Raw genomic sequence first — 144,179 nt, forward strand, 5'->3', positions numbered from 1 at the left:
TTGCCTCTCGGTAGCTTATTTTTAACTTGTTGGCAGTAAGGTTATAGAAAAAAGCTATAACCCTGGACAATTTCCTTCAATAATAATTTGGAGAGAGAGAGAGAGAGGGGGGGGGGGGCTTTGATGTTTGACAGTTACCAATTCAAATCCTAGCTCTGTTAGTTATCAAAATGGTGTGATGTGCTGCAAATTCATTTCTCTAAACTCTTATTTCCTTTATTCCCAATACAGCCGTGACTGAGAGAAACAAGATCTTCAGTCCTCAGTCATGCTGGGGAAAAGGCAAAAATGTCTGGTGCACCACTGTGGCACTAAACAAGTTTGGGGTTTTGTTTGTTTGTTTTCCCTAATTTGAGTTCTCTGTTCCTGATAGTTATCATTGCCTGAGTCACTGAGAGAGGAGGTATAATGGCCCTATGGTGTCTTGTATCCAGAACTGTATAAAGTGCTCCAGAGGAAGGTTGATCAGTGTCAAACACAAAAACATCATCTTCTTCTTCTTCTGCAGGCACTTTGAAAAATGACTTTATAAACTTGGACTGAGCGGTCTTCTTGCATGGGAAGGCAATAATGGACTCACTGGAGAGAATAAAATAAAATAATGAAATTATGAATAAAAGAATGAAGTAAAAATAAGTACAGACTGACAACATTCATTCCAGCTAACCCTTTATAGTCTTTATCAACAGTTCCATCAATGTGTTCCCAAATCTACTTCCCTGGGACAAACTCAGGTTTCAGAGCCCAGTAAAGTCTCCCTGGTAGAGGAGTAATGACCACACAGCCAGTCCAGGGAGGAGCCAGGTAGATTAACAGGTAGCTGAAATTAGATTATATAAAGCAGAGGTGACGAATACCAAGCTAACTGGCAATGCATAGAATTCATAAGAGAAAGAAATCACAAAGAAGGCTAAGACCAGTCATGGGGTAGGGAAATACTACATCACTAAAGCATAGAGTGTGTGGTTCCTGCTGCTTCCCTGTTGTTGGCAATAAACGCTGCCCCAGAAAAAGTAGAAGTGTCCCTTCAGCTATTACTCTTTACCAGTTTAGTCTTGATAATTCTGTGCTATTTCTTTTGGGTTGCTCTCCCTACAGGATAACATGCTGCTAAGTATCTGAATGCTTAGGTCTTCGATGTCTAATTCAAAAGCTCAGGCCAATATTGTAAAATAGGCAGCTCCTAGGTTTCTTTTGTTTAAATATTTATTTATTATTATATCTAAGTACACTGTAGCTGTCTTCAGAAGAGGGCATCAGATCTCATTACAGATGATTGTGAGCTACCATGAGGTTGCTGGGATTTGAACTCAGGACCTTCAGAAAAGCAGTCAGTGCTCTTAACCGCTGAGCCATCTCTCCAGCCTAGCTCAGTGGTTAAAGGCTAGGCTCACAACCGAAAATATAAGAGCTCCTAGGTTTCAAGTGAGTGGGAAATAGGAAAGCATTCTGTGACAAAGGGTGCATAGAACAAGCTGGGGCATGATGTGCCACACAGCAAGAAAAACACAGATGAGAGTTGACCTCAAGTATTTCTCCAGGACCCACCTCCTGGCCCCTCTGTTTTGGAAACCCTAGAACTTCTTTCTGTGTTCATGAGAGCCACACTGTGCATTCTGATTTAGGTTTGTGGCCACAATTTTGAAATAAGGCACTAAACTTAGTTTTCTTCATTTCCCCCAGTATTTACAAGGCTGTGCCTGCTTATACTGAGCAAACAGACCTGGGGCTGAGTGTCTAAGAGAAAAGTACATATTGTAACTGTTTGTTTTGGAAAAGTAATTTCCTCTATCAGTTCATTTCCATCAATTTTATCAATTCACTTAAGCCTCCTAATCCAAACGATATGCCACATACTGCAGCAGAAGTGGAAGGAGATTTCTTGGGGTTTTATTTCTGCACTAGAATCTCAGTCAAGGCTCCTGCCGACTTAACTCCATTTTCATAGCTCTTAGTTTGGTGTCTGTGAGTCTATCATGTTCTAAGGCTCTGTGGCAAAGGAAGAAGCCCATGTTCATCCCTTCAAGCTGTCTGAAGTCATTATGTGATATGATGTCTTACCCAGGTTTTGCAGCAATATGTTCTGGGGGGTGGGGCATTGAGAACAGAAAAAAAAACACTGAAGCTTCCCTGTATGGTGTGAGAATTGATGAATATTTCCTTTTTTTTTTAAATGCAAGGTAGGCACAGGAAAAATACACAATCTGGTTCCTAGATAGATTGATACCCAAGGCAGGTTTCACAGATATACTAATTTGAACAGATCCATCTTTGGAAATTTTTTATTTACAGAACTCATTGCTGCCTCCTTTTAATGTAATGAGATTTCATAATGAAGTCCAAATACAATCTGCTAGAGGAAGAGGGCATGTAATACTGATTCTAATAAGCCTGCCTAAAATCAATAACGTTGTTAGTTTCCCTGAAACCAGACTGCATTGGCTCACAGAACCATGTTCTGCCTACAGCAGGATATTAGTGGTTTATGTTTTATTGGGCAAATTTCTTCCATAGGGGAGATAGATAGAAACTTAAAGACATGAAGAAATGTTATTAAATGTATCTTTAGGCTCCTGATGACCCCAAATTTGTTTGCTTCTCTCTTTTAATCAGTTCTTGGTTTTCATGGAAATCACTTGACAACATTCTTGTGCTGCTCATTTGCTGCACCTGATTCTCCATCATCTTTATTCCTATCTCCCCCACTGATTCCAAAGACATCACACTAACAGGAAAATGTATGCTGGGATATCTCAAAAGAGGCCATAACAAGAGAGCTCTGTGCAAATTCTTGCTGTTTCTCAAGACCTCAGCAATAGGATCCTTCCATCCATGTCATTGTCAAGCTAAATGTAAACACTTTGTGATGGAGACAATGTGGCTCAGGATATAGCAGGTGAATGCTGACTATGGAAAGGGAAGATAAACTCCCAGGAATCTTAAACATTTGAGGAGGACCTACTGGCAGCAGAATAGCTTCATGATTACAGACAAATATCTAGAGGAAATATAATGGGACAGAAACATGGAAATTTCACAGTCTTAATGACAAAATCAGGAATCTGCTATCTGTCAAACTACTGTCCAAGGCTTTGGGTCCAAGTCACTAACGCCTTAGAGGGCAAATGCTGTCATTCATTAGCTTCACATTTGCCAACGTGCCATTGGTGACAGCAGTCAGGAGTGTGGTTAAGACCACTTTCACGGACAATCCTCTACGTGCTATCTCTAGGCTTCCCCTCCATGAAACATTCTCCCTATATATCTCGTCTGTCCTTTTCAGGCTAATAGTCACCTCTGTCACTTCGAGGGCCACACTCCTCTTCCTTGTGCTCAGAGACTCTGTGAGAAGGAACAACCAATGGAATTGTTGCTTCCGAGACCATGAAGCCTGTACCCCCTGATGAGACTTAAAGGCAAGTGTAATTATGTATAGTAACAACAATGTGATATACTGTATGTCACAAATCACAGAAGCAATAGTATGTCACAAGCGAACCTTGATGTGTACAGATCTATGCTGTCTATAATGGTCACTTGTATTGACTGTTCATTGTTTCTATAGACTCCCTTAAACTTCTCATTCTTCTTAAAACAACCTAGATATATTCCCTCACTGTCTCCCAGAGCTGATTTTCTGAATCATTATTCCACTGTATAGGGTTTCCAACCCTAAACACCATTCTCCCCCCCCCCCGCCCCCAGTTTTCCAAGCCCTGGTATTCCTCTGGGACATAAGGTGTCCCTATGCTTCAGGTGGTATGGCTACAGACATCTGAAGAAACACAGTAGAATTTCTTCATTCAAATTGGTATTTTCTTTGTTTTTCTCAATTTACACTCTAAAGACCAGATCACCTTACATCTATTTGTGAAATTAATACACCACATAGAGACCATCTACTGGGGTTGATTTAATTCATAACATTTTTATATATACTTCATATGTTTTTCCATATATATTGAAAAACATCTTGACAAAATATACTGCATCTTAAAGATTTGGTGTAAGTGGTGTATCCATTGGAAAGGATCAAAAATACACATTAATTGGCTGAGTGATTACAGAGGAGAGCCAAGATACAGGAGCAAGAGAAAGCACCCTTGGTTGTGTTCTCTTCCTTGTATGCTGATGCTGTGCAGTCAAATAGATCAGAAAAGCTTTCTGGGTCCTGGACATTGCTTTGAACCAGAACAGTTGAGTCTGGTTCAACTTCAATTAAACTAAACAGAGGAAAATGCCAGAGAAGGAGCAAAGCCAAATTAGCCTGAGGGAGCTCCCTTTTAATTTTATTTTCAAGGCTAAAATCAAATCATCTGATTCTCATTCAGTTCCTACTGTGTACAAAAACGTATGCACAAACACACAGGTACCTGGGAGTGTTCTTGCTTCTTGAGCTGGGCATCTTAGGGAACTACTGAGTTTCAGGGACAAAAAATACCATATTTCACACATGCTTCCTAATCCAAAGACAAATGATTGGAAGTACTTGAGTCCCTTGGGCTTATTTATTTTATTCCATTGACTTAAATTTGTAAAATCATTTTGATTTTTGTAGTTGAACCAAAGAGGATGGAGCAACAGTAGCCATCTTGCTTTCATGTGGAGCTTGAGAATTAAGCCAACACTTGCTCTCAGAAGTAAAACACTTCAATTGGATACTCCAGACTTATTTTGACATTGCTTCTTCAGAGCCCTGTGATGAATCAATCCTTTGTACTTGATAATGTGGCTGCAACCCCTGGAACTTACAGTACCCAACTTCTACCCGTAAAGACAGAAGGGAGGAGAAGCCCAGACTCTGGGAGGATGTTAGTAAAGAGATGGTGGCTGATGTTCAGTCCAGAGTATGCTATTGTACCTTAAAACCACCTACATGAAAGCTTCTTGCAGTGTGAGGTAATGCTTTTCTTTGTATTCAAGACATTTTGACCTGCCCAATCCCTGCCTCAACATTTTCTGCCAAAGAGAAGAAAAAAAAATCTTATCTAAAGGTTTTCATCTCTACTGCCTTCATTTTTAAAAACATGGCATAAGCCAGGAGGGAGTTGCCGGAACATCTGCGGGAGATATCTTGGTTCCCGGACTCCACCAAGACTAGTCTGCACAGGTGAGAGTGTGGACTACAGAAGCTAACAGCTTCTGGGACAGGCGGGAGCCACAGAGCTTCTGAGACAGTCCCTGTTTCAGGCTCCAGACATCTGGGCACCTTCCCTGCCAGAGGATAGGTGTCTGCCCTGCCCGGGAGGGCTTTGCCAGAGTACCTGCCTGCAGAGAGTGCTCTGACCACTGAAACTCAGGAGAGAGCCAGTCTCCCAGGTCTGCTGGTAGAGAATAACAGAATCATGAGAGGAACAAGCTCTAACCAGAGACAACTATAACAACTGACTCCAGAGATTACCAGATGGCAAAAGGCAGACATAAGAATCTTATTAACAGAAACCAAGACCACTCACCATCATCAGAACCCAGCACTCCCACCTCAGCCAGTCTTGGGCACCCCAACACACCCGAAAATCTAGACCCGGATTTAAAGGCATATCTCAGGATGGTGGTAGAAGACATCAAGAAGGACTTTAATAACTAAGTTAAAGAAATACAGGAGATCACTGATAAAGAGTTGCAAGTCCTTAAAGAAAAACAGGAAAACACACCCAAACAGGTGATAGAAATGAACAGAAACATACCAGACCTAAAAAGGAAAGTAGACACAATAAAGAAAACCCAAAATGAGGCAACACTGGAGATAGAAACCCTAAGAAAGAAATCTGGAACCATAGATGCAAGCATCAGCAACAGAATACAAGAGATGGAAGAGAGAATTTCAGGTGCAGAAGTTTCCATAGAAAACATCCACACAACAATCAAAGAAAATGCAAAATGCAAAAAGATCCTAACTCAAAACATCCAGGAAATCCAGGACACAATGAGAAGACCAAACCTACGGATAATAGGAATTGATGAGAATGAAGATTTTCAACTTAAAGGGCCAGCAAATATCACCAACAAGATTATAGAAGAAAACTTCCCAAACCTAAAGAAAGAGATGCCCATAAACATACAAGAAGCCTACAGAACTCCAAATAGACTGGACCAGAAAAGAAATTCCTCCCAACATATAATAATCAGAACAACAAATGCACTAAGTAAAGGTAGAATATTAAAAGCAGTAAGGGGAAAAGGTCAAGTAACATATAAAGGTAGGCCTATCAGAATTATACCAGATTTTTTACCAGAGACTATGAAAGCCAGAAGAGCCTGGACAGATGTTATACAGACACTAAGAAAACACAAATGCCAGTCCAGGTTACTATATCCAGCGAAACTTTCAATTACCATAGATGGAGAAACCAAAGTATTCCATGACAGAACCAAATTCACACATTATATTTCCACGAATTCAGCCCTTCAAGTGATAATAACAGAAAAAAACCAATACAAAGACAGAATCCACGTCTTAGAAAAAGCAAGAAAGTAATCCTTCAACAAACCAAAAAGAAGACAGCCACAGGAACAGAATACCTTAACAACAAAAATAATAGGAAGCAACAATTATTTTTCCTTAATATCTCTTAATATAAATGGAGTCAACTCCCCAATAAAAAGACATAGACTATCAGACTGGCTATACAATCAGGACCCAACATTTGACTGCTTACAGGAAACCCATCTCAGGGAAAAAGACAGACAATACCTCAGAGTGAAAGGCTGGAAAACAATTTTCCAAGTAAATGGTCTGAAGAAACAAGCTGGAGTAGCCATTCTAATATTGAATAAAATCGACTTCCAACCCAAAGTTATCAAAAAAGACAAGGAGGGGCACTTCATATTCATCAAAGGTAAAATCTTCCAAGAGGAACTCTCAATTCTGAATATCTATGCTCCAAATACAAGGGCAGCCACATTCATTAAAGAAAATTTAGCAAATCTCAAAGCACACATTGCACCTCACACAATAATAATAATCCTAAAACAAAAGGATGCACCTTCTTCTCAGCACCTCAATTTCTCCAAAATTGACCATATAATTGCTCAAAAAACAAGCTTCAACAGATACAAAAATATTGAAATTGTCCCATGAATCCTATCAGATCACCATGGACATAGGCTGATCTTCAATAACAAAATAAATAATAGAAAGCCAGCATCCACATGGAAACTGAACAACACTCTTCTCAATGATACCTTGGTCAAGGAAGGAATAAAGAAAGAAATTAAAGACTGTTTAGAGTTTAATGAAAATGAAAAATGAAGCCACAACATAACCAAACTTATGGGACACAATGAAAGCATTTCTAAGAGGAAAACTCATAGCTCCGAATGCCTCCAAAAAGAAACTAGAGAGAGCACACACTAGCAGCTTGACAACACACCTAAAAGCTCTAGAACAAAGGGAAGCAAATTCACCCAAGAGGAGTAGAAGGCAGTAAATAATCAAACTCAGGGGTGAAATCAAACAAGTGGAAACAAGAACTATTCAAAGAATCAATCAATCGGGGAGCTGGTTCTTTGAGAAAATCAACAAGATAGATAAACCCTTAGCCAGACTCACTAGAAGGAACAGGGACAGCATCCTAATTAACAAAATCAGAAATGAAAAGGAAAATATAACAACAGATCCTGAAGAAATCCAAAACACCATTAGATCCTTCTACAAAAGGCTATATTCAACAAAATTGGAGAACCTGGATGAAATGGACAAGTTTCTAGACAGATACCAGGTACCAAAGTTAAATCAGGATCAGGTCAATGATCTAAACAGTCCTATATCCCCTAAAGAAATAGAAGCAGTCATTAATTGTGGGAAGCCACATATGCCATTACAAGGTGGCACTGGCTACTGCTGGCCACCATGCACAAGTTTGGGTAAACAAACAATGTGTACTTATGCAGTAACGTTTTTTGCCAAGTCACTGCCTGGCCCAGGCATGATAATGATGTTCTGTGAGGTACTGAGAGTATAACCAATTGGATGTGAGACATGCAAATGAGGTATATGCATAACCAATCCGGGTGTGAGACACACCTCTCCTAGGCCTATATAAGCAGCACCAGTTCTGGGCTCAGGGTCTTTTCGCCTCTGCAATCAAGCTCTCCCAATAAATGTGTGCAGAAGGATCCTGTTGTGACGTCTGCTTTGCTGGGGAGTCGGGTGCTCACAATTAATAGTCTCCTAACCAATAGAAGCCAAGGTACAGATGAGTTTACTGCAGAGTACTATCAGAACTTCAAAGAAGATCTAATTCCAGTTCTTCACAAACTATTCCACAAAATAGAAGCAGAAGGTACTCTACCCAATTTATTCTATGAAGCCACAATTACTCTGATACTTAAACCACAGAAAGACCCAACGAAGATAGAGAACTTCAGACATTTCCCTTATGAATATCGATGCAAAAATACTCAATAAGATTCTTGCTAACTAAATCCAAGAACACATAACAACAATCATCCATCCTGACCAAGTAGGTTTCATTCCAGGGATGCAGGGATGGTTTAATGAACGGAAATCCATCAACATAATCCACTAAAATAAACAAACTCAATGATAAAAACCACATGATCATCTAGTTAGACGCAAAGAAAGCATTTGACAAACTCTAACACCCATTCATGATAAAGATCAGGAATTCAAGGCCCATACCTAAACATGATAAAAGCAATCTACAGCAAACCAGTAGCCAACATCAAAGTAAATGGTGAGAAGATGGAAGCAATCCCACTAAAATTAGGGACTGGACAAGGCTGCCCACTTTCTCCCTACCTATTCAACATTGTACTTGAAGTCCTAGCCAGAGCAATTTAACAACAAAAGGAGATCAAGGGGATACAAATTGGAAAGGAAGAAGTCAAAATATCACTTTTTGCAGATGATATGATAGTATATATAAGTGACCCTAAAAATTCCACCAGAGAACTCCTAAACCTGATAAACAGCTTCGATGAAGTAGCAGGATATAAAATTAACTCAAACAAGTCAATGGCCTTTCTCTACACAAAAAATAAATAGGCTGAGAAAGAAATTAGGGAAACAATACCCTTCTAAATATTCACAAATGATATAAAATACCTTGGCATGATTCTAACTAAGGAAGTGAAAGATCTGTATGATAAGAACTTCAAGTCTCTGAAGAAAGAAATTAAAGATCTCAGAAGATGGAAAGATCTCCCATGCTCATGGATTGGCAGGATCAAAATAGTAGAAATGGCTATCTTGCCAAAAGCAATCTACAGATTCAGTGCAATCCCCATCAAAATTCCAACTCAATTCTTCAACGAATTAGAAAGAACAATCTGCAAAATTCATCTGGAATAACAAAAAACGTAGGATAGCAAAAACTCTTCTCAAGGATAAAAGAACCACTGGTGGAATCACCATGCCTGACCTAAACCTGTACTACAGAGCAATTGTAATAAAACCAGCATGGGACAGACAAGGAGACCAATGGAATAGAATTGAAGACTCAGAAATGAACGCACACACCTATGTTCACTTGATCTTTGACAAGGAAGCTAAAACTATCCAGTGGAAAAAAGACAGCATTTTCATCAAATGGTGCTGGCACAACTGGTGGTTATCTAGTAGAAGAATGCGAATTGATCCATTCCTGTCTCCTTGTAATAAGGTCAAACCTAAGTGGATTAAGGAACTCCACATAATACCAGAGACACTGAAACTTATAGTCAAGAAAGTAGAAAAAAGCGTTGAAGATATGGGTGCAGGGGAAAATTCCTGAATAGAACACCAATAGCTTGTGCTGTTAAGATAGAGAATCAACAAATTGGACCTCATAAAATTGCAAAGCTTCTGCAAGGCAAAAGACACCGTCCATAAGACAAAAAGGCCACCAACAGATTGGGAAAGGATCTTTACCTATCCTAAATCAGATAGGGGACTAATATTCAGTATATATAAAGAACTCAAGAAGGTGGACTCCAGAAAATCAAATAACCCCATTAAAAAATGGGGCTCAGAGCTGAACAAAGAATACTCACCTGAGGAATAACAAATGGCTGAGAAGCACCTGAAAAAATGTTCAACATCCTTAATCATCAGGGAAATGCAAATCAAAACAACCCTGAGATTCCACCTCACACCAGTCAGAATGGCTAAGATCAAAAATTCAGGTGACAGCAGATGCTGGCGAGGATGTGGAGAAAAAGGAACACTCCTCCATTGTTGGTGGGATTGCAAGCTTGTACAACCACTCTGGAAATCAGTCTGGCAGTTCCTCAGAAAATTGAACATAGTACCACCAGAGGATTCAAGATGGGCCTGGGGAGTGGGGGGTGGGGGAGTGGGTGGGGGACTTTTGGGATAGCATTGGAAATGTAAATGAAATAAATACCTAATTAAAATAAAAACATGGCATAAATATATAGAGAAACAGATATTTTAAGTGAACTTGAGTTAAAGGCAGTTAGGGGTAGCATAACTTGGGTTCTGGGAACCAAACTCAAGTTCTCTGCAAGAGTAGCAAGTGCTCTTAAATGCTGAGCCATCTCTCCTGAACGGTTTCATAGATTAGTTTACTCTGGTTTGGTTTGGTTTGGTTTGGTTTGGTTTGGTGGTGGTGGTGGTGTTGTTGATGTTGTTGTTGTTGGGTTTGTTGGTTGGTTGGTTAGTTGATTGGTCAATTTTTTAGAACTTTTTGTTTAGTTGGTTGGTTTGGATGATTGTGTGTGTGTGTGTGTGTGTGTGTGTGTGTGTGTGTGTGTGTGTGTTTATATTTTTAACACATATGTCCATGAAGTTCAGGACAAAAAGAATCACAAGTATCCAAAATTAATCACATTTGCATTTTACAAAAATATATAAATAAAATTGAATATAAAACATCCTTTATGTTTTCTTTTCAAGGATAATATACCTATAATTCTCATTTAGATAATCATAAAATAACAGTCCTTTTAGGTTTCTAATATACAGACATGTGCAGGAGAAGTAATTTTTTGCTAATGACTTGGAGACATTGTTATTGATTTTATTGATGATTTACTTGGAATTTATGAATTATTGGAATTTGTTGATGAGGAACATTTAGGACAGATGAATTTCCATCACTTCTCTCTTATGTATATTTTGTTTGCTGGGGATAAATTGGGCAATATTCAAGATAGGGAGGTTGACAGTGGGCAAACTGCTTGCTTTATAAACCTGAAGACCAACCTGAGTTCATATCTACAGCACTTTCCTAAAAAGCCTGGCATGGCAGTACAAGCCTATAACTCCTGTGCTGGGGTGTACATGCAGGCAGATCCTGGGTGTTCACTGGGGAGATAGACTCTACTTGAAATGAGCTCCAGATTCAACAAGACGTCCTATGTCAAAAAAATAAAAATAGGGTGGAGAGAGAGATTCTGATGTCAATTTCTGGCCCCAAGAAACAAAAGGCTGTCAAATAATATAACTATCAGAATATGTATACAACTTCTGACATTTATTTAGCTGTTTTTACATAATTTGCAAAATTACGGGTTTTTACATAATATCTAAATCTGCAAAATAATAACTAAATAAAATTCTGTTGGTGCACCTATAAAATCAACTTTTGTTCATCTTTGATCAGGTCTCTTCTGCATAAGGCTGGTTCCTGGTAGCTAAGGGTTGTGATTGGATAATTCCGATGCCTCTCTCTGACCTACAAAAGGCTCCACATTTAGGATTGCTGTCTTGCCTCTATGGAGTTTTGTAAAAGTGAGTGGAAATATCAAGGGAAGTTCATCTTCTTCAATAGTGTGATAAGGTCCATGTAAGTTTGTTTTAACAGACCCATTTTAGATATAGGGAGAGTCCTTTGAATTGGATACTGTTATTTTCATGGACTGGTGGAACTGGAAGTTTATACTTTAGTAAGAAGAGATTATATATCATGGTAACAGCTACAAAAAAGAAATGCTGTCTGCTTCTAACTCCTGTTGGAAAGGCATGATATTAAAACCAGGGTTATTCAGCCTATCAGAAATGTCATGACGCGATGACTGGTGTGCACTGATTACTAGTGCCCTCTGCTGGGCCGTACAAGTATTCTGCATTCCAGGAGGGCTGTAGCTGATAGTCACAGGAAAAATGGTGGGTCTGTACCTCATCCATTTCTGATGCCATCGATGTAGAACACCCAGCACACAGCAACTCACCGCGGAAGAAAACAATCTCTCTCTAAACTGGAGACAAGATACAGTGACCTGCTCCTACTATGCGCTACACCAAAATAATAATAACAATAATAATAATGTCCTGTAATTTGCATATCCGCTAATAGAACTGTCTCTTGCTTTACCCTTCATGCTCTCTTTTTGACAAACCATCTAATGAAATCCTTACTTCTAAATATTCCACATGGGTACACTTCCCTATCTTTTCATCTTCTCTACATTTCTTTCTGAGAATGATATACTCCATATATGTTTCCATTGTAAAATCCATCTGTATCGTGTCATTTCAAATCTTGGCAGTAGCCATGACATTGCTCACCTCAGAAGGCTCCAGTTTATCATAAATGATCAGTTGCCCAGAGTGTGAAATCAAAGCCAGGGGAACATAAAAGACCTCCCCCTGGTGTCGAGTCCTTCAAGGCCAGTTCAGAACAGCAGGCCAGCAGTAGGAGACACAGCAGTGTAGGTGTGCAGAGGCTCCTGTGCGAAGTTCACTGTTATTCACACCCCCTGAGTTTGATTGTTGAATGGAAGGTTCAAACATATTTCCTCAACTCAAAGCAAAAACTAACCTGAAAACATAAATTGGCCCATTTGGGCTTCAAACTTGACCCAAATGTACAAAAAGGGGTTCTTAACTTCAGGGAACCTGTCCAACCTTTGAGTTTGTTAAGAAACCCAGACGAGAAGGCCTTTATAGTTATCAGAGGTCTGCATGTCATCTTGTCAATGGAAGTCTGCTGTTAATAAAAGCTGCTCCCCACACAGAGGGGCACCAACCCGCTGCGTCTTAGAAGTCCCCAAATGTTCTGCAATGGTACCAATCCTTTTTTTTAAACAGCTAAATTTATACTCTTTGCAGCTAAACTATGATGAGCAGAGGACTGGTTGTTTTAATTAAACAAACAACCAAAAAAAGAAGAAAAAAAAAACCAATTCAAAATGTAACAAAATATCCAAAGGAAAAAAGATGGAGACACTGAACTATGAAGGTTCTAAGTTGTCCAACTTATGGCTTCAAAAATCACAGCAAGAACACTAAACTAGTTCACATATGCTTTGCCTTTTACTTGGGTATATTTCAAAATATTGAAGCAATGGTGACAGTTATGCACTATCTACTAACTAGGCTCAGAAATGGCAGCCTCTTGGGCATCATTGGCTCCCTGCAAATATCTAACGTGTTTGGAATATTACTTCCATTTTCATGGAGTTTGTTTCTCTTTGGTATACCTTTAGCATTAAAAAAATAACCTCTAGACAATACTCATACCATTGTTCTTTTCCTTATCTTTGGATTTCCTCTTGCCTTCTGCCACCTCCAACTTTACCTTAATATGCAGAAATCAAACAGAAATGTCACAAGAAGGAGAAAGCACTAGCAGAGATTTACTGTAAATTGAAATATCTCCTATCTACAGTAAAAGAAAACTTTAATTTAAAAAATGCCAGGAATAGTTCAGCTGGTATGAAAATAAAGATGTCACGACTAAATAGGGATTCTCAGTCCCTTGACTGTCAATAATTAATAGATTATTTACACGGGCACACTCCAAGTTCCCAGCTTTCAGGATTCCATTTACACTTTGATCCTTTGCTCAGCAGCAAATTTAACATCACCGTGACCTTCTTCCGCCCAACACCGTCCCGCCTATCAGACACAGAGAGAGCAACATACGATATGTGCATTTATTAAGGCAGCCAGCTCTAAATATTGGGAAAATGACAAAGGCCAGTGTATCCTAAAATAAACTGAAAGAGAAACAGATCGTTCTTAGTGAAAATCAATTAGCGACCCCTCTCTAGGATGCTTTTCTTAAGAAGCAGGATGTTTGTATCCTAACAGTAAAGTAGAGCTCTCAGGTCTCAAGACACAGTTTCAGATTAGGGTCCTGCCGGACTGGCAGCAATCCCATAGCACTTCTATTCTTGCCCATGAAGGACATCCCAATGTTAAGACTGGCAATGTCTTGCTCAAGTGCATATCAGATAGTGGCTTAAAATAATTAAAGTGTCATTCACAACATGATCCCAGAGAACTCTTGATGATATTTAAAATTACACATTTAATACATGATATACTTTAGAAGCAGAAATCAGGACTTCTATGAGAGGGATGTAAAATCCCAAATAAAAGAGCAAACATTGGTACTAATGGACCAATAGAGAAAAAGAGAGAAAACTCAGCAGGACTCCATTGAATCTTAAACGTAGGCGTAATCAACATGATAATATTTAGTAAGGATGCTGAGGTCCGTAGTATGGAAAATCAGGCTGGCTGATTTGTCCTTTGATGTTGATTCAAGTTTGCATATTAAAAGATTCAGAACTAGGCCAAAATAACGCTGCATTGTAGCATGTAGACAAGAGGTAAAGAGTAGTGGAAAACTCACATTACAGTAGCTACATAAATAAGATGTCAAATATTATTTGTGTGGTTCCTTAGTAGAAATGGCCAGGCAGATCATGTATCAGCATTTGCATTCATGAGAGCTCTATTAGTAACAAAACTATGATGGACAATGCTTTGGGGTCCACATTTCACCTTGGAAATCATAGAAAGGTCTCAGATCGCTAAAAACAAAGACTTCAGTAATCAAAATACAATAGAGGTTCAGTCTTCATCAGGAGTGAGAAACTGTCCTTTCTTCCCATGGCCCCTTCCTGAGCCATGTCCATTCTGCATCACAAGAGAGGTAAGAGCTTAGGCTTTGCTCCTCTCTCTCTCTTTTGTGTCTGGATTTTTCTTTTAAGGCTATATGAGAATGATGTAACGTGTACACTACTCTTGTGTCAACTTGGAAACATCTAAGCTCTTTTCAGCTCTTCCCTACTAAGACTAGTCATGTGGGATAAACCTGTTCTCTATTCCCTTGAAAGGCTCTACAGAGAAGTGGCTTTATTTCAAAATAAGGGTAGCATTGGTTGGTTGTATTGTCACTACACGTTATATATCAAGGCAACAGTTCGGATGATAGGAATAGTTAGAATTTTAGGAAGGGCTTCTATTCAATGCAAACATTCTCTATCCGTTCATTATTCAATCATGAAGGTTTGAATCTTGAAAGTCATTCAATATCTCTGACCCATTTGCCACATATAAGTGCTCTCTCCTGTGATATGATTCCTTTTTAAAAAATATTGTTAAATAACATTTATTTGTTTGTTGATTTATTTAGTGTGTGTGCCTGTGTGTGAGAGACTGTGTGTCCATATGCAGGCCACACTGTGTGTCTAGAAGTCAGATAACAAGTTGTGGGAGTTGGATTTATTCTTCTGTCCTATGAGTCTCAGCAAGTGCTATTACTGCTGAGCAATTTTACTGGCTACTATGATATAATTCTTAAACTCTGTGGTATGAACTCTAAAACATATTTCACCCTCAAAATGAAAGGGGATGATTCACCATCTCTACAGCTCCCTTTACCTCTATCATGCTTTCATTTTATGACTCTTTTTATACAAAATTTCAAATAAGACATACAGAAATAGAAACCCAATGAGTATTTTTGCCCACTGTGCCCAAGGAACAATTAATCTATTGCTTACAGCTAGTCCAGAAGAGAGACAGTTTCTCGGCTTACAAACAGTTAAGTTTGCATCTAACTGAAACCTCACAGAGCAGCATAGCTTCACCATGCAGAACACTATGGAGTAAGAGTTACTTACTTGCTGTCTGATGACTGACTGGAAGCTGTGTCTCCTTTTCACTGGTTAGTTCATATTGTTGTTCCACCTATAGGGTTGCAGATCCCTTTAGCTCCTTGGGTACTTTCTCTAGCTCCTCTACTGGGGACCCTGTGATCCATCCAATAGCTGACTGTGAACATCCACTTATGTGTTTGCTGGGCCCCGGCATAGTCTCACAAGAGACAGCTATATCTGGGTCCTTTCAGCAAAAACTTGCTAGTGTATACAACGGTGTCAGCGTTTGGAAGCTGATTATGGGATGGATCCCCAGATATGGCAGTCTCTAGATGGTCCATACTTTCTTCTCAGCTCCAAACTTTGTCTCTGTAACTCCTTCCATGGGTGTTTTGTTCCCAATTCTAAGAAGGGGCAAAGTGTCCACACTTTGGTCTTCATTCTTCTTGAGTTTCATGTGTTTCACAAATTGTATCTTATATCTTGGGTATTCTAAGTTTCTGGGCTAATATCCACTTATCAGTGAGTACATATTGTGTGAGTTCTTTTATGATTGGGTTACCTCACTTAGGATGATGCCCTCCAGTTGTGTACTTGTCTTTCCTTCAAAATAACAATATCACAAATGGAAGAAGTATGGGACAGGCACAAAGTCTGTTTCAGACTGTTTCTTCTTCTAGCACTATACATGTTGGCTGTGCTTCCTATTTAGTAAACCAAAAGATCCTCTCCTTCATCCATCCCCACAGCATGGAACTTCCATTTGCAAAGGGCTCTGACATAAACCACTGCAAAATGCTAACTTCATCTTCAAAATGAATCTTGGACCATATGAAACATCTACAAAACAGACTTCAACTTAACAAAATGATGGCACCAGGGAAATCAGAGCACATGAATGAAATCTGAAGCTCGGGATGACTTCCTATCACAAATTTCCATCCAGATGGCAATAATCTTGGTGAGTAAACCATCCCTGCAGTTTTACAAGGGCATAGCCTGCTATCTCTCGGGAAGATACTCATTGCCTTGGAAGCAGAAAGATGAATGGCTGGTAATAATCTTTCTTATTAACTGTTTCACAACACCACATGATCTCCTTATCAGTGATCTGTATATTATACAGGATTCCACCCTCATGCAAGGAACCTCCTGTTTCAAGATGACCACAGATAAATGGAAGGAAAATATTACATACAGTTGATTTATTGCCAGGCAGCCCTACAATATTTAGACAACTGAAATAAACCAGAGAAGCATTCTGTTCATGACACGGGCCAACAGAAAGGCAAAGAGTCTCTACCACAAGTGAATTTCAGTTTGAGCTCTGACCTCTGTTGAAATGAGATTTGTAATGTAAATGTTAATAGATTCCTATGAGGCAACCTGAATGCTTCTGCAATGAGACCACAAAATAACAAGCATTGTTCACCACCTCCAGGTTAGTTTTAATTACTGCAGATCTGCCTTTTTCTGCTCCTCTGCTTCTCTGTCTACAAGGTGGATCTCAACACTCTATTCTGAAACCCATGTGCTCATAATACAAGCTTCTTCTTCAAGAGACCCTTTGTCTTGGGAGATTTATTCAAATCTGTTTGAGGCTAGAAGATACTTTCTATTCCCAAATACTTCTTGCTCAGATTCCTGATACTTCTTGCTCAATCCTTCATCTAAATGTTATCCAGAGAAGTAGATATTGGTACATTTAATATGCTAAGGTCAGAAGCTGCAGCAGAAGATTAACTACCGCATCCTCTTCCTCTTGGTTGGTCCAGTGATGAACTTGGTGTATTGGTTATTCAGAAACTTTACAGCCATTCCACGTACCCATTGCTTTTACTTAATATCTGTCCCTATAAAGTTTTCCCCTAAACCTACAATATATTCGCTTCCTATGTCAGTAGTCCACAGTCCAAAGGGCTAATAATGTATAATTCAAAGGGTCAGAAAGAGCCTGTGAAGGCATCCTGAGGGTCAGAAAGAGCATTTGAGGTTACCTCTAACCTTCCATCATTTTCATAATATATCCAAGATAATCTTTGTCATTTTGTTTGGTACCTATTTGCAGTTTTGCAGTGAGTGTACCAAGCAATGTACATCAGACTTTTGAGATCTTATTGAAGTGCTAGACAAACACCAACTACCATTCAGTGTAGCCGTTGTGCTCTTCAATTGCACTGAATCAGATTTTTTAAAAAAAAATCCAGTTTTAACCTAAGAATGTCCTTGATGGTCTAGTAAAGACATTAACTTTATCTACCTTTTCGTTTAAGAATATTTCCTAAGAGTTGAGATTAGGAATTGAGAACAGGAAGAGGACATGAAGGACAGTAGACATAGATACCTAGACTCCAACTTCTGTGATTAGATGCTGTGGCAAGATGGTCTTTTTCAAATAGTTTTCTTCAAAGATTGGCTAAAAAGCTCTGATTAAGCCATATTAAATATCGGGGGAGGGTCATTTTGTCAAAACTAAATGAAATGGATCTGTTGAGAAATGTAACCGTTCTATTACTGATGTCACTATTATTGTTGTTGTTGGCTGATGTTGCTGTTTTTGACAAAATTATAGGTTACAAATGAAACCAGACTTTGGGGAAATGGGGAGCCACAGAAGGAGGTTTCCCATTTTTCAAAACTTGAGGACTTTTGAATGGGCTTCATAGTGGCTTCAGTGAATGAATTTTCATGTTGTATTATGAACTCTGTCAGCATTTGAGTGATGTGTATAACTCTGAATTTACAGTTCCAAATTAACAACCATCACAAAATGTTATTTTACGAAACTCATGCAAACATACTGAAGAATCTGAAAATGTGCAGAGCCGGCCAACAGAATTGTAAAGAATACTTATATGAGTTTTGTTAACATGACTTCAACATTGATGGCACTGCAGGTGACCTCCAAGAAGCAATCTCTTAGCAAGTTTTGGTGAAATAGCAAAGAATATTCTCCACAGTGATCTTCGGGGGCCTCTTAAGAATCCCTTTCCCACTTTATAGCTGTGTGGGAACAGATTTTCCTTTATGTCTTTCAACCAGAATAATACATCCCAACAGAGTAAAAACACAGAGATGTGAAAAATCGACAAGTTTTAACACAGCAAAGAGATCTATGAAAACATAAAATAATACTTGCCAGTAATTTTTATTCATTTCATTTAGAATGTATGGTGTTGTACGTGTGTTTTAGCAATAGTTGGTAATTGCATATTTAATTAAAATTTAAGTGTCTCAATTTTAATTCCTTGTATGAGAATAGATTGATACAAACAACAACTGGGAGATAAACCAGCCTCTTAAGAATTGTACAATCCTTAAAGCTGAACAAAAAGCCCAAGAGTCGCTATCTGTTGCCAGGTACTTCTGCTATAGCCCAGCCCTTCTGCTTTTATGTAAAAGTTCTCTGGAGGTCCCTGAGTGGATTTTAATTTATAAAAACTTGAATGTTACATTCTGGGGCAAGAGTTGGAATTTGATGAGACACTGTATGAATCCTTGCCTCTGGTTAGAGTCAGGGAGTAGTGTGTCCTGTGTAATCTACATTGAGAAATGATCAGTGTGGGGGTCACTGGACTTCTCTATCAAGGATGAGTGACCTAACTTTCAGACTTAGCATTAAGTTGATCTAGTGTTCTGCCACATATGGGCTCTCAGACCAAGAGCTCATGGGTAATGAAAGGACAAGGGAGATGCTCCATCACTGGTCCCGGAGTACTAACTCTTCAGCATTCATCCTACGGCTTCCACCTCCATTCATCAAGATGGGTTACATGCCTTTCCTGTGCCTTCACTGGTCCTCTCTCTATCTGCTAAGCTCTGTGCTTCCTACCACATAGTGCAATTTTATGCACCTTCCTTGCTAGCTAGGAGACCCAGGGGAGCAACCGTTTTGCTTACTCCTCTTTGTTTCCCTATGCTATGACTGACCCTGGGTCTGGAATGAAAGAAAGAGTAAATTGATATCCTTTTAAATGCAGTGAGATCAGTGTGAAAAAAAAAAAAAACAAAAGAAAAAAAAAGAAGACATAAATAATTACCATGTGATATCATGGTTTTATAAGTCAGACTTTCTGCATTCAAAGCCAAAGTTGTGACATTGACTGAATAAACTTATGCCCTTGTCTATAAAAGTAGGAAAATTAATGATGTCTATCTCTATGTAGTTTTTGGAAATAATTGTTATAGGCATAAATAAGGCAATTCAAGCAAAATATTGAGTGCTGAGCTTACATACAGATAAAAATATCTAGGTAAACACAGTAAAGTCATCAGCTTCTGACCAAAGACCTAGAAGCAATTGAGGGGACAGCATTTAACTGGGTACATTTGGTTCTAATACCCTCTTAATTATCACTAATACTTTGATACTTGTTTGAAGATAAATGTATAGAAGTCAATATCAAGGGAACAATGAGTGGTCATCAACTCTTCATTTTACACTCAGTTATGTTCTGATAACTTTTCTCTTGGAGTGACACATCCTATAGCATTGAAAAGCATCGTGCAGTGTAAAATATTATGCACAAATAAGTACCTAATGGTGGGTTGAAGATACTGCAGTAGCCCAACTTCTTTCATTTTCCTGATTATAACTGTATTTGCATAATGTATGAATTCAAACATTATTGCTGTTAAATAATGCATAAATATTCTCCCATGCTAAAATATGTCTATTTCCTCTTCATAAATTCTGTTGAGTGTATCATTTAGTTGTTTTATTTAATATGTACTTGGAGATCTGCATCCATCACAGGTATGACTGGAAAAACTGTCATCACCAGAAATAAGAGGGTACCCAGAACTGTAAATGAAATATACTTTATTAAATATATCATATCTTCTCTCTTTGGATTACATTATTGTCAGCCTTGAAGGTTTTGTGTTTTAGAAATAGTAAATACTCCCTATGCCACCTATTAAACACAAGTAGCTTTCATGTTGAAGACAAATTTCCTGCAGATCTCAAAGAAAAAGTTATTTCTTGGTTGTGTTGTTTTATTTTTCCAAGACTATATATGAATATGAACATAGTTGTATACTTTAGAGATTTGTACTCACACACTAGAACATACTATCAAATTATTAGAAGAGATGATAATTGGTATGAATTCCCACTTCAACTTTACAGCTTTAAATATTCCATTTATTGCACTCCCAATGATTCTCTTATGGAAACCACAGACGCTTCTTTGTTTTCTAAACTATATGTTTAAAATAAAATATGAGTTTATTTATTTCTAGCTGTATTGTTTCTTTTTCTTTTCATAAAAAGATAATATCTTTCAAATTCCTTTTCATTTGTTAAACGCACACATATATACACATGCATACAGCACACATGCACACACCTATCCATTCTGTATCTTTTCTGAGGTTTACACTGGGATCTAATAGTCTCTTTTGTCTTAGTCTATTCCTATTTGCTGCTACTATAAAATAACTAAGTGACCAAAATAAATCATATTTTTTAAATTGTGTTGAATTTATGATTGACCATCATTATGCTAAAAGATGCCTACCCTTGTATGATGACTGCTATAATGTTACTCACACAAGTGCAGTCAAACACACATAGGAAGAAAGCCCATTTTCTGTCAAATGGATTTCTGTCACTTCCATATTCCACCCTCTGCTTCTGAATGCTGATAGAACAGAGTGATGCATTCAGATGTCTAATAAAAAAGGTTGTACCTTTAAAAGAAAGCATTTTTAATCCTAAGTGTTTCATGACAAGCAGAAGATAGCCCTGAAATTCATCCATTGAACTTCCAACTATTAAATGGAAAATTCTGAAACTGAATATACCTATTCAATAAACAAAATATGATGGGCTGTGACCCTGCATGTCTGGTTTACACTAAAAGCATACAAACAAATATTTGCTCAAAAATTCAATTTCATATACAACCAAGCTATTTATTAAGTCTTTGTCACTTTGTCATAGATTGTATGTAATGGAGACATCAGAAGCATCTAAGAATTGTGGAGGCCAGTCCTCTACAGAGTAAAAATTGTCAGCACAAAAACTTGAACCTAACTTGTTTCTGTCTCAACTCTTTAATGAGCAATTCTGAAGCCCTATGGAGTGATTAATTTACAACAAAAAAAAAATCAATGTATATGCAGATCAGAGGACAACTTCCTTTGGTGAGATCATGGCTACAACTTGGAGTTTCAGGTTCTCATTCATTGCCAATTCAGGCTATGATTTCTATAGTTAACTCTCTCTGCCTCATGCTTGTGGATCTAGATGCAAGCTTTCAGCTATTACCCCAGCGCCACGCCTCCCTGCCTACTACCATCCTCCCCACAGTGATGGTCAGGAACCCTAAACTTCTGAATCCCTGCGCCTCAAATTAATTTGTTTTTCTCTATGTTGACTTAGTCATGGGGTTTTATTGGTAAATAGTTCCAAAAAAAAAAAAAAAAAAAAAACTAATGGAGAGTAGCCTGAACTTTTGAAACCTCAAAATTCAGCCCTAGTTACACACGCCTTCCAAGAAAGCCACACCCTCTAAATCCTTCCTAAACAGTTCCACCAACTGGGAAGCAAATATTAAACTATATGAGCCTATGGGGGCCATTCACATGTAAACCACCACATGCATAAATGCTATAAAAAAGAGAGAAAGTTAGTTTATGAAACCCAAGATGAGCCTACTAGTGTAACAGAAGCAAGCTTCTTATGGGATAACTACCCATTTTGTGATGGGATTTGAGGAATTAAATTTGAGGGTCACTCCATGGGGTTAGGGGTAGGGGAATTCAGGTCTGTAACTGTAAACCTATTCAAAAGTCCAGTAATTGCTGTGGTCACGAGTACGAGTTAGGAAGCTGTTGCTGCTCATTTGTAACATGGACATGGTATGTTCATCAAGTTGACTTCTTTTTTTTTTAAATGGTTTTTAAGACAGGATTTCTCTGTATAGCTCTGGCTGTCCTGGAACTCACTTTGTAGACCAGGCTGGCCTCGAACTCAGAAATCCACCTGCCTCTGCCCATCAAGTTGACTTCTAACAAACTATATTTATGGCCACAGAATAGTGCTAATGTCATATTTGATCAGAGCAGCTTCTTTTTTCAGTGATCAATGATGACAAAGTACAAAGAATAAATGATTGTTGAATGCTCAGCCATAAATAGGACATTTGCATTACCCTATGCAGGCCTTAGAAACATCGTGAAAGAAGGATGGAATGAATGCATTGTATAGATAACAAAGTTTATAAGAATTGATAAACCACCAGGGTATAGCTGAACTAGTCTGATCTTAGGAGCTTAGTAGGGTCAGTGATCTGCTTAGTATTTGGGTGAACTTTGACCCAAATTATGAATATCTTATTCCAGTAACTCACTCTTTCCAGGAATTAAAGTGAACAATGAAAGAGTTGAGAAGTTTCTCCATCAAGAAAATGGAAAGAGGCCAGCGAAGTCCCCTGACACCTGCAAGGGCCCACACAGGATTCCCCACGGAATCTCCTTATCTCCTTGTACTAAGGTCAAATCTAAGTGGATCAAGGAACTTCACATAAAACCAGAGACACTGAAACTTATAGAGGAGAAAGTGGGGAAAAGCCTTGAAGATATGGGCACAGGGGAAAAATTCCTGAACAGAACAGCAATGGCTTGTGCTGTAAGATCGAGAATCGACAAATGGGACCTAATGAAACTCCAAAGTTTCTGCAAGGCAAAAGACACCGTCAATAAGACAAAAAGACCACCAACAGATTGGGAAAGGATCTTTACCTATCCTAAATCAGATAGGGGGCTAATATCCAACATATATAAAGAACTCAAGACGGTGGACTTCAGAAAATCAAATAACCCCATTAAAAAATGGGGCTCAGAACTGAACAAAGAATTCTCACCTGAGGAATACCGAACAGCAGAGAAGCACCTGAAAAAATGTTCAACATCCTTAATCATCAGGGAAATGCAAATCAAAACAACCCTGAGATTCAACCTCACACCAGTCAGAATGGCTAAGATCAAAAATTCAGGTGACAGCAGATGCTGGCGAGGATGTGGAGAAAGAGGAACACTCCTCCATTGTTGGTGGGAGTGCAGGCTTGTACAACCACTCTGGAAATCAGTCTGGCGGTTCCTCAGAAAACTGGACATAGTACTACCGGAGGATCCAACAATACCTCTCCTGGGCATATATCCAGAAGATGCCCCAACAGGTAAGAAGGACACATGCTCCACTATGTTCATAGCAGCCTTATTTATAATAGCCAGAAGCTGGAAAGAACCTAGATGCCCCTCAACAGAGGAATGGATACAGAAAATGTGGTACATCTACACAATGGAGTACTACTCAGCTATTAAAAAGAATGAATTTATGAAATTCCTAGCCAAATGGATGGACCTGGAGGGCATCATCCTGAGTGAGGTAACACATTCACAAAGAAATCCACACAATATGTATTCACTGATAAGTGGATATTAGCCCCAAACCTAGGATACCCAAGATATAAGATATAATTTGCTAAACACATGAAACTCAAGGAGAATGAAGACTGAAGTGTGGACACTATGCCCCTCCTTAGATTTGGGAACAAAACACCCATGGAAGGAGTTACAGAGACGGAGTTTGGAGCTGAGATGAAAGGATGGACCATGTAGAGACTGCCATAGCCAGGGATCCACCCCATAATCAGCATCCAAACGCTGACACCATTGCATACACTAGCAAGATTTTATTGAAAGGACGCAGATGTAGCTGTCTCTTGTGAGACTATGCCGGGGCCCAGCAAACACAGAAGTGGATGCTCACAGTCAGCTAATGGATGGATCATAGGGCTCCCAATGGAGGAGCTAGAGAAAGTAGCCAAGGAGCTAAAGGGATCTGCAACCCTATAGGTGGAACAACATTATGAGCTAACCAGTACCCCGGAGCTCTTGACTCTAGCTGCATATATATCAAAAGATGGCCTAGTCGGCCATCACTGGAAAGAGAGGCCCATTGGACTTGCAAACTTTATATGCCCCAGTACAGGGGAATACCAGGGCCAAAAAGGGGGAGTGGGTGGGCAGGGGAGTGGGGGTGGGTGGATATGGGGGACTTTTGGTATAGCATTGGAAATGTAAATGAGTTAAATACCTAATAAAAAATGGAAAAAAAAAATAAGTGACCCTAAAAATTCTACCAGAGAACTCCTAAACCTGATAAACAGCTTCGGTGAAGTAACTGGATATAAAATAAACTCAAACAAGTCAATGGCCTTTCTCTATACAAAGAATAAACAGGCTGAGAAAGAAATTAGGGAAACAACACCCTTCTCAATAGTCACAAATAATATAAAATATCTTGGTGTGACTCTAACTAAGGAGGTGAAAGATCTGTATGATAAAAACTTCAAATCTCTGAAGAAAGAAATTAAAGAAGATCTCAGAAGATGGAAAGATCTCCCATATTCATGGATTGGCAGGATAAACATTGTAAAAATGGCCATCTTGCCAAAAGCAATCTACAGATTCAATGCAATCCCCATCAAAATTCCAACTCAATTATTCAACGAATTAGAAGGAGCAATTTGCAAATTCATCTGGAATAACAAAAAACCCAGGATTGCAAAAAGTCTTCTCAAGGATAAAAGAACCTCTGGTGGAATCACCATGCCTGTTCTAAAGCTTTACTACAGAGCAATTGTGATAAAAACTGCATGGTACTGGTATAGAGACAGACAAGTAGACCAATGGAATAGAATTGAAGACCCAGAAATGAACCCATATACCTATGGTCACTTGATCTTCGAAAAGGGAGCTAAAACCATCCAGTGGAAGAAAGACAGCATTTTCAACAAGTGGTGCTGGCACAACTGGTTGTTATCATGTAGAAGAATGCGAATCGATCCATACTAATCTCCTTGTACTAAGGTCAAATCTAAGTGGATCAAGGAACTTCACATAAAACCAGAGACACTGAAACTTATAGAGGAGAAAGTGGGGAAAAGCCTTGAAGATATGGGCACAGGGGAAAAATTCCTGAACAGAACAGCAATGGCTTGTGCTGTAAGATCGAGAATTGAGAAATGGGACCTAATGAAACTCCAAAGTTTCTGCAAGGCAAAAGACACCGTCAATAAGACAAAAAGACCACCAACAGATTGGGAAAGGATCTTTACCTATCCTAAATCAGATAGGGGACTAATATCCAACATATATAAAGAACTCAAGAAGGTGGACTTCAGAAAATCGAATAACCCCATTAAAAAATGGGGCTCAGAACTGAACAAAGAATTCTCACCTGAGGAATACCGAACAGCAGAGAAGCACCTGAAAAAATGTTCAACATCCTTAATCATCAGGGAAATGCAAATCAAAACAACCCTGAGATTCCACCTCACACCAGTCAGAATGGCTAAGATCAAAAATTCAGGTGACAGCAGATGATGGCGTGGATGTGAAGAAAGAGGAACACTCCTCCATTGTTGGTGGGATTGCAGGCTTGTACAACCACTCTGGAAATCAGTCTGGCAGTTCCTCAGAAAATTGGACATAGTACTACCGGAGGATCCAGCAATACCTCTCCTGGGCATATATCCAGAAGATGCCCCAACTGGTAAGAAGGACACATGCTCCACTATCTTCATAGCAGCCTTATTTATAATAGCCAGAAGCTGGAAAGAACCCAGATACCACTCAACAGAGAAATGGATACAGAAAATGTGGTACATCTACACAATGGAGTACTACTCAGCTATTAAAAAGAATGAATTTATGAAATTCCTATCCAAATGGATGGACCTGGAGGGCATCATCCTGAGTGAGGTAACACATTCACAAAGGAACTCACACAATATGTACTCACTGATAAGTGGATATTAGCCCCAAACCTAGGATTCCCAAGATATAAGATACAATTTGCTAAACACATGAAACTCAAGAAGAATGAAGACTGAAGTGTGGACACTATGCCCCTCCTTAGAATTGGGAACAAAACACCCATGGAAGGAGTTACAGAGACAAAGTTTGGAGCTGAGATGAAAGGATGGACCATGTAGAGACTGCCATATCCAGGGATCCACCCCATAATCAGCATCCGAACGCTGACACCATTGCATACACTAGCAAGATTTTATGGAAAAGACCTAGATGTAGCTGTCTTTTGTGAGACTATGCCGGGGCCTAGCAAACACAGAAGTGGATGCTCACAGTCATCTAATGGATGGATCACAGGGCTCCCAATGGAGGAGCTAGAGGAAGAACCCAAGGAGCTAAAGGGATCTGCAACCCTATAGGTGGAACAACATTATGAACTAACCAGTACCCCGGAGCTCTTGACTCTAGCTGCATATGTATCAAAAGATGGCCTAGTTGGCCATCACTGGAAAGAGAGGCCCATTGGACACGCAAACTTTATATGCCCCAGTACAGGGGAATGCCAGGGCCAAAAAGGGGGAGTGGGTGGGTAGGGGAGTGGGGGTGGGTGGGTATGGGGGACTTTTGGTATAGCATTGGAAATGTAAATGAGCTAAATACCTAATAAAAAAATGGAAAAAAAAAAGAAAATGGAAAGAGACAATCATAACAAATTTGCCTTCCAGGTACACTACAGATCCCTCCAAAGGGATGTTCATGATCCTGGATGAGAAGCAGAACCAGATGTACCTCTCAATTCAGCTATACCTGACAGCTTATGTTAGCGAAATAACCCTGCATTTGGAAGCCCAATGTTTTACCTTTATCAATTATAAAAACCTGAGTGTCCATTCTTTAGATGAGGGACATCTGAGTTGTTTCCAGTTTCTAGCTATTATGAATAAAGCTGCTGTGAGCATAGTTGAGCAACTGTTGTCCCTGTGGAATGGTGGAGCATCTTTTGAGTATATGCCCAAGAGTGGAATAACTTCATCTTGAGGTAGAACTATTCCCAATCTCTGGGAAATTCTCCAGGTTGACTTGCAAAGTAGTTGCACCAAGTTGCACTCCTACCAGTAATGGAGGGGTATTCTCCTTCTTCCACATCCTCACCAGCATGTGTTGTCACTTGAGTTTTTGATCTTAGTCATTCTAATAGGTGTAAGATGAAATCTAAGAGTCATTTTGATTTGCATCTCCCTTATGACTAAGGATGTTGAACATTTAAGTGTTTCTCTGCTATATGCAGATTCCTCTGTTGAGAATTCTCTGTTTAACATGGGTTATTTGTGTTGTTAATGTTTACTTTCTAGGGTTCTTTTTATTTTGGATATTAGCCCTCTCTCAAATGTAGGATTGGTGAAGATATTTTCCCATTCTGTAGGCCTTCAATTTTGTCCTATTAACAGTGACCTTTGTCGTACAAAAGCTTTTCAATTTCATGAGATTGCCAAGGACCAACCTTGTCTTGGAGAGAGGTTCTGAGAGAAGGGGTATCTGGGTTACTCACAGCCAAATTGTGGGTCCAAGCTGGTGACTTATGTTCTACTGGAGACATCTTCCTAGCCTGCTTTTCTCTCTGTTCTGCTTTCTTTCTCTCTCTGATCTACTTTCTCTGGAGATCTCCAGAAAACTCTCTCTCTATGTTCTGCTCGAGGCAGTTCTCCAAGCAGTTCTTTCTTGCTATTCTAAAATATTCTCTGGATAGCTCATCGCTTGCAGATCATAAGCCCAGTCTATTATATTTTACATATTAGTACAGTTATTTACTTCAGGTTTCCTTTTGATTACTCCAGGAATCAGCATCTGATAATCCCAGCCCCTTAATTCTTAGAAGACAGCAAGGATTTTCTTTTAACGTTGCAAAAGAATTCAGAGATCTGCCTGCCCCTATTAAACACAGACAGTAAGCAATCTGGGTGGGACCCTGTCCAGAAATTCTCATTTCTACCAGAACTGGGTCTGGACTCCTATATCCCAGAGCTGACCTTGAATTCAGGAATGTGCCTACATTTGTATTTGCCTGATTTTTGTATCTTTCTGATAAGTTGGTGTATTAATAACTTTGTTCCTTTAGATTTTTGAAGCCCCCCATACAATTCATATTGCTTCTTTGTATTTTTGCATAGTTGATAAATTATATGTTTTCTAATTCATGTTTTTAGAGTTCTTTTCTACAGTCTGAAGGGGTGTCCTGAAGTATTTACCATTTAGCTGAGACATTGGCCACACCTTCCCCTCCAGGACTGTGCTGTCTGATTATCATGGAGTCATTAACATTAATAAGAAGGACATTCTTTAAAGGAGGAATGTAAAATATGTACATTAACTATTATGCAAATAAGCCTTATGCCTATGTCAGCCATCAATACTTGTAGAGACTCGCATCTGCTGGCCCTGACCCAGGGGCAGGAACCATTCATTTCTGTCCCCACCAAGGCCATGCTATAACTGATATAAGGTCCACTTATTGATTGTTGATCTTAGTGCCAGAGTGGTTGGTGTTCTGCTCAGAAAGTCATCTCCTATGCCAATTTGTTCCAAGTTTTTCCCCTCTTTCTCTTCTATTAGATTTGGTGTATCTGGCTTTATATTGAAGTCTTTGATCCACTTGGAGTTTAATTTTATGCAAGATGATAAATATGAACCTATTTGTATTCTTCTACATACAGATGCCCAGTCCAACCAGCACCATTTATTGAAGATGCTTTCTTTTTTCCATTGTATGGCTTTGGCTTCTTTGTCAAAACTCAAGTGTCTGTAGTGTATAGCTCTATTTCAGGGTCTTTGATTCTATTACATTGATCAACCTGTCTATTTTTATGTTTACCAATGACTGACGCAACTTGAGACCCAACCCCATGGTAGAGAGCCAACATCTGACACTATTAGTGATACTCTGCTGTGGTTGTAGACAGGAGCCCAGCCCAACTGTCATCTGAGAGGCTTCATTTAGCAGCTGATGGAAACAGATGCAGAGACTCATAGCCAAACATTAGGCAGAGTTGAGGGAGTCTTATGGAAGAGTCAGAGGAAGAATTGAAAGAGTTGGAGGGGTGAAGGACACTATAAGAAGACCTACAGAACCAACTGACCTGGGCTCACGAGGGCTCACAGAGACTGAAACACCTGGACTGAATTTAGGCCTCCTACATATATGTAGCAGATGTGGAACTTGGTCTTATTTAGGTCCTCCAACAACTGGAGCAGGGGTCATCTCTGACTCAGACTCTATTTCCTACCTCTCAATCTCTTTCCCCCTAGTTGGACTGAATTGTCTGGCCTCAGTGGGAGAGGATGTGCTTAGTCCTGATGAGACTTGATGTGCCAGGGTGGTTGGTACCTTCACAGAGAAGGGGAGGGAGGGATGGAAGAATGGGGGGTAAGAAGGGTAGAACTGAGAGGAGAGGAGAGGAGAGGAGAGGAGAGGAGAGGAGAGGAGAGGAGAGGAGAGGAGAGGAGAGGAGAGGAGAGGAGAGGAGAGGAGCGGAGCGGGCCTGTAATCAGAATGTAAAGTGAATAAATGAATTAATTGAAATAATAAAAAATTAAAAATATGAGACAACAAACTTAAAGGCATAAGACTCTAATATAGTACTTGTTTCTAAGGAAACAAGTTAAACAGTATTTAAAAAAATATGAAAATGGTAATCTACCTGGGAAAATGTGATAGTCCCACTAGGAAGCTTGGCAACTTTAATGGACGTTCTATGTTAAATATTAACCACACCTTAAAAATATTCTTTATACTTTTCCACATACATTCCACTTAATGCCATTTTCCATATCTAAACATGTTGTCAACCAAAAGAGCTAATTAATGCAATAATACAATGATACATATAACAATGTAATGATACAATTAATATTTTATGAACAATAATATACTATGGAACAATACATACAAAATATAATGCTATATTATATATGTAATATAATATAATATGATAACAATATAATAATCTTGTTTAAAGACATGAAATTTCCTAAGGTGTCACAATAGTGCATCCATTGTGTTGACACAGGGTGCTAGAATTCTTAACAGCTGCACTACCAAGGATTCCTGACTCCAGGTCTTGTAAAGGTCAAAACTAGCTTGATATCTGCTCTGTTTATATCATTTCTCCCCTAGATTCAGATGCATGTCCCAGCTCTAGCCCTACCTCATGTAGGCAGTTTCTCTAAGGCTGAAACAAAAGAGTGTTTAATCATAAAATGTATTAACTAATTGGTGAAGCCTATTATAAAAAATCTCCCTAATTACTCTGCGGTGTCAAGAAAGAGGCCTGTCAAGAGAGTATCCGTGCTACAACTGTGACAGCAAAATGCAACACTTGGAAGTCTTCCTCCCCTGGGCTTTTTCTTTGATTTCTGCCTTTAATTCTGATAAGAAGTGACAGTAGTTGGATAAAACAATCAAAACTTGAGTTGAAGAGCTTATAAACCTTCTGACACTTCAATAAACCAAAAGCCGATATGAAACCAGAAAAGCAGTTTTATTTTAGCTCTGGCTAGCCACACACCACAGACAAGACATCCATCTGCAGAGCTCCGAGCTATCTCCTTGATATAATATTTTACTAACTCTCATTTCACATCTTTTAAATAAGAAATAAATGCTAAATTCTACCAAGAGAAATAAAATCTTTTATAATCTTTGAGACAGTTGTTGCCATCCCTCAGGAGAGCATTACGCCTGCTGCTAAATGTCTACAAATCAATATTTAATATTTTGAAACATGAAGTCTTAATTATCTATCTCCCCTTTAAGCGTGATACCCACACGGAGTGAAAATAAAACCATTTGTTGGCTGATGGATTGATTGCCACTTATTAGCACTTTTTTGATCTGCAGGTCAGATTGCAGAGTCTCGTTCTGAGCACGTACTAAACCTGCTTACTGGTGCTTTGATGTATGAATGAAGATGGAGTGTGGTAACTTGGGGCCGTGGGATGATTCTTCCCACTTTGGTTCACTGGGCTCACACCAACAAATTAAAGAAGAAAGACAAAACAAGTCATAACTGCTGTTGATACTACACTAGATACACTTTTCACTCCATGGTTCAATAACAACAAATTCTAATGCCCTGTCTACAAACTGGAACAGAGAATAAAATTGTGTGCATTGCTCCCTGCTGATGAAGAAAGGAAAACTGTATGGGCTTTTATAATATTACAAATGTCCCCAATTAACAGGGAGGTTGTCACATGATTTTCTGTGGATCTTTAACCTTCTTGCACTAAGTCTGGTGCCTTAACCACAACAAAGAACTGTGCAGGGAGGTCTCAGGCCTCAAGGAGTCAAGCTCTCACAACTTGATAGGCAATGTTCTGGTCCCTAGTTATTGTTTGTTTCTCTGAGTGTGCTAATTCAGAGCATGGGTGAAAAATTCCTGAGATGAATGAGTCTGTGATGAAGAATCTATATAAAGGAGTGGATTTGAAAATAAATGTGTAGGACTAATCAAGGTAAGAGTGTAGAATAAAAGCATCCTGGCTTATATCTCCATCCATCCAAAAACAAGCGCCCTTAGAAAAGATATATAGCGATGCACAAGAAAACGGAAGTTCCCCCCAAAGCCTTCACAGCAAGCATGGTTCTGTGACAGCTTGATTTGGGCTTCTGGCCTCTAGAATGACTAGAGGATACATTATTATTGTAATCCAGAAAGTCTGCCATTATCTTTATGGAAATGCCAGGTTACCAAAGCAGATAGAAGAAATAGACGTGTCACAGAGAGTGAGCAGGTCAGGCATACTGGGAGAAGTCAGCTGTGAGAGTTGGTCCAGCCTGAGCTCATGTGATTAAAATATAAAGAGTGTTTAGAGGCTTTTTTCTTTTTTTTTTCTTCCATTGCTTTCTACCATTAGCATATTGAGGTTCTTTATTCAGCTAGGTAATCTATGTGTCTACAACTATGGGACAATATATAGCTTAGGTAGTCTAGGATTCAAATATCAGCTCTAGCATTTAGCCTTAATCACCACTAAGAACCATCATCTGTGCCAGTTAGTTGTGAGAGTAGACATCCTTGTAAGGACTAGTGAAATGGCTCAATAGAGAAAGATGCTTTTTGTAAAGCCAAACGATCTGAGTTCCTTACCAAAACATATATGGCAGAGGAAAAGAATTGACCCCCCTCAATTTTTATCCTGTTATGTTTGTGTGCACACTCAAACACGTACAGGCACAAGCACACTCATATGCACACACAGAAAGAGACACGTACAGGCCTACATGTACACACACAAATGAATAAATAAATGTAATTGAATATTTTTAATGTTGGTAAAACACTTCATATAGTCCCTAGAACACTTCTGCTGCTCAATATACTGGCAATTATTACTTCATTGAATATTTTGAGTTTAAAAAACAGCATACAAAATTCCTGATACAAAAGAGCACACAATGTAGTGCTTTGTCTTTAAATATAGATTCTCTGTAGAGAATCCGTCATTCTAATCTGGCAGTAGCAGGCATACAAACACACATGAAGGTTTTCTTAGCACTAAGATCAAAATCCTAAATTCTAATGGTCAGTCAGTTCTTCTTGAACTGGTCTGGGCTCAGCATACTTTCATTTCCTGCTACCCTCCTGTTTACCCTACCCTAGTAGCTCCCATAACCCAGAGTCCATTTCCATTCTACAGCAGAGCTACCCCTCTTTCTTCTACGTTTATCTCCCTGAGACACAATTCCTCCATTTCCACTAAAATATTCAACATTCTTCAGGCCTCAGCTGAAATGCCTCTCTTCTGGAAGAAGAAATCTCTGACATCTCCCCACCTCTATCTCAGAAGATCCTAATTTTCCTTTCATTTCATGTTTTCTACTTTGTGATTACATTTTTTTACTTCTATGTATATATGATAAACTTAATACCCCCATAGGCTATTTATCAAAGTAACATTAAGAAGTAAAAACAATGTGTTTTCATGTTAGTTTCAGCAGGAGCTGGAAATTATTCCATGGCTCCCTTAAGAACAGTCAAGTTTGACAGACCTAGGTCAATAGTTTCTTTTCATTAGTATAGGAAGAAAGGCCCTTCCTTATGTCTTGTTCTTTGATGGTGAATAATGACTGGGGCTTGGTGAACAGGTTAAAAGGGGGGGTGAGGAAAGGAGAGTTCATGTACAGATAATAGAAAATAAAAAAATTTAACTTTTCTGTCTCAATAAATTGTTGAAATGTAAAAGATAGGGAGAGTCAGGAAATTCTGTGGGTAGTAGATCAGTGTTCTGCACTGAGAGTCAGGTTTGCTGGTTAAGGCTGTCATAATGTATCAGTGTCAAGAAAGCTGAATCAACACTAATTCATTTCTTTACAGCTCTGAAGACTGGAAGTCCAAGATCAAAATATAAGTAGTTGTGCTTCCTTCTGAGGCTCTTGACTCAGGCTTGCAGATTGTGGCCTGCCCCCTTGGTCCATTTGTACCAAACCTTAGGGTCTATTTGTGTGTCCATGTTTCCCCATCCTACATGGCCATCATTCAAATTGGATTAAACCCGATATATAACTGGACATCACCTCAATTACTTCGATAAAGACTCCATTTGTAGTCACATTCTGTGGCCCTAGAAAGAAAAGGAAAGTCAATATATAAATATAAATGGCCTTCCAGTCCATAATTGCACCCAGGGGCAGATCGGGTGTTCAAGTTCTCCTGCCTTAACCATACCCAAAGACAGCTTGACTCCTGGGAGGTCCATCATAACCAGGCTCACAGGTGAGAAACACCCACCCCAATACCTGGCCTAACTTGGACGATCACTGGACCCGGCAGAGGTGCGACGTATCTCCGCTGCTGGAGACTCATCTTCCTTACAGCCTGCAACTCTGCCCAGGGAAGACTGGGATATCCAGATCCCGTCCCACACTCTGAGACAGCCTGATTTGAGGAGGTCCATCAAAATGAGGCTCACAGGAGGGACAGGCTCCCATCAGAACAAGGTCAGTTAACAGCAGAGATAACCAGATGGTGAGAGGCAAGCACAAGGACATAGAAATAGAAACCAATGCCACTTGGCACCATCAGACCCCAGTTCTCCTACCACAGCAGGCCTTGGATACCCTAACACACCTGAAAAGCAAGATTATGACCTAAAATCCCATCTCATAAACATTATAGAGTACTTTAAGGAGGGCATAAATAACTTCCTTAAAGAAATACAAGAGAATGCAGGTAAACAAAAAGAAGCCCTTAAAGAGGAAACACATAAATCCCTTAAAGGAATACAGGAAAACACAGTCAAACAGGTGAAGGAATTGAACAAAAATGGCCAGTATCTAAAATTGGAAATAGAAACAATAAAGAAATCATAAAGGGAGGCAATTCATTAGGAGTTGCAGATGCAAACATCACAAACAGAATGCAAGTGATAGCAGAGAATCTCAGGCATAGAAGATACCATATAAAATATTGACAGAACAGTCAAAGAAAATACAAAGTGCAAAACGCTTCTAATCCAAAACATCCAGGAAATTCAGGACACAATGAAAAACACGAAACCTAAGAATAGTAGGAATAGAGTGAATGGGAAGAGAGTGACGATTCCCAATTCAAAGGGCCAGAAAACATCTTCAACAAAATCATAGAAGAAAATTTCCCTAACCTGAAGAGATAAATAGAAGCCATAAATAGAAGTCTAGAGAACACCAAATAGATACAACTAGAAAATAAATGTGTCCCATCACATAATAATCAAAACATCATATACACAGAAAAAGAGAAAGAATATTTAAAAAGGTAAGAGAAAAAGGGCAAGTACATATGAAGGCAGAGCTATCAGAATTATGCCAGATTTCTCAACAGAGACTATAAAAGCCAGAAGATCTTGGACATCTGTCATACAGACCCTAAGAGAACATAAATAAATGCCAGCCCAGGCTACAGTACTCTGCAAAATTCTCAATCACCATAGATGGAGAACCCAAGATATTCCATGCCAAAACCAAATTTAAACAATATCTTTCCACTAATCCAGCCCTACAGAGGATAATAGAAGGAAAACTCAAACACAAGGATGGAAACGACACCCAAAGAAAACCAAGAAATTAATCATCTCACAACAAACACAAAAGAAGAAAACATAATACCACTTCTAACAAGAAAAATAACAGGAACCAACATTGGTCTTTAATATCTCCCAACATCAATGGATTCAAGTCTCCAATAAAAAGATTTAGGCTAACAGACTGGATATATAAACAGGACCTAGTATTTTGCTGCATATAGAAAATATACTTCAATGACAAAGACAGACACTACCTCAGAGTACAAGGCTGGAAAAAGACTTCCCAAGCAAATGGTCCCTAGAAACAAACTGGAATCACCATTATAATATCCAATAAAATAGACTTTCAACCTGAACTTATCTGAAGAGATGGAGAAGGACATCTCATACTCATCAATGGAAAAATATACCAAGATGAATTCTCTATTCTGATTATCTACATCCCAAATGCAAGGGCACACACATTTGTAAAAGAAATGTTACTAAACCTCAAAGCACACATTAAATCTTATGCAATAATAGTGGGAGACTTCAATACCCCACTCTCACCAATGGACAGATCATGGAAACAGAAACTAAACAGGGACACAGTGAAATTAACAGAAGTTATGAATCAAATTAATTTAACAGATATGTACAGAATATTTTACCTAAAACAAAAGTAAATACCTTCTTCTTAGAACTTCATGGTACTTTCTCCAAAACTGACCATATAATTAGACACAAAACAAGCCTCAACAGATAAAAGAAGATTGAAATAACTCCATGCATTCTATCAGAGAACCATGGACTAAGTATGGTTTTCAGTAACAACAAAAACAACAGAAAGCCCACATACTCATGGAAACTGAACAACTCTCTACTCAATGATAATTTGGCCAGGCAAGAACTAAAGAAAGAAATTAAAGACTTTCTAAAATGTATCAAAGATGAAGGCACAGCATACCCAAACTTATGGGACACAATGAAAGAAATACTAAGAGGAAAATTCATAGCACTGAGTGCCTTCATAAAGAAATTGGAGGGTCTTTCACTAGCAACTTAACAGAACAACTGAAAGCTCTAGAATAAAAAGAGGCAAGTATACCCAAGAAGAGTAGACAGCAAGAAATAAACACAGGGCTGACATCAACCAATTAGAAACAAAGAGAAATATACAAAGAATCAGCAACATTAAGAGCTGGTTCTTTGAGAAAATCAGATAGATGAACCCTTAGCCAAATTAACTAAAGGGCACAAAGACGGTATCAAAATTAACAAATCAGAAATGAAAAGGGAGACATAATGACAGAAACTGTGGAAATTCAAAATGTCATCATATCCTACTACAAAAGCCTATACTCAACAAAACTGGAAAATTTAGATAAAATGGATGATTTTCTAGACAGATACCAGGTATCAAACTTAAATCAAGAGCATGTAAATTATCTAAACACTCTCATAACCCCAAAGGAAATAGAAGCAGTCAGTGAAGTCTCCCAACCCAAAAAAAAGCCCAGAGCCAGATGGGTTAGTGCAGAATTCTATCATACTTTCAAAAAATAACTGATATCAAAACTTTTAGATTTTCAAACTATTCCACAAAAGAGAAAAGGAAGGAACACTACCCAATTCTTTTTATAAAGCCACAATTATACTGATATCTAAACCACACAAAGACCCAACAAAGAAAGAGAACTTTAGACAAATTTCACTTATGAATATAATGCAAAAAAATACTCAATAAAGTTCTCAAAAATCAAATCCAAGAACACATCAAAACTATCATTCACCATGAACAAGTAGGCTTCATCTCAAGAATGCATGGATGCTTCTATATATGGAAATCCATCAACATAATCTACTATATAAACAAACTCAAGTAAGAAAATCACATAATCATCTCATTAGATTTTGAAAAAGCCTTTGACAACATACAATACCATGCTAAAAGTCTTGGAAAGATCAGGAATTCAAGGACCTCCACATAAAACCAGATATGCTGAATCTAATAGAGGAGAAAGTAGGAAAGAGTCTTGAACACATCAGCATGGGAAAAAATTTCCTAAACAGAACACCAATGGCTCATGCTCTAAGATCAACAATTGACAAATGAAACTGAAAAGCTTCTGAAAGGTAAAGGACACTGTCAATAGGACAAAATGGCAACCCACAGATTAGGAAAAAAATCTTTACCAACTCTACATCCAATCGAGGGCTAATTTCAAAATATATATAAAAAAAAAACCCTCAAAACGTTAGACACCAGAAAACCAGATAACCCATTTAAAAAATGGGTAGGGAGGCCAGGCAGTGTTAGTGCATGCCTTTAATTCCAGTACTTGGGAGACAGAGGCAGATGGATTTCTGAGTTCAAGGCCAGCCTGGTCTACAGAGTGAGTCCCAGGACAGCCAGGACTATACAGAGAAACACTGTCTCAAAAAAACAAAATAATAATAATAATAATAATAGTGATAATAATAATAATAAATAAAATAAAAATAAAAAATAAATGGGTAGGGAGCTAAACAAAGAATTATCAACTGAAGAATCTTGGAATCTTGGACAGCACCTAAAGAAATGTTCAACACCCTTAGTCGTCAGGGAAATGCAAATCAAAACGACTCTGAGATTCTACCTCAGACCAATCAGCATGGCTAAGATAAAAAACTCAAGTGACAGCAGATGCTGGCAACAATGTGGAGAAAGAGGAACATTCCTCCATTGCTGGTAGGATTGCAACCTGGTATAACCACTTTGGAAATCAATCTGGCAGTTTCTCAGAAAATTGGAAATAGTTCTACCTGAATACCTACCTATATCACTACTGAACATATACCCAAAAGGTGCTCCAACATATAACAGTGCTCCACTGTGTTCATAGCAACCTTATTTATAACTAAAAGCTTCAAACAACACAGATGTCCCTCAATGGATGAATAGATATAGAAAATGTGGTACATTTACACAATGGAATACTACTCAGCTATTAAAAACAATGACTTCAAAAATTTTGTAGGCAAATAGATAGAACTAGAAAATATCATCCTGAGTGGAGTAACCTAGACCCAAAAGAACATATACATTATGTACTCCCAGATAAGTAGATATTAACCCAAATCTCAGAATACCCATGATACAACTCACAGACCATATGAAGGCCAAAGTGTGGATGCTTCAATTCTCCATACAAGTGGGAATAAAATAATCACGGGGGGAGGGGGGAACAGCAGAAGGAGAAAGGAACCTGGGTGGGAGAGAGGTGGGGGAGGGGAAAAGGTGAAGGACAGGACCAGGTATGGGAAGAGACAGGAGACAATCTCAGAGGGCCAGGAGAATGAATATAAGTAAGTAAGGGGATTGTGGGGGGTGAACCACTAGAAAGTCCCAGCCACCAGAGGCTTCCAGGACTCAATGGGGATGACATTAGCTGAAATACCCAACAATGGGGAGAGAGAACCTGAAGAGACCACCTCCAGCAGATAGATATGGCCCCAGTGGTAGGATGGGACCACCCATCCATCTCAAAATGTTTAACACAGAATTGTTCCTATCTAAAGGAAATGCAGGGACAAAAAAATGGAACAGAGACTGAAGGAAAGAAAGGGCATCCAAAGACATCTCTCCCTTGGGAACCTTCCCAACCACAGATACCAAACCCCAGCACTATTGCTGATGCTAAGAAGTTCTTGCAGACATGAGCCTGGTATGGCTTTCCTCTGAGAGCTTCTGCCAGCCCCTGACTAAGATAGATGCAGATACTCACAGCCAACCATTGGACAGAGCCCCGGAGCCCCAATGGAAGACTTCAGGGAAGGACTAAAGAAGCTGAAGGAGATTGTGACCCCATAGGAAGAACAATATCAACTGAGGGGATCCCACCGAGCTCCCAGGGACTAAATCACCAACCAAAGAGTATAATGGGTAGGTCCATGGCTCCTGCTACATATATAGCTGAGGATGGCCTTATCTGGTATCAATGGAAGGGGAAGTGCTTGGTCCTGTGGAGGCTTTATGCCCCAGAGAAAGCAGATGCTGGTGGGGTGAGCTGGGAGTAGGTGGTTGTGTGGTGTAATACCCTCTTAGAACCTAAGGGGAGAGGTTGGGGAGTTTGAGGAGGTGTGACCAGGAAAAGAGATGACATTTGAAATGTAAATAAATAAAATAATTAATAAAAATGAATTTAAGGGGACACAATTCAATCTAAAGTAAGGGTAGAACCTAAGTGGGTGTGGTGCACAATATACTTACATGTTATAATGTCCAGTGATACCAGACATAAGACAAGAGGGTTGGTGGTGCTGAGCTATCAGTCAAGAAAGATGGGTGTACTTCACATCCTGATATGTAAGCAATACCTACCAACAGTCCTGGGAGGCAGCTAGAGAGATGCTGCAGGTCACATGGCTCTGAAGCCCATGTTTATAGCATATCCGAACCTCATGATCTACAGCAGGAAGAACACATGAGGCTGAGGCTGTTGTGGTGACACTGAGACTACAGGTCCCCAGTCTCAGGGCAAAGGCATGACTAAATAGGAGGCAGATTGATCATGGGTTCTAGAAACAGATTTCACACAACAGTCTAAAGCTTCAACAAAGAGAGTTTTGTTTCATCAGACACAAGCACTGGTAATTCAACAATGCCACTGGTTGATTATATTATTATCTCTTCTTTGTCAAGATCAGAAGGGCACCAGAATAGACCCTCTACAATGATAAATGTTAAGGATTTCATGAAAAGACCTTGTCTTCTTTTTAAAAGTCATCTGAACAACATGTGGGGACTAGACAATTCTAAAATTACTGAAGTTTTAACTCACAGGAAGTGTTCAGTGACAAAGGCTGAAGAAGAAGAGGAAGAAACCTTTGGTCATTCACAAGTTTACACTTCCTTCCCACCCATGGGAAGAGAGCAATAAGGAAAACGAGTCAGTTTGTAGGAAGAGATGTGTTCCACTAGACAGGAATGGTAGATATCAGGCATCAAATTCAGACAAGAGGACAGGCTTGTCTATCAGGTGTGCCCAGCACAGAGTTGATCCTGGGAAAATGTTTTGCAAATATTTGTGTTACCAGGCTTGCAAGAACATCTACGCCAGGCATTTAGATCTGTCTTTAAAGCTTAACAGTAGGTTTGTCTCCATGGTAGTATTCTGTTTTTCAGCTTTGCATTAATTCCAAAATATACCAATAACAAATGTCTCTAACCTTGCAAAATAATGCCGTGGGAGAATCTGATCTCCAGTTTTTTAAATTTCTCCAACCACAAAATGTGATGCCCTTCCTTCAGGGCTTTATATTTAGGGCCCATATTAATTCCAACTCACCCAGCTCCCTGAGCTCAGCCTCCAGGTTCGGTTGACCTCTTAAACTTCTAACTCAAGAAATACAAGACTCTATTAAGAATTTTTAAAAAATTCTCCCTGGCTTCTACTTTGACTCCATCTCCTTAGTCATACCTAATTGCCTTCTCCATTCTATCCCCACATTTATTCTCTGCACAGCAATGCCTAGTCATGCACACTAATGCTACAGTTTATGGTAACCTCCTCTTGAAATTATTTTTTACATTATTTGCATTGCATATTGCGTGAAGTGTCCTGCAGTAGCATCCGTACCTCACTATTTCATATTAATTCTCATTAATACCCTATATATATCTAACCTTCACTCATATATATATACATATACATATTTCACACCGCGTACATTTGAAACTCATCCTGATATATCTAATAGTCTCCTTAGAAGCAGTCCACATCTTCAGTGTTCATTAATTTGGAACACCATGGCTCACAACATAAATAGGAAGCCCTCAATGACACAATTTCATTGATCTGAGATCAAATATGTCTTTATTATCTAGGAAATACACCAATATAAATTAAAAATTAAATTATGTTTTTTTAATTTCTAAATCAATTTTTCATCTTTATTATTTTATGAGTGATCTTCATTTAAGCAAGTAGGAGGGTTTCCCAATGCTGGCCCATCTGTTCTTCCTCTTGACTTTGAAGTGGTCTGCAAGCTAAATTGGTAACATCTTTCATTCTGTAGCAAAGCCCCATATTGTCTCAGGCATGCAATTCCGATTTCATTGCCCTATTGAGCCAAAGGCAAAGGGAGGCAACAAGAGATAAATCCCTTCAAAAACTCAATAAGTTTAATAATAGCTAACAGACACAGAATCCTACCCACCATAGAAACGCTTAATTGCTCTTTGTCATTAACTTGGTTCTGATGATAACATCTCTCTGTGAAGTACCCTTCCCCTCTGGGGTAACTGAAGAGTTACACTGTATAAAAAGGACTTTCGAAGCACTCACCTCCCACCACATGCACACATATTCACATGCTTTCAGCTTCCACTGCACAGAAAGTAATAGGAACAGGAAAAAGCCTAGACTCCTTTCATAGTTCTCCAGGGAAAGTCTCTTTCCCAGTATTCTAGATAAAATACAGCAGTGTTTGGAAGTCCTTATCTGAGCCAAATCTACCCCTCTGCCATCTGAAATACATCTGGATCACTTTGGATGCAATTTTTTAATGTGGCCGCAACAAAAATCAAGGACAAATTAATAATATATGTATGAACTACAAAGTAATGGTCAAATAACCCATTGCTTAAATTTCTCCCTGTATTTTATTTACAATATTGCTGGAAAAAAAACTGAGGGGTTGGAGAGATGGCTCAGAGGTTAAGAGCACTGACTGCTCTTCCAAAGGTCCTGAGTTCGAATCCCAGCAACCACATGGTGGCTCACAACCATCTGTAATGAGATCTGACGCCCTCTTCTGGTATGTCTGAAGACAGTGACAGTGTACTTACATATAATAAATAAATAAATCTTTTAAAAAAAACTGAATTTTAGAGAGATGATTCTCTTATGATATGGTCATTATAGTTAATTTCCTTCAGTACTCTTTCCACCCAAAATTAGATCCATTTAATAGAAAATAAACAAATTCTTTTCTTCACATTAAAAAGTGAAAGAAAAAACTAGAAGATGGATAATTGGATGGACATAAGTATTTATGAACATTTCTATCTTGCAACTAGCCCATTCCCTCTAAGTATATCGTTGCTATTTTCTCCTGAAAGTCTAAGGGTTGTCCACACTTTCAAAGCCCATATGCTTAGGAGTGATGAGAAAATGTAGCAAATAGGCTCTGTAGATGAAACTACAGAGCTAGAAAAAAATTGTGTCCTTTTCTATCAACCATTAAAAGATAAACCCAAGCAAGTTAAGGTTTCGGAATACATTTGAGAAGATAATGTTTCTTGGACCAGGCAACCCAGATTCAGGAAGCGTTGTGCTCTAGCAGAGAGGATGCGGGGAAAGGCTTCAGAAAGTGAGCATGGAGCAAGACAAAGAATATATTTGATTGACAAGTAAAGGATTTCCTTCTAGCCTCTGTCTGCTAACCTAGGCCTAGAATGTTTCAGCCTCTGAGACTTACTGCTGAATAAACTCTTCCTAGTTCTTTCTAGAACTGCAACAAACTCAATTGAAATCAACTCAACTTCTCTCCCTGCACTGCTCTTAAGTAGCCTGTCTTCCTGTCTGTTCTTTATTATTATTATTATTAATCATTCCATTGGTTTACATCTCAAATGATATCCTACTTCCCGGTTACCCCCTCAACCAAACCCCCATCCCATGATATCCCTCCACCAGCACCCCATCCACATCTGCCCTCCCCCTCTCCTTTGCCTGTACGAGGGTGCTCCCTCATCCACCCATACTCTCCCTCCCCACTGCTCCAGGATCACCCTACACTCGGTTATCAAACCTCCCCGGGACCAAGGGCTTCCATTGCTGTCAGGTAAGGCCATCCTCTGCTACATATGTATCTGGATCCATGGATCCCTCTAGGTTCTTGTTAGAGCTAGGCATATCCTACCTCTCACTCATTCTGTCAAATCTTTTTCTGATTAATCACTTTGTCTACCCCTCAATTGTTTGGGATTAAAGGTGTGTATTGAAGGCATGTCTGTATTCTGGACAGATAATACTGTAATCCAGAGTGTGTCTGCATTCCAGCTGGATCACATAGATCTAGAAGGTCTTTGGATGTGATCCTTTGCCAGCACAGTTATGTTGCTGGATTGAAATTCCTCTATATCCCACCCTGCAGCAGCCTAAGAAATTCTTTTGCAAGACACCAACTCAGTTGAAGCTGGAATTCTTAATTCACCATAGAAAAGGATTTCTGGACAAGTCAGGATGAATCAGTTGGAATTTAATAAGAAGATGTTTTACCACAAATTTCAACATAAAGATCAAAAGTAGAGGAGTGTTCAGGAAGACATTATACATCCAAGGGTGGGTGAGGGTGTCTCAGAAGAGACTATACTAAAGTATTCTAGCAGTGTAAACATGACATTGATGGCTTCCAAAGTTATAGCATTCAAAGAGTTTCTAAATAACCTTTTCAGTTTATTTGACTTGTTGTTGTTCTTGTTGTTGGAGAGATTTCCTTGTTTTATTTTGTTTTGTTTGTAAATGTGATTATATGGTGCTTCCTGGGGCTGCCTTGGGTAAGAATATAGGTAAAACTCATAAACCTTGCTTGCTGCTTGCTACAAGCAAAAAAATTGAGAACTGAATCTTTAAACCATGTTTTATTCAAAGAGCTCAGAAACCAAGGAGACAAGGGCTTAGGATCCTACGGATCTGTCGTCCATCTCATTTTCCCCCAGCTGAGTACAGAGGGGAGACAAAGGCAGTCAGTCATCCAAGGGCTCAATCACCCAGAGTACCTTCCGGTTATATAGTCAGTTGTGAGAGACCAAACTGTGGGAAACTAAGTCCCGCAGTGACTCTCACCCTGAAGATCCGCTGACTCTTTGAAGGGAATTATGTCATCCCCTCCTTCATTGCGTCCACTTGGCGCCTGAGACTGCCAGCGTCATTCCCTTCTTCACTTGGCACCTAGAACTGCTTAGATTAAGGCAGCTTCACCTCCTCCTCCATGTCTCCGTTTGGTGCCTGGGACTGTTTAGTCTGGACAGGCGCTCCAAGATAAACTGCAGAATGTTTGAAGGCCACCCGGGACTGTTAGGAGGCCGACATTCCAAGCTAAGCTATGAGAAGCCTGTAATCAGCATTTGCCCCAGATGTCCATCCCTTTCTCTGTATTTTATTATGGCCCCTCGATCCCTCCCTATTTTCTCTCACTGCGTGCTTATAATCAGGCTCCTAGCCTTCATTAAACAGACCTTGACAACTCTTTGCTTGGTCTCTCTCCCCTTTCTCTGCCCGCTTCTCTTGCAGGCCTCGCCCCTCCTCGACCCACAGAATAACTAGGTCCTGCTGGACGGGACAGTCAGTGTTGTTTCAGAATTACTGTGTTGCTGTTGTTGTTGTTGTTGTTGTTGTTGTTGTTGTTGTTGTTGTTGTTGTTGTTGTTGTTGTTTCTCCATATCTTGTCGTCTCTGGGAGAGGATACTGGCATACTCCAAGGCCACGGAGTCTGTATTCCTCCTGAGCAGGTCCCTTCGATTACGTCTAATCTGACAGTCAACTCAGAGGAAGCAAACCATTAGCAGTATGTACATGCAGACAAACTCCTTCCTATAGAACAAGGCACAAATTAAGTCCAAATAATAGAGAATATTCAGTGCCCCTATCAAAAACATGTCACAACAGTTCTGCGCTGAGGTTAAGATGTGTCTTTTCTATGTAAATGGAATTTAGAGTCTTGCTTAGGCGACTCCTAGAAAATTACTGGTTTACAAGTACAAAAGGAGAAAGGTCATCTAGCCATTCATATATGACTAGGACTTAAGCATGGCTTGTGTTATTTCACAGTAGCATTCTCTTTGCAGGTCGCCTTCACAGCAAACAAATTTTGCTGGATTTCTTGACTCTCAGATGTCAGACAGAAGGTCTCTCAACCAGTTGCAGAGTAAGAGACTCATTTCCATTCCTATGCTCCCTAATCTTTTGCTATCATTCTATCCTGCCTTTTTTTTTTTACCAATAAGAACTATTTCTCGCATGATTTCCTTATATCCTCTAGCTTGCTCTATCATGGAATTCACATAGCTGTACCAAGAAGGAAGGTATAGCCCAGAGAGGCTAAATCACATAACTAACTTACCAAGGTAAACAGTTTTTTATCTATCACAATAAACGGGCATGGCAAAGAGGTACCAAGAGACTCCAACTATTGCTTCTTTCTTTTACACTTCTGGTGGATTCAATCCTCCAAGTAGCTATAACCTTACCTTAGAAACTCCATGCTCAAAATTAATTTGCAGAAATTGAGATAGGCAGATCAGCTCCTAAACTGAAGGAATACAGAGACATTCCCTCCCTCATTGCCTTATCTGTGATATTACCTAGCATTGTGTTATCAGAGCCAAGCAGAATCTGCCAAACTAACAAATTGGGCACTTCATTCTCCTAAAGTATTAAGTGTTGTGTTATGTTTTCCTGGGGAGTTGCCAAGAAATGACTACTCATCCCAGATCAGGCACTGACAACAGGCTAAAGCAAGGGTTAAACCAAACCCAACTTGGTGAATCAATCATAAGACAGGAGTGTGGGTGGCCCCTTATGTCTGTGCCATTGATATGGGAAAACCTGAGTGCCTGTGAGGTTAAACAAGGACTTTCCCCTAAATCTCAGATGTGTTTTTACCCAAAACTCATGGTACCAGACTTTCAACTTCCCAAAACTTCACTCTTGGCTCATGTTCTCATATTTAAAGAATAAAATTCACATACCACAGAGTGTGAGCCTTAGAAAGAAGCACATTGTCATTTTATAGGTGAAGGCTTAAAGATAAATCTCCTGAATGACAGGAAAGGTCCCAAGAAACAGGGTACTATCAAGTTATTATTCCAGAGGCTTTTTGTAGAGCATGAGGCAGAAAGATGGGTGAAGCATGAGAAGGAGATCAGCTGGTCAGCTCAACTGGCCCAACCAGGACATAACCAGGTACTTCCTCTTAGATACAATCATATCAGTTCACAAAATTAAGTCATGATAGAACTAAGGGGTATCTTAGAAAACATGTAATCTAATTTTCTTTATATAAAGGAGAAAACTAGACTCCAATGAATTTCATACATATTTGAACTAAGTGTATGACAGAGCCACATCTTAAACTTGGGTCTCAATATAAGTCAAAAGATGGCTGCCTATTTATCCTAGCTCTAGGCTAGCTGTGTGGCTCAGTGTTAGAGCACACGTTTATCACACAGGAGACTCTGGGTTCAATTCCCAGCAGCAGAAGCATCACCACCAATGAGAATGCTACATAGCACAATCTGAAAAGCTCTGGTCTTGACTTGTCATTACGTGTATCATCATCTCTAGACACCAAAATGAGCAGCATCTCTACCTGAGCATTTCCAGGCCTAAGTCTTAGTAATTCATGCACTGTATTTTCCTAAACTTTTCGTTCGTTGTTCTCATGTTTTCTGTTTTAACACTTTTAAAGCCCATTTAAGTGTTAGCCTTTAAATTGGATTCTGTTTCTATTTTTCTCCTTGCATGTTTTATTATTTGGTCACCAAATACCATCCCTCAGTCCTTTCATGAGCCTCAACACATCCTGAATGACAAGATTTGCATCTTATGACCATGAGATAAATGGCTTCTTAGATTATAAACTAAAGATTTTAAGGATTATAGACACCATTCCTGTGCAAGTGTCTCTTTGTTTTGTTTTGTTTTTGTTTTGTTTTGTTTGTTTCTAATGCAATAGATTCTGAAATTTTATAAGCTAAATTAAAAGAACAGACAATATATATGTATGTCAACCCACTATAAAAACTGGTTTATGCTCTCTGTCAATTCTTCAGTGGAAACATTGATGGTGACTATTGTCACTCACTTGACAAAATCTAGAACGCCCTGGGAGATGGGCCACTAGGCATGCCTATGAAGGTTGTCTAGATTGTGATTGGCATCTAGGCATATCTGTCTTGATTGTCAGATAGGTTGAGGTGTTAAGATGCACCCAGTTTTGGTGGCACAATTCCCTGGGCTTGGGATGTATGGAAATCTATATGGAGAAAGGAAACGGAGCCCCAGAATGCTTTCATTCATCCATGCTTCCTGACTGTCAGTGTAGCATGCCCAGCTTCTTCGAGTTACTTCCACCTTGACTTCTCCATAGTGACAGACTGTACTCTCAAAATTTAAGTCAGAATAAACTCTTTCTCCCTAGATTGCCTCTGTCAAAATATTTTATCCTAGCAAGAGAATATTGGGTTAAAAAAAAAGGTTGAAATCTAATCTGAGCTGAAGGGGTCTGCAACCCTATATGTGGGACAACAGTATGAATTAACCAGTACCCCAGAGCTCATGTTTTAGTTGCATATGTAGCAGAAGATGGCCTATTCGGCCATCATTGGGAAGAGAGGCCCATTGGTCTTGCAAACTTTATATGCCCCAGTACAGCGGAATGTCAGGACCAAGAAGTGGAACTGGGTGGGTAGGGGAGCATGGCGGGGGGAGGGTATAGGGAACTTTCAGGATAGCATTTGAAATGTAACTAAAGAAAATATCTCATAAAAAAGGCAAAAGAAATCTAATCTGAATATGATTCACTTAGTGGGACCTTTAGGAACAGACTAGGAATTAATGGAATTAATTCTCATATAAAAGTGAAGCCAGAGAGAATTCTTCTCTGTTATGTGATGTTAGTGTTACAGAAAGATGGTGCCATCTGTGAAGCCTGAAGCAAGCTCTTACCAGGCAGCAATCCTGCTAGTGTCTTAGCCTTGTACTTCTCTATTGCCAAACTGAAAATTTTAGTTCTCTTATTTATAAGACAACCAATCTACAATAGGTTGTTCTAGTAGCCTAAATATACTACATATAATCTAAGTGTCTAAGAAAAATCATTGTCCCAGAGGCCATTTATATTAGTGATCATAGTCATTATCATCATCATCACCACCATATATCAACATTTCAAACACTGAGGAGGAGCATCCTTCTGTGTTTAGTCTGTTACCACTGCCTGTATCAGCTCTACGAATCCCATGCCCAGCCAACAACCTCAGTGTCTTAAATAAAACATGATTCTGTTTTAATCAGCAGAGAATGTTTGGGCCTCACAATGACTTTGAAGGCCATTTTTCTGCCAAACGTGCATTAAAGATTATTATTGAATCCTGTTATTCAAACAGCTCACAGCTGATCATGAGCTGGCTTAAATGTCAAGAGTTTTGGTTGAACTTCAAAGACGAACAATAGATGAGGGAAACATTTTCAATTCTGCAAGCAAGGAGAATATGCCCGAGACCACTGTTATGCTATAGAGCAAATACCTATAATCAATGCATGATCATCAAAGGTAGAAGGCCAGTCTCCTTCATATTTGAATCTTCAGAATATAATGTTATTCTTTAGAATCACCACCCATCCCTCTGCATCAGAACCTGGATCTAATTTTCAATCTCATTGTTCTAGCATCTTTAATATTCAGCATCTTTGCATTTGCACCTGGTCTTCTGTTTCATGTATTATTATCTAACTGTAAAGACCTGGTTTAAATTTCCTGTATTGGTTTATTTTCAGTGTATTATGGGTTTCTGAATTTTTACCAGGTATTCATGTGTTATAATGAGGCAAGATTAAGGAGGTTGTTGTCTGTGTGACCAGCCTTTCTTCATGAGCAAGGTAAAGGTCGTGCTTGCATGAGTGTGCTGCTATCATAAATAATCCCCAAACTTTAACCTTCAAAGAATAAATGAATCCAAATTCTACCATCCAAAGCTACAGACTATGCATATGCGTCTGATACACAAGATCAGTTCAGCAAGAAGGATGTAACATTTAGCAACCACAAAACATATTTCAACTATAGTCAAAATAAAGGGTAGATGCTCTCTCCAGCTAAGAGAGAAATGAGTAATGGTTGGGTAGCAGCGACATGCTCAATGCCTGTTTTGTTTCAGCTCTCATTATGAGAACTACTGTTGTCAGAGACATAATACAATTCCGACCAGAGGACTTAAGAAATAAGATTTAAAACAGGCCAGGGACTTAGTCATCCAGATCAGATTTGCCAAAATGTCCAAAAAATTAATCAGTTCATCCTGCATTACAAGAGGAGCAACAGTCCTAACTCATGAATTATGGAACGGTTGGTCTACTCTCAAATCTGAAAGTTTCTAGGGCAATTCATTAAGGAAAAGATCAATTTGTAAAAATCCTGGAGGTTATTGAGTTGTTTAGAAGCAGCACACAAGATTTTTCATGTCAAACCAATTCCACTTTCTTCTTGAGGCAGGAGGAGCCGGGAGATGACATGAAAGATGCATTAGACGGCTTACTGTCCTCTTAACAAGGCTTTGGACACATCAACATATTGACCATCAACTAATAGGTTGTTTGCTTAAATTCGAGGACAACCAGAGCATCTAAAGTGATACAGTAACAATTTAAGGAAATCAATCCTCCACCCAGTGTTTACTGAATTTGTAAAACATGCAAGACACCCTAGTGGGCAACTTGTGGAAAAGGCAGACCCCCCTCAACAACTTTAAATTAAGTTGAAAGCCCTGAAGATATTTAGGCATTATAAAATAAGGGTTTTAAAACATCTTTCCTAGAACTAGGCCACTGACAGTCTAAATAATGGGTCTGTTATTTACTACAACCTGAATTTGGGATCATGTGACTTTTCTGCCTCAATTTACACATCTGTTAAACTGAGGTGAGTGGAGGGTTATAAACACTTTAGACAGTGTTTAATAATAAATGAGTTAGGCTATATAAAGTATTTAGAATGGTCTAGGAAGTTCAGAGACAGAGGCATTATTTTCACAGTGGGTAGAGTATTTAGGAAAGTAAGGGTAGGATGAACAAGAATTGAGAAGATTCGGAGGTTAAAGCGACTTAGATAAGTAGAACATGGACAGACAGGGTTGGAGATACACAGAGGAAGCTGTGTTGTAAACAGTAATGCAGCCTGTGACTTAACTAGTAGTCTAAAACAAGGGCTGCTGACTTCAGCCACAGGCTGAGATAGCATATCCTAACGTGCAGATACCAGAGAAAGAATTAAGTCTCATCTACTGGGGCATCGTTATTAGGAGCAGGATATTAGATAAAATTACAAAGGAACAAGGTATATCAGGAGGGCACTGAGCAGTTCAAAATAATAAGTATTCAAGATGGTGGGGGCAGACTCCACTCACATACGCACAAGGCAGGAAGGTGGAAATTAGAATAGGAAGGATTCTTCCTACTTCAATGTTCATTTTCCTTTGTTAATTGTAAGTATGTCTGGCTTCTCTCAAAAAGAAAAAAAAAAGGAAAGAGAAAAAGAACAGATATTTAAACTGGCATAAGCTGGATGGCAAATTGGTTCAAGGAGGAAGTGTAAATAAATGAATTAATTCAAATGCAAGAAGTTGGCTCAGGATACATATTAGAGAGCCAGGGATTCTGGATTCTCTCAGTGATATACTCCCTTCCCTTCCTTCTCTCTCAGAGTTACAAGAGGTACCTAGAGAAGCCTATGTGGTATAGGGTGTCACCCCAAGGATCTCCTGATGTATCTCCTCCTTGTCTCCTGGCCATAATGAGTTGGTGGCAGGTAGACTTCCTACAGGATCTGACAACTGCTGTGCCTAGAAACAAATATACAAATTTCCTACTCAGTGGATTCTAAGAGACCGGTGATTTATATGGAAGTCTCAGCTAACATTGTTTCCTGATATACTTTTCTAGGACAAGGACCTCTAGTCATTCAGTGTGAAGATTTCTTCTTTGCTGCAGTACTTGCTTTGAGTTTTAGAGAAGTCAGTATCTGCACTATCAGAGTCAGCTGACTTCAGTACGTGTGCCTTTCTCTCAGTTACACCTTTTAGGCTATTTCCCTTACTCTTCTCTGCTGTATAGTGTTTCGGATACTTAATGTTTTCGTATTAAAGTATGAGGAAAATTCTTTCGCTGTCTCCATCACAGATTGTCTGCTTAAATCTCAGCTTACATCTCAAAAAGCTTTCTCTCTCTCTCTCTCTCTCTCTCTCTCTCTCTCTCTCTCTCTCTCTCTCTCTCTCTCTCTCTCTGTCTCTCTCCCACTGCTATAAAGTCATTCCTAGAACCCAACAGCATCATGTCTCCCTCCGACCACTAAGGGAGATATTAGTCACTGTCTGCATAGTCAGTTAAAGAAAAGGCAGGAGTACCCACAATGCATTCTATGAAGCCATCCATAGTTGATATTTAAGTACACCCGAATTTTTTGTTTGTTTCAAAATCCATACAAAGGGCTTGGGGAGATCCTCAGCATATAAGAGGGCTTGTTTTATATGGATAATGGCCTGAATATGAACGTCCAACTCCCATGGTAATAGCGATACTTGTGCCTGTAATCCCAGCACTGTGGGGTGTGGAGACAGGATGATGATTTCAGTGACTTTCTGGCTTTCAGCCTAGTGCCAGATTCAGTGAGTGGCTCTATTCATAGATAATAAGGCGGGACATGATAAAACAGGATATCCATCCTTCTATAGCTTCTATATATATAGCTACACACTCTCATGTGAATAGGCCACACATAAATGCTACACACAATTAGAAACACACAAATGGTCATTTTTGTTCTTACAAACATGCATGAGCTTACACCATGCTAGCTCCCTTATTAGACAATTTGCATGGCATTGTGTATGATCTGAGCCTTAGCACTCCCCATTCTTACGTACTTTCCCCCCATCTAGGTATTCCACACTAATGAAAAACTTCTAAGTCCAAGCTACACTGAAATCTCTGACTCCTTTCTCTTCAACTACAAAGTCCCTGGGAGAGGCATCTGTATACTTGAGGTACTACCTCAGTGAAGTGAAAACGTATCTGGACGGTCTTCTGAACTCCATCCTGCCCTTTAAAATAATCAGCTGCCATGTTGACAGTTCCTTCTTCAACAAAACTCCGGAGCTAGTGAAACTCCTGATTCTATGTACTTTGCTGTCTAGGGTCCTATTGCCCTCAGATTTATTAGCTTCTTTGTCAACCACTTACACGGCCAGCTTCCCAAGAGGAGAACACATCACAAAGCAAAGAAACTCTAAGAGACACATACATAGAGAAATATCGCAAATAGCAAACATTTACTGAAAGCAAGGAAGTCGAGTGATCACACTTGAATAACCCTTCTTCCCCACGAGCACATTCTATGGATATGCCTGTGAACGTTGTGCAAATAAATCTCATTATGCTGCAAAGCATGGAATTATTCTCTCTCTCAGAGAACAGAGATGAAGCTGAGAATATTCACAAATGTACTGGGCTGGCTCCAGATGCATGCTAGATTATATTTATCAAAATGAAAGGATTTTAAAGGGAATTCGAAATAAATTCTTTCAAAAATTTAAGACTTTGCCCCAGAGGGGTTTTGCTTCTTTCTGCTGTCCTCTCTCTGGCTCCAGAGGCAGAGGATGGAAAGGAATCTTCATTAAAACAAAGCAAAAAGGATAATTTGACTTAAGTTACTGAGCCAGAGAGCTGCCAGATGTCAATATAGCCAGCAGAGGTTACCAGGAGCCAGGGACCAGAAACAGAAATTAGAGCAAATATGTCTATACAAAAAGTCTGAGAAGTCCATCCAACTCCAAATGCAGAGTGACTGGAGGACCCTGGAGGCAGCCTGTCTTGGCTGGAGGGCTGAGCAGCTGCCTCTGTTTAGTTCAGGTTTCCTCCTGTGTTTTCTTCCTAAGATTCATGTTCCTAATTATTTTTATTTTAATGTATTAGCCTGTTCTTTGTGGCTTGCTTTATATATAAGACCAAGAAAAGAGAATTATATGCATAAGCCTTTTCTTTGGATTGTTTTGAACCTATGTCTTATAAATATGTTTCTAAGCACACACACACATGCACACACAATGCTTGCACACACATATGTGCACACAGTGATGACATAGTCATTTTAATCAACGTCCTTGAATATTTATGATGTACCTCTTAGACTGTTTGATGTTATTACCTTTCCTCTCTGTGTTCCATCCTAATTAAGCTCTCAGCCATTGTCCAGTGTATGTGACTCATGTCATCGTTCCCATTCTACAGATGAATTAAATAACACAATGAACAATGAATATGTCCAAGGACACATTAGAAGTAATAGAGATGAGACTGGAAAATAGCTGGACTAGATTGAGGACTTGGGCTCAATTACGGCAATTTTCCTGTTAAAGTGTTATCATAATGGCTATGGTGGCTTATGCCTATAATTCCAGTACTGAGGAGACAGAGGCAGGTAGATCTCTGTGAGTTCCAGAATAGCCTATTTCATATAGCAAGTCCCAGGCTAGCCAGAGCTTTACAACGAGAAATCATTATTCTTCATAATAAAATTGTGTAAAATACAATATAGATATATTGTGAGTTCTATATTACTTTGGGGGAGGTTGTTTGTTTTTTGAGACAGGGTTTCTCTGTATAGCCCTGGATATCCTGGAACCCACTCTGTAGACCAGGCTGGCCTCGAACTCAAGAGATCTGCCTGCCTCTGCCTCCTGAGTGCTGGGATTAAAGGTGTGCACCATCACTGCCTGGCTTCTATTGTACTTTTTAATTTTATTAGTATGTATTCATTACATAAGCTAACATATATTTTATACACATATATAATGTAGTTTAATCATTTTCCCCATTTCAATACCCTACTGCCTCCTCTTTCATCTTGCTCTCTTCCTCTTCCCTAGCATCCTCCATCTTTCTTTTCACCATTACCAAGTGACCACATTAACTGTAGGTGAATTTGTAGAATGTGATCACATGGAATCATTCAGCTACAAGTTATGTTTCTATACTATTTAAGGCATGAGAGATCTATACAATGAAATAGAAAAAGTCACCAGCCACTATCTAGTATCTAAAAGGGCTGATTAAAGTTAGGCTGTACTGTAGATTTTAAAAGGCTGAAAACCAAAAATATAAGTGCCTCATTAGTTTTTTACATAGCTTACATATAGAAATGATAATTGTTGGATTATATCACATTAAATAAACCATACTAAGTAAACTAAAACTAATTGTGAGGCTGGAGAGATGGATCAGCAATTAAGAGTACATAACCCCCCCCCCCCATAGAGGACCAGTGCTCAGTTTCCAGGACCCTCCTCATGCTGCTCACACACAACCACTTGCAACTTCAGCTCCAAGGGATGCAGTGAACTCTTCGGGCATCTTGGGATGCAGTGAACTCTTCGGGCATCTTGGGGTGCAGTGAACTCTTCGGGCATCTTGGGGTGCAGTGAACTCCTCTTCTGTCATCTGTGGGAGGTTCCTACTCATTTGTGCAACACAACCAACTCATCATACAATTGGAAATGGTAAAGGTTTGTTGGTTTGTTTTATATTCAACTAATCAATATTTTAGCATCTCCGAAAGACTTGGTTACTAATAAGATCTTGAAAATGTAGTTTTAATCTTCAAATAGAAAATTCAAAGGAATGTATTCAATAGAGCTCTTAAGTAAGTTCATGAGATATATGAAGGGCTATACAGTCAAATATATTTGCATATATCAAAAATAAAAAATTAAAAAGACATAGATTCTATTTAAACTGTTTCTATATTAAACAGCACTAAAATATACAAAACAAATCAGAATAAAAATTGAAGCATATACAAAATTATACAGCATTCCTGAAACAAATAAAAGAAGGCCTAAATAAGTGGAGAGATATACCATGTTTATAAATGAAAGGTCTAAACTTTACAAAATTAAATTTTTTTATGTTTATCAAGGCAATTCAATTGCACTAAATTAATACAACAGTTTTAATAAAACCTTAAATGAGCATTTTTTATATTTGTGGTTTCCATTTTGCTTGTTTATTTTGAGACAGGGTCTCAAATGTAAAGTGTACTTCTAGGTATTCTGCTAGAATTTGGGGAGTCACTTATATATACTATCAAATCATCCACAAATAGTGATACCTTGACTTCTTCCTTTCCAGGTTGTATCCCCTTGATATTCCTTTGTTGACAAACTGCTTTAGCTAGAACTTCAAGTACTGTATTGAATAGATAGGGAGAGAGTGCGCAGCCTTGTCTGTTTATGCGTCCACTCTGTTAGCCTTTGACTTTTTACTGGGGAACTGAGCCCATCTATGTTGAGATATTTTAATGACCAATGATTTTTAATTCTTGTTATTTTGATGGTGGTGGTGGTAGTGTATGAGTCTGTGTAAGTAGGTGTGTGTTTCTCTCTTTTTATTTATATTGCTATGATATGATTAATTCCGTGTGTTTTCTTGGATGTAGATGTCCTCCTTGTGTTGGAATTTTCCTTCTACTATCCTTTGTAGGACTGGATTTCTTGAAAGATATTGTTTAAATTTCATTTAGTCATGGAATATCTTGGGTTCTCCATCAATAGTGATTGACAGTTTTACTAGGTATAGTAGTCTGGGTTGACATCTGTGGTCTCTTTGTGTCTCCAAGACATCTGTCCAGAGTCTTCTAGCTTTTAGAGTCTCTGTTAAGAAGTCAGGTGTTTTTATGTGCATTTCCTAAGATTTCACCTCATACCAATCAGAATGGCCAGGCTCAAAAGCTCAAGTGAGAGAACATGCTGGTGAGGATGTGGAGAAAGAGGACACTATATCATAGGTGATGTGAATTCAAACTGGTATAAACACTCGAAATTGTTTCTTAGAAAATTGCAAACAGTCCTACCTGAAGACCTAACTATACTGCTCCTGGGCATATACCCAAAAGATGCTCCACAATATCACAAGGACACATGCTATGTTCATAGCAGTCTTATTTGTAATAGCCAGAATCTAGAAATGACCAGATGTCCCTTAACTGAAGAATGGATACAGAAAATGTGGTTCATTTACACATTGGAATACTATTCAGCTATTAAAAATGAGGACATCATAAATTTTGCAGGCAAATGGATGGAAATAGAAAATATCATCCTGAGTAAGGTAACCCAGACCCAAAAGCACTTGTACGGTATGTACTCACTAATAAGTTGATTTTAGCCAAAATGTACAGATGCCCATGATAAAGCCCACAGGCCCAAAGAACTTTAACAAGAAGGAAGACCAAAATGAGGATGCTTCAATTTCGTTTGGAAAGGGGAACAAAATAGTCACAGGAGGCAGAAGGTGAAAGGGACCTGGGTGGAGATGGGAGGGTGGGGGAAGTGTCAGGATAAGGTATACAGGGAGATAGGAGAAGTCCAGAGGTCCACAAGAATGAATGGGTTGGGAGGAACCCCTAGAAAAATCCCAGAAATATGGGATGTAAAAAGCTCCTCAATGGGGATGACCTTAGCTAAAATGCCCAACAGTGTGGAGATAGCATCTGAAGGGACTACCTCCAGTAGATAGACAGGGCTGCCAGTGGAGGGATGGGGGTCAACAAATTATCTTCAAATTTTTTGACCAAGAATTTTTCCTGTCAAAAAGAAATACTGGGACAAAAATGGAGCAGAGATTGAAGAAAAGGCCATCCAGTGACCTGCCCAACTTGGGATTCATCCCATTGATGGGAATCAAATTCTGACACTATTGCTGATGGCATGTTGTGCTTGCACACAGGAGCCTAGCATGTCTGTCCTCTGAAAGGCTCTACCAGCAGCTGATTGACACAGATGTAGATACTTACATCCAACCATTGGACGGAGATTGGGAACTCCTATGTAAGAGTTAGGAGAAGTATTGAAGGAGTTGAAGGGGCTGGCAACCCCATAGGAAGAACAACAAAATCAACTAATCTGGACCCCTGGCAGCTCCCAGAGACTAAGCCACAAACCAAAGAGCATACATGGGATGGTACATGTCCCTGGTTCATATGTAGCAGAGGACTGCTGAAGCTTGCCTTATTGGGAGAGGAGGAGCCTAATCCTGTAGAAACTTGATGCCCTAGGGAAGGGTGGGTGGATGTGATTGGTGATTGAGGGGAGTGAGTCAGTGGGGATGGGGGTGGAGCAGTACTCTCTCAGAGGCAAAGGGAAGTGGGAGGGGGAGAAGAGCTCTTGGAGGGGGGACTGGGAAGGGGTATTTACATTTGGATTGTAAATAAATAAAACAATTTATAAAATAACAAATTGGACTTCAAGAAACTAAAAAAAGAAAAAGAAGAAGAAGAAGTCAGGTGTAATTCTGATATGTCGGCCTTTATATGTTACTTGGCCTTTTTCATTTGTAGCTTTTAATATACATTTAGTATTTTGATTATTATGTGGAATGATGATTTTCTTTCCTCGTCTAATCTATTTTGTGTTCTGTGAACTTATTGTTCATTTATAGTCATCTCTGTCTTTAGATTAAGAAAGTTGTCTTTTATGATTATGTTGAAGATAGTTTTGGGGCCTTTGAGCTTAAAATATTCTCTGTCTTCGATTCCTATCTTTCTTAGGTTTGGTCTTTTAGTGTCCATAGTGTCCCAAATTTCCTAGATGTTTTATGTTAGAAACTTTATAGATTGGGCATTTTCTTTGCTCAATGTATCATTTTTTCTATTGTATCTTCTATGCTTGAGATTCTCTTTTCCATCTCCTGTAGTCTGTTGGTGATGTTCATCTGTAGTTCCTGTTCTCTTTCCTAGGTCTTCCATCTCCATTTGTGTTTCCTTTATTACCTCACTATCCATTTTCAGGTCTTAAACAATTTTATTCATTTCATGTTTGATTTTATTTTCCTGTATTCCTTTAAGGGCTTTATTGATTTCAAAGTTGATTCTTAAGAAAAAGGATGCTTCAGTCTTTCTTTAACTGGACAATCTTATCTAACCTCAGTAGAAAAAGATGTGCCCAGTCTTACTATAACTTGATATGGCAAGACAAGCTGATTTCTGTGGCATGTCTCTTCCCTCAGGAAAAGGGAAGGAGCCTAAGTGAAGGGAAAGTGAGTGGAAGGAACTGGGAGGAGAGAGGGGAGGGGAAGCTTCAATCTGGATATAACCTAAGTAATTAATTGATCAATGGATGAAAAAATAATCAAAAAAGGACAAACAGTAACTTAAATAGTGTTAAAAAAGAAAGATATTGAACTCTGCCTTATTTCCATAGTACTATTAAAAGTAGACTATTACATTTTTACCATGTATTCTCATGAGTATGGGAAGTTTATTTCATCATAGTCATGGCATTGTGTACCATATTCCACTGTTCTTGTAGTCAATGAAAAGGAAAAAATATAAAATAATAATTGAGAACCATTTATGTTAAGCTGCAAAAACTTTAGACTCTTGACCCACAATTCAATACTGAGAGAAGAATCTCTCCAAAATATATTGCAGTAATTATAGGAGAAGAAAATAATCTCAACTTTAACTGCACAGAAAAATTAACCTGAATTAAATTATAGACATAGGCCAGTGAGCTGATTCAAGAGGTTAAGGTACCTGCCACCAAGCCAGGTGAACTGACATTGATCCCTGGGACTTAATGGGGGGAAAAGAGAACCAATTCCCTCAAGCTATGCTCTACCCTCCATACACAGACCATGGCATTTACTTATGTGCAAGGGCACATATACACACAAATGCAATAAATAAGTCTAACATATCATAGATCTATAAGAAAAACTAAAACTCTTACATTTCTCAAGAGCAACAAAATGTCTCTGTAGCTCAGTGGGGTCAAGATGTCATAAAGACGCAATAAAAAGCGACAATTGTAAGGAGTAATAACAGTTTTATTTCATCAAATGGAAACCGTCTGGTCATCAAAAGACATCATTCAGAGATGTAAATGGAAGCTACAGTGTGAGACAATCTATTCACTGTGTGTGTGTGTGTGTGTGTGTGTGTGTGTGTGTGTGTGTGTGTGTGTGTGTTTGTATGTGTGTATGACAACAGATGTATATGGAGAAAAGTTATGCCAGATTGTTTACAGAATGTTAATCACAAAGATCAGAAACTGGAGCCCACCCACATGTCTATCAGCATTCAAATGCATAGACCAGTTGTTCTGTCCTCATCCAATGAGATAATCCACAGCAATAGAGGGAAGAGGGCTGGAGAGATAGTTCAGAGGATAAGTACTCTTAGTGCTCTTCCATCGGACCAGTTTAGCTCTCAGCACCCAGGTCAGGGCACTCACAATCACCCATAACTCCAGCTCCTGGGCATCTCCCAACCTCTTCTGGCCTTCATAGGCACCTGCACCCATGTGGCGCACATGGATAAAGACACAGACACATAGACGCAAATAAAGCTTTAAAAAAAAAAAAAAACAAGGAAAGATTTACTTAGGACATGAATGAATCTTAAGTACTGCATGCCAAGTAAAAGCATCATGGCAAGAAAGAGTATGGGATATAGTTGCATCCATATGATGTTTGGGAAAGTGAACTAACTTGCTGACAAAAATTAACACAGGCATTTTTTATGTGGATTATGAACATGTGTTCATGGTAAAGAGCTTGAGCGAAATTTCTGGGCTTAATGAAATACCCAGTGGTGTGGCTATGACCATGGTTATAGGTACATATATTATCCAAACATTAAAAGTGTCATCCCTGTCTGTACATTATACTCTATATGTCAATTCTTTAAAAGTCAGTTACATGGCTCAAAAGTAAGTATGATCTTCATTTAATAGTTGACCTTTAATGTTACTCAACTCATTGTGAACTACACAGACCAGGGTTTTTATTTCATTTGTTGGTCATTCCATACCTACTGCCTGCCCAGGAAGTACTCAGGAGATACCCAGGAAGTACTCACGAACACAGCACTGAAATGTGATGTGAAACCCAAAGGATATGCATCATTCTGCTTTGAATCCTGTAGAGAAAGGTCGCAGTCCCAAGGCAACTTAGTAGAGTGGCCTGGACCACAGATGCCCTAACTGGAAATCAAAGTATTCATTTACTAGCTGATTGGTTACAAGCTTACCTTTATTAGTTCAATAACCAGTGGCTGGGATTGGACAGAACAAATTATCCAATCATATGCTAACATTCATGCTCACATTCAACAAATAATTAGAAAATTTTAACATCCAGCATGATGTGATGCTGGATCCAACATTCAGGATGATTTTAACATCCAGAATGATGTGTTTGTGAATTCTCTGAAGACTAAGAATTAAACTTTTTGAAAGATCTGTGACCAGTGTCTAATCATTCAGGATATAGTTACATACATGACTGATATATTGATAGAGCTCACCTTAGGGTACAGTTTGTTCCTAGTAACCATTTCATTCAGATGTAACCCAAACCAAGCAAGTATATTTTTTACAAAACAAAACACTTATTTCTTCATTTCCTCATATGAAAATATATTGCTGTGTGAACAAATGAAACATGTAATTTTTGAGATTTTTTTTATTACTTTTCTTTTTTTACAGTCCAGTCCTTGCCCTGCTACCCATCTACCCTCCCACAGTTCCTCATCCTAGTCCTCCTCACCCTTGTTTCCAAGGTGATGCCCCTCCATCACCAGGCATCCCCACTCCCTGGGGCCTCAAGTCTCTTGAGATTTAGGTGCCTCTTTTCCCACTGAGACCAGACCAGGCAGTCCTCTGCTATGTATGTGTTGCAGGACTCGGGGGAGGGAGCTGGGACAAGCTCATGTATACTGCCTGGTTGGTGGCTCAGTCTCTGAGATATCTAAGTGGTCCAGGTTATTTGAAACTTCTGGTCTTCTGATAGGGTCACCCTCCTCCTCAGCTTCTTCCAGCCTTTTTCTAATTCAATCACAGGGGTCCCCTATTTCATTCCAATGGTTGGGTGTAGGTATCTGCAACTGTCTCAGTCAACTGCATGTTGGGCCTCTCAGAGGATATCTATTCTAGGCTCCTGTCTATAAGCACTCTATAGAATCAGTAATACTGTCAGACCATGGAGCATCCCCTTGAGATGGATCCTAAGTTAGACTGGTCACTGGATCTCCTTTCCCTCAGTATCATCTCCAACTTTGTCTCTGCAGTTCTTTTAAACAGGAAAAATTCTGGGACAGACTTGACTGTGGGATGACAACCCCATCCGTCCTCTTGATGCCCTGTCTTTCTACTGGAGGTGGTCCCTTCAGCTTCATCTCCACACTTTTGGGCATTTCAGCTAAGGTCATCCCACTGAGGAACCTCTCACATCCAAGGTCTCTGGGACTTTCTAGAGGTTTCCTCTAACCCCCAACCATTTATTCTGCTGGCCCTCAGAGCTTCTCTCCTGTTTCTTCCATACCTGGTCCTGCCACCCCACATCTCCCTCCCAAGTCCCTCCCTCCCACCCTCTGCCTCCTGTGATTGTTTTAATCCCACTTCTAAATGTGATTGAAGCATCTTCACTTGGGCCCTTCTGCTTGTTAGCCTTCTTGGGGTCTGTGGATAGGTATCCTAGCTGTTCTGCACTTTTTTGGCTAATGTCCACTTATTAGTGAGTACATATGTCTGGGCTGTTTCCAGCTTCTGACTATCACAGATAAGGCTGCTATGAACATAGTGGAACACGTGTCCTTGTGGTATGCTGAGCCATCTTTTGGGAATATGCCAAGAAATGGTACATCTGGGTCAAGCACCTGAGGGCACTATGCAGTGAAGGTCAAAATCTTTAATTTATGGTCCAGTGTGTGCATGTGCTAGGATACTACTGCAGATTTTTAAATATACGACTCATCATAACTCCAAAACAGACCTTCACTTTTATGAAGATAAATATCACTTTTGTACCTTACTGAACTGTGCAAGGCAATGAGAAGAAACTTAAAGGAGTTCCAGAAAAGTGTACTGTTATTAAAGAACAGTGTTTCTCTGCAGAGTACTACTTATCTCCATGAAGCAAACAAGGAAACTTTAAATCTGGCATCCCACCAAAGCTTATCTCATGAAATCCTTCACCCCAGGGAAAATTAGTTACATTTTTTTGCATAATATTGGACTGTTGTTTAATCTTGACCATCATAAGTGCCAAATAAGAATAAATTTTATTTGGGTTTCAAAATTCTGAATATTGTTCCAAACATAAGAGTTTGATTAAGGCAGAGAGAAGAGAGAGAAAGATACAGAGAGAGGCAGAGAGACAGAAAGACAGAGAGAAGGGAGAGACAGAGAGAGATAGAGAAGAGAGACAGAGAGGACAGAGAGAGAAAGAAACTATAGAGAGGAAATTTGAAAACTAACCTATGGAAGCAATTTTTATTTTTTTTTCTGTGTTTTTCAATTTCCTAAGAACTCTAGCAGGATTTTTATGTTCTTTCTTATCCTTTATAAAAAGAATCAGGCTTTCAGCAGATTTGAAAGCAATGTCCATGAATATTCCATTCAATTCAGGCCTACTTTGTGAACACGACAACAGAACAGTGCATGCCATTTGGGCTCCGTAGTTCTGCCAGAGGCAACCTCTGATAGGGTGACTCTGCCTTAGCTGTTGCTAGGTAATGGCCTTTGGAATAAATGCATCTCCTACCGCAAATCAATAATTGCACAATGTTAATTCAGAACATGATCTCCATGGTCACCAACGATTACCATGAGAATTTGCTTTTCATGAAACAGCATTTGCACAAAACTTGTCCCAGCCAAAGTCTTCCCAAGTACTTACTGTATTTGACCCTGGCAGCAGTACACACTATAACTTGTCTCTGCTGTTAGATCTATTGATTGAAATGCCATTCATTGTGTGCAGATGAAATATATATATATATATATATATGGCTTAGATGGCTCCTGTTTATTAAGATGTGGCCAAGTAGAAATTTCATTTCATTTTAAGAAGTCCTGATACCATTTTCTTTCCATCTTTGCTTCTCACAAAATATATTTGAAATTCAAAGAAGAATCATAAAAACCATTTGCTTGTTGTTTGGTTTAAGGAGGAAAAAAAGCCTTCAGCTTCAAGTAAGTCTTCTGCTAATAGCTTTTATATCCACCATAAAAATACTTTCACTCTGAAAGCATAGTGTCCCAGAAATGTGCTTTTAAAAAGAAAACATCAGCCTTGAGTGAAGAGAAAAATCACTTGGTGAAGGTAAGGGGAAAAGTAAGGATGGCCTCCCATATTACAGCAACTCAAATCATCTCTTATAGAGCCCTGAAGAACACACCTTCCATTTAAATGGGAAGACTTCACAAGAGACAGGATGGAGACAAGACTGACATGGAGGTGGGGTACCATGGCTGAGTCACTTCAGTGGTTTAAAGAGCTGTCACAACAAATAAAAACAAACCGAATGGTTCACTACAGTGGGTAGCAACTGCAACACAGCCTTGGAGGCTGGACGTCAGAAATCAAGGAGCTGGTTAGACCATGTTCTCTGGAAGCTGGGCAATGACCTTTCCTGATTTCTCAAGGCACTGCTCAGGGATGATTGTCATTCATTAATTTTTTGGCAGCATAACTTCAAACTGCTCACCTCTGTCTGTGTCTATACCTAACTATCCCTCTTCTTCTGAAGACCAGACATTGATTGAGAGTCCATCCTAATGCATTGTGGTCTCATGTTGATATTATTTCTAAATAAGGTCATATTCTGAGTCTCTTGTCTGCATAACGTTTGTAGGGGACACAAATCACCCCAGTAGTGTGGGCTCCTTAGGAAGACTAGATTGGATGCTGAATTAGCACAATGGCCACCACAAATTATTTCCACAGCTTTATTTTGTAGCATGAGTTCTCATACAATGCCTACCAGAATAGACAAATAAATTAACAACTACATAAAAGAAAAGGAGTGGTATCTTTGTCTTTAAATATATTTTGTAACACTTATCTCACATTGGGAATAATCCATTCAGGATTCACCAAAAATAGTATGATGGCTGATTTTGATTGCCAGTTTGGTTAAACTAAGAAGCATCTAGGAGATTCATGAGATACACTTCTGAGCATGCCTGCAAGGGTATTTCTATAAAGGATGTTAACACAAGGAAGGAAACCCCACTGTGGCACCACCCCATGTGTTGGAGCCCTTTGGACAGAAATGGGAGGACAGAAAGTAAGCATAGGCAGAGAGCTAACACTATCCCCTCTGCTTCCTGCTCCATCATGATGTAAGCTAAGCTATTTCATTATGCCTTCGCCACAGGGTGGACTAAAGCCCTCTGAAACTAGGAACCAAAATAAGTATCTTCTCCCTCAAATTGTTTTGTCATGGATTATGATCCAGTGATACAAAGGTAACTAATGCACCCCATAACAAACATTTTCATGCTCCCAGCCTCTCTTTGGATGTCTATACACTTTCACAGTATTTAAGGACTGTTCTTATTTCTCACTGTCACCTTAGAGCTAACCTAAGAAGGGAGTCTTGATAAAAGGATTCCCCAGATCAGACTGGCCTGTGGGTGAGTCTTTAGGGAATGGTCTCAATTGTTACTTGGTATAGGGGTCCAACCCATTGTAGACGGCACCATTTGTTGAGTCCTGGGCCATATGAGAAAGTCAGCTAAGCTTGGGACTCTGTATAAGTGAGCCAGAGACCAGTGCTTTTTGATTCTTTATGGTTTCTGCTTCTAGTTGCTGCTTCAGTTCTGCTGCTTGCTGCCTTCCCACAATGACAGACAGCAACCTGTAAGCTGAAAGAAACTCTTCCCTCTCTCTAAGTTGCCTGTTGGTCAGAGTGTTTTTATCACAGTAACAGGATGAAATTACAACACTCACTAACAAAGAGTTTTCTTAGTTTAATCAAACTATGATGTCTATGCTTGGAGTACATGAAAATAAAACAGAGCTTCTTATGAAACAGCATTTCCAATTAAGGCAAAAAGACCGAGCAGTAAGCTGTCTTCATGTCATCTCTTTTATATATGATTTTGCCAGAAGTCTAGAGGAAAAATGACAGAAGATTTTTCTCAGAAAAAAAAAAATTTTTTTTGCTCTCCCAGAGCTATGAGAGATTATAAGGTTGCCAGTTAAGATACAGAAAGATATCATCTTCTCTCTATTCAATGGGAACGGTGATCTGAATTAACAGCCCGAATTGCTAGCACACAGTCATGCTCTTGTTTTCCAAAGGTATTAAAAGTCGGCATCTGATAATTGGCCAACGAATTCCACTAGAAATGATGGACAATCTTGTTGACATTTATCATTCCTCTTTGGAGAAAAACCATGGGAATGAACTTCAAAAGACAACTCCAGGACAGTAACAGGGAAGGTTTGCAGCTGTCTCACCTCCTCAAATGTTTCCTGGATCCTATTTTTCTTCTTCATAAAGCAGTTAAAGTGGTATCCTTATACCGGTGACAATGAATAGTCTCTGTCAAAATGTGACTATCTGAAATTATAGCTGCTTATAAACGAGGCTTCAAATTCATGCACGGGTTGATAATGACATATGGTTATTTGAACAACAGCAATTGTTCTCACTTTTCAAAAACATTTCCCTACCAACCTCATTACTGACGTGTGAAATTCTACTATTAAATTGTGAGGCTGTGAGTACAGATTTCTCTTACTGCTGAAAACGCAAATGTCCCCAGAGGGTGGACAACATTAAAGACTTAATTCATAATACTTTATTAAGATCCAGTGAGTGACAATGTTTTTAAAATTTAAAAATATTAACACTCCAATTATTATGATTGATTAGTAGCCTCCATTTCCTAGGGGAAGTAAAAGAAAAAAGCACATCCATGCAGAAACTGGACCAGCACTCTTAGTGAGCTGTGACTGTGGTGTGCTGGATCTTCCCCTCACCTATAGGCACTCTTTCTGCAAGCTACCCAAGGCTGTTTCCTCTTTACCACTCTCAAGGAGGACCTTGCACCTTACTTCAGTGGGAAAGAAGTTGTCAGAGAAACCATGTGTCCCTAAGTTATCCTTCAGTGTGTTGGCATTAACAAACTCATCTCCAGCTTTCTATTGGCTGTTTCACACCATCTCATGACCAATTGCCTCTTCATTCTACTGCCCTAAGAACCTTTGCTGAGGTATCAAAGTCGTCTCTGTGTTTCTAAACCTATAGGTCACATTTCAGTCCTCTGCCTTCCTCACTGGCAGCACCACCCTCATGCTCATTCTGGAAAAATGTTCTTCACGTCACTTCTGGTTATTAGTCCCTTCTGCTACACTACCTATCATACTAGCCAAACCCTCTCTTTTTTTTTTCTGACATTCCTCTTTCTTCCACCCTCTTCATAGCATGCACACTATAATCCAGGATTTTGATGATTTTTGACTGGGACTTTTTACTTTGATATCCAACTACTTACTTGAGATAGCTGCTTGGATTTCCAATAGACTACTATATATAATCATGTGTTAACCAATGCTACTCTGTCTCCAGGTTTATTCAGCTAGGAAAATATGAGCCTCTTTCTTTGAATAGGTCAAAATAGAAATCTTGGTATCTTTACTTTAATATCACACCACATTATCAGCAGCAGCCTTCAAAGAAACGTTCAAATTTTTTCATGCTCTGACCTTTATGGTGGGTTTGATGAGAATGGCCTCATAGTCACATATATTTGAATATTCAGTCCCCAGTTGGTGGAACTGTTTGGGAAAGATGAAGAGGCTTGGCCTTGTGGGAGGTCGTGTGTCACTGGGGCAGGATTTGAAGTTTCAAAAGACTCATGTTATCATCAGTGTCCTCTTACTACCCCATGACTGAGGATCAAGATGTGAGCTCTTAGCTGTTTCTTCACTCTGACATCATAGACTCTAGCCCTCTGAAACCATAACCAAGATTAAATGCTTTTGTTTATAAGTTAGGTTGGTTGTGGTGTTTTATGATAGAAATAAAACAGTGACTAAGACAAATATGCCTAATGTCTTACCTTCTGTGCTCATTTCCCCATCCTTAGCAGCCAGAGATGTGCTCATAACTAGAGTCAGTTTCATCAAGTCCCTGCTTCCACAGTCTTCCTTATGCCCTCATCTCAATTAGGTTTAAACTGAGCTCCTCAAATGTTTACCTGGGGTTCAGAACTTAGCATGTCTCTGGGCTCAGTTTCTATTTCCCTCTAGTTCTGTTCCCTTGTGCCATGTCAGGTCATTTGTCTGGGTTCTTTTCAATACACTCAGAATACTCTTGTCTTATGCTCTTTCTATATGAAATCTCTTCCCCATAATTTTTTGCATGGCCCTCGTCTCTTTCTTCCTTCCGGTTTCTGGTTGCACCACACTAGGATGCTTTGTTTTCAGATCCCTCATGGTGAACAGCTTCTATTACCAAATCCCCAGAACTTTTTCCTTTCTGCATACCTTACATGTCCTACTTGTTCACATCTATCTCTTCTAAACTCCCTAGACAGGGTCTCGGAACCATTATATAAATTACTGAATTCCTTATACAGTTCATTGTTTATACTGCATTCTCAATAAATCTCTTTCAAATAAGTAAATACTAACTTTACTAATTTTAATATCAATTTTAAAAATCAACTTCTCTCTTTGCCTAATAATAGCTTACTTTATTCTCATTTTGCTCTTGATAAACTAGGAAAAACCCTCCCACCATGGTCCTTAAAAACAAAAAGAAGTAAGAAAAGGTGGGAAATTTTAATGTTTATTTTAGATTAAAATTACCATTTTTTCTATGTCTGGACAATATAATGTATTTACAAGGGAATATTTATAAACATAAGCAAGTTTGGGGGGAGAACCAGAGTTAGAGCAGATGGGAAAAGGGTTAATTAATGTCAGGTCTCAGTTCCTTTTTTTCATGTGTTCTCTGTGTGCAACTGATGTCTGTGAAAATATGCTATAAACTGCAAACCCCTATGCTATGTACAAATTAAACAGTTTTATTAAAACAATACTTCTTGTTCCTTTATTCTTAACTATGTCATTTTGGTCCCATACATATTAGTAAAATTTCTTCTGAAATATTACAATATTATCTGCATAAGTAAATAAAGTATTATAATCCAAATCTCCATTTATGCAGACAGAGAAAGAAAAATGGAGCACCATGGTAGCAGTGTTCTCCAAAGCAGCTCTCAGCTCACTTCTGCAATGTTAAATAACATGAAAAAGGAAAAATAATGGAGTTAGCACTGTTGGTACTTGACTCCTTTAACATAAGGAGAGTATTCTGGGTTATCCAGGTATGATCAAAATAATCCCAAGACTTCTTTTTAAAAGAAATTGGGAAGACCCAATATGGACAGAAGCATATAATTTGGTGATTTTTACATAATTTGCAGGTAGAAGAAGCCAGAAGCTAAGGGATGTAGCTGGCTTATAAAAGCTGGAAAGGAAACCAAATGAGTTCCCCAGGACTGCTCCAAAATGACAGCTCTGTCCAAACCCAAGATTTGGGTTCAACTTTTAACCCATAGAAATGTATGTTCTTATAAACAGTGACTTTGTGGTAAATTACCACAGAAGCAATAGAAAATGGGTAGAAGGAATTATGTGGCTGAGCCATGAGTACTAGTGTCAGACAGACCTAAGACTCAATTTCAAACCTCAGCTCACCTTGGCTTTGTTCTCCTTCAATAAAATAAGGAGATAAGGGACATGGAAACATGGTGAGGACTAACTGAAAGAGGCATAGAATAAATCCTCTAACAAATATATTAAGCCCATAGCAGACATTAGCTATTAGTAATTAATGGTGGTGGTTTGAATGAGAATGGCCCCTTCCCCATTTGGTGGGTGGAACTGTTTTAAAAGGCTTAGGAGGTGTGGCCTTGTTGGAGCAGGTGTGTCACTAGAGGAGGCTTTAAAGTTTCAAAATCTCACACCATTCTATTCAGTGTTCCCTGACCCACTGCTTCATGGTTGTCACTGTCATTCCAGGAAACTTTTGTGAACCCAAGAAGGTGCTTCTGATGCAATCACATTAGGGTCTCCTTTATTCTAGCTCGAGCTTGGGCTCCCCTCAAATCCTGACACAGCAGGAAGCTGGAGCCCTGAGCCTAGTTTTAGGCAAGCATTTATAGCAAGAAAGGGGTAACTAGCCTGATATACATCTGATTGGGGGGCCATTATGGTCTTTAGCATAATTGGCTAGTGCTGGGAGCCAACCCATAAACATAACTTCTGCTTTCCTCCTAATTGGTGTTTGTTAGGGAATGAAGTGTTAGGGGCAGGCTTGTAACCCAGAGGTGCAAATTTGTTGGGGTATATCCTGGAAACTGGTGCTAAGCACAGGTATTATTTGGAGCGAGCCTGGAAACTGGTACCAGCCTGTTGGTTAACTTTAGGTTAACCTTAGCTCAGGTTCTCTAAGATGGTGTCTAAGCCCAAAAGGTTGGGTCTTTCATGACAACACATAGACTCTCAGCTACTGATTCATACCATGCTTGCCTACTGCCAAGCCCCTCACCATGATGGTCATGGACATAAACTCTAAAACTCTAAGCAAGCCCCCCAAAACTCTTTCTTTTACAAGTTGTCTTCGTCATGCTGTCTACAGAAAAGTAACTAGGACACTATCTGGTTGTTTTTATGGGAAACTTAAGTATCTAGGAAGGAAAGCTGTGCTTATAGTAAAATGGAGATTGAAATAGGAAGCTAAAGAACTGAGTTCAGGTGCCGGCTGTCATAGCAATGGGATCTCAAGTAAAGCATTGACCTTTTCTTCCACACACTAAGATAATCACAGTGCTTCAGCTGCACCAAATTAGGCACTCAATGAAAAGCCCTTCAGGGACTGAATTCCTAGGACTGGTATCCTGCCCATCACACAAATCCCTTACCTGAGGATCTTTTGTGGGTATGTCATGTTTAAGTGTGAAATGGTAAATACAATCTCTCTTGTAAAAGCCACATTATTGTTAATTTTGCTTGGTACATGATAAATTTCTAGCAGTGGAAGAAGTAGCTGATATAAAAACAAAAGACAATATGACCCACATGAGGTTTCTTTAAAAATTATAAAATCATCAGAAATCTAAGAATTTCCTTCACTGTCCTAAATTTTCCTCAAAAACACTCAGCACATGCTCAGCTCATGTTCATCAAAATTCTTTTGAACAGGCTGTGTGTCTAAAGGCAAGATTGCATCTGAACAGGGTAGCAGTCCTATAATTACAAACTTAAAGGCTAGACTGGCCTCTTGATCTATTTCTTTCTCTTCATATTAAGTGGCATACAAAGGTTTTAACTCACTAAATCTACCCGTGTTAAGGTCTACTTCAACAGTGTTACAATTCTAGATTCTCTCTCTCTTTCTCTCTCTCTGCCTCTCTGTCTCTCTCTGTCTCTCAGTCTCTCTCTCTCTCTGTCTCTCTCTGTCTCTCTGTCTGTCTGTCTCTCTCTCTGTCTCTCTCTGTCTCTCTGGCTGTCTGTCTGTCTGTCTCTCTGTCTCTCTCTCTGTGTCTCTCTGTCTCTCTCTGTCTCTCTGTCTCTCTGTCTCTCTCTGTCTCTCTGTCTCTCTGTCTCTGTCTCTCTGTTTCTCTCTGTTTCTCTCTGTCTCTCTCTGTCTCTCTCTGTCTCTCTGTCTGTCTGTCTCTCTCTCTGTCTGTCTCTCTCTGTCTCTGTCTCTCTCTCTCTGTCTCTCTGTCTCTGTCTCTCTCTGTCTCTCTGTCTCTGTCTCTCTCTGTCTCTCTCTGTCTCTCTCTCTGTCTCTCTCTGTCTCTGTCTCTCTGTCTCTCTGTCTCTCTGTCTCTCTGTCTCTCTCTGTCTCTCTGTCTCTCTCTCTGTCTCTTTCTCTCTCTCTCTCAATAGCTATTGGGAATGGGATCTGCACGTAGCACACGGTGCATGTGGAAGTCAGATGATGATCCACAGGAGTTGGATCTCTCCTTCTACCATGTGAGTTTTAAGTATCAAACTCAGGTCATTAGGTTTGAAAGTAAGCTCCTCTGTGCACTAAGGCATCTTATTGGTCCCATCATCCTTCTTTTCCTACCCATGTTCCTAAATCCAGCTTCTCCCTCTTTCTTAGGCCTTCAGCAACACAAATAAATGAAGGCTCACAATAATATCATGGATGTTATTGCAACACATAACACATAATTGCAAGGCATTATTATAGACCTGGAGCAGGATGTATGATACAAGCAAAGTAAGTGAATGTAATACTCTTCACACATGTGACACAGATCTGTTTGCTAGCTGACCTAGTTTTGCTAGTTTTCCAGATGTGTTACACATGGGGTTCACCACTGTCAGAATTTTGCAGAATGCTAGGCTGATATTTGGTATGTCTTTTTCTTTCTTCTTTATCATTTCTTCTTTCTTCTTTTTTCTTTCTTCTTTCTTCTCAGGGACCTATGTGTGAGACTATAACATCACAGCAAGGGATGAGAATTCACTGGGCCATTCTTAAATAAGTTCATGCTTAAATTTCTATCATCCAAATGGAGGAAAAACCACTGCAGATTTCAAAAGAGCATAGTAGGCTGGGTCTTAAGTGAATTTTGGGTTGGTGTAGGAACCAGTAAGCAGATTTACTAAAGGTACAAGATAAATATAAAATAAGAGAGGCAGTACCAGAATTATTTTATATGTCTTTTAAGCCAATACACTACTGCATTTGTGTAAAAAAAAAAAATCTCTCTTCGAACTCTCCGTGACTTGAAAGCAAAGCCCCACTCTATCAATTTTCTGCCTTCCTCTCTCATTTGCTTCGCTCCTCCTCAACCCTAAAGACACATTTTCCTTATTTTTCTCCTTGACATATTTTTCTCTATTACCCCTCCCACTCAAGTCAAGAGTGGAAGAAACAGTGATGATTTAGCAAGGAATCCAGGTGGTGTTTTTCCCCTGTCTCAGTAGAGAGATGAATAGACTATGGCAGAAAAGATCTTATTGATATCTCATAACTAAAATGTTTGAAAATCCAGGAATTAATTACCACTCTGACTTTGAGTTCCCCCCCTTTACTAGAGCCTCAAAGCTTATGATCACACCTTAATTATTCTCAACAGCAAATAACCATGTACATGAGTTTTGCTGTGATCCCACATCCCCAGAGTTAGAATTGGAATTTCAGAAGAGACCTTCTTTACATGCAAGAGCTACGTGCTCTGCCTCTTTGATGCTCACTGTCTAATAACTAGGCCATTGCTATTCACTCCATAAATGTTTACCAAATGATTCCCAGACTCTGTAAAGTACCAAGACTTCAAACATGTAACTTGTACTAACAGCGGGGTCAGTACTGATAGGATGATAATGTGCAATGTGAACCTCTCTAGAAAATGCCCCATCATAGAAAATGTCCAGCAAAACAAAGTTTCCAATATTGCACAAAGATGAGTATGAAAGTAATGTACACATTTATCGCTGTGATTAATGAGTACCTTTAAAAGGCCAATCACTTATCCTAACCAGTAGTTTGAAATTTCATATACACAATAGATATCTTTGAAAAATTGATACCTGGGTTCCATTGAAAACCAAATAAATGGGAATATCTGAAAATGGGATCCTGAACACAGCTACCTTTAACAAGGTGTCTAGGCTAGATCAATAGCTCAGTGGATAAATATGCTTGCCACAAAACCTTACAACCTAAATTTGATCGCAGAACTCACATAGTGGAAGAAGATAAAAATTAACACAATCCTGAAAAATTTTCTCTGATCTCATCATGACAGTACACACACACACAGAGAGAGAGAGAGAGAGAGAGACAGACAGACAGACAGACAGACAGACAGAGACAGAGACAGACAGAGAGACAGAGACAGACAGAGAGACAGAGAGACAGAGTGACAGAGAGAGACAGAGAGAGACAGAGACACAGATAGAAACAGAGAGACAAAGAGACAGAGACAGAGACAGAGAGAAATAAATGCAAATATGTTTTAAAACTGTCTCACTTTCCATTAAGATTCATAGTTAAAGGTTCATCGAAGACTAAAAGGCATAGCCAGTGTTAAGAGTTAGTGCTGTAGACAACAAAGAGGATATAATAAGAATAGCTGCATTAATAACGATTACATTGGGCAAGCCAAAGAGAAATTACTAACCACATTAAGTAAGGATCTCAAAATTGGGAATGATGCTAAATTTTAACCAGGAAACAAAGGTGTGTGTGTGTGTGTCTGTGTCTGTAAAGATAGATACACATATGTGTGTGTGACTGTGTACACATACACATCAGAGCCCTTGACTCCTATAAAGAGAGTCCTTAGACTCTCCAAAGAAAGTCTCTAACAGTGAAGATTCCAACTGTCTGGGAAATTGGAACTCATCAAAACATTGAGCATGATTCCAATACTCAGAGATAAACACTTACACACCAGATTTTATTAGCAGGTAAATATGAAACCAAATGATGGTGTTTCTATAAATTTGCATGTGTAAGAGCAGATACATGTTAAAAATAAGAGGCTTAATTTGTCATATTGAAAATGGGAGAAAGAATTTCTTTTTGCACTCCTTTAGAATATTTTCCTCAGTAACCAGCTGCAAGTATTTCTTCACATCTAAGTAAGTGACATTCTTCTGTAGACTGACTAGCTCACTAATTTCCTTCATGTCTCAGAAAAGTCTCTGCAGGACCTGAGATGCAAGTCTTCAAAATGGTCAGTGCTCTCATAGGCCAGCTTATACTCTGGGTCTGATGAAGATATCCTGACTCAAAGAATAAAGGTGGAAGAAAGCGCTGTTGGTGATAATGTCTGACAACCTCAGGCACTCCTCCATTTGTACACACATGCTGTCAAAAAAATAAACATTTTTGGTTTTTCTATTCTGTAAAACCGAGTTAACATAGGTGTTAAATCCAGTTGCACAGGTATTGAGAGGGTGTTTTTGCTTAAAAGCATTGACTCTTCTTTGGACCTATGAAGTAACTAAAAGCAAGATAGAGGCTGGATTTTTCTGTCTTCATTTTTTATTTCTTCTCTACTTTGGGTCCAATTCTTTCTTGACTCTATACAGGAATGTTAGTAATTAAAGGAGCCACAGTCCAATTAACCCATATCATTCTCCTTTAAAGATGAAGGCACAAAAATAAGTCATTTTCTTAACCTGGAGTCACCACAAATGCCAGAAATAGCATAGTCTCACTGTATCAGCCACCAACCTCCCCAGAAAAAGACAGTCTAGAGTGTGATGTCCTATACAGAGCAGAAGTCAACATCCTACAAAAGCCACATGGATGCTATCAACCTCTCTCAGCCACAACAGTGCCATCGGATCGTGTCTTTGAATGAGAGGTGAGACAGTGACCAACCAGGCAGCACACCATTGCCCAGGACTGTTTAATTATGTAGGTCCCTTGTCCCCTGCCCCAAATATTTGTGTATTCTTTAGTCATTCAAGTCAGTATCCTAAAGACAGTCTTGGGGTCAGTCACTAAACCTATTTATTTGGTCCTCTTCCCAAGGCATTGAACAAATCTCTCTGCCTTGCACCAGTATTGGTCTCCTTAATCAGTGCTGTGAGGTGGGTTGCTAAGTCTGATTTGTTAGGGCTCCAGGAACTATGGCTGTTGCCTGAAACCCTACATTGCAATCATCTGACTTTATGTTTTAATTAGATTTAGTTAGTTAGGTAGGTAGGTAGGTAGGTAGTAGGTAGGTAGGTAGGTAGAGGGGGTGTGCATGCTACAGCATTCATGTAGAAGTCAGGGAATAATTTGCAGAAGTAGGTTCTCTCTTCCTTGTATGTACTAGGAGTCAAACCCATGTCATCGGGCTTTTCAGCCTGCACCTTTACCCACTGATTCAGCTCACTGGTTCATAATCTTTAGAAAATTCCCAGAAGTAAGTTCAAGAAGTCTTTAATTAATTTGATTACTTGATCATTTAATGCTTGCTTTCAGACCAAAAATAAACAACACATTCTTTTTTTTGCAATGTAGAGATGCAATGATTCTCATGGCACTGACAGACAAAAGTGGTCAAGTAAATTAGGACTCTAGGTAGAAGAAGGATTATTGGCATGCAAGAGTTGGATTCCCAGCATCATAAAAGAAAAAGAAAAAAAAAAAGAAAAGAAAAGTTGTTGGGATTGGTTTCTAGTTAGTTACGCTCAGAGCACTCCAAGACAAAGATGTTCAGCAACCATACTGAAAAGAAAGTTGCCTCTGGAACACACTTTTGTGCTTCTCACTGCAAACTGGTTAAGCAAGTAACCCTTCGTCTTTAACCCGTTCCACTCCCATCAGTTGGTGCAATGCAAAGTATCATTTGACAAGTGCAAGTTCTCCTAGAAAACTAACAAGTAGAGAGAGCTAAACGAGTCCAAATTTAGTGACTACACTGAAGTTCTGGCAAACCGCAGGTTAGGGATTATATTCTGTTGAAACAAATCAAGTGCAACCAGAAACTTGTGAGCCAGCCTTCAAAGAGGAATGAGTATTCCATTATCTGAGCATCTAAGGCAGATATGCTGAGATACTAGGCTGTTCAGATGGGTAGCCAACTCAAAGAAGGAACAGGAAGACCCAGAGGGCTCCTACAATAGATGTTCCACACATAGTCAAGAAAAGGAAAGTTAAATTATTCTGAGTGATATCTTTTAGAATCTGAGACTTGATACTTAATAGAAAAACTGTAAAGAAGAAGGTTATATGGGATGCTAGACTATGGATGTCTTATAATAAAAACTATGTTCAGTTTTGATAGAAGTTGGCTACCTGCACCAGAAGATTTTGGGATCAGAGATCCAACAACCACCTGCATAACAAAAAAGATCCATTACTTCTGTTTGCTTCCTAATGGCATAGTTGCTGGCTAGACATAGGCTCTTCCTACAGGCTTCTTTAAATTCATAATAACATGGTAAACACAAAATATCTATCTTTACTTAATCTACAGGAGGCTCTTATCTGGCCCTTATCTCCACTGTAGGATTCTATCGATGGTGTTTTAAGATAAAACGTCGTACCTTGGCAGTTCCAACACTTACTCATTCCTCCTCACTGATACCCCAGGCCCCACACAATGAAGCAGATGAAGGGTACCAATAAAACACAAAGAGGAGATTCAGGAGACAACTATTGCTATGAGCTTTAAGTACAAGCAGAAGAATCATGGAAACATACTTCAGCAGTTTGGGGCACGATGTTGTCTAATGGATCAGTCTGTCACCTCTGGTTCTACAACATGATCCAAAGAATTCCTATTACTTAAGAAGTCATGGTTGTTCATGGGACCTGACTACTCTTCGTCTAGGGTACAGCCTGACCATCGTGAAGATTGTGGTCATGAGAAGGGGTGATTGTCTGTCAGCCAAGCTTTGCTATCACTGGAACCAGAGTGTGTAAAGGTTCAGGACAAATACATCAATGCACCTCCATAAGGTAGAAGGATAAGACAGGTAAAGTAAACCCATGATCCTTTAAGTGACGTTAAGCAGGAGCTAAACCAAAAGAAAGGAAACATACACAAAATTCAGATGAAGATTCGAACTTTGACCCCGCTGTGACTTACTATGTAAGCCTGAGTAAAGAGTCAATGCATTTTAACAAAAACAGTTTCTGGGTACCTATAAGAAGGCAAGTAAGCATAGGAAACAGTTTAGTACCCTGGGAGTCCCATTGGTTTGGGGTGATGCACGCCTCCTCTTCCTCTTCCTCCTCCTCCTCCTCCTCCTCCTCCTCCTCCTCCTCCTCCTCCTTCATCTTCTTCTTCTTGTAATAATGCTTTTGGTTCCTTAAACTGCACATACTGTACATACACATCTCTCTACAAACCATACCCCAAGACAACCTCTGAAACACTAGGCCCCTCAGCAGTATGTTAAACATTAGTGTGGGTCTCCCTGTCGTTGTTAACAATAAAACTCAGTTTCTATTTACATATATTCCAATTTTATCTGAGTGTGAAGACAAGAAGGGCCAATCTGGACTGCACTAGTTTTGGATGATGTGCATAGTATGGGCAAAACCGTTTTCCCTAGTAACTATAAGGGCGGACCCCCTATCTATCATCTTAAACCTATGAATAATGGACATGTATAGCATTAAAATCTGATGTATTATAGAACAGGACACATATAGCAAAAAACAAAACAAAACAAACAAACAAAAAACAGTTCTACAACCTAATCTATCAATCAAAGTAGAGACCCACACAAACTATGACTCTTAGTAAAGAACCTCCTCTTCTCTTAGACCCCAGGCTGTTATCTGGGCCCATGGGTGTCTTCAGTCATGTCACAATGTCAATCTTTATACTGTATTTCTCTTTAATCTGTCACTTTAGACTAGATACAATTATCATGTCTCCTTTACAAATCACTTTTTTTTTTCAGTTCGTTTTGTAAGAGACCAGAACCTTGAACCATCCAGCCTGACCACCAGGAACAGTTATTTTTTTTTTCCAATGAGTTCTTCATCTCACCTCCTCTATTCTCAGTATAAGTGAGAAAGTCATTATCTCATTATGGCAACATGTCCTTGGAAATTGGATCTGAGGATTACACAAACGAGCACATTTTCCTTATTCTTCCAGGGAATGAGAAGCAGCCAAAGCAAGAGTCTGATCCCACTTGCCTACTTTTCTCTCAGCAATGTTTGAACTCAAAAAAAGAAAAAATTAGACAGTTTTCTTTATAAACTAACAGTTCCCTGATCTTGATCTCAGGCTTTAAATAAGTCTGTATCAAATTAAATATTTGATGGAAAGAAATACTTGACATCTAGTCTTTATGTAAAACATAAAAACCACACCTCTAACGTCAACACATTCATCGTGAGAAATGGGATCTTCAATTAAGAACATAGTGCACCTCATTTTTCCCTCGATCCTTTTCTGACCCAGAATCTGAAGAAATTTTACTGCTGTCAAATTAAAAAATGATAGAACCCTGCACTGGAAAAACTGCCAGCTGCACCGATTTCGGAAATCATACTCTCCTTGATTAATGTGAACTATCCCATCCATAACCATTGCAAACAAATGTGTGGAAGGGACACGATCTCAGAAGACTGAGACAGAAATACCCTCTCAGAGTAAATCTGCACTTCTTCTGAGATTCGTGTTTTTATAAGGTGATATAACCCAAGTGCAAAAGGAACTAGGGACAAGATACTGCATTTGAAAGCGACAACCTGGAGAGAGCAGGCTGCCACTGGTCCCACAAGGGCCACTGTCCCATTGTTTCTTGGAAGAACTTCTTGACCATTGAAGAGATGTGATCTTGGATTGCCATGACCTCTCAGCAACACTCAGAGGCAGAGAGAGAGAGCTGGGGAGGGGGAAGGAGAGGGAGAGGGTCAGGGACAGGGACAGGGACAGAGAGGAAACATTTTATGGGGTTGGTGTAATTTATAATGATAACTGAATTTAGTGTGTTTACCACATAAGAAAGTAGAGCATCTAGGACATGGGCTGCTATCTACATCAAGATGAAATGCCTATATGCCTAGTCTGTGGAAGTGGATTTTTAGAAAATACTTCCAACTTACTAGTAGTATTGATATACAAATTCTAGTGATAAGTTCATGTATAAAATCAATCTAAAAGGATAATAATATAGCTCAATTGATTCAATTGACAGAGTGCTTGCCTAGTATCCACTTAATCTTGGGTTCAATGGCAAGTACCAAATGCCTGGGTGTGGTATCAGCCATATGTAATACCAGCACTTGGAAGGTGGACTGGAAGTTAAAATCTTCAGCTACATATAACATTCAAGGATAGCCTCGGCTACATGAAAACCTGTCTCAAAACAAAACAAAATCCCCATGTTATCGATTCTTCAGAAGTATTGTAAACATTAGTTTTGTTATAACATTCAAGGATAGCCTCGGCTACATGAAAACCTGTCTCAAAACAAAATCCACGTGTCATCAATACTTCAGAAGTATTGTAAACATTGGTTTTGTCAGCAAAAATTTTCCTAAGAATGTAATCTTCATTTTTCTAAATGAGAAAAAGGATTCTTTTTTGGGGGGGGGGGTAGGGGTGACAAAAGTAAGAGCACACTTGGAAAAAGGCAGAAAGCAGGCATCAAATTTTCTAAGTTTCACCGTGAATATTTTTTTCATATTAAAATGTTACTCAAAATTACAATAAAGCTGCCACCACCTACCAGGTCAGCCAAGTGAATAACTGCATTATTAAAGATTTCCTGATATTTTTAAGACCCAAGCCACTCCAGCATAGCCGTCTCCATCCAGGTCTCCTACCACAGACTGCCATTTTGGCACCTTTCTGCTGCCATTGTACAAGACCTAACCCCCTACCTCTCATCCTTCAGTGTCCTATTACTGTAGACAACCCAACAGAGGTGATATTATTTCAGGACATATCTGAAAATAACATTTTTTTTTAATAACCAACCACCTGCATGGCAGGAAAAATCACAGGAAGCAAATAACCGTCCCTGCATGAGCCACTGTCGCCTACAATCTCACAAGGTAATGAAACCAATTCCACACTTTGCTGGTAGTCTGCCACCAAAGGATAAAAACCAAAAGGTTTTGATCATCCTGAAAGCTAAGCCTAGAAGAATTCCTGAATTTAAACAAAGAAGAAAGGCAGAGTGCCCTGAGTCCATTGTGCTCTGAGATTTAATTGTCCTCCTGACTCAGTGCTCATCCAGGTGCATGAAGCGCTACTGGACTTCTAGAGACCAAACCGAGCTGAAATGAAGGAAACCATACCCAAGCAGAGAAGAGATATGATTACAGCAGCAGGAAGCTGCAACCCAGAAATCTGAATTTTGAGCTCAGGCAAACAAATCTTCTAAATTCACAAAAGAAGTCTCTTGATCACTCTCTCACTGATGCTCAGGTGGGAAGTAGTTTGCATCAACTTGTGAGATCCTGCGAAATTCAAATGCCTTTCACAACAGATAATAATGGAGACAACCACACCCTGCAGCATCCAGTCCAGAGTTCTGATGAGCATATGAATGGCACAGAGAATCTATTCCTCTAACAGGCTGGATGGAGTGGGAGGTGTCCAGAAATAAACAAGTTGCCTAGTTAGTGTGCACAGGTTCTGTTGTTTCAAAGCCAGATCCACTGAGAGAATTAGAAGAATGAATTTTTTTCTTTCTTTCATTTTTTTAAGTCTCCCTTCAACTTTAAGCATTTCAGACAAGATTCAATAAAAAATTTTTAATCTAATTTTTGTGCCAGCAAAGCCCATATAAATCAGCACAAGCCCTGAAAAATTGAAGAGGCACTGTGTTTTATTGAATCCATAAATCTAAGAACTTAGTGCTTAAAGAACAATTTCTCTCTCTCTCTCTCTCTCTCTCTCTCTCTCTCTCTCTCTCTCTCTCTCTCTCTCTCTCTCTCTCTCTCTCTTGTGAGAACAGGCAGGGAAACGGATCCCAAGAATAAAAGCCATATTTAAATTCTAGATACATGAAGTATCTTGGGAAAGAATCTTGCATAAATAAAATTGAACAAGGTCTCTGAACTCAAGTCAATTTAAGGACTGCCTTCTGGCTATGGGAAGTTTTGTGTTGCTTTTAGGCTTAGTTACTTTACTCACTGCTGCAACTAACTACCTCATAAAGAAAACTTAAATGAGGAAGAATTTATTTTGGCTCTTGGTTGGAAAGAAAACAGTCAGTCATGGTGGAGGAAGCATGGTTTCAGGTGAATCCCCAGCAATGAGAGAGTGGGGTGCTTGTTCATATCCCAATATGAACTCACCGGGAGGAGAATGTCAGAACTTAGGTGAATGTCTCCTGTAGAGAGAACATCTTATGTCTGGATGGACCTGGCAGTGGTCAATAATAAATGAGGGCTAATGTCTTAGGCAGAAAATAGGAGGTGGGACATCTGGGAGACAGAAAGAATTCTGGGATAGAACCAGGCACAAGAGATTGGCCTGGGAAGAACTGAAGAGACAGAACAAGGTACCCGATCTCAGATAACCAGCCATGTAACCATGTAACCTGACAGAATGTAGGTTAAAATAAATGGGTTATTTTTAATTTATAATGTAGCCAGAGAACAGCCTAGATATATGGGCAAGGTATTTGTCAATATATGTTGAGTCTGATTCTTATTTCTGGGAGCACAGCACGGGACTGGGAAGAAGAATCAGGTCTTAACTGTTACATTCTCCTTTTCCCTTTTTATTCAACCCATGGAATGGTGTCACACACATTTAGAGTAGATTTTCCTCCTCAGTTAATCCTCTGTACACACATCATCACAGACACGCGCAGAAACATCGCCTTGTAATTCTAAGTCTAGTCAACTTGACAATGAATAATAACTATCACACATCTACTCCTTACCAATTTGACACCAAAACACATCACTTGAAATCATAACATCTCACTCCTGGTCTTGTGTGGAGCTCATAATACAAAGAGCACTTAGTCCATCTCTAAAAATCTCCTGAGTCTTAATGGCATGAACACAGTTCAAAATCCCAAAGCCTAAAATCTCTTCTGAAGCAGGAAGAAAACTCTCAACTGTGAATTCATGTGAGAAATACATACATACATACATACATACATACATACATACATATGTCCATACTTCTAATACACAATGGCACAGAATAAACAATTCTCCCTTCCAAAATAAAGGAAAGGTAAGGTCAAAGCAAGGCAAAAATAAATTAAGGCAAATACCGAGCCCGGCAGCTTTGTGTCTGGAGTTGAAACTTAATGATGCCATCATCTGGAGTCCAGTGGTCACGGATACCTCTGCCCTTGCAGTACTGCTGTCTGCAGCAGTTGGGGCTATTTGGGGTTATCTATACTCAGTGTCCTCATCTTTTCTTGCTGAGCATTGAAAGTTCTGGCTTCTGGGCTCTCCACTGCAATTTGGGCTTCACATTTAACCCTTCACTTGAAGCCTACTCGGGAGCTCCGTGCAGAGAATTTGATTCTACTACACATTGCTTGGACTCACTAGCTTTCTCAACATACAATACAAGACTGCAAGACCCCCTTCTTAGAGTACCTTCCATACCTACAAACTGATTGCTGTATTGATGACATTAAGTTCTGCTACAATTTCAAGGTGTATCCCAAACTTTGGAGGACAACTTCTGTGTGCACTCATAACTGAAACTGAGAAACTCTTCCCTAGGTCGTTGTTTGCCAGTAAAGGATTCCATCGATCCCACTTCAAGCTCCAAATGAATGTATACGGTTTGTTTTTATTATTGGTTATTTTATTTATTCATATCTCAGATGTTTTCCCTCTTCCCATTTTCCCTCCATGAACCCCCTATCCCATCCTCCTGCCCCTTGCTTCTATGTGGGTGCTCCCCTACCCACCTACTCCCTGCTTCTCCTCCCACACCTGATCCTCCACAAGACCAAGGGCCTCCCCTCTGTTTGATGTCAGATGAGGCCATTCTCTGTTACATATGCAGCTGGAGCCATGGGTCCCTCCATGTGTACTCTTTGGTTGGTGGTTTACTCCCTGGGAGCTCTGGGGGATCTGGTTGGTTGATATTTTTTTCCTATGGGGTTGCAAACCCCTTCAGCTCCTTCAGTCCTTCCCCTAACTCCTCCATTGGATCCGATCCCTGTGCTCAGTCTGATGGTTGGCTGCAAACATCTGCATCTGTATTGGTCAGGCTCTGGCAGAGCCTCTCAGGGGACAGCTATACCATGCTCTTGTCAGCCAGTAATTCTTGGCACCAGCAATAGTGTGTGGATTTGGTGTCTGCAGATGTGATGGATCCCTAAGTCAGGTGGTCTCTGGATGACATTTCCTTCAATCTCTGCTCAACTCTTTGTTCCTGCATTTCCTTTAAACAGGATCAATTCTAGGTTAATATTTTTTATATGTGTGGGTGGCACCATCCCTCAAACAGGGGTCTCGCCTATCCACTGAATATGGTCTTTATAGGTTCTATCACCCCTTTCTTGGATATTTCAGCTAATGTCATACCTGTTGGGTCCTGGGAACCTCTCACATCCCTGGTATCTGGAACTTTCTAGTGGCTATCCCCAGTTCCCCATCCCCTACCATTACACATCTCTGTTCAATTTCCGGACTTCTCCCTGCTTCTCCTCCCACACCTGATCCTGCCCTGTTCCCTCTCCCTCCTCTCTTGCTCCCTCCTTCTACCTCCTGCAATTATTTTGCTCCCCCTTTGTAGTGGCTATTCCTGGTTGTCAACTTGACTATATTTGGAATGAACTACAATCCAGAATTGGAAGGCTCACCAGTGACCCTTATCTGGAGGCTTGGAGATCCTTATCTGGATCTTGGTTTGAAGATCTTGAGCCATAGTGGCTATGGATTCCAGAAGATTGAATCTCCGAGTTTAAGGAACACACCTTTAATCTGGGCTACACCTTTCATCTGGGATTAAAGGTGTGGTGGAACACACCTTTAATCTGGGCTACACCTTCTGCCGGAGACAATATAAGGACATTGGAAGAAGGGAGTCTAGCTCGAGCTCTTGCTCCTTCGCCTACTTGCTGCGTGAGACTGAGTAACTGCTAGATCCTTGGACTTCCATTCACAGCTGCGACTGAACAATTGTTGGGAATTGGGCTGCTGACTGTAAGTCATCAATAAATTCCTTTACTATATAGAGACTATCCATAAGTTCTGTGACTCTAGAGAACCCTGACTAATACACCCTTCTAAGAAGGACTGAAGCATCCACTCTTTTGTCTTCCTTCTTCTTGAGCTTTATATGGTCTGGGTCTCGGATCGTGGGTATCCCAAGCTTTTGTGCTAATAACCACTTATCAGTGAGTGCATATCATGTATGTTCTTTTGTGATTGGGTTACCTCACTTGGGATGATATTTTCTATTTCCATTCATGTACTAAGAATTTCATGAAGTCATTGTTTTTAATAGGTGAGTAGTACTCCATTGTGTAAATGTACCACATTTTCTGTATCCATTCCTCTGCTGAGGGACATCTGGATTCTTTCCAGCTCCTGGCTATTATAAATAAGGCTGCTATGAACATAGTGGAGCATGTGTCCTTGTTATATGTTAGAGCATCTTTTGGGTGTATTCCCAGGAGTGGTATAGCTGAGTCATCAGGTAGTACTATGTCCAATTTTCTGAGGAACCACCAAACTGATTTGGGCAGTGGTTGTACCAGCTTGCAAACCCACCAACAATGGAGGAGTGTTCCTCTTTCTCCACATCCTTACCAGCATCTGCTGTCACCTGAGTTTTTTGACCTTAGCCATTCTGACTGGTGTGAAGTGGAATCTCAGGGTCATTTTGGTTTCATTTCCCTGATGACTAAGGATGTTGAACATTTCCATAGGTGCTTCTCAGCCATTCGATATTTCTCACTTGAAAGTTCTTTGTTTATCCCATTTTTAATACAGTTATTTGGTTCTCTGGAGTCTAACTTTTGTGTTTTTAAAAGCCAGATATTTTGACAAGTAAAGGGTCTTGCCCTTAGGAAACTTTGAATGTCACTGTAACAAATATACATTTTCTCCTAATTTGAACTATCTCTTTAGCCATTAAAGCTATGTTGTCCATATTTGCCTTGTCCAAAGGCTTAGCAACTCAGACTCAGTTGTCAAAGGACAACTAATAGACACTCTTCTTAAAATAAATCCAAGCATTTTTCCCTAAGACACTACATATTTTTCATATCATCCCACTCTAATTTCTGCTCTGTTTAACTGTGATTCTTGATGAGTAATAACCATGTCGTAACCATTTCGTATATACATTTACAACTGCATTTTCATAAGAACTCTGCCTCTCTGGTCTGAATTTCGCATCCAAGAAATTATGGAGGAGGCATTACAACTCACATCTTTTGAAATTTGATTATTCTTTCTGTGGTCAAATTATTTTAACTAGTTTCTCAGAAATCTTATTTTTAAAAAAGTCATGGGGTCATAAAACTATTGTTGATAAGAAATCTACATGAATTTTTCTATGGACAGTTTAGGTGAGCTGGGCCAATGCTAAAGCAAACATTGAGAGGAGAGATGCTTATTTTATTTTCCTCTGAATATTAACAGTTCCTGTTACTTTTAATTCATTTATCACTTCTAAGTCTACTCTGTCTTCCACCACTACTACTGCACTTAACCCATATGTCAGAAGCATCAGCAAAATGATTTCACCTCAGTCATTTGAACTTTTTGATTTATTTTTTTAATTTAATTTTACTTGTAATTCATTTTCTACACTCCATATTCCATTTCCTGCCCCTCCCCATCTGCCCTTCAACTGCTCCACATCCCACACCTCCTCCCTACCCCACCCCATCTCTACATGGATGTCCCTACCCCCACCCCACCTGACCTCTAAACTCCCTGGGACCTCCAGTCTCTTGAGGGTTAGGTGCTTCATCTCTGAATGAACACAGACCTGGAAGTCCTCTACTGTGTGTGTGTTGGGGGCTTCATATCAGCTGGTGTATGCTGCATGTTTGGTGGTCCAGTGTTTGAAAGATCTTGGATTAATTAATTAAGACTAGATTAATTAAGACTGCTGCTCCTCCTACAGAATCTCCTTAGCTTCTTTCAGCCTTCCCTAATTCAACAGCAAGGGTCAGCAACTTCTGTCCATTGGTTGGGTGCAAATAACTGCATCTGACTTTCAGCTTCTTGTTGGGTCTTTCAGAAGGCAGACATGCTAGGTCCCTTTTTGTGAGTGCTCCATAGCCTTAGTAATAGTGTCAGACCTTGAGACTTCCCCTTGAGCTGGATCCCACTTTGGACCTGTTGCTGGAGCTTCTTTTCCTCAATTCAAACAGAAACAGTTATGAGTCAGAGGTGTGACTTTGGAATGGCAACCCCATTCCTCACTTGACACCCTGTCTTCCTGCTGGATGTGGGCTCTATGAGTTCTCTCTCCCTACTGTCAGGCATTTCAGGCAAATGGATGGAACTAGAAAATATCATCTGAGTGAGGTAACTAAGACCCAAAAGGACATGTATGGTATGCACTCACTAATAAGTGGATATTAGCCAAAAAGAAAAGAAAAGAAAAGAAAAGAAAAAAAACCCTATATAGAATACCCAAGATACAGTCCACAGAACTCAAAAAGCTCAACAAGCTGAAGTGCCCAAGTGAGGACACCTCAGTCCCATTTGGGAGAGAGAAGAAAGCAATCACTAGTGGGGATGGAGGGAAGGACTTAGGAGGGAAAGTGGATGGGGGAAGGGGGGAGGGGGAGGGGGAGGGAGGTTAGAGAGGAACTTGATCTGGTATTGCATGAGGGAAAAGGACTGAAGCCCTGAGACTCCCAGGACTCATAGGGAGGGACCTTTGATAAACTTTTTGATTCATTAATAAGACCTATTATAGCTCAGGAATTTTAGCTAACTATTTACTTATTTGAATCTTGATCTCTCTAAGATTATATTTATTAAATTATTTCATTTATTTATATTCCAAAAGTTGTCCCCCCTTCCTTGTTCCCCCTCCCTGAGTCCTTCTGCCCCTCCCCCTCGCCCCCACCTATGAGAAGGTGCTTCCACACTCACCTACCCACCCCACCTCACCCCACCAGCATCCCTCTTTCCTGGGGCATCCAGTTTCCACAGGATTAAGTGCATCCTCTCCCACTGAGGCCATAATCTTGTATGGCCTCTCTAAAATATTTAACATGAAGGAGTGTTGAATTTTGCCAAAGGCTTTTTCAGCATCTAATGAGATGATCATGTGATTTTTTTTCAGTTTATTTATATGGTGGATTACATTGATGGATTTTCATATATTGGACTGTCCCTGCATCCCTGGGATAAAGCCTACTTAATCATGGTGAATGATGTTTTTGATGTGTTCCTGGATTCGGTTTGCAAGTATTTTATTGAGTAATATTTTTATCAATGTTCATAAGTAAAGTTGGTCTGAAATTCTCTTTCTTTGTTGAGTCTTTGTGTGGTTTAGATATCTGGGTGACTGTGGCTTTATAGAATGAGTTTGTCAGAATTCCTTCTGTTTCCATTTTGTGGAATAGTTTGGGGAATATTGGCTGAAAACGGATAAAGAAAATGAGGTACATCTACTCAATGGAATACTATTCAGCCACTAAAAACAAACTAAGACATCATGAACTTTGCAGTTAAATGGATGGAACTTGAGAATTTCATCCTGAGTGAGGTAACCCAGACCCCAAAGGATATTTATCATATGTACTCAATTATAAGTGGATATTAGCCATAAAATACAGGGTACCCATGCTACACTGCACAGACCCAAAGAAGCTGAACAAAAAGGAAGGCCCAAGGGAGTAGGTTTGAATCTTACTTAGAAAGGAGAATATAATAGTCATAGGAGGAAGACAGAAGGAGAGAACTGGCTGGGAGAGGGGATGTGGAGGGGAATGTAGCCAGACAGGAACCCCAGTAGAGTAATAGTGACACCTACCCACCCACAAAACTTTGACCCCAAATTTATCCTGCCTACAAATAATGTAGAGAAAGGGGACAGAGCAGAGACTGAGGAAATGGCCTAACAATGACCAGAGACCCATCCCACAGGTAAGCACCAATCTCTGATACTATTAATGATACTGTTATGCTTGCTGACATGAGCCTAGCATGGCTGTCCTCTGAGAGACTCCACCCAGCAGCTGACTTATACAGATGCAGAGACCCACAGCCAAACATTGGATGGAGTTTAAGAACTCTTATGGAAGAATTGGGGAAAAGACTGTGGGACCTGAAGGTGACAGAATCTCCACAGGAAGACCAACAGAGTTAACTAACCTGGCTCTTTGGAGGCCCTCAGAGACTGAACCAACAACCAAAGAACATACACAGAACATACCTAGGCCACCCTACATATGTATATCAGATGTGCAGCTCTGTCTACATTTGGTCCAGAACAACAGGACAGGGGGCTAGCCCAGAACAACAGGACAGGGGGATAGCCCTAAAGCTTCCTGTCTGTGGAATCCTTTCCCCTAATGCTGCGGTCTTGTCTGGCCTCAGTGAGAGAAGTGCCTAGCTCTTCAGTGACTTGACATGCCAGAATGGTGTTGGGGTGGGAGCACTGAATTGGATGGCTTCACTCTTTCAGAAGAGAAGGGAAGGGAGATGGGGGAGGAACTATGGGACAGGGGTACCAGGATGGGGTAAAGCGATCTGGATGTAGATGGAAGAAAGAAATAAAGCAAAAAAGAAAGAGAGGAAGGAAGGAATGAAGAAAGGAAGGAAGGGAGGGAGGGAGGGAGGGAGGGAGGGAGGGAGGGAGGGAGGGAGGGAGAGAGGAAGGGAGGAAGGAGGAAGGGAGGGAGGAAAGAAGAAAGGAAGGAAGGAAGGAAGGAAGGAAGGAAGGAAGGAAGGAAGGAAGGAAGGAAGGAAGGAAGGAAAGAAGGAAGGAAAGAAAGAAAGAAAGAAAGAAAGAAAGAAAGAAAGAAAGAAAGAAAGAAAGAAAGAAAGAAAGAAAGAAAGAAAATGATCCCTGACTGCTCTTCCAGAGGACATGGAATTGCCTCTCAGCACCCACATCGAGGCACATAACCATCTATAACTCCAGTCCCAGGAAAATCTGACAGCCTTTATGGGTACAGAGTGCATGTACTTACATACATAGTTACACAGACAGACAGACACACACAGAGACACAAATAAAAATAATAAAAATATTTATGTGTCTATGTGTGCTCATGTGTTTGTTTGTGTGTGTGTGTGTCTGTGGTTACGAGTGTGGGTACCAGAGGAAGCCAGAAGCGGGTGTTAGATCCCCAAGAGCTAGAGTTCCTCTACAAAAGAGCAAGCACTCTTAACTGCTAAATCATCTTTCTAACCCCATTCCACTCTTGTTTTTGTATATTGGTTGAAGTTAGTAGATTGTGCCTTTGGTCAAATTCAATCCAAGTCCTGAATTTGTGCAAATATTAGCATAGAGTCTGTGGCTGTTTTTATAACACTAGAGTTGTGAGTTTTCTACAGAGAAAAGAGGACCATAAACCTAAAAATATTTACTATGTGATGCTTTATAGAGAAATCTTGTTATCCTCACCAGACATGGTCACTAGTTTGTAAATGAACATTAGTTATAAAGAGGAATAGTAACAAGAGAGAGACTAAGAGTCTTCCATGAAGAACTTAGCCCATTTCCCAGAAACTTTTCAAAGTCATGGGCCCCGCTAGGTCCTAATTCTTACCACACAGTCTTCTCTCTCCACACCCACATTTCAAAAACCTTCTTCCTCCCTGTACTAAACTGTCAGCAGCCGGATAGATAGAGTATCTCTGTCAGCAGCCGGATAGATAGAGTATCTCATACGTTGCTCTACGTGTAATGACACTGTAGGGTATCATCATTCACCTGGTACTTCTCTGGGTAACCAGACATTCTCTCAGCTACCTTATCCTCTGTCATTCTTAAACTACTCTGTCTCCCACCCTTTAAAGTGCTTCTGGTGCTTCTACTTTATGTATCAGTGACTCTCTGATGTGCAGAATGATAGAGGAAGGGAGACAGATGAATAAACACTTGCAATGATTGAGTTTAATTTAGGACTAAAATAGAAAATGAGAATAGGATCAATTCTTTCTTAGGAGAAATAAAGAAATGTGTGATGAAGCTGCTTTGGCTGATAAAAATATTATTACTGTGCATGTCCTAAAAGTGCTGAGGAAACAAAGGTTTTTATGAATTTGCTGTAGTAAAAGCTGTGAAAAATATCAGAAGTTATTGGAAGATAAGAATGCATCACAAATATGCCTTCTCTCAAATGCCTTAAAGTAGTTATAAAAGACAAGTGAGGCAACATGAAATTAATTAAATATAAATAGAACATGATTGATCTCCTGCCCCTAGGAATTCATTAACTCTCGCTGATTAGATTTGAATAAATCAGGATACACTACATTCCCTCCATGGAGGCTCTCAGAACAGGCTGATAGCAGGGCCCTCAGGTGCAAGGCCCTTGAAAGACATGGGCTAACACAGAGAGATCCAGGCCACAGGAAATCATGTTTTGTTGCTGATGGCCACTGAGAGAAAATGGTGGAGGCAGAGAGGAAAGAAAGAGGGAAACAGAATGGACCTACTAACAAATGGAGGTGGGGTTGGGGATCTGCTGGAAGAGGGGAATTATTAAATGTCAGTTTACTACACGTCAAAGTAGTCACTTCTTCCCTGGCAGGCAAAGTGTGTTGGTTTGGACCACAATGATCAGAATCAGCCCTTCCAGGCCCATTCTCCACCCGGCAGCATTGTCTCTCTAAAGGGAAATCAGTTCGCCACTGCAGACGATTCTTTTGGAACCTTAAGAAGAAATCTAGCTATGACAGAAAGATGAGAGCTTGAAGAGAATGACTGTTTTTAAAGGAGTGCATCCTAGTGGTTGGGAAGGTATTGAGTGAGACTAGAGCTTTTTATAATGGTGTATTCTCCTGTGACCCATATCTAGATAACCACAACTCAGATAATCTTCCAGATTCATGCTAAGGATGCTGTAACCAAATGGCTTCTTTTTCCCATTCATGAAGCCTGCAAGTCACAGTGTCCTGCAGAAGAGGTGCTGAAGATGTTCTAGGAGAAGCATTAGGGAGTGATATAGATTAGTAGACAAATCACATACAATAAGTACAGAAAGATATTAGCTATTTTGTCATCTCAGTGGATGGGCTAGTGAGGACCAACTCAACCAGATTTGCCTCGAGATTTGCCATTTACAAGTGCGGAACTTTGAAGAAAGTTAAGGCTCTTTGGGTCTTAATTTATTCTTTATAAAAGCAAAATGCTAACACCTGCCTCATAGGCTTGCTTTGAAGAGTGCCTTTTGTATAAGCATGGCTCTATTTCCTAACAGACTACTTAGAGCCTGAGCCATTGGAGTTCTGTTTAGGAAATCCCCGTGTCCATGAGGTTGAGTCTATCTGCATCAGTTTTTGATAAGCCCATTGCCATTGTGATACATGTAACAAAATGTGACCTATGAAAGCTTTGGGGACCACATTCTAACAACGAACATCAGAGATATGGAAAGCAAATCAGTATAAGAAGTATGTATCTAAGGATGCTTTTCCCTTACAGGTAACTTCTATAACAAGAGCTTAGATGGTGCCCCTCTCATACTATTTTATGTAGGCCCTACAGAGGTATAGACTTTAGGATGACAAAAGTTAAGGAAAACTATGCTTTTTCTCATTAGTACAAGTCCCCCACATACACCCCTTCAGTCTGCTGACAACTAAGAAAAGCCATGAATCACCACTTCCATTCTTGTTTGAGAGGATCATAACTGGACAACTTTTAATGTGTATCCACAGTAAAGAAATACTACTTCCTTAGAAAAACTAGTGTATCACAGGTAAGGCTGCTTTAAGCATAGTGGAACATGTGTCCCTGTGGTTTGGTGGGGCATCTTTTGGGTATATGCCCAAGGTATAGCTGGGTCTTCAGGTAGATCTATTTCTAATTTTATGAAGAACCTCCAGACTGATTTCCAGAGTGGTTGTACCAGTTTGCAATCCCACCAGCAATGGAAGAGTGTTCCTCTTTCTCCACATTCTCCACAACATGTGCTGTCACCTGAGTTTTTTATTTTAGCTATTCTGATTGGTATAAGGTGCAATCTCGGGGTTGTTTTGATTTCCTATTTCTCTGATGACTAGGGGCTTTTAACATTTCTTTGAGTACTTCTCAGCCATTTGAGATTCTTCTGTTGTAAATGCTCTGTTTAGCTCTATACCCCATATTTTGATTGGGTTGTTTGTTTTTTTTTTTTTTTTTTTTTTTTTTTTTGAAGGTTAGCTTCTTGAGTTCTTTAAGATTTTTTTCCCCCAATCTGTAGGTTGTCGATTTGTCTTGTTGACTATGTCCTTTGCTTTACAGAACCTTTTCTGTTTCATGAGGTCCCATTTATCAAATCTTGATCTTAGAGCCTGAGCCATTGGAGTTCTGTTAAGGAAATCCCTGTGTCCATGAGGTTGAGGCCCTTTCCCACTTTCTCTTCTATTAGATTCAATGTATCTGTTTATATGCTGAGAGAAGCTGGAAACAACCCAGATGTCTCAAAACAGAAGAATGGATACAGTAAATGTGGTTAATTTACACAATGAAATACTATTCAGCTATTAAGAATGAGGACACCATGAGTTTTGCAGGGAAATGGATGGAACTAGAAAATATCATACTGAGTGAGGTAACTCAGACTCAAAAAGACATGCCTACTACCCCTAATAAGTGGATATTAGCAAAAAAAAAAAAAAAAATTACAGAATTCTCAGGATACAATGCACAGAACTCAAGAAGACTAACAAGCCATAGGGCCCAAGTGAGGACCACTTGGGAGGGAGAAGAAAGCGATCACAGGAGCAGGGAGGGAAGGACCTGGGTGGGAAAGGTGGGTGATAGGAAGGGGTACAGGGGAACATGATCAGGTATTGAGGGAGGGGAACAGGACTGAAGCCCTGAGGGCCAGCAGAAAGAATGAAACCAGGCAACCTTGGGGGTAGGAGGTATGGTGGGACCCTCTAGAATGTACCAGAGACCTGGGAGGTGAAAGGCTCATACAACTCAAAGGTAGGGAGCTTAGATGAAATGCCCTATGGGGCGTAAGAGAACTTGTAGAGTCCACCTCCAGTAGAAAGACAGGGCATCAAGTGGAGGGATGGGTTTGCCATCTCACGGACAAAAACTCTGACCCAGAATTGTTCCTGTCTGAAAGAACTGCAGGAATAAAACTGGAGAAGAACCTCAGGAAAAGAAGTTCCAGTAGCAGGTCCAAATTGGTATTCAGCTCAGAGGGAGGCCCCAAGGCCAGACACTATTACTGATGCTATGGTGTTCTTACAAACAGGGCTCTATCATGACTGCCCTCTGAAAGGCCCAACAAGCAGCTGAAAGAGTCAGATGCATATATTTACACCGAACAAATGGACAGAAATTGGTGAACCCTGTGGTCGAATTAGGGAAAAGATGGAAGAAACTGAGGAGGAGGACAACCCTATAAGAAGGCCCGCAGTCTCAGTAGTATTTTTTATGCTGTCTTTTTTATTTTATTTTTGTCATCCCATATGCAAATGATACCATCAGGTATTGTTTTTTCCTACAGAGGTTTATTTTATCCAACATGATGCCTTCTGGGTCCATCTGGGTCATCACAAATGGTAAGATTTGCTTCTGTTTTTTGACAGGTTGGTTGGTTGGTTTTGGTTCTGTTTCACTTGGTTTTTTTGGTTTGGTTTGGTTTGGTTTTTTTTGTCATTTATTTATTTTTTAGCTGAGTAGGCATCCATCATGTATTGACTCTGCATTGTCTTCATCCTTGACAAATGTGTTCTTGGGCTGCAGTTCTAGAGGATGCTTCCTGATTTCAGCATATCACTCTCTTTGACTTTAGACAATATAGGAAAGCATATATTTCTGAAAGATTTTTAAAAATCTAAATATATGCCTGAAATAAATGACTATATATCCTCTGTCTACCAAATTATATTTTTGTGTTTTGGTTTTTGGTTTTGTGTTTTTAGGTTAATTGTTTGTTTGTTTGTTTTGGGTTTTGTTGTTGTTTGTTGTTGCTGTTTTGTTTTGTTTATTTTTAGGGTCCCATGAAGAGGACAGAAAGAGAGGCTGGGAGAGTTCTCAATACTTGGAATGTTTACTGCTCTGGCAGAGGACCTGAGTTTCACACACACATGCACACACACACATTTAAAAAATGAAATAAATCTTTAGCACAGAACTAAAGGCAGAGCCAGGACAGCACAATGACCACAATTCAGGCTCCTCTGAAGAGGATTTTCACAGCCGAGGACAGACTCAGGGCAGATGCAAAGAAATACACACCCAAGGTGCTAGTGAAATAACCCCAAAGTGAAAAGATGAAGTTTTAGTGTTCTGAGAATTTAGAATATGTTGTGTTCTTACTGAGCACTGCTTAACAAAATATCTGCTACTCTTCAACACATTCCTCCCAGCCCTCCCTGATTCCTCTCATTGTATTCACTGAGCTTTTCTTCTGTTCTTTAAATAATTGATCAACATCCTTAGTCATCAGGAAAATGCAAATCAAAACAACCCTGAGATTCCAAATCACACCAGTCAGAATGGCTAAGATCAAATACTCAGTTGACAGCAGATGCTGGTGAGGATGTGGAGAAAGAGGAGCACTCTTCCATTGTTAGTGGGATTGTAAGCTGTTACAACCACTCTGGAAATCAGTTTGGCAGTTCCTCAGAAGATTGGACACAGTATTACCTGAGGACCTAGCTATAACACTCCTGGGCATATATCCAGAAGATGTCCCAACTGGTAAGAAGGACACATGCTCCACTATGTTCATAGCCACCTTATTTATAATAGCCAGAAGCTGGAAACAATCCAAATGTCCTTCAGCAGAGGAATAGATTTTTAAAATGTGGTACATTTACACAATGGAGTACTACTCAGCTATTAAAAACAATGACTTCATGAAACTCTTGGGCAAATGGGTGGAACTAGAAAATATCATCCTAAGTGAGGTAACTCAATCATAAAAGAACACACATAGTATGCACTCACTAATAAGTAAGTATTAGCCCAAAAGCTCAGAATAACCAAGATAAAATTCACAGACCACCTGAAGATCAGGAAGGAAGACCAAAGTATGGATGCTTCAGTCCTTCTTAAAAGGAAGAACAAAATACTCATGGGAGGAAATACAGAGACAAAGTGTGGATCCTCTGCTTAGGGAATGGTGCCACCAATGATGGACTGCTCTTCCTAGCTCCATTAGCATAATCTCAAAAATCTCTCATACACATGTCCCTAGACCATCCTAACCAGAACAGCCCCATCCTGAGACTTGCTTTCAGGTGATTCTAGAAATTAACCATTAAAACTTATCAGTTCAACCCTTCCTCCGAGCCTTCTTAGACTGGACCAAGAGCTAGGCTAAATGGTTGCCAAGCCACAGAAATGTTGTGTGTTTTCATTATGGCACATAGATGATCCCAACTAACTTCATAACATTGAAAATATATTAAAGGTCCTAAAACTGATGAAATACCATATCAGGAGGGGCTGAGTCAGTAGCATGCTTGCTGTGCAAGCAAAAGGGCCTGAGTTCAGATCCCAGCATCCATGTAAAACACTAAGTGTGGCAGCACATGCCTGCAACCAGCGTTGGATGGTCAGAGACAGGAGGAGCTCCAACATCACTAGCTAGCCAGTCCAACCAATCATAAAGGTTCAGCGAGAGACTCTGTCTCAAAAAAAGAGGGCAGAAATCAATAGAAGACATCCACGCACAAACATACTCTACACATATGTACACACACACACACACACACACACACACACACACACATAAAAATGAAATCACTTTAGCCAACAAAAAGAATGTGGCCAATGCCTATAGTAACAGCTAACCAGTTATGAAAAACATGTATTTTCATCCAAGGGCTCTGTATTATTCAGTAACAATACACTAACCAGGTCAACATGCTTCCAGCCATTAGGAAGGAACCACTAAGTTCATAGTCAGGATGTTATACAGAAAAGGCGTTGGCCTTTAACCTTGCTGTGAAACTGAAAAGAAATGTTCATGAAGGAAGGTGGGGACTTCGGACTACAAAAGAATAGTGGCAAAGACAAGAGTGGATGAGTGATTACAGACACTGATGTGCAATTTGTGGGTCTAGGAAATGAAAAGAGATGATTCCAAAAGGTGTGGAGGACAGTTCCCTGTGAAATTCATATATGATATTAACATGTTCAGACTAATTCATAGGATGATGGGAATTTCAGAAATATTTTAGGAATACATATATAAGAGAGGCATGACCAACAAAATACAGTAAAAAATGGTCATTAATGATTATTTTTCAACACCGTCTACATTTATAGACATTTACTTCAAATTAACAAAGAAATAAGATCCAGTATCATTCGATCAACATGCATAAAAGATAATCATGAGCTCCATTAAGTTGGCAAAAACATCAAGAACATTAGTTACTGGGATTCATTTGAATTGATTTCATATTATACATGCATAAAACGATAATTTTCCATTGCTCTTATGGTTTTGTGATTTATTACCTTGAAAAGACTTTACAAAGATCATTCATAAACCAATTCCATTCATTTCCTACCTCTGGAATATTTTCTTTTAAAAAAATATTACTAGAAGCAATTTTAAACAGCCCAAGTTTTAAGCATTTAAAAGGCAGCTATTTTACATACACAGTAAGTATTTTTTCTGAAAATTCTGTATTATAGAATCATAATTCACAGTGGGCTACCCCTGTTAATATGCACTCACAGCTGCATGTAGCCCTAGGAACCATTATTATATTAAGAATAATGTAAAGACATTTAGAGTTATTCTGTATCATCATGTGTATTACCAAGTATGGGCCATTATGAGACACAGTCACAGCACACAGTGTAATGGTATGTTAAAGAAGATGTTGTGGAGAAAACTGAACGCACATTAAGAGTACACAAAACTCTGTTGAATTTTAATCGCCTTTATTCATAGAACACAGGCCTTAATGATCCTCAAAATGTGTGAGATTTAAATAAGTTATCATTATTCTGCTGCATTTAGGCCCTTGGGGTGAGCTAATCGTCTTCAGTGAGCTCATTCCCAGAGACAAACATGAAGAACAAAAACTTGGATCACATGGAAAGGAATGTGTGGTTCCTGGTGAACAGACACAACAAATGATGTCCAATCTACATTAACAAATGGCCCTACACACTTCCGGGACTATTAAAATTACGTAACTTTAGAAAAGCCCCAAATTGAACCCCATTTCCGGAAGATGACATTCAACATGTTCAAATATAAAAGAAAAGTACCTACGAAAGTTGCCAAATTTACTCTGGTCCAAAAGGAGATATCATTATTGTTGGTCTGATCCTTAACTTAGGAACTTATATTAAGGAGAAGCTGTAACATAGCTTCAGTCATTTCCGCAGATTTGTTTTCTCTGGTCTAATGACTGTAGCAGTTAAAGGAGCACCAGCCGTGTGGCCAGGAATCTCATGTTTCCTCTTACATGCATTCAAATATAGTTACATAAATTTTCAGTGGCTTATACCTGAATCCTGCCTGCATTCTGAACAAAAGTAGAAGTCACATATGATCCTTCTCTTTGTCTTTATAAAATATCTGTGTCATACACAAATTGTTTACTTCCGAAGTACAAGAAGAAAATTCTTGTGGGCACAACATTAACTTCCGTCAAATGCAGGCGGTGGTTCTGCCTGCTCAACTCATTTTTTTCTGGGATATATCAGTCTCTCCCAGAAGCATCTGGAGATGCTATAACATTTCAGTAACAAAAGTGACTGAGACCAGTCATTTGTCAGATAGACAATAGTAGGTCCAAACTGGACTGAAGTAGCAATCATCTCAGGGCTTCATCATTATCACAAGGACAGTAATGTGACCCTGTGCCAGTGGTCCAGAGAGCCTTCCTGTAAGAATCTGAACTAACTGGAAAGGCAGTCTTAAGTCCAGTGAAAGTGGTGAGATACCTGAATATCCCTAACTTCTGAGCAAAGATGGGTGTCAAGTAGTCAGTATGCCTACCTGACCACTGCAAAAACTCCAGAAATCAGTGGAGCTAAGTATAGTCATGACAAGCCAGGCTTTCAATGATGTTAACAGAGGACTAGATCACCTAGCTGGGGTGGTGGTTTGATGTACCTATTCCTTAATTCCTTTTGCCATCCCACATCTGTTCATCATTCTTCTGATGAGGATAGATCACGTGCCCTCCAAGCAAGCACCGTTTTCTGATCTTGGTCATGGTGCTTTTTATGGGAACTAAACTTGAGCTATAAGCATGGGAAAACTCATCTGCATAACCACACACAGTGATCCAGTGATTGGTTCAAGAGTGGGAATATGCCTACGAGAGGTAGTGAGAGAGAGAATTTGGGGAGGAGAACACAATATAGGGCTGAAGATGTATAACAGAGACTAAGCACCTTTGTTGCATGTTCCAGGCTCAAGAAAAAGAAGGGTGGAGATGGCAGAGGGGAGAGACACCAAATGAAGCATTACTAACGTGTCATTTGAGACACTGTCACTTATCCTACCTCTAGAATTTTAACTAATTATCCTTTTTTACTTAAAGCAATTTAAGATTACAGATTCAGTCTTGTTGGGGGATGGGTTTTCTTCTCTTTTTGTTTCACTCATAGGTTATCATTGATCATTTTACTTCACTAACTGTATTATAACTGAAGTCAGTTAAAAACTAATGCAAATGTGCTGAGATTTCACTTGGTTTCTTTCTTTCCTTTCTTTCTTTTCTTTTCTTTCTTTCTTTCTTTTTTTTTTCTGTTACTGATGAGCTGTGATGGCTCATTTTTGTTTCATTGTCTTAGAGATACCTGGAGATTCTATCCAGTAAATCCTTTACCAGTGCCGAAAGAAGGATCCTTATTCCAGATTCAAATGAAGGCGAATCCAGCCAAGATTATTTGCTGCACCAGGAAACTATTCCTATTGTTGAGATTATTCAGCAAATTGTGAACAATGTCCAGAGGTGAAGCCATTGCACCTAACAACAGGAACTAGAGGTACTGTCCTATGGCATCTGTCTCCCTAACCCTAAGAGCAACAAGGACCCTCAAGTAGGGCATGCCCAGGTGATGCTGTACATCTCAGAGTGTCAGAGGCTGCCCTCCAGAGTCCTGTACTGACACGCTTTTCTTCCAATCATGTTGCTGTGGTATCCTACAGCTGTTCTTAAGCAGGAACAATCATGAGTAAACCTATTGTGTCCTCTGAGTTTGTCAACCCAAAGACAAATTCTGTTACCAAACAGGCAATTACAGAATAAACTTAACTACTACATGAGGGGACAAACAGGCAAAATTATGACAAGTGATATTTCTTTGATCATGTGTTAGTAGTACACACACATACAGACACACACACACACACACACACACACACAGAAACACAGAGACACACACACAGAAACACAGAGACACACACACACACACACACACACACACAGACACAAAGACACACACACACACACACAAACAACAACTAATTTTTAATTCTACGAATAATTCCATGTCTTTCCCTTCTACAATGCTCTGTTTCACACATTCCTTCTTATCTAATAATTCCTGTAATATAATTTCATCTTATTGAAACACTTCAATAGTTGCATGGCTTTCTGGTTCTTAATTTTACAACTATGAAGCTCTAGATGCCTTCTGGACCCAGAGGAGTGTTCCCACAGCATGCTTCCACCAGCAGATGCTGGCCAGGACCTAAAGCTTGCATGTCCTAACTCCAGACCTTACACAGCAGAAACTAAAAAATAGCAAAAGATGCAGGATTCCCAGTCAAGCAACCTAGATTTGTCTTGATCTCATCATTTAATAGATCTGTGATCTTACCAATTTATTTACATTCTCTGTGTCTCAGTTATATTTGTCTACTAAATGGAGATTTTTGATCTTGCAGTGCATATAAACATTAATATGTACACTCGGAACAATTATTACTTTCTATTTCTCTTTTCTCATTAATTAATTAGTTTACTTACTCATTTTACATCTCCATTTTACATATATAAATGGCTATTAATACCAATGTTTATCTCGGAGATTAAAAAGGGAAAATGAGAAACACTCTTATTGTGTCTTTGCCTTTCACTGTTTCCTAAAATGTCAAGAGACAGTTTGATTGCTGAATCTGAAAAAAGAATTGAGGCTGCTTCAGTCAAGGACTTCTAGGTCCTTCTCTTTCAGATTGGCCAGCCTTTAGAAAAGACTTATTCTGAGCTAGACATGGTGTCACAGACCTGCAATTTCAGCACTTGGGAGATGGACCTAGGAGAATCAAACACTCAAGAAATGCATTGATTCTCAAGGCCAGCCTGGTCAACATGAGACCCTGTCCCACACACATACCAATATCAAAATGTTCTAAATCTATACCCCTCCTGGTTCCAAATTCACTGTATTGTCCATCTGTGAAAGGATAACACATTTAAACCAGATTAGAAATGTGAACAAAGTTACCTGGCCATAGCTATTGACCTCTGAGTGTCAAACACCTTTGCTTCCAAGTTGAAAAAAGTGAAAAGAAAAAGAATATCATTCGTTGAACCCTAAACTCCCAACAACAATCACATGAATTTCCCCAGAAGCAAAGAAACAAACAAACAAATAAATAAACAGTTTCTTTTCCCATCCCCATATGTGAGCCATGTTCCCTTCTTCAGCTCCTTAGTCCAGAGCTCATGTTGAGGCTTAATCAACTACACTGTAGTCTTGACTAAGTTCTGTCCTCACATCCATTCCATTGGTTCTCAAGACATTATTTCACTCCCAGATTAGTGATTTGTCACCTGTCTCCCATCTACCCTCCCAACAACACACCCTTCACACACAGCCACAGATCCAGTAAAGAATAGTGCACATCTCTTTATCAAAGAACACAGTCTATTCAAGTTTTCCTTCTAGTCACATATTCTTTTATGTCCCATCATTCCAATACACACACACACACACACACACACACACACACACACACTCACACACTCACTCACACACACACACATACACACATGCATGCACGCATGCATGAATGTTATTCTATTTACACACCCCACATCTGGAGAATCCTCCTAGTTCATCTTATATACACGCATGAGTTCACAGAAACTTTGATGTCTTCAGGTCAATACTGGGTCACATTTTTCAGGTTAGCATGGACCCATGAGAAAAATGGTATCTATTTCTCTAGCTGTTGTTTCACGGTCTCATTAAACAATTTCTTTCAAACCCATGTAAAGAAGGAAGATACTATATTGGTCACTTTAGACCTCCAGCAGGATTTCCAGGGTGTTTTCTCTCTCTCTCTCTCTCTCTCTCTCTCTCTCTCTCTCTCTCTCTCTCTCTCTCCCTCTCCCTCTCCCTCTCCCTCTCCCTCTCCCTCTCTCTCTCTCTCTCTCTCTCTCTCTCTCTCTCTCTCTCTCTCTGTGTGTGTGTGTGTGTGTGTGTATGTCTGTCTGTCTCGTCTCTATGTCTGTCTCTGTGTGTGTGTCTATCTCTCTCTCTTTCTCTCTCTCTGTCTCTCTCTGTGTCTCTCTCTGTGTCTCTGTGTCTTTCTCTCCTCTCTCTCTCCCTGTCTCTCTCTTTCTCTCTGTCTCTCTCTACTCTCTCTCTTGTCTCTCTCTCTCTCTCTGTTTCTCTGTTTCTCTCTGTCTCTCTCTGTGTCTCTGTGTTCTCTCTCTCTCCCCTTAGTATCCTCCCTTTCCTTGAGGCTGTCCTTTGCTTGAATTGCTCTAATATTCACTTGTGTGAAGTCTGCGGGTCACCTCTCTCCATTCATGGATTTCATAGACACGACATGTGTCACACAGGAAGTAAGATGAAAGCCTTTGGTCAGATTAGCAGATGTTGCAGACACACAAGCTCCTGTCAGGGAGAGTTTAACGGATGTGTTGATTCTCTAATTCACATAGTATCCAAAAATGAAAAAAAAATAAAATCTCAGAACATCAGTAAACTTGTGAGCAATATTAGCTATTTCAAGTTTATTAGAATCTCAGGAAATGCTGAGTCTAATTGAAAATATCTCTACTCTGACATGATTTTGGTATTTGCTTCTTCAGATCTTTACTGAGAGATTCTCTCATCCCTAGCAGGTTCTTCTTCACTCCAGATTTCTGAGCCTCTGCCATGCCTTCCCTGGTCACCAATCCTTAAGGTGCTGTGCACTTAGCTGACCGGTTTCATGGTGCTACGTTCTGACAGCACTTGCCCCAAACGTGTTCAGTCTTTGCCTCCCACACTAAAGATTTTGGGCTAATTTCCTTTATCAGATGTTACAGGAGCCTGTCCAGGTTTTGTGCATAAGTGAATTGTGGAGCAGTGTCCCACATATCCTGACTACCATAGTCCAAATAAAATATAGGTCCCACCTCTGCTTTCAGGTAATACAACTGAAAACAGCATAGTTACCAATAGTAACTAAAGAGTCCTACGGGGATACACAAGCTATTCGCAGGCGTGGTACTTACCTGTTACCCGAAGCTTGAGTTTGATCCCTAGCATGAGGAAGGGTGGAAGACATAGCAACAGAAGTAGTAAGCCAGCCACAGCTTCTAAAATGTATATCTAAATTCTGAGGTCTTCCACTAAATTTAATGCCAAGACATATTCTTACAGCATGTACATAAAAGTGTTTGCCACCAAGCTTGATGATCTGAGATCAAACCCTGAGACCCACAAGGTAGAAAGAGAACACCAGCTCCTGAAAATTGTTCCCTGCCCTCCAGGTGTGCACTGAGACACACACATACACACACACACACACACACACACACACACAGAGAGAGAGAGAGAGAGAGAGAGAGAGAGAGAGAGAGAGAGAGAGTTTCAAAATAAAATTTTCTTAGATTAAATAGATTTGTAGCTGATCAAGAATACTGTAGGTAACAAAAATTTCTACAAAATTGGAAGGAAATAGCACCCTGATTTTAATTATAATATTAGCCTGTGTTAATGAACATGTGGATGTCTTTCGAAACCTGGCTGACCAAAATAATTATTCTCTATAGATTTCCATGAGCCTGCCGCTTTTTAATAATTCACATAAATGAAGTCAACAAACATGGTCATAAAGAATGAGGACAGTCTATGGGAAACAGCATCTTAGGAGGCATGGGCTCCTGAGAAAGCTGTGTGCTGTGAGATGCTGGGATGCAGGGGGGAAAAGGACAGGATCTCCCTATTCTAAAATTGCCCAAAACCAGAGCAGAATTCCTCATCTCACTGGCAAAGTGGAGAAACCACTTAGAGCAATACTGCATCCCACTGGACACATTCACTTGACATAGAATGGGTTCTAGAAACTGAAAGTAAGGGCCTATGCTCTGTCTTCAGGGTCTGAGTCTTGAGAGGAAGGCTTTGCCAAGAGGAGATATGGAAGGTTAAACCCCATGAGTCATGTCAACCAGTCAACAAGAGGCTTAAAGGAGCCTCTTCTCAAGGAGAAAGGAAGCAACCTGGGAAAAATGGGAAGATGGGCATTGAAAGTTCAGAACAGATGAGAGTATTTTAAAGCATCCTTCAGTGTGGTCAGGAAGATGACAACGTCGGTGGCACCAATACCAAAACCATTAAAACTACAGTGAGGTCAAAATCAAAGAAAAACTGGAAATAAAAGAGGCCTGACAGGATGGCTCCTCTAATGGAACTATTTGTCACCAACCCTGAAGACCTGAGTTTGGTTCCTGAAACCCACATGGTAGGAGAGAACCCAGGGGCTACTCTGACCTTCACAAATGTGCTGTGGCAGAACCCTGCCCCCAGCGCAGGATAAACCAATAAAATTATTTTAAATAGAAAAAAAAGTGAATAAATTTTGAAAGGATTTAAATGAGTTCTGAAATACAGCTCAAAATTCTTAAACTTTAGGTAATAAAAAAAAAAACAAAATTAAGAAGCTAGGGAGATGGCTCAGCAGATAGGAACACTTGGTTGCTCCTGCAAAGGACCCAGACTTAGTTCCTAGTCCCCATTAAGCATCATAATGTAACTCCTGCTCCAAGGAGATCCATCCAACAACCTCTTCTGGCCTCTTCAGGAAGTCATGCTGTGGACATACATACATACAGCGTTTTAAATATGAATATGTATAAAATAAGCACATCTTTAAAAGAAAAATAGTTGATAGAGAATGAAAATCAAATAGTTGAGACAATGGTCCAACTCAGTATGTGTACCTAGAATCCTACAAGAGGAGCAGAGTTCAGTGTGAATATGAAAATACCTGGTGTAGGATGAACTGCTGTGTTCCCATGTACAGAGTAGACCGAGAGGAAACATCAGGAATTTAGAGCCCTTCAGGGGATATTTAAAGCATTCCCTGAGTACTGACTGGGGCATTTGTACCTGAGAACTGTTTACCAGCTGGGGGAGAAGGGGAGTGAATTAACATCTTAAACATTACTGCATTTATCTTTAAGAGAAGGATAAGACTGTCTCCTGTTTTGATTGTGTTAGATGCTGCACATCAATCATATAATATACTTGTTGCCAGCACTGGAATAACTGTCACCAACATCGTCAAATAGAGTAATCAAGGACGTGTTCAAAGAATTATTTTCAGAGATCAAAACATTCTTTGTGTATAAACTCCAAGAGTTCAGCATGTTCCAGGCGTGACTGGCCATTGGAGGGACACATCTGGGCACATCCGAGCTGCCAGCGATAGTGGAGAAACAGATAATATGACTGTCAAAGAGTCTAATTAAGGAAAATATCGGGCTAGCTTCCAATGTTTCCTACCACACTAATGCCTGAACAGGAGGAACCAGGATGTTGGTGACAACGTGTACTACATCAAAATCCATTTAGAAAGAATTACAAAGAGAGCATCAAAGTCCAGGGAGCAAGAATGGGAAGGCTGAAGCACTTAAATCAATGAATGCAGGGCTGGGGAGATGGCTCAGTGGGTAAGAGTGCTGTCTTTGCAAGCCTGAGGACTGGAGTTCAGATCCCCAGAACCCACTGAAAAGCTGGACATAGCAGCTTGCACCCAGAACCACAAAGCTGAAGAAACAGAGACAGGTGGATCCCAGTAGCACTGAACAGCCAGTCCAGATGAAACTGTGGGCTGACTCCAGGTTCAGTGAAAGACCCTGTCTCAGAGGAATAAGGAAGACAATGATCTAGAGGAAGGCATCCCAATACCCTTCTCTTCCCTCTGCTCAAACTATGAATATAGATATAGACATAGATATAGATATATAGATATATAGATATAGATGCATACAACACACACAACTAATACAACTTCTGCAAATACATTTACAGTAATTAAGTAATTACATGGGCAAAAATACACAAACATACATAATAACTATTCCACCTTCAAAGATAACATTGATCCAGGGACAAAGAAAAGCTGCAATTCCTGAGTAAACTGGAGGTCAGCATTTCCACCTGATGCTCGAGTTTAACAAATGATGATTGGGAATTGGATGTATTTTGCTGGCAAACTGAAAGCAAATAGAGTTTAATGCAGGACATATACATGTCACACCGTTAAAGAAAATAGAAATAAAGGAAACATTAAAGACATAAGAGAAGAACTAGGAAGACAAATAAATTAAAGTTGCAAAGGTAAAGCACTGTTGGACATCAGTGGGAGGAGAGACCCTTGGGCCTGAGGGTGTTCGATGCCCCAGTGTAGGAGAATGCCAGTGCAGGAGGAGTGGGTGGATGGGTGGGGGAGCACCCTCATAGAGGCAGAGGGAAAGTGGAAGGGATGGGGGGTTCCGAAGGGGAGACCTGGAAAGGGAAAAATATTTGAAATGTAAATAAAGAAAATATCCAAGAAAGAAAGAAAGAAAGAAAGAAAGAAAGAAAGAAAGAAAGAAAGAAAGAAAGAAAGAAAGAAAGAAAGAAAGAAAGAAAAAGGAAGGGAAGGGAAGGGAAGGGAAGGGAAGGGAAGGGAAGGGAAGGGAAGGGAAGGGAAGGGAAGGGAAGGGAAGGGAAGGGAAGGGAAGGGAAGGGAAGGGAAGAGAAGAGAAGAGAAGAGAAGAGAAGAGAAGAGAAGAGAAGAGAAGAGAAGAGAAGAGAAGAGAAGAGAAGAGAAGAGAAGAGAAGAGAAGAGAAAAAGGCATTAAGCTTGACAATAAATATAAGTAGGTTATATGCTACTAATAAAGAGAAAGCTGAAAAAATGAAAATTATTGAAGTTGTATTAGTCAGATGCTCAAACCATAAAGGAGATGCTAAGGTCAAAACAAAATATTACATAAGAGAGATATATAAAGACATATAAATGCAATGGGAAGTTGTTTGATATTTGAAGGAGAAATTGAGAGATATATGTGGTTTCATAAGTCAGTGTCAATCTACAGAAGACCCACTTGCTAAAACAATGACACAGGGTCAGGAGAGATGACTCAGCACCTGAGTTTGGGTCCCAGAATTCACAGGGTAGCTCACAGCCTGTGACTCCAGCTCCCCAGAATCTGACGTGCTCTTCTGACCTTCTCATGCACTTGCCTGCATGCTGTGCACAAGCAAACACTCAGGACCCCACACACGCACATAAAGAACGTTATGACAGAGATGGTTAAAATAATATATAATTATACCATTTATTCAGTGATAATATTTATTGGTTAGTTTAAAGGAATAGTATACAATATTTTCAAACACCCATTGAGCATTTCTAAACATTCTAAAAATCCCAAAATTTTATTTAATCAGCAATATCTAAAGACACAAAATTTTCCTTTGGTTGTTAAAAAAAGTTGCAAAAAATAATAAACAAACAAATAAATAAATAAATATTGCATCATCTTTGTTAAACTTTTAAATGTACATATAGCACAAAACTATGTATGTGAGAGAGTGTATGTGTGTGTGTGTGTGTGTGTGTGTGTGTGTGTGTGTGTGTGTGTGTGTGTGAATGTACCCATGTCACAGCACAAGGTCAGAGGACTACTCCAGGTGGTGGTCCTCACCTTTGACCTTGCTTGCGACAGTGTTTTGTTTCTCACTGGTATGCCAGATGGACTGGCCTGAGAGCTTGTGGAGACTCTCCTGTCTCCAATGCCTACTGCCCAGCTCACGGAAAGAGCAAAGTGCTTACACACATGTCCTACTGTGCTCAATATTTTCCTGGGGATTCAAACTTAGATCCTTACATTCCCCTGGCAAACACTTTGCCAACTGAGCCATTTCTCCAGTCCTATAGCTGTTTTAGGGTTGTGTTTGTTTGTTTGTTTGTTTGTTTCTGTATAGTAGACCTCTAGAACTTTTTATCTTGCATAATGGAAACACTACACTCATTACATAAAACTCACCATGGCAACCAGCATGCCACATTTGGCTTCTATGTATTTAATTACTTCCGATACTTTAGATAGATAGTGAAGAAAAGTGTTTACCCTTCTATTTCTGGAATGTTTCACTTGGCATAATTTCCTCCAAGTTCATTTACATTGTAGTAAATGATGACATTTTCTCTTTATTAAGTCTGAATATTCCATTATGTATACATGCTCTATTTCTTTTCCCATTCACCTAATGACAGGCATTAAGTATTTCCATCTGTTGTTACTGTGAATGATTCTTCAATGGCAGCAGTGGTCATCCTACAACCATGCAATGATAAGGTCCTCTTATCGATAGTTTGGGATAAGTAATCAGACATGAGATGGCTAGATCGTTTGTGACTCTATACGTAATTCAAGCAATAAATACTCTGTTTTCTGTACCAGCTCTTGTATCATTTTACGTTGCCATCACTGGTGTGAAAGGGTCAAATTTGGTCACCTCCTTGCCCACACTTGTTATTGTCCCTACATATCTGATGACAGTTATCACAGCATGTGTGAGTGTTATCTTGTTCTATGTGGATGTGTGCTTTCCCAGTGAAGAATGAGGCTGAACACTTCCCATGTAACTATCAGCCCATGCGTATGTCATCTTGGAGAAATGCCCAGTCACACTTTCTGTCTGTTTTAAGTTTTCTTTTGATTTAAATTGTAGGATCTCATGGATTCTGGATACTAACTGCCTGTCAGGTACACAATGGAGCTGACAATACAGCTTTATTGCCATATATATTTATATATAATATATATATAAATTTAGAAATCTGGAGTTATTTAAATTTTATGTAAATAATATACATTTATACAAATATATAAAATTTATATTTAGTAATAATTAAATTATTATTAAATTATGTATATTTTTATAATACCATAATATATTATTATTTAATTATATGTTTAAATACATGCATTTAATTACTATGGCAAATAGACAATAAGAACCATTTAAAGAAGGTGAAACTTAGTCTAGCTTACACTCTCAGACGCTTCAGCCCATAAAGGCTGGCTCCTTTGTTTCTATGCCAGTTGAGACCCCATAGCAGAAGAGAATGGTGACCTCAGCTGTTCACCTCACAGCAGACAGGAAGAAGGGAGGTGGGAAATGAAGTATAGCTTTCTGGGGGTGTGCTTCCTCCAAGGAAGACTGTGAAAATTGTCATCATCATCATTAATCATTCCACTCATTTACATCTCAAATGATATTCCACTTACCAGCTATCCCCTCCTCTAACCCCCCATCCCATGTTATCTCACTTCTTGTTTACCCCTCTGCCACCCCGCCATCCCACAACTGCCCTCCCCTCTCCCCTTTGCTTGTATGAGAGCACTCCTCAACACCCACACTCTTCTGCCCAACAGTTTCAGCATCCCCCTACTCTGGAGCATCAAACCTCCCCATGACTGAGGGCCTCCCCTCCCAATGCTGTCAGGTAAGGCCATCTGCTAATACATATGTATCTGGAGCCATGGACCCCTCTAGGTACACTCCCTGGTTGATGATCTAGTCTCTGGGAGAGCTAGAGAGGTCAGGCCAACCTATGTTGTTCCTCCAATGGGATTGCAATCCTCCTCCTTAACACACATATACATACACACAGATATACATACACAGACAAACATATCATACACATACATATACACATACACACACAATTACACAGGCATACACATATGCATACACACATATAAACACACAGATATACACACATTCATACACATGCAGACAAACATACATACACACATCATACACACATACACAAAAATGTACTCACTCACATATACACTCACATATACACATGCACACAGCACAATACACATATATATACACATAATATACATATATACACACATACACATACACAAAATTATGTATTCACATACACACATGCACACATATACATACATATATTCACAATTACACAATGCACATAGACACAGACATACACATACAAATACACACAATTACACACACAATCACATGCACACATGCACACACAGACCAATAAAAATAAAAAATAAATAAAGTTAAACTCACCATATACACTCTTATGTTTTCAGGATGGCTTATTAAGACCTAATTTTGATATGACAGCCACTTGGTCAAGAATTACTACTTTATGAAACCTTATACCCGAGCAATAAAGCACATAATTCTATAAAGGGGAGACTCTGAGACCTCTTTCCTTATGAAACTTTACAAGGGGATTGTGAAATAGACCATGACATTTTGTTATCTATATTACCCTCAGAATTTCAACCTGTGTAACCTACACGAGATTGTGGCAGAGAAATGAAACATCCACACATTCACACAATCAAACACCTTATCATAATTTTGTCCAATTCAAGCTTCAATATACTGTGTCAACTATGCAGTAATCTAAAGCTAGCTTGAAAAGGGCCACATACCAGATGCACATGATCTTTTGTAATAGAGACACCCCACAAGCTTTTAGCCTAGGGAATTAAGAAGGAGGCAGCATACAACCTGGTATTTTCAATTAGCGCTCTATCTGTTTCTCCAGTCCATGACCTGTCTAAAATTAATGAAACCTCTTTCACATGCTGCCTTGAATTGTATGAATCAATCCAGGGTGTGAGAAAGAATAGAGGGAACAAATTCAGCTCCCCCGTCATTGGCACTGAGTCACAAAATAACAAACGCAAGAAAGTAGCATAAATCACATCAAAACATCCCTAGGGAGGTGGAACAAAGGATGTCTGGACTCTGGTGTGTTGAATAAGCAGCTTATTTCAAAGGCTCTCTTCACCCCCAAGATCAAATCATCATAATAGATATGATTAATTTTTTTCTGTAGATAAATTCCTTGGACTCCTTTCCCCAAACATATTTCCTGTTGTGGACTTCTTAGATCCCCAAGGAAGAAAAACAAATCTATTGACTAGTGCTTTTGTTCGATTCAAATTATAATTGGAAAGGTGCTTGAACAGAGTTTAAATCCCCAATGTCCATGTTGTTTGCAAAAAGAGAATCTGCTTGGGTTATTAAAGCCTCCTTTGGGGATCTCTGTGTGGTGCTTTAATTGCAGTTATGTATTCTCAAACCAAAGTTTCTGTCTTGGCACATCCTCGGATGCTGTAGATGAGGAAGGACAGTAATTGAAATCTGAAGTTCATTTCAGGAATTGTATTGAACTTGAGTAAAACACCACTTCATATGATGGTGAAATTCAGAACTTTTGTTTTAAAAATCTCTCTCTGAAAAAAAATAAAGGCCTTTTCTTTTCCCAGTGGCATCTCAGGAGGCCATTGTCATGAAGATGATAGACGGCTATGAAAAGAATCAGTCTATCTATTTGAGCATCCCGAAGAGTGGCTCTTCCACCTTTGCTTTGCTGGATAGTCTCCACAATTGCCTCACTCTACTGATGGTCCAGCCTGCCCTCACATGTTAGTGCAGGACATCTCAAACATGTTCCCCTCACTTCCCCTTTTCATTCAAGAATTTTTCACATAATCCTGCTTATGTAGGTTTATAAAGCAGAAACTCAAATCAAACATTTACTGGTAATAAATCATTTTAAGTTTCAGTTTAAAACAAATGTTTGGAATACACAGACAAAAACAAATGTGTATACTCCTGAGTTGTATGGGCTGTTTTATTTTTACATAAAAATCCAGTCTTGGACTTGCACAGTAGGCAAAGGTGCTTGGTGAAAAGACTGGCAACTCAAGTTCAATCCTCAGACCCCACGTGGTGGAAAGAGAAAACCAACTCCTGAAAGCTGTCCTCTGAACTCCATGCACTTGTGTGGTGCACTCAAAATACCACTTTAATAAATAAATAAATGTAATTTTAAAAAATTAACAAAAAGAACACAATCTTGAATGAACATTTGATATTGCAGGATGGAAATTACCTTCAACTCTTTTTGAGTTGGTCAATATTTTGTTTTTATAGTTGCCAAAGTTTAAAATGCCATTTCAATATTAATACATAGTTCAAACATGGCAGAAGTATGTTCAGGAGCATTGAGAAAGTGATAGAAATTCTGCCCTAACCCTAAGCCAAATCTATTTACACATTATTATTATTTGTGTGGGGGGGGGGGGAGATTCAAGTCAGAAAGTTAAGCAGTAAATTTTTTTAACATTTTATTGATTCTTTGTGAATTTCCCAATTCCACTCATCTCCCCTCACACCTGCCCTCCACCCTTGCAACCTCCCCCTCAAGAAAGAAAAAAAAATTCTCATTGTGGAAACTGTAGTACTAACAGTGTGTTCCACAGTATACCCTGTTGTCCACACTTCTTTGCTCGAAATGTTCATTGCAATGACTCTTCAGAGTGGTATGAGGCCTCCACCTTCAGCTACTCTATCAACACTGGACAATCACTGGGACTCCTCTAGATTATCATGTTGTTGCCCTATGTCATGGAGATCCTACAGTTTTGGACCTGTAAGACCAGACCCTTCATGCACTCCAGCAGTTCATTGATGGGGTAGATGCTGGAGTGGACTAATTCAAAGCCCTCGATCTGGGCCTGAGCTGGTCAGCCTACTGGCTTTCTGGCTTGCCCACCTTAAGAGCCTGCTCACCAGTGTTCCCCTTAACCAGGGCCAGCTCTATCCTTCTTCCCAGGCAAGATTCAGGGCCAGTTCTTTTGCTCTCATGACCCCAAGGACAGGTCTCCTGCCTGTAGCAGCTAGTAAGTGGGAAGAGGGGAAGAGGGTATCTCTCCCTCATTCATAACGCCACACAGGAGACAACAAGTAGGGTCAGCTCTCCCATGCTGGCATCCTTAGGGACCCAGTTCAACAGCAACTCTTGAAACATGTTGGGGCTGCTCTCCCAAGTACTGCAGCTGTCTAGGGCTGGGGTCAGCTCTCCACTCTCATGCCTCCAGGCCCAGCTCTCCCAAGATGCCCAGGTAAGGGGTGGATACCATTCTGCATGCCCTCGGACATCACCTGACCAAGGATGGCAACCCAGAACAGGGACATCCACCTGGCTTTTGGTGGTAACAGACTCCTACTGCTGCAGGCCACAGACCCAGACATGGCCTCCAGTGGTAGCACTGATCTGGACTCTACTTTGGTTCCAGGTGGCATCACCAGCTATTCACATCAGGCTGTTCCTCACTACCCTTGATTCTCCAGTTCCACCTCTCTTCATTATATCTACATCCCTCTCTTTCTCTTCCTCTTCCTCTTCCTCTTCCTCTTCCTCTTCCTCTTCCTCTTTCTCTTTCTCTTCTCTATCAGTTTCTTGATTCTCTTAGTGGCATCAGTGGTCTCTGAGTGTCTGGGGTCATTTCAGGATTGGTCTCAAGAATGCTATGCCCTGCCTATACATTATGGGGCCAGGAGGCTCACCTAGAGCATGGAGTCTGCACCCCTCCCAGACCTGGTCATCTCAGGCTAGATCCCTCTCCCAGCTCCATGGCACCAGTCTAGTGGCTTGATCCTCACCCAGTCTACCAGAGTAGCCCCTGTCTCAGTCTCGCTCCTGCCCAGGGTCAGCAGTCTCAGGTAGGGTTCTTCTGGTCTCCTATCCTGAAAGCTATCAGGGCCTCTCTGGCACTGTATTGGATGTGTGCTCAGTCTCCCTTTTTTCCACGAGTGTTAAACTCTACTAATTATTCAGGTGTTCATGGGTCAAAGTGTAGACATAGCCTCTCTTCACCTACTCTGCCACCTACTGATGGACATGCGACACAGCAGCCACACCTGCAATGCCTCTAGGGGCAGGAGGCAGTAAGTTTTAAAATCAAGTATCCTCGCACAATCCAATCCAATGCTATATTTTAAAATTCATTTTGAATTAATTTTAGGTTGTTCTGTGTCCAGAAACCTTTAATTACTGTAACTCCTTGGCAACTCCACTGTGAGTCTCAACCAACAGTTGAGAAGCTGGGCAGCAGAGCATCAGGAATTGAGACTGTGGAATGAAACGGCAAGGTGAGAATGCAGGGGAATGAGAGGGCAAGATGGAAGGTTGCAGCTGGTGTTTGAAAAGAGAAGGAACCTGTGGATGGATATTCAAAGAATGTGGACCAGCAAGTATGAGCAGAAACAGAATGGGTCCCTGTGCACTAACACACTGTCCTTGACTAGCATGAGATAGAAAAGTAATCCTTGGGAGAACCCTTGGCCATTCCACCTCTCTGTCACTACAATTCCGGGCCACCTGGAAATCCCTGAGCTGGGAGCTTGTTCTACAATTCAGTAGACTTGGGGCACTGTAGCAGGTTACTAGATTGTGAGGACATGAGTCCCATTAATAAATCAATGTATTATGGATTCATAATTTAATGAGCTATTGGAAGTAGTAGATACATTAGTTGGTGAGGCCTAGATAGAGGAAAATAAGTCACTATGGAGTGCATTGCTTTGGCAGGCATATTTTGTTCAAGTTTCTCTGTTCCCCACCAACCCCCACCCCCACTTGTCTCTTTCCCCTTCACTCTCTCTCCTCCTTCTCTCCCTCCTCTTCTCCTTTTCTCCTCCCTAGCTGTCATGAGGTAAGCAACTTTTCTATGCCCCACCCCCCACCAAGCCACTCCAACACAATGTTCTGTTTCAACACAGGCCTGGAAACGATATACCCAAGCTGCAATAGACCAAAACTTCCCAACTCAAGAGCTACACTCAACATTTTCTCTTTTAAGTTGAGTTTTCTCAGTTATTTCATCACAGCAATGAAAAGCTAGCTTAACACTTCCCCTTCTCTAAAGTAATCTTTATTCTCTCCTCCTTTTATAGTCCTTCTTCCCCAAGCTGAGGACCAACCCTAGGACCCTGCTCTATGACTGGGCATATCCCCATGGTTGTTATAATAGATACGGAGATTAAAGCCAGTATGCATTGGCTTTTAGTACATATGATACATATTTATTTGCCTGCTTTATTTCACCAACACTTTCACTAAGGGTTTAAGTATACTCAAGATCTCTTCTAACCCATCACTGAGAGTAGACTCCAATGTTATTTTCCAATCCAAATGTCCTACTCCACTCTTTTATTTCAAACTGTCTACAAAACATTTACTCTTGAAAATGTACTTTTAGGCTCAAGGGGGAGAAAAGCAGCCAAATTGAGCCATTCTTGCCCAGCGTGCCCTGCAGATGGGAAAGAGGGAGATGGTCAGCAATCAGAAGCTAGCTTGTTCTCCAGCTAAACTTAGAGTTTTCACCACAGTGGCTGGGGAAATGACAAAGGGAAATTAGGCAAAAACAAGCTCCATCTGCTTCTTTTCAATGCATTTTTTTCTTCATCCCTGCCCCGAGACAAGGGCCATTAACCACAGAACAACATGTATTGTGGATGAACAGGTCCCAAATAGTGGAGATTAATCCCATGCAAGTGGGTCTGATCCTCAAAGTAAGCAAACAAATTAGCTTGGTAAACAGATTTGGGGAAGAATGGTTAGAGATGCAGAGATCCCTCGAATTGGCTTTTAACAAATTTAATGGAGTTTCTAAAGTGAATGGAGAGGCTTCAAGAGGGTTGAAGCATCTGGAAAAACCCAAAGCTTAGAGGATAGTGGCTTGTGATTGATTGAAACTGACTGGGAATGTCACCCAAGCTAAAGCCAGGACCAAATGCAATGCCTGCGAGCCTCATCACAGACTAAACTTAACCGAGAATTCAGACAGACAAACACCCTTACAAATTACCCCTGGTGTTCTAATAAGGATGGAGCTGTGGAGAATAGGATACAAGGGAAAACCACCTGGGCAGTCTGGGAGGGAGGCAGAATCTTAGGGAATAAACAATACTGCCAAGAGCACCTAAAATTATTCCACATGATGTCTCTGATAATCTTATATGTAACTCTCTTTTCCAGAAGAGGAAGTGGTGAATATGATTGTGACATATGTTTCCTCGTTGTTTTAACTATTTAGCAAATTTTTAATTGGCTTATGATTCTACGACTATTAAGTATCACCTAGAATGTATTTGGGTTTATTTTGTGAAGGTATGAACATGTATATGCACATGTTTATAGCTGATGTTTATCTATGTATGCAATGCTTTGATGTATTATATGTTGATATAGTGATCATCTCCATTTTAATACATTGATTATTTTTTCTTCAATAAAGATGGACAATTATATATGTATTTATAATTTTATTATGTAATATAATAATTAACATTTAATAATCTATAATATTATATATAATTTTTCAGGTTACTAATTGTCCTTTAACTGTCTCATGTTTGTCATGACTTTTGTTAAAGACATAATTTTTACAGGCATTTTAGCTACAAAGCAAAATAAAAAGTAGGGTTCAGATACTTCACATATCCATATGACCCAACCTGTGCAGCTTTCTCTAAAGGAACATTCTTGCTGGATCTCAGGATAGGTCTATCTTTCCTTCAGTAAGAAACTGCCAAGCTGTCCTCCACGTGGCTGTACCAAATCCCATTCCAACTAAGAAGGAGTGGGAGAACTCACGTTGCTCTACCACCTTGCCAGCAGCTGAAGCTGTCAATGCACTGGGCTTGGGTCCCATTACTGGTTGCTAATGGAGCCTAACTCTCATTTACCATTCCAAGACCTATCAAGAACTCAGAGCCCTGCAGGTAATGTTAGCCTCTGGGTTGACATCTGGCTCTACCCTGAGTTCAGTTTCCCTTGGCACTCTCACATAGTGACCTTCTATTTGCCTACTTGAATTTCTACTGCCTATGTATAACGTTCTCCTCACTTACCTACCCCTCACTGACTATACTCTTCATTCTTACAGGGAGCAAGATACGAACCTGGAAAGAGGCAGGGAAATAGACAGTCTCGTTAATAACACCGCCTTGGTCAACTATGTTGGTCAATGTTCAACTAATATATTCGATAATTTTTTATTGAGCATTTACTGCACATAGGGTCTCATCTCCAAACCGAAAAAAAGGCCAAAAACAAAAACAAAGATCAATAAGATATCAATCCTGTCCTTGAGAAATTCTTAATATCTTTTCGAAGTCAGAAAACCATAATCAATTGAAAAGAAAAGGTATTTAACCAGATCTGAGTAAGTCACTGTAGAGATTAAATTTATTAATAAAAATGTGAGTACTTTAAAAAACAATATTTTTCATTTAGGCTGGATATAAACCTTTTTATCAATTATTTTATAATGTCAGTTGGTTGAAAATTTTTGTTCAATAAATGGAAATGTCCCATTTTTCTATTCTCTTATTAGTTTTCTTCTTAGATGACTTTGTTGGTCATAATTCACATGCTACAAGAAGAATGCACAGAATACATTTTAACCTTATAGTTTTATAAGTCTTATATCCATTCTTAAGCAAAAGGTCTTGAAACAGTAATTTGATGGGTTTGACAAGTGTATGTACGCATTTATGTTTACAGTAGTCAAACTGTATAATACTGCCATCACTCCAAAGATTCTTCCATGGCTCCTTTGTAATTAATCTATGAACTGTGACCAGGTGTAACACTGACCAACATTTAGCCAACATTAATTGGGGGTGGAGAGATGGCTCAGTGAGTAAAGCACTTGCTTCCTAAGATGGACAGACTGAGCTTGAACCCACAAAACCCACTCAGAGCCATGCGCATTAGTGTTTGTTATCCTGGTGCAATCCTCTGGGGAGATGTGAGGCAGAGACAAGGGAGTCTACAAGAGCTCTCAGAAGAGTCATCCTTGCATGCAGCAGTGAAGAGACCCTGTCTCAAAGCAAAGTGGAAAGCTAGGACTAACCCTGTACATTGTTCATACATACACACCATCACATACATGTATGAGTGCACATGTTCATAAGCAAGCACACACATGCAAACACACATACATACTCATTCCAGTATCTGGAAAAAAACCCTGAAATTATAGTGTTCTTACTTCTGTGTCTGGCTTACTTCATTCACTCAAAATCGTATTTTGGGGATTCTCCCATCTTTTATATGTGTTAATAGTTCACTTTATTGACCCCAAATACCATGGCATTTCAATTTATAAATATTGTAATAACAATCTTAGCATCTTGAATAACCCAGTTATGTTATATAAATATGTTTTTGTTTTAATTCCAGGTGTTAGATATGAGGCTGCTTCAGTTGGTGCCCAGTCCATTAACTATGGTTATTTTGTACTCTAGGGGAAGGCATGGTCTTTGCCAGTCACAGAGAGTTTAATTGTAGGGACTCTGGGAGGAGTATAAATGGGAGATCCCTGAGAGGACCTGGGCAGCTGCTGCTCTCCCTGCTGTTGCCCAGACTTCTGATGGTTCCAGTTCTTGTGGTTTATCAACTGGTCATGAACAAAGAAACAAGAAAAAGAAATCGGATAGTCTGAAGACGCAGACTAGACTTTCCCCCAAGAAACGGAAATGCTTCTAACCAGCAGGAAATAGTCTAAAGAGCTCGACACAGTCTTTCTTCTCTAAACTTCCTTCTTTGCTACTTACTGTTGAGAGGTTATAGGAGACTAGGGTGGAAGAAGGCTCATATGTGGTAGATATAAGAACCCAATTAAACAGCTAAAAAAATGCCAAAGGGATATAGCAAAATTTATCATTCATCATTTATATGCTCATCTCCAATGTATGGCTATGATGAGCATGTCTGATGAATGAAGAAGGCATTTGGCCAAGGTTGACAGAAGTTCGTGTCTATGGTTAAACATAAAGATTTAGAAGGTAATTTGACAGCATGACTATTTAGCAAAATAACAACAGCAGGTTCTAGCCTAGGGTCTATGGCCTCCAAAGATTTTGACTAAGGTTACACTTCCAGGCATGAAATTCCCCCCACTAAAGAGCAGACCTCAAACACAATCATTAAACAGTTAGTTTCCTCATGCTGCTACTACCTTGGCTTCTTTTTACTGTAGGCAGCAGTTAATGGAGAGAAGCATAGTTTGTCAAGGTGCCAAGAATAAAGAGTCAGAGTGCTCAGCCCTAAATAAACCACCTCTAGCAACCCCACCAAGACCACCACCAAGGCTCAGGGATCATCAAGGAAGAGGGGGTAGAAAGGGTGTAAGAGCCCAAGAGTGGGAAGGAAAGCTGGCAAAGGCTATCTTCTGGACATGATGATCACACTCATGAAATTACAGTAGCTCTAGTTACCTACCCAAGACTTGCAGCCAGCCAAAATTCCAGCATATGTGGGGGAAACTATCTCCAAGCCAACCCACTTACAGAGAAGCTACTGGCAATTGATAGTTATTGGGGAAGGGAGATTTATTTATAATTTATTTTGGAGGATGTGATCACTGGTAAGGTTTCCATGTTCCATTGCATGGCCCTACTTCCATGCACATATGGGCATTACTAACTTGACTTAGTGGGTTAGCAAGAAAAAAGGCATGGATTTAGGTAGAAGACATGTTGGGGGATCTGAGGGGAGGCACAGGTGGAGGCAATATAGCACAGATATTATCAGATTTCATTGTATACCTATACAAAATCCTCAAGAATAAAGAAATGTTTAAAAAAAAAGACGCATCCTTGAACACCTGTGCTGAAGTTTTGTAGGGAGCAGGCTTTCATTTTTCTTAGGTAAAAGATGAACTCAGTTCCTAAGTAATGGGAACTATGTGCTGAATTGGACTGCCAAGGCAGCTGTGGCCTCGGCTAACAGCGCTGTGATGCATGAGCTCGAGGTCTGTGTACCAGGGTCATGAATTTTGCTTTTGCACATGCTACAAATGCACACCATGCAATTAGTCTTGCTCTACCTGGTCAGTTAGTGTTTTAATTAACAAGAAAACAGAAGTAATTTTTCTTTTCTCAAACATCCCACAGGTCTAGAACTCCAAATTCCATTTCAGAAACCTAGCATGCCAACTTAAATAATTTGCATCCAACCTGGCTGGCTTCTCTTTGTAGTGATTCTCTTACCTGAACCTAAATTATAGGCAAGCACCACCATGCCTGGGAAATTAAAATTTATAATGTATTTAGATAGATAGATAGATAGATAGATAGATAGATAGAAGATAGAATTTTCAATCTGCACAATTATATATCCATCAATATATTTATTGATGTTTATTGATAATTACATAAACATATTTATATAACATAGTAATTATTTTATGTGATATAATAAGTATATAGATAATTTTGGATGTTTTTTTTAAACAGTCTCTCAGGTTACTTAGGCTGGCCTTGAACTCACTTTAGAGCACAGGCTGACTTGAACTGTTGACCGACTAGCTCATCCTTGCAAGCGCTAGGATTATTGCCATGAACAACCATACCCAGTTTTGAGATTGTATGTGAGACACTTTTCACCTTCATTTATGATAACTGTGTTTACTGTAGGTAGACTCCTTAATGGCTAGGTTTTTTTTTCTATCAGAACTTTATTAAAGATCTTCATTGCCTTCTGGTTTTCATTATTTTTAATAAAATCTGCGAAGTAATATTGGAATACGCAATATTTTTCTGTTTTAATGGATATGTGCACTACTAACTTTTTATAATCTTACAGCAATGTCTTGCTGTGTGCTTCTTTGTAATTATTGTGTTTGAGACTTGCTGGAACCTCTTGAGTCTATGAAAATGGTTTTCGTCATAGTCATCAGCGTTGGGGGTCATTCACTGGTTTTTGCAGGCACCCAGCTATTTCTGGAATGCTGCTTCCCTTGTCAATACCTTGATTTTATGCCAGAAGTCTCTAAGCTCTGTTCAAACCTTTTCAGTGATGTTTATCCCCCTGTAGATACTTCACTTTATATCATTATGTCTTTATGTTCTAGCTGAAGTCTACAATACTGAAGTTTCTGACAAGCTCATTCAGTAAATTTTGTTTTTGTTAACAAGGAAAAGTATGTTTGGGGGAGGTGGGGTGATGTTTTGCAGTTTTGTTTGATTGCTTGCTTGCTTCAGCTCTGACTTTTCCTGGTTTAAAAACCTCCCATGTTTATTTTCATTGTGTCTATATTTTTCCCATAATTCTATGAGGATACTAGTAATAGTTATGTTTAAATCCATCTTTAGAGCATCTGGGGGAGCCATCTTGGCTCCAGGATTCTGCTGAGACTAGTCTGCACAGGTGAGAATGTGGACTACAGAAGCTAACAGCTTCTGGGACAGGTGGAAGCCACAGAGCTTCTGAGGCAGACCAAGTTTCAGGCTCCAGACATCCAGACATCTTCTCTGCCAGAGGAGAGGTGTCCGCCCCGCTGAGGAGGGCTTTGCCACAGCATCTGGGGGATCCATCTTGGTTCCCGGATTCCTCTGAGACTAGTCTACATGGGTGAGAGTGTGGACTACAGAAGCTACACAGATTCTGGGACAAGCCCTGTTTTGGGTCTTCATCTTCTGCCAGGAGGCAGGTCCGAATGCCAGATATCTGTCCACCTTCCCTGCAAGAGAAGAGCTTGCCTACAGAGAGTGCTCTGACCACTGAAACTCAGGAGAGAGCTAGTCTCCCAGGTCTGCTGATAGAGGCTAACAGAATCACGAAAGGAACAAGATCTAACCAGAGACAACTATAACAACTAACTCCCAGAGATTACCAGAGGGCAAAAGGCAAACATAAGAATCTTACTAACAGAAACCAAGACCACTCACCAACATCAGAACCCAGCACTCCCATCTCAGACAGTCCTGGGGACCCCAACACACCCAAAAAGCTAGACACAGATTTAAAAGCAAATCTCATGATGATGGTAGAGGAAAACAAGAAGGACGTTAATAACTCACTTAAAGAAATACAGGAGAACACAGCTAAAGAGTTACAAGTCCTTAAAGAAAAACAGGAAAACAAAACCAAACAGGTAGAAGTCCTTAAAGAAAAACAGGAAAACACATCCAAACAGGTGATGGAAATGAACAAAACCACACTAAACCTAAAAAGGGAAGTAGACACAATAAAGAAAACCCAAAGTGAGGCAACGCTGGAGATAGAAACCCTAGGAAAGAAATCTGGAACCATAGATGTGAGCATCAGCAACAGAATACAAGAGATGGAAGAGAGAATCTCAGGTACAGAAGATTCCATAGAGAAGATCAGCACAACAATTAAAGAAAATGCAAAAAGCAAAAAGATCCTAACTCAAAACATCAAGGAAATCCAGGACACACTGAGAAGACCAAACCTACGGATAATAGGAGTAGATGAGAATGAAGATTTTCAACTTAAAGGGCTGGCAAATATCTTCAACAAAATTATAGAAGAAAATTTCCCAAAACTAAAGAAAGAGATGCCCATGAACATACAAGAAGCCTAAGAACTCCAAACAGACTGGACCAGAAAAGAAATTCCACCCGACACATAATAATCAGAACAACAAATGCACTAAATAAAGATAGAATACTAAAAGCAGTAAGGGGAAAAGGTCAAGTAACATATAAAGGCAGGCCTAACAGAATTACACCAGATTTTTCACCAGAGACTAAGAAAGCCAGAAGATATGGAACAGATGTTATACAGACACTAAAAGAACACAAATGCCAGCCCAGGCTACTATACGCAGCGAAACTTTCAATTACCATAGATGTAGAAACCAAAGTATTCCACAACAAAACCAAATTCACACATTATCTTTCCACGAATCCAGCCCTTCAAAGGATAATAACAGAAAAAAACCAATACAAGGACGAAAACCACATCTTAGAAAAAGCAAGAAAGTAATATTTCAACAAACCTAAAAGAAGACAGCCACAAGAACAGATTTCCAACACTAACAACAAAAATAATAGGAAGCAACAATTAATTTTCCTTAATATCAATGGACTCAACTCCCCAATAAAAAGACATAGACTAACAGACTGGCTACACAAACAGGACCCAACATGTTGCTGTTTACAGGTAACCCATCGCAGGGAAAAAGACAGACACTACCTCAGAATGAAAGGCTGGAAAACAATTTTCCAAGCAAATGGTCTGAAGAAAGAAGCTGGAGTAGCCATTCTAATATCGAATAAAATCGACTTCCAACGCAAAGTTATCAAAAAAAGACAAGGAGGGGCACTTCATACTCATCAAAGGTAAAATCTTCCTAGAGGAACTCTCAAGTCTGAATATCTATACTCCAAAGGCAAGGGCAGCCACATTCATTGAAGAGACTTTAGTAAAGCACAAATGCACCTCACAGAATGATAGTGGGAGACTTCAAAACACCACTTTCATCAATGGACAGATCATGGAACCAGAAACTAAACAGGGACACAGTGAAACTAACACAAGTGATGAAATAAATGGATTTAACAGATATCTAGACAACATTTTATCCTAAAACAAAAGGATATACAAACTTCTCAGCACCTCATGGTACCTTCTCCAAAATTGACCATATAATTGGTCACAAAACAAGCCTCAACAAATACAAAAATATTGAAATTGTCCCATGCATCCTATCAGATCACCATGGACTAAGGCTGATCTTCAATAACAACATAAATAAAAGAAACCCAGTATCCACATAGAAACTGAACAACACTATTCTCAATGGTACCTTGGTCAAGGAAGGAATAAAGAAAGAAATTAAAGACTTTTTAGAGTTTAATGAAAACGAAGCCACAACATACCCAAACTTATGGGACACAATGAAAGCAGTTCTAAGAGGAAAACTCATAGCTCTGAGTGCCTCCAAAAACAAACTAGAGAGAGCACACACGAGCAGCTTTACAACACACATAAAATCTCTGGAAAAAAGGGAAGCAAATTCACCCAAGAGGAGTAGAAGGCAGTAAATAATCAAACTCAGGGAAATCAACCAAGTGTAAACAAGAAGAACTATTCAAAGAATCAACCAAACTAGGAGCTGGTTCTTTGAGAAAATCAACAACTTAAATGAACCCTTAGCCAGACTCACTAGAGGGCACAGGGAAAGCATCCTAATTAAGAAAATCAGAAATGAAAAGGGAGACATAACAACAGATCATGAAGAAATCTAAAACACCATCAGATCCTTCTACAAAAAGCTATACTCAACAAACCTGGGGAACCGGGATGAAATGGACAAATTTCTAGGCAGATACCAGGTACCAAATTTAAATCAGGATCAGGTTAATGATCTAAACAGTCCTATATCCCCTAAAGAAATAGAAGCAGTCATTAATAGTCTCCCACCCAAAAATGCCAGGAACAGATGGGTTTAGTGAAGAGTTTAATGAGACCTTCAAAGAAGACCTAATTCCAGTTATTCACAAAATGTTCCACAAAATAGAAGCAGAAGGTACTCTACCCAATTCATTCTATGAAGCCACAATTACTCTGATACCTAAACCACAGAAAGATCCAACAAAGATAGAGAACTTCAGACAAATTTCCCTTATGAATATAGATGCAAAAATACTCAATAAAATCCTTGCTAACCAAATCCAAGAACACATCAAAACAATCATCCAACCTGACCTAGTAGGATTCATTCCAGGGATGCAGGGATGGTTTAATATACAGAAATCCATCAACATAATCCATTATATAAACAAACTCAAAGACAAAAACCACATGATCATCTCATTAGATTCGGAGAAAGCATTTGACAAAATCCAACACCCATTCCTGATAAAAGTCTTGAAAAGAATAGGAATTCAAGGCCCATACCTAAACATGATAAAAGCAATCTACAGCAAACCAGTAGCCAACATCAAAGTAAATGGTGAGAAGATGGAAGCAATCCCACTAAAATCAGGGACTAGAAAAGGCTGCCCACTTTCTCCCTACCTATTCAACATTGTACTTGAAGTCCTAGCCAGAGCAATTCAACAAAAAGAGATCCAGGGGAAAGGAAGAAGTCAAAATATCACTTTTTGCAGATGATATGATTGTATATATAAGTGGCCCTAAAAATTCCACCAGAGAACTCCTAAACCTGATAAGAGCTTCAATGAAGTAGCTGGATATAAAAGTAACTCAAACAAGTCGATGGCCTTTCTGTACACAAAGGATAAATAGGCTGAGAAAGAAATTAGGGAAACAACAGCCTTCTCAATAGTCACAAATAATATAAAATACCTTGGCATGACTCTGACTAAGGAAGTGAAAGATCTGTATGATAAGAACTTCAAGTCTCTGAAGAAAGAAATTAAAGAAGATCTCAGGAGATGGAAAGATCTCCCATGCTCATGGATTGGCAGGATCAATATAGTAAAAATGGTTATCTTGCCAAAAGCAATCTACAGATTCAATGCAATCTCCATCAAAATTCCAACTCAATTTTTCAAGGAATTAGAAAGGGCAATCTGCAAATTCATCTGGAATAACAAAAACCTAGGATAGCAAAAACTGTTCTCAAGAATAAAAGAACCTCTGGTGGAATCACCATGCCTGACCTAAAGCTGTACTACAGAGAAATTGTGATTAAAAACTCCATGCTACGGGTATAGCGTCAGACAAGTACACCAATGGAATAGAATTGAAGACCCAGAAATGAACCCACACACCTATAGTCACTTGATCTTTGACAAGGGTGCTAAAACCATCCAGTGGAAAAAAGACAGCATTTTCAACAAATGGTGCTGGCACATCTGGAGGTCATCATGTAGAAGAATGCAAATTGAACCATTCCTATCTCCTTGTACTAAGGTCAAATCTATGTGGATCAAGGAACTCCACATAAAACCAGAGACACTGAAAATTATAGAGGAGAAAGTGGGGAAAAGCCTCGAAGATATGGGCACAGGGGGGAAATTCCTGAATAGAACAGCAATGGCTTGTGCTGTAAGATCAAGAATCAACAAACAGGACCTCATAAAATTGCAAAGCTTCTTTAAGGCTAAAGACACAGTCAATAAGACAAAAAGGCAGGCCCCCAATGGAGGAGCTAGAGAAAGTACCCAAGGAGTTAAAGGGATCTGCAACCCTATAGGTGGAACAACATTATGAACTAACCAGTACCTCGGAGCTCTTGACTAGCTACATATGTATCGAAAGATGGCCTAGTCGTCCATCACTGGAAAGAGAGGCCCATTGGACTTGCAAACTTTATATGCCCCAGTACAGGGGAACGCCAGGGCTAAAAAGTGGGAGTGTGTGGGTAGGGGAGTTGGGGGGAGGGTATGGGGGACTTTTGGGATAGCATTGGAAATGTAAATGAGGAAAATAACTAATTAAAAAAAAGAAGCATCTAATTTTATCAGATTATAAGGCTTATTTTTATCAAACTACTATTAGTTTTTAAAATAAAGAACATTTGGCTTGTACATTAAATTTTTTTCCAGAGAAAGATTAAAAAAAAAAAGATAAAAAGGCCACCAACAAATTGGGAAAGGATCTCTACCTATCCTAAATCAGATAGGGGACTAATAAAAGGACTGAAGAGGGTGGACTCCAGAAAATCAAATAATCCCATTAAAAAATGGGGCTCAGAGCTAAACAAAGATTTCTCACCTGAGGAATACGGAATGGCTGAGAAACACCTGAAAAAATGTTGAGCATCCTTAATCATCAGGGAAATGAAAATCAAAACAACCCTAAGATTCCACCTCACACCAGTCAGAATGGCTAAGATCGAAAATTTAGGTGACAGCAGATGCTGGAGAGGATGTGGAGAAAGAGGAACACTCCTCCATTGTTGGTGGGATTGCAACTTGTACAACTACTCTGGAAATCAGTCTGGCAGTTCCTCAGAAAATTGGACATTGTACTACTGGAGGATCCCACAATACCTCTCCTGGGCATATATCCAGAAGATGTTCCAACCGGTAAGAAAGACACATGCTCCACTATGTTCATAGCAGCCTTATTTATAATAGCCAGAAGATGGAAAGAACCCAGATGCCCCTCAACAGAGGAATGGATACAGAAAATGTGGTACATTTACACAATGGAGAACTATTCAGCTATTTAAAAATGAATTTATGAAATTCCTAGGCAAATGGATGGACTTGGAGGGCATCATCCTGAGTGAGGTAACCCAATCACAAAAGAACTCACATGATATATACTCACTGATAAGTGGATATTAGCCCAGAAACTTAGAATACCTAAGATATAAGGTACAATTTGCAAAACACATGAAACTCAAGAAGAATGAAGTCCAAAGTGTGGACACTTTGCCCCTTCTTAGAATTGGGAACAAACACCCATGGAAGGAGTTACAGAGACAAAGTTTGGACCTGAGACAAAAGGATGGACCATCCTGGGGATCCATTCCATAATCAGCCTCCAAACGCTGACACCATTGCATACACTAACAAGATTTTGCTGAAAGGACCCTCATATAGCTGTCTCTTGTGAGGCTATGCCTGGGCCTAGCAAACACAGAAGTGGAGGCTCACAGTCAGCTATTGGATGGGTCACAGGGCCCCCAGTGGAGGAGCTAGAGAAAGTACCCAAGGAGCTGAAGGGGTCTGCAATCCTATAGGTGGAACAACAATATGAACTAACCAGTACCCCCAGGATCTAGTGTCTCTAGCTGAATATGTATCAGAAGATGGCCTAGTCGGCCCTCAGTGGAAAGAGGCCCACAGGTCTTGCAAACTTTATATGCCTCAGTACAGGGGTACAAGAAGTAGGAGTGGGTGGGTAGGGGAGTGGGGGGGCGAAGGTATGGGGGACTTTTGGTATAGCATTGGAAATGTAAATGAAGAAAATACCTAATTAAAATAAAATAAAGTAAAAAATTTAAAAAAAAAAATCTGTCTTTACTAATGCTGACATCTTCCTGACCTCTAGTCCAACTTTAGTGCCCTTCAGTACATTGTTATGAATAGTAGTTTTCTGCTTCCTTGAAAGAAAGGCAAACTTTGATTGATGCTGGGCATCAGCAACTTTACTTTGTCAAAGGACTGCTTTGGCTACTGTTTTACAGCGATGAGTTAAAGGTATCAAACTGACAGCTCAGTCGTACTGATGGACTCAGCCCTTTAGAAACTTCTGTTGGGGTCCTGGTAGAGCAGGTCCAACACAGCACTTACAACTATGTCTGGTTTAGCACAAATGCACTCCATTAAAGAATTTCCCCTATTTAAGACTCCTTATCCTGGATTCTCTCCTGACTGTTTCAGGTGTCCTGTGAGCTTTCTACCTACTATTCAAAGGCTCAGTGGTCTTCTGTGCAAATTCCTGGAACCCTTTTCTCCTTAATACTCTGGTGTCCAAAATTCTAACTGATCCTTCCTTCCTGAATTCTCACCTCTGATCTTATAATCTGTGATACTGTCATGACCTGTGAGGAGCGGGTGCGGCTGCTGCCCCAAGATGGCGCCCGGGATGGCTGCCAGGTCTTATGACCTGCGCCTGACTTCCTCATTACCTCTGACTTAGCCACATTCCAGCTGCCTGCACTGTGCAGACGCCTTGCCTCCTCAGCTCGCCTGAGGTCTCGTCACTTGCTGTGAACCAATGGACTGCCGCTACGTGACTGGGGTGATTGGGAGGAGTCAGTAGGGTATTTAAGGCATGCCCCGGGGTTGTTTGGCGGATTCCTGTTCCTGCATTGCAATATGAAGTGTTCCTGAATAAACCTGCTTGAAGAAGGCCAACATGGCGTCTTTCTTGCTGGTCGGGGTGGATGCTACAATGACCTGAAACATTTCCATTTTGAAAAAGTGTCTCTAAAACTATAGGACAATACAAGACTAGTGACATTTGTCTTTCTGTTCTGAGGGCTCAGAGATATGCCCTGTCAGTTATCAGCTTCTGAACAAAATGAGTCTATAGTTTATCTCAGCTTCTTGCTGTCCACTGTGGTTGGTGAGTGAGGTGGGGGCATAGGTGTACCAGTTATTCTATCATCGCCAGCCACGGAAGCAATTGAAATTTTAAAAATATTTAACAATTTGAAAGAGAGAAGATTTAGCAGTTAAGAGGACTAACTGCTCTATTGGAGGGCCAGTGTTTGAATCTCAGCACCTGTAGGAGTTGACTCATAAACGCATATGACTCCAGCTCTGAGATATCTAGTGCCCCCAGCTGGCTTCCACGCGTACTTGTACAATAGTACACACACACACACACACACACACACACACACATACACACAAATGATATAAATTTTTTTAAGGAAAAAAATGTAAAAGTCTTAAAAGCCTTTTAATAGTAGAGCTTTGTGAGATCCAGTTTCCTTCATGTTATAGAACTTAGTAAGACTTAATACCCAGACTGTGTGTGCAAAAGCACTGTAATAGTCTCAATTATCACATAATCTACATTAAGAATAGTACCTTTATTTTAATAGTAAATAAAATTGCACCAATCATTTCTGAGGGCTGAAATAACCACCCTTTTATTGTTGTAGTTTAGTGAAGAACTGCATTCATAAGCTTACTCCATTACCACTGGGTTTATAAATAATGTGTTTTATTATATTATCTTAAAAAAAAACCATTTTGTCCATTTGTGTTTTTCATACTTGTCTTACCTATTGTTTAGCTTTTACTTCCCCAGGGCTGTGTGTGAAACTTAAAAAATATTTTTCATGTCTTCACTAAGTTGTCCAGGGGATACATTCTGAGATATCCTTCCACATGGTTGAAAAAGAAGCACCATTTTGTGTAAAGTCTCATTTATTTCCTTAAGCAGGTAATTGTCCTAGGGAGTTTTACAAAGAGTTGTCCTCGGACGTGAGAAGGAAGCAAGTAAGGAGAGCTCAAACCATACCAAGGTATAACACTGAATCAGTTCCTGGACTGATGAAACGGTCTCCTGCTGATGCTGATACTGATGATGGTGGTGGTGGTGGTGGTGATGGTGATGGTGATGGTGGTGGTGATGGTGATGATGATTTTCCTGTTTTTTTGTTTTTTGTTGTAGTTTTCCTTAAGATTTTATTTCTGGCTCCCAGTTTGTCATTCATTTCTATAATGGGCCTTTAAATGGTTTTGTCTTCAGGAAGACAGCATTTACCCTGCAAAGGTGGAAGAGCCCTAGGTTGGAACTTAGGAGTTGGGGGTGGGGGGTATGACTTAACCATTGCATGCCACTATGACTTTGTGATTCAGAGAAATGATTTACTTATTCTCAGGTGGAGAAGAGAATGCAAGTTTCTTATTCTGTTTTCCTTTTGCTTAATTGTTTTAGCCCTGATTTTGAGATGGAGAATAGAGTGTATAAAATAATACTCACTGGCAATGAAGAGCATGTAAGAGACGGGAGTGAGTATTGCAGCAGATGGGGAAAGCTTAAAGACTCTCCAGAGGAGACCTAAAGGCAGCATGGGTTCCCAGGTGAAGAATACAAAAATATGGGGCTGACTGAACCACATTATGGACAAAGCTCCTTTTGAGTCTGATTTTCAGTGGTATTCTCTCAGTATCACCTCTTTCAACCATGATAATCCAGGGAACGAGCCTCTCTGTTGAAGAATACATTCTGATACTGACGTTCAAGGCAGTGCCACATAGCAGGCACAGACAAGACTCAGAGTGGAGTCCTAGCTCTGCCTTCATCTGTGTGTCACTGTATCTCATTCCTGAATATGGAATTAAGAACCTGAGAACACTCAGTTGACACCCTGACTGCCGGTGATGCCCCCCTTCTCATCAAATTAAAAACTGATTTATTTGGAGAAGGCATATGAAACAAAATGAAAAGTCACAGTGTTCACTTCTCTTCAGACTCAACAAAGGTAAACTGTAGTTCCCACCCCTTGCTGAGCTAGTAATTCCTCACTTGTCACTGGGCTTCTAAAATGGTCCTAACTTCATGCCAGAATTTTTTCTCCTGGGTCTCAAGGGTTAATCAGTGACTGACCAAATCTGCTATAGGCCTGCATTTGTGATTCACAAATGTAAGCATCAATTCTCAGAGAAATCTTGAAAAGTAGTTAATTAATGAAAAACTAAAATATTACTCCTACAGAGAGTAAAAGAACCACACCTACCACACTCATTTCTTTTTTTTTTTCTTTTTTTTTCCATTTTTTATTAGGTATTTAACTCATTTACATTTCCAATGCTATACCAAAAGTCCCCCATATCCACCCAGCCCCACTCCCCTACCCACCCACTCCCCCTTTTTGGCCCTGGTGTTCCCCTGTACTGGGGCATATAGAGTTTGCAAGTCCAATGGGCCTCTCTTCCCAGTGATGGCCGACTAGGCCATCTTTTGATATATATGCAGCTAGAGTCAAGAGCTCCGGGGTACTGGTTAGTTCATAATGTTGTTCCACCTATAGGGTTGCAGATCCCTTTAGCTCCTTGGCTACTTTCTCTAGCTCCTCCATTGGGAGCCCTATGATCCATCCATTAGCTGACTGTGAGCATCCACTATTGTGTTTGCTAGGCCCCCGCATAGTCTCACAAGAGACAGCTACATCTGGGTCCTTTCAATAAAATCTTGCTAGTGTATTCAATGGTGTCAGCGTTTGGATGCTGATTATGGGGTGGATCCCTGGATATGGCAGTCTCTACATGGTCCATCCTTTCATCTCAGCTCCAAACTTTGTCTCTGTAACTCCTTCCATGGGTGTTTTGTTCCCAAATCTAAGGAGGGGCATAGTGTCCACACTTCAGTCTTCATTCTTCTTGAGTTTCATGTGTTTAGCAAATTATATCTTATATCTTGGGTATCCTAGGTTTGGGGCTAATATCCACTTATCAGTGAATACATATTGTGTGAGTTTCTTTGTGAATGTGTTACCTCACTCAGGATGATGCCCTCCAGGTCCATCCATTTGGCTAGGAATTTCATAAATTCATTCTTTTTAATAGCTGAGTAGTACTCCATTGTGTACATGTACCACATTTTCTGTATCCATTCCTCTGTTGAGGGGCATCTAGGTTCTTTCCAGCTTCTGGCTATTATAAATAAGGCTGCTATGAACATAGTGGAGCATGTGTCCTTCTTACCTGTTGGGGCATCTTCTGGATATATGCCCAGGAGAGGTATTGCTGGATCCTCCGGTAGTACTATGTCCAGTTTTCTGAGGAACCACCAGACTGATTTCCAGAGTGGTTGTACAAGCCTGCATTCCCACCAACAATGGAGGAGTGTTCCTCTTTCTCCACATCCACGCCAGCATCTGCTGTCACCTGAATTTTTGATCTTAGCCATTCTGACTGGTGTGAGGTGGAATCTCAGGGTTGTTTTGATTTGCATTTCCCTGATGATTAAGGATGTTGAACATTTTTTCAAGTGCTTCTCTGCCATTCGGTATTCCTCAGGTGAGAATTCTTTGTTCAGTTCTGAGCCCCATTTTTTAATGGGGTTATTTGATTTTCTGAAGTCCACCTTCTTGAGTTCTTTATATATGTTGGATATTGGTCCCCTATCTGATTTAGGATAGGTAAAGATCCTTTCCCAATCTGTTGGTGGTCTTTTTGTCTTATTGACGGTGTCTTTTGCCTTGCAGAAACTTTGGAGTTTCATTAGGTCCCATTTGTCAATTCTCGATCTTACAGCACAAGCCATTGCTGTTCTGTTCAGGAATTTTTCCCCTGTGCCCATATCTTCAAGGCTTTTCCCCACTTTCTCCTCTATAAGTTTCAGTGTCTCTGGTTTTATGTGAAGTTCCTTGATCCACTTAGATTTGACCTTAGTACAAGGAGATAAGTATGGATCGATTCGCATTCTTCTACACGATAACAACCAGTTGTGCCAGCACCAATTGTTGAAAATGCTGTCTTTCTTCCACTGGATGGTTTTAGCTCCCTTGTCGAAGATCAAGTGACCATAGGTGTGTGGGTTCATTTCTGGGTCTTCAATTCTATTCCATTGGTCTACTTGTCTGTCTCTATACCAGTACCATGCAGTTTTTATCACAGTTGCTCTGTAGTAAAGCTTTAGGTCAGGCATGGTGATTCCACCAGAAGTTCTTTTATCCTTGAGAAGACTTTTTGCTATCCTAGGTTTTTTGTTATTCCAGACAAATTTGCAAATTGCTCCTCCAATTCGTTGAAGAATTGAGTTGGAATTTTGATGGGGATTGCATTGAATCTGTAGATTGCTTTTGGCAAGATAGCCATTTTTACAATGTTGATCCTGCCAATCCATGAGCATGGGAGATCTTTCCATCTTCTGAGATCTTCCTTAATTTCTTTCTTCAGAGATTTGAAGTTTTTATCATACAGATCTTTCACTTCCTTAGTTAGAGTCACGCCAAGATATTTTATATTATTTGTGACTATTGAGAAGGGTGTTGTTTCCCTAATTTCTTTCTCAGCCTGTTTATTCTTTGTATAGAGAAAGGCCATTGACTTGTTTGACTTTATTTTATATCCAGCTACTTCACCGAAGCTGTTTATCAGGTTTAGGAGTTCTCTGGTAGAATTTTTAGGGTCACTTATATATACTATCATATCATCTGCAAAAAGTGATATTTTGACTTCCTCTTTTCCAATTTGTATCCCCTTGATCTCCTTTTGTTGTCGAATTGCTCTGGCTAATACTTCAAGTACTATGTTGAAAAGGTAGGGAGAAAGTGGGCAGCCTTGTCTAGTCCCTGATTTTAGTGGGATTGCTTCCAGTTTCTCTCCATTTACTTTGATGTTGGCTACTGGTTTGCTGTAGATTGCTTTTATCATGTTTAGGTATGGGCCTTGAATTCCTGATCTTTCCAAAACTTTTATCATGAATGGGTGTTGGATCTTGTCAAATGCTTTTTCTGCATCTATCGAGATGATCATGTGGTTTTTGCCTTTGAGTTTGTTTATATAATGGATTACATTGATGGATTTTCATATATTAAACCATCCCTGCATCCCTGGAATAAAACCTACTTGGTCAGGATGGATGATTGCTTTAATGTGTTCTTGGATTCGGTTAGCGAGAATTTTATTGAGGATTTTTGCATCGATATTCATAAGAGAAATTGGTCTGAAGTTCTCTATCTTTGTTGGATCTTTCTGTGGTTTAGGTATCAGAGTAATAGTGGCTTCATAAAATGAGTTGGGTAGAGTACCTTCTACTTCTATTTTGTGAAATAGTTTGTGCAGAATTGGAATTAGATCTTCTTTGAAGGTCTGATAGAACTCTGCACTAAACCCATCTGGTCCTGGGCTTTTTTTGGTTGGGAGACTATTAATAACTGCTTCTATTTCTTTTGGTGATATGGGACTGTTTAGATGGTCAACTTGATCCTGATTCAACTTTGGTACCTGGTATCTGTCCAGAAATTTGTCCATTTCGTCCAGGTTTTCCAGTTTTGTTGAGTATAGCCTTTTGTAGAAGGATCTGATGGTGTTTTGGATTTCTTCAGGATCTGTTGTTATGTCTCCCTTTTCATTTCTGATTTTGTTAATTAGGATTTTGTCCCTGTGCCCTTTAGTGAGTCTAGCTAAGGGTTTATCTATCTTGTTGATTTTCTCAAAGAACCAACTCCTCGTTTGGTTAATTCTTTGAATAGTTCTTCTTGTTTCCACTTGGTTGATTTCACCCCTGAGTTTGATTATTTCCTGCCGTCTACTCCTCTTGGGTGAATTTGCTTCCTTTTTTTCTAGGGCTTTTAGATGTGTTGTCAAGCTGCTAGTATGTGCTGTCTCCCGTTTCTTCTTGGAGGCACTCAGAGCTATGAGTTTCCCTCTTAGAAATGCTTTCATTGTGTCCCATAGGTTTGGGTACGTTGTGGCTTCATTTTCATTAAACTCTAAAAAGTCTTTAATTTCTTTCTTTATTCCTTCCTTGACCAAGGTATCATTGAGAAGAGTGTTATTCAGTTTCCACGTGAATGTTGGCTTTCCATTATTTATGTTGTTATTGAAGATCAGTCTTAGGCCATGGTGGTCTGATAGGATACATGGGACAATTTCAATATTTTTGTATCTATTGAGGCCTGTTTTGTGACCAATTATATGGTCAATTTTGGAGAAGGTCCCGTGAGGTGCTGAGAAGAAGGTATATCCTTTTGTTTTAGGATAAAATGTTCTGTAGATATCTGTCAGGTCCATTTGTTTCATAACTTCTGTTAGTTTCACTGTGTCCCTGTTTAGTTTCTGTTTCCACGATCTGTGCTTTGAAGAAAGTGGTGTGTTGAAGTCTCCCACTATTATTGTGTGAGGTGCAATGTATGCTTTGAGCTTTACTAAAGACCACACTCATTTCTGAAGCCCAACTAAAACATAGCATCTAATTCCAAAGCTATGCTCTTCCCACGGAGTGCTGAATATTCTTCACCCAAATTTCCCTAGCCTCTTCTCAGCCCCATCCAAGGTCTCCCAGAGAGCTGGAAACTTGGCATCAAGCATCCACCAGCTTCCTGACTCTAGCGTCCCACCTGGCTGCTCTTTAATGGTGTAAATGAGAGAGGCCTGGAGAGATGGCCCCACCATTAGAACATTTACTGTTCTTGCGGAGGGCTACGGCTCTGTTCCCCGCACAAACACTGGGCTGTTCTCCAGTGCCTGTAGCTCCAATGGCTGGAAATCCAACAACGTCTTCTGAGTTCCACTGGCACCAGGTAGACACATTGACAAGCACATGCATGCATACGTGCACAAGTGGGTGTGTGTGCACATGCACACACACACACACACACACACACACACACACACATACACACACACACACACACACACACACACACACACACGGGAAACAGCGCTTATTAAAATCCCTTAACCTCTTCTTTGAAACTTTACAGCCTTGGTTCTCCAGAAGCCAGCATTGTTCTCACTGTGCTTGTCCTTGTATGATAATTTTTACTCCCTCTTTTCTCATTAGAACCAAAGTTTTTTTTTTTAAAGCAGGAAGGAATTTAGAGCCCATAAATATTGCTGAACACATGAAATGCTCATTTTTCTGCTCCCTGAAAGAATTTATATGGTTGTTTCCTTCTCTGTGTCTTTTTCTCTCATCTAAGCAATTATTTCCCCTTCCTGAAAGTCAAAAAGGCATTAAAGGAAATATAATAGCAAGAGGACCTTGTCACAGAAAACTTTTTTTATAGATGCACCTGCCTGGCATAGGAACACAATCCTGTGCATCGTGTTGAATAGCATTCAAATGACTCTTTGCTAAATCTTCCACCTCATTGCATCTTTGTTAAAGTCAGCGCACCAGGGAGTTCAAGGTGACATGTGGCCTGCACGGTGTACAGCAGAGCTGACGTCCTCTCTTGTGATTTCAAAGATCACTTTATATTGTCCATCCATCTCAAAATAACGATGTCCTTCTTTGCTGTGGCACTGCACTGTGAACTCCTATTCAATTTGTTATCCACCGAGCTCCCCAAATCTCACTCAGCACGACAGCTTCCTGAGTAATACCCCCATAATTTGAATCTGTGCTGAGAGTTATTTTCTTTCGGGTGCATATATTATCTCGCATGTCTTTATATTAAACCTCATCTCACTTTTTGTTCAGCCAATGCCCTGAATTATCTATATCCTGCTGTGATTGTAATATGTCATCTTCTTTATCTCCTTCACCTGCAAGCTTTGTACTATTTGCAAATTTGGTCAATAGCATATGAACCTCTTTTTCAAGGTGATTGTGCTTAGATAGAAAGTGGTGGACTGAGGTGCAGGACTGATGAAGCTCGCCATACCCACAGCCCAGGCCTGGGCCTCACCCACAGCAACCACTCGCTGAATCCGTTTTGTAAGCTAGCCTGGTTTATCCCCCAATTCTCATTATTCCCTGGACAATACTCCTCTAATCTCTCATCGAGTTGTGTACCAGCAAGGGTCAAGTTCCCTGGGAAAAGGAGAAAAGAGCCAGGATTATTGTAAGCACCAGGGTAGAAAAGGGCAAAGTGAAACAGAGAGTCCAAACTTGCTTAACCTCTCAAATGCAGGTATTAGAAGAACGCATACTGTTAGTTAAAAGCCCAGCATTCTTTGTGTGTTGGGTGGCTCAGCTTTCTCTGCTTTTTTAACCCAATGTCCATATGTTTCCCTCTTAGAATCCTTCATGGAAACGTCTTACAGCTGGAGGCTTGTGTAGGTATATTTCCCCAGATGTGCCTCTCCCCAGATGTGCCTGAATATTGGAGAGCATCACTTCACCCAAGGCATATTAAAATCTTTTGTTAGATTTTCCAAACCACTTCAGATACACTGCCCCTAAGTGTCTGAACTTCAGAGATGGCAGCAGTTGAGCTACATATCTGAGTTCCTTGCATGGTATTCTGAGCAGTGGTCCTGAACAAGTGTCTGCCTAGGTAAAGATAGTGAGTGGGTAGTGACTGGATATTACTGTACCCACTTAATTTCTCCTCCTGTTTCTTACAGGATTTCATGAAAGTGTAATGTGTTATTTCAGTAGATTTTATAGAGTTGTTGTTTGCTTTGTTTTGTCACTGTGGGTTACATTAAAATTTTGGACAACTTAGAGAGTTGGCTAAGTGGTCAAGAATATTTGCCATTCTTGCCAAGAACCCAGGTTCAACATCCAGAGCTGACAGGTGACCCCCAAAGTTGTATCATCCCAATTTCAGGGTATCCAACATGCTCCTCTGGCTTCTAAGAGCACCAGACACATGCATGGTGAGCACAATTACGTTCAGGCAAAACACTGATACCCATAAAGTAAGATAAATAAAACTAAAAATAAAAAGAACAGCTGGGCATGAAGGACCATGCCTTTAATGCCAGCATGTAGGAGGGAGGCAAAGGCAGGTGGATCTATGTGAGTTTGAGGGCAGTGTAGTCTACATAGGAAACTCTGGGACAGCCAGACTACCTTGTCTCAAAAATATTAATTAATTAATTAATTAGTTAATTAATTAATTAATTAAAAGAACAATATATTAACTTTATTTTCATTGCTATTTCCAAGTTTAGTCTTCCTTTAATATCCACCTAAATCACCATCACAGCCTTGCCCCAAGGCTTTTAAGTGTTTAGATAGAACTCATCCACAAAGGCACATGCTATCCTTGTACTTGGAGAATCTAGAAAATACATTGGAGGTACCTGAAGAAGTCACAAATTTCACAACATTGGTCCTCTCTACTTCCAAACTTGGATCAACCTAAAATTATCAACTCACTATGGAGAGGGCTTCTACCTGACACCAGACACCACAAACACCAGTGAACACTATGCAGTCAATTTGCCTGCAGTGTGCTGCTTGTCAGTCAGCAGTTACTCTTGGGAGGGTGTGCCACTGCCTCTGTTGGGCAGAGGTCAAGTTTCCTGCAGCTAGACTACCTAAGCCTTCAGCCTCAAATGTCACCAATGCCAGTGATGGAAATAGTTGGTCATACATACACACAAACAGACACATGCTAATCTGTGAACTCCTTTGTGTGAGAACATACAAGCACACCTACCCATGCTCACATTCGCAAACAACAGAGCTTCACTGAGATTCTCTCTATTCCTCTCGGTGTAGAACTTCTTATGAAAATAATGTAGGCTCCCATTCCTCTTTCTGGGGTCCCTTGAAGATTTGGGGTTTCTATGTTTTCCTTAGCGGGAGGAGGGGTTGCAGTCTCTATGGCTGCCTCAAGCCTATTTCCCCAATGAATGTCTAGTGAGGGGTAGAAGAGGCTCTGTGGACAACAAAGTAGGAAGGGAATTAAGCAAGAGAAGTGTAGGTGGGAACATAGGGGACAATCGGACCAATGGAACTCATATAACATTTCATTTCATTCTTACCTGGTCATTAATTTGCAGAATTTCTTTTTAACCAGGCAAGCATGGCATTGTATCAACTCCCCCTCCTGGGTGTCTCACACCTTCATGGTAGGTCTGCTTTCCAATTAATTTTCTACTTCATGCAGATGAAGACACTTACCAGGTGTCTGATTAGCAATGCCAGTCTAGATTTCCTTAATGTTGCCAAGGAGCAGGCCCTCAGCAAGACATCCAACACCTAGACTGTAGAGGTGGGTGGCCCGTGGCTCTGAGCCAGTAGCTGCCTTGCCTGTTTCCTCTTCCTGTGAGCCCCAGGCTTCTCTTTCTTAACAACTTCCTGTCACCACCTGTGGCAGGTCCCACTGTGCTGCAACCCCACATGGTTCACTTCATGTCCTCTCTAATACTGCTTTCAATTTCACCAAATTCCAGGATGGATTTTGATGGGTGTTTAGGTTCAAGTGTGACCCTGCATCCTTTAAGCTGGAAGCATAGCCGATGTTTACAGTGGTCCAGTGGCTGGAAAATGATCTGACATCACCTTGGAGACACCTGATTTCTTTGTCAAGCAAACTTCCCTGCTTCCTACAGTTCATGTTTTAGTAAGCTAGACTACTAGCAAAAGCCACTCCTTCTTCCCTCTCATTGTGGGACTGCTTTGAGAGAAGTGTATCACACCCTCCAGAGAGTACATGGTACATCATGTATAAATACCTGTGTTTTGATGGGTGTCATTCTTTCCTATTAACTAACTAGGCTGCAGATCAAGGTTTGCAGCAGTGAGCACGAGTTAAGTGTCTGCCGTGCAAACAGCAGTTAAGAAAGACATTTAGAATGAAAGTCACACACTTTTGAGGGCTCTCTGCAAGCCAGACACAGCGCTGTATCTTTATAAACACACTATCACAGAGCTTCTATTACACTTACGAAGAAATCATTTCTCCCTTCCTTTTAAAAGAAGGGCTCCCACCCCTCCCTTTTCCCTGAGGTGTAAAGTTTCATGATGTCCAAGGTAAGACATGACTGAGTGAAATCAAATAGTCTTCAAGTTCAGATAAACAATACACTAAACTTTCAATACTTTTAAGTTCAACCTAATGTGTATATTTGATTTTAGCCAAAATCCTGAGAAGCAATGAAGTTCAATTCACCTCCAGTCCTGAGAATTCATCCTACCAGATGGCAGGATCTTCATCTGGATTAATATGGGGTTTATTCGCATTCTGGGGGTGTTAGCAGTGCCTGGCTAGGTGCTGTGTTGCATGGCAGTGGGGCCGAACACTGTTGTCTACAACCACATCCATCACCCTGCACATGGTGCTCCCTGACATAAGCCAAAGTCCAAGGCAAACCTCACAGCACCCTTGAAGAACTTCCTTCTCACTGCACTCACTAAGAAACAGCAAAGCTAATAACCCTACCACACTTCTCCCCTCCGAAGAGCATTTTAAGATGGATCAGCCTCCTAAACCTAAACTCAGCTCTAGGGACCTCCGCATAGATGAGCCACCAGAAAGCTCCCCTCTGGGACTCTCAGGGACTAATTCAGCCTCCTGGGTTCCAGCATCACATGAGACTCTCCAAAGAACCTCTCCCTGTCCATCCAGCCACACACAACCTAGTGTTCTTGAACCTTTCTTCCAAACACCTCTTCTCCTCCCAGCGAGAGTTCATATCTGCTGCTTACATCTGTAGTTGGGCTTAAAAACTATCCTCTAGCTCATTATTTCTCCAATCCACAGCCTGTCTTTCACAGAGGACAGAAAGTTTTTCAAATCAAACATCAGGGTTGGGTTTCTTTGTCTTTCCTGAGAAACTAAAGAGAACAAAATTGCTCCTTGGCTGGATGCAGGGAAGCCAGTGGGGTAGATAGGAGGAGGCAGGAGGCTGCATTAGCTCTGGTGGAAAGTGTGAAAACTTGGAAGACAAACTAAAGAAGGGATTCAACAAGGGTGGGGTGAGATGTGTTAAAGTCATCAAAGGGTGCCAGAGGGAGGGCTTAGCAGTTAAGAGCCACATTGCTCTTGCAGAGGACACCAGTTTAGAACCTAGCATTCATATCCCAGCTCCAAGAAATCCTCGCCAGCATCTGCTGTCACCTGAGTTTTTTATCTTAGCCATTCTGACTGGAGTGAAGTGGAATCTCAGTGTTGTTTTGATTTGCATTTCCCTGATGATTAAGGATATTGAACATTTTTTCAGGTGTTTCTCTGCCATTCGGTATTCCTCAGGTGAGAATTCTTTGTTGAGCTCTGAGCCCCATTTTTAATGGGGTTATTTGATTTTCTGAAGTCCACCTTCTTGAGTTCTTTATATATATTGGATATTAGTCCCCTATACGATTTGGGATAGGTAAAGATCCTTTCCCAATCTGTTGGTGGCCTTTTTGTCTTATTGACGGTGTCTTTTGCTTTGCAGAAGCTTTGCAATTTTATGAGGTCCCATTTATCGATTCTTGATCATACAGCACAAGCCATTGCTGTTCTATTCAGGAATTTTTCCCCTGTACCCATATCTTCGAGGCTTTTCCCTACTTTCTCCTCTATAAGTTTCAGTGTCTCTGGTTTTATGTGGAGTTCCTTAATCCACTTAGATTTGACCTTAGTACAAGGAGATAGAAATGGATCAATTCACATTCTTCTACATGATAACCGCCAGTTGTGCCAACACCATTTGTTGAAAATGCTGTCTTTTTTCCACTGGATGGTTTTAGCTCCCTTGTCAAAGATCAAGTGACCATAGGTGTGTAGGTTCATCTCTGGGTCTTCAATTCTGTTCCATTGGTCTACTTGTCTGTCACTATACCAGTACCATGCAGTTTTGATCACAGTTGCTCTGTAGTACAGTTTTAGGTCCGGCATGGTGATTCCACCAGAGGTTCTTTTATCCTTGAGAAGAGTTTTTGCTATCCTCGGTTTTTTGTTATTCCAGATGAATTTGCAGATTGCTCTTTCTAATTCGTTGAAGAATTGAGTTGGAATTTTGATAGAGATTGCATTGAATCTGTAGATTGCTTTTGGCAAGATAGCCATTTTTACAATGTTGATCCTGCCAATCCATGAGCATGGGAGATCTTTCCATCTTCTGAGATCTTCTTTAATTTCTTTCTTTAGAGACTTGACGTTCTTATCATACAGATCTTTCACTTCCTTAGTTAGAGTCACGCCAAGGTATTTTATATTATTTGTGACTATTGAGAAGGGTGTTGTTTCCCTAATTTCTTTCTCAGCCTGTTTATCCTTTGTATACAGAAAGGCCATTGACTTGTTAGAGTTAATTTTATATCCAGCTACTTCATTGAAGCTGTTGATCAGGCTTAGGAGTTCTCTGGTGGAATTTTTAGGGTCACTTATATATACTATCATATCATCTGCAAAAAGTTTTATTTTGACTTCATCTTTTCCAATTTGTATCCCCTTGATCTCCTTTTGTTGTCTAATTGCTCTGGCTAGGACTTCAAGTTCAATGTTGAATAGGTAGGGAGAAAGTGGGCAACCTTGTCTAGTCCCTGATTTTAGTGGGATTGCTTCCAGCTTCTCACCATTTACTTTGATGTTGGCTATTGGTTTGCTGTAGATTGCTTTTATCATGTTTAAGTATGGGCCTTGAATTCCTGATCTTTCCAAGACTTTTTTCATGAATGGGTGTTGGATTTTGTGAAATGCTTTCTCAGCATCTAACGAGATGATCATGTGGTTTTTGTCTTTGAGTTTGTTTATATACTGGATTACATTGATGGATTTTCGTATATTAAACCATCCCTGCATCCCTGGGATGAAACCTACTTGGTCAGGATGGATGATTGCTTTAATGTGTTCTTGGATTCGGTTAGCAAGAACTTTATTGAGGATTTTTGCATCGATATTCATAAGGGAAATTGGTCTGAAGTTCTCTATCTTTGTTGGGTCTTTTTGTGGTTTAGGTATCAAAAGTAATCTAATTGTAGTTGTTTTCTTGGAGTCTCCAAAGGCTCTTTGCCTGGCTCAGCTCTCCTGGAATGTCCAAAGTCGATTCTCCAAGGCTCAGTGCACCAAGACACTGCTGTCTCTTCCAAATACCCTAAGCTCTCCAATATCCTTTCACTTCATGCATTCAACTCCAGAGCATCCTGGGACTAGTACTGCCCCTGCCTCATCTCACCTAGTGTTGGGGTGATGGGCAAGTGCCACCATGTCTCACAGTTCTCTTAGCACTTAGTAAATAACTCTGCCTTTCTTCCTTCTGTCTGGCTTGCGTTGCATGTAGAACCTGGAGACTGCAGGGCCCTTTAAACTGTATTTCCGATCCTGGATACTGTAATAATCAACAATCCATGCAATTCTTTTTGCCTCAATGATTTCAGTGGCTAGAACATGGTCTCCTATAGGCACAATTACATGTTTTGTGAATAAATGACCAATTGTTTTATGATAAAAAAACAAAAGAAATCCTACTTGCTCTTCTGGCTTCCATGAAAGTCTGTGCTTATGTGCATGTAGTCACATACAAGCAGACACACATGTACATGATTAAAAATAAAATCTTGACTCAGGAGCGCACAAGCTGTAGAAGCAGCAGAGCACCTCGGACAGGCTCCTACGGCCTACATCTGCACCCGTGAGGTGAAGCTGATCCTCAGTCCCCTGTGCACCCTCCCTGCCAGGGAAGAGCTGGCCGACCCTGGGACTCAGGTGACATTGCTATTTCCTCTCCGGTGACTCTCTAAGACAGGTCCACTCAGGAGCTCACAGGCCTCAGAAGTGGCGTTCTGCTGGAAAGGGTCCTATGGGCCTACATTTGCACCCAGGATGGAGGGCTGTTCTGCAACCCTCTATGCACTGCTCTTGCCAGGAGAGAGCTGGTCTCCCAGAAGTGCTGACAGAGGCTTACAGACTCACAAGAGGAACAGGCTCCAGCCAGGGACAGCAAGAACATCTAACACCAGAGATTACCAGATGGTGAAAGGCAAATGCAAGAATCTTACCAACAGAAACCAAGACTACTTGGCATCATAAAAACCCAGTACTCCTACCTCAGCGAGTCATGGATACCTCAAAACACCAGAAAAGCAAGATTCATATTTAAAATCATATCTCATGATGTGGGTAGAGGATTTTAGGAAAGACACTAATAACTCACTTAAAGAATAGAAGAGAACACATCTAAACAGGTAGAAGCCCTAATAAAAAATGGAAAAAAAAAAAAGAAGAAGAAACACAAAAGTGCCTTAAAAAATTACAGGAGATTCTAAGTTTCTGGGCTAATATCCACTTATCAGTGAGTACATATCATTTGAGTTCTTTTGTGATTGGGTTACCTCACTCAGGATAATGCCCTTAATGGTTGGACTCAGGTCCAACCATTTGCCTAGGAATTTCATAAATTCATTCTTTTTGTAGCTGAGTAGTACTCCATTGTGTAAATGTACCACATTTTCTGTATCCATTCTCTGTTGAGGGACATCTGGGTTCTTTCCAGCTTCTGGCTATTATAAATAAGGCTGCTATGAACATAGTGGAGCATGTGTCCTTTTTACCGGTTGGGACATCTTCTGGATATATGCCCAGGAGAGGTATTGCAGGATCCTCCGGTAGTACAATGTCCAATTTTCTGAGAAACTGCCAGACTGATTTCCGGAGTGGTTGTACAAGCTTGCAATCCCACCTACAATGGAGGAGTGTTCTTCTTTCTCCACATCCTCACCAGCATCTGCTGTCACCTGAATTTTTGATCTTAGCCATTTTGATCATTAAGGATGCTGAAAATTTTTTCGGGTGTTGAGTCAGCCATTCGGTATTCCTCAGGTGAGAATTCTTTGTTCAGCTCTGAGCCCCATTTTTAAATGGGGTTATTTGATTTTCTGGAGTCCACCTTCTTGAGTTCTTTATATATGTTGGATATTAGTCCTCTATATGATTTAGAATAGGTCAAGATCCTTTCCCACTCTGTTGGTGGCCTTTTTGTCTTATGGATGGTGTCTTTTGCCTTACAGAAGCTTTGCAGTTTCATGAGGTCCCATTTGTCAGTTCTCTATCTTACAGCACAAGCCATTGCTGTTCTATTCAGGAATTTTTCCCCTGTGCCAATATCTTCGAGGCTTTTCCCCACTTTCTCCTCCATAACTTTCAGTGTCTCTGGTTTTATGTTTAGCTCCTTGATCCACTTAGATTTGACCTTAGTACAAGGAGATAGGAATGGATCAATTCGCATTCTTCTACATGATAACCACCAGTTGTGCCAGCATCATTTGTTGAAAATGATGTCTTTTTTCCACTGGATGGGTTTAACTCCCTTGTCAAAGATCAATTGACCATAGGTGTGTGGGTTCATTTCTGGGTCTTCAATTCTATTCCATTGGTCTACTTGTCTGTCACTATACCAGTACCGTGCCGTTTTTTATCACAATTGCTCTGTAGTAAAGCTTTAGGTCAGGCATGGTGATTCCACCAGAAGTTCTTTTATCCTTGAGAAGAGTTTTTGCTATCCTAGGTTTTTTGTTATTCCAGATGAATTTGCAGATTGCTCTTTCTAATTCGTTGAAGAATTGAGTTGGAATTTTGATGGGGATTACATTAAATCTGTAGATTGCTTTTGGCAAGATAGCCATTTTTTCTATATTGATCCTGCCAATCCATGAGCATGGGAGATCTTTCCATCTTCTGAGATCTTCTTTAATTTCTTTCTTCAGAGACTTGAAGTTCTTATCATACAGATCTTTCACTTCCTTAGTTAGAGTCATGCCAAGGTATTTTAT

General features: G+C 39.9%; 1 non-coding gene across 1 annotated transcript; it reads right to left on the minus strand.

Annotated features, from left to right (window-relative positions):
* Positions 1–112,680: 112,680 nt before the first annotated feature.
* Positions 112,681–112,811, minus strand: Gm23432. The gene has a single exon (XR_003954817.1). It is a non-coding gene; the product is annotated as a small nucleolar RNA SNORA17 (small nucleolar RNA).
* Positions 112,812–144,179: the final 31,368 nt, after the last annotated feature.

This window comes from Mus musculus, chromosome 3 (assembly GCF_000001635.26).
Source record: "Mus musculus strain C57BL/6J chromosome 3, GRCm38.p6 C57BL/6J".
In the NCBI taxonomy this organism is placed as follows: domain Eukaryota; kingdom Metazoa; phylum Chordata; class Mammalia; order Rodentia; family Muridae; genus Mus; species Mus musculus.